This window comes from Eutrema salsugineum, unplaced genomic scaffold, assembly GCF_000478725.1.
Source record: "Eutrema salsugineum unplaced genomic scaffold, Eutsalg1_0 scaffold_10, whole genome shotgun sequence".
NCBI lineage: Eukaryota > Viridiplantae > Streptophyta > Magnoliopsida > Brassicales > Brassicaceae > Eutrema > Eutrema salsugineum.
The window spans coordinates 2,874,255-2,989,205 of NW_006256908.1; the positions used below are offsets into that span (position 1 = coordinate 2,874,255).

Consider the following 114,951-nt stretch of genomic DNA (forward strand, 5'->3'; position numbering starts at 1 on the left):
ATTCCTGCAACAATATGTTGCTTTATCATCCTCTTCATAGTCTCTGTGACAATATGTCCAAGTCAGGCATGCCACTAAGTTGATTCGCTTGTCTCAATCTTTAAACATCTGGTGTCCTCGACCTCCATGGGGATCTTGTATAAGCGATTTTTGGACCTGTTTGCCTTTACCAACAATCTTCCGTCACGAATGTACATGTTTAACACTTTTCCTTGCATCCTGACTTTGCATCCTGCCTATGTTGCTTGTCCGAGACTTTTAATGTTGCTTTTGAGATCCGGAATGTAGTATACATTGGCCAAAAATTTTCTATCTCTGGTCTTGCTTACAAAGAGAATCGAACCTTTCCTTTTGATATCAATGTGAGAATTATCTCCAGACCTCACCTTTCCTGTGATGGTTTCGTTGATCTTGGTAAAAAATCTTCGGTTTCCGGTCATGTGATTACTAGCTCCGTTGTCTAAATACCAGACATTGTCTTCATCTAAGCATGTTTCGAAGGTATGAGGCTTCACATTCTTCTCGTTGAGTGATGTGTCTACTTCGTGATGGAACAAGTTTTACCCTTAATAAAAACAAATGAAAGCTGCAAGTGTATAGCTAATCATTTGTACTACTTAGGGATCGAATCCACAAAGAATTATGTGCCTGATATTCTTCTACGGTTTCTAACTTTATATCTAGACTAGATTGATTTTAGGGGTTGGTTGTTTGTCATGAATTAAACTAAAACTAAAGAAAGCAAATAAATATATCCTAAAAAGAAAGTAGAAAATCGAATGAAAGGCAGATGAAGCAAGCAGAATATCGAACTAAGGCAAATAAAATGCAGATCTAAAAGAGCAAGTAAATATCGATTGGTTTGTAAACTATGGCTTAAAACGCTAAGATTTCGGGAAATCTACAGGGATCATAATCGGTTTCAACACTAGAGATTATAGATTGGAATTGACGGATATCAAAATTTAGGGTTCTAGAGTTCGGCGGTATGACTACGTCACCGTCGTGATCATAACCAACTGTTTCTCGCAACCCTGACCAGTAGGTTTCCACTCTGGCCCTGGAATGGAGAAAACGCAAGAGCTGTACAGGACTCGTCAGTACTCACGATTTTGCCGCAGGACTCATTCTAGGTCGGATACTTAATGAAAACTTTTGCAACACTAACTATCTAGATCAGATACAAGGTAATCAATCAAGCATACATGCATTAAGGATGAGAATAAACAGAGAACATAGTTAAAATCCCAGATCTATAAACCTAGATGTCTTAATCGATTATGAGAGCCCCTTTCGGGAACCCTAAGCCCAACTCGAAATCTACTCAGACATGGCTGAGATCGACATTATCATTGGTTTTAATAAAAGCAATCAAAAACAGTAAAGAAAAGAGATGAAAGAAATCTTATCTATTGATGAACTCAGAGTTTAACAATCTTCTCTAAAAATCACATAAAACGGCTGAAGAAAAAAATGTTTTTGTAAAAGTATGAAGGTGATTGCTAAAAACGACCTAAATGACAAGTATTTATAGTCTTCAATACTCCATGGTCTCTAGGGTTCCGGAATTAAAGCTGGGAAATGACTTGGGCTTCAGAAATGGTTGCGGTCGCATGAAGCGTAACCATGGTGAATGGGTGCTTGGTCGCGGTCGCACAGCCCTGGCCTAAATGGCTTGTTAGCTGCGGTCCCGTAGCTTGCTAGCCGTCTTCAAATATCTCTAGGGCAAATGAAATATGTTGAGATTCAACCGTTGGAATGTCTTCAAACCATGTGCATTTGAAAGCTGATTGAGTCTTCTATAAGTTGTCCAATTTTGAGGGTGATCAGACGGTGAGAAGGTCTTCGTATCTCCATGAGAGTTCTGACGGTCTGCATTTATCCAAAAGAGTCTTTGTGTTTCAATTTGCGCCTCTTTATCCCAAATTACTTGAAAAGTCTTTGAAATCCGAAAACATAGAAATCCTTTGAAAATTTTTGAAAATGGAGTAAAAACACCTGTAAAATATTTTAAAGTGATCCATAAAAATGGTCAAAATCCGGTGTTATCATTGAGATACACCACCTCGTGCATCATCATCTCTTCAGCCTCGTGAGTCTCCTCGTCATCATTCTCTTGCACTTCTTGAAGTTTAAGGAGTCGATCAGGACAAACAGACGCGTAATATCCTGTTTTTTCGCACTGGTAGCATACGGTCTTCTACTTATCTTTGTACCCGCTGTTTTGCTGGTTATTGTTGTTGCCGTAATACCCGCAGCCTCCTCTTCCGCCAAACCTTCCACCTCTTCCTCTTCCTCTACCAAATCCTTGAGGTTCTTGTGAATATGTGTTTGCATACATGAGTTTTCCCTGGTCGGTTTTTTGCTTTTCTTCATCCGTGATTCGTTCCTCGTATGCTTTCAATCTTCCCACAATATCCTCGAAGGTTGTTTTTTTAAGGTCAAGGACTTGCTCTAGGGCCGCAATAATGTGTATGTATTTTCTTCTTGGCAGACAATGGAGGAACTTTTTAACAAGATTTGTTTCGCCAATGACTTCTCCCAATGCAGCTAATTCTGAAAGTTTCCCGACAAAGTCATCTATGGTATTTGTTTCTTTCATCTTTATTCTGTCAAACTCAGCTGTTAATGTTTGAAGTCTTGCTTCTTTAACTCTGTCAGCTCCCATATTCCTAGTTTTTATTGCGTCCCAAACTGCTTTAGCGGTTTCAAGGTTTTTGAGTTGCAGAGTTTATGCTTCGAGTATCGATTGGAACAAAAGAGCTATGGCCATGTCGTCTTTTCCAAAGGCGTTGTCTTCCTCTTTTGTTCTGGGATCGATCGATTCCATAACCTTGTGCACCTTGAGTGCTACCTTCATTTGTATTGCTCATTCCGTATAATTAGTGGTATTGAGCATTGGACACTGTATAGACGAAGGACTGCTCTCCTTCGACTTGGTAGTTACCGGAACAAGGTCGCCCATATGGTTGTATTGGATGATCTTCGTTTTGGCTCTGATACTAAATAAAATTTAACACTTGAGATTAAGAAAACACCTTTATTGCTTTAAGAAAATAACTCAAAACCTAAAGCTTTCAAAACTCTCTCTTTTAATTCCATGAGTTTTCCACACTTTGGTAACTTCATATATATAGATAATTATTTTCTAAATCCTAAACTAATTAAAAATACAAATTTCCTTTTCTTTTAGATATCTCCTAAATATATTTAGATAACTCTTAAATATAATTATTCCTAATTGATATAGGAAGTTTGCTGCTCAGCCTTTCTTCAAAATTAATCCAACAGTTTTTTGAATTAGGTTTTTTGAAAAGAGTAATATTTTCGTTGTCTTCTTTTAAAAGTTTTTGTTTTGAAAGTTTTATGAGCTTCTTCAACCCAAAAGCTCGTATAGATCTCTTCAGCATATATTATTATTTGTTTTGTTTTAAAAACTGTGTTTAGAAACCGTGTAAAAACTGCGTTTTTATTGCTGAACATTGCTATAAACCAGAATAGAATTTTTAGAAAATATATATATATTTTTCTTTAATATATCTCGGCCAATTGCACACTTCCACCTGTCATTAGAAACGTCTCTAGCTGTCCCTATTTAAAAAACGTCTTCAGCATTTTTGGCTCTGGATCTGAATATTTTATTGGGATAAAGATGGTCTTAGGGGAAATTATATATGTTGCGTTTCATCTATCGATTTATGTATTTCTTTTCCGCTTAAAATATTAAATGTAAACTTATGGTTTATGAAAAACAAAAATTGAAATCAAGCTGGACTTGCTATCATCTGGGGGAGGCAACATCCAAAACAAACAGCCAAACAAAACCAACAGATAATCAAAATATATTTCTTCTCAAAAAATCTATGACATTATCGTAACGAGCATCATAATTTAAAGACAATTTTGAGTGTAAGGCTATCAAAATTCAAGCCTATATATATATATATATATATATATATCATGTATGTATAAAAATCATGGGTGGAAAGCTACACTAATCTTAAAAAAACAGAAAATTATAGATATTTTTTGTCATAAAATGTTTACAATGTAAAGGAAAAACATTGCAATTTTTGTAGAATAGTGTAAAAAACCTATTATTATTAACCATATATGTATAGTTTGGTTTATTCTGGTTAAGCTTCCCTTTACTTAACCAGTTGTGTATATATATCTAACAAACACTTTTACAGGAATTTATGAGAAATTAATTCACTTTTCTCTCTCTAGTTAATACCTATCAAATTTATATGTGTAAACAAATATGCTTCCTAGTTTTTATATCTATTGAGAGGATTGAAAGAAACAGAAAACAATGGTCCGTCCCCATTTTCAATTCTCTATAGTTTTATTGTAAAATAAATAAATGGATAAGATAAGATAATATAATATAATTAGGCCACGTGAAGCACCAAATTGAAAGAGCTCGTATACATACCAGAAACACACTAACATTAGGTCCACTCCTATTTTTTTATGTTTAAAATTAGTTATTTTCGTTAAATCTCACATAAAGTTGGTCATAATCTTAATCCTAAGAAGCTCTTACGTAATTTTATCTCCACATAAGTACAAATGATTCCATTTTTGTTTTCCTTTTTTGCGCCAAAAGGCCGAGTTTGTTTTGCTTGCAATAGTTAATGTATTCTTCATTCTTTGGATCAATTAGTCAGTTTAACAGAATCGTCCAAAAAAGAAGTCGCTAGTGTGCAATTATTGAGGGACTAATCGCAATGCAACTTGGAGAAGAAATTGATGATAGGCTCCATAATCTCACAAGTCACAAGGCGAGATTGGTCACGTCTCAGGCATCTTTCAGTTGTGTCGGCCGTTTGGGCCCATCTTAACTTTCTGTTCTTGCCACGTGTATGTTGCTTGTTACATCCAATATGTTTTTCGCCAATTAACACTTCAACTTGGTTAAAGCCATAATGGGGGATTTGTCTTGTATCCAAGCTTTGTTCGTCTAACCTATGCAAACTTTTATCTCCGACCTTGCTCGCTTTTGACTAGGGATGGAACAAAAAAAATTATAAGAGGATTTCATAATTATTTTTTTACGTTTATTTCTGTAAAAATTTTAATTTTCTTACAAAAATATGTAGTCGCATCGGCTAATCTTCAAGCGAAGATAAATCAGGAAATGGTGATCTAGACCTGTTAGACAGTGTCTGCCTTTGTGACACAAAGATTTGTTTCAACTGTATTGTAACTATCTTTTATATTAGGATCAGATAAAGTTAAGCGGGTAAATTTTTGGTTCATAATTAGAACAGATGTGGATCGATTCAAATGGTTTGGATTTTTAGTAGTTGGATCAGATTAGATCATGTATTTTTATTACATAATTCTAAATTGGTGATACCAAATTCTATCATCTGGTTACTGGTATACTGTTCGAAAGATGATTATAATGTTAGTTACATAATATGTGTTAGTTAATATATGTTATTATGCAAATTATATATTTGATGTTATTATCATACGGTGGTTTATATTTTGTGTAATTAGTAATGGATTTTTCTTATAGTTTTTAAAAATCAATTTTTTATTCATTTAAACTAAAATCTCTATGTTTTTAAAACATCTATGTTTCAGAAAAAGGGAAAAGCAACAGTAGATCAATAATGTTTCAAACCAAAGTGTTCAAATTCAATTTACCATTACAGTTGACCATCTGAACTACCGATAAGATTTCAAAATGTGACTCGTATATTAAATGTTATAGTTTTCTTTTTTTTTCTCTCTAAAGAACGGGCTTGAAATACAAAAAGAAATGCTGTTAAAAAAGACATAAAAAATCAAACAAACATACATAAAAAAAATGCAACTAATGCATCGTACCAAAGTATTTAGTTTTTTTTTTTAACATGCTTTAAATTCATAAAATTTAAATAAATAAAAAATGTTTGCTTTGATTTATAAAAAACCGTGCTTGATTCCATCAAGAAACCGATAACATCTTTTTGGGTTTTCTGTAAATTAAAGTAACCATGTGCATGAATATAAAATTAAAATTTGCAACACAAGGGAATGAGATTTATTCTAATTATTATTACTTTGATTTCACCAAAAAACAAAATCTGCACAAATTAATTACAAACAACTAAAATATTCACAGCGACAACTCTTTAATTAAATACACATAAATAACCATATTAGTAAGTGATAAATGGAGAATTAGTAACCCAAAGAAAATACCAAAAAAGTCGAACTTGGTTTCTGTGACCGGTAGATAATTCAGAGCCACCGGTTGAACCTGGACCCAATACCGAACTGACACAAATAATCAGAGGTGTGGTTCACCTGCTATAGCCGGTTCCCATCACTCCTCTCAGAAACATCCAAGTCATTTCTCACCGTTTCGTAATCTTATAAAATCCACTATAAATACTTGCGTCTTCAACCTCAAAACTCTCAAACCAATATTCCCTTCATTTCATACTTTTGCCCTCGACTTCCTCCTTTATTTACAGTTTTGCCACTCTGGTTATGATAGCTTCTGGTGACCGCCGCAATTACGCTAGCCTCCGCCGCTCCTGGCTTCGTCCGATTCCGGCGACTTCATCGACCACAAACACTTGATTGTATATTCAAATCATGCCGCTAAACTCGAAGAACGTTAATCGGAAAGGAATCGCCGGCGGAGAGACGGAGAAGAATCGGAGCCGAGGAACGTTACCGGAGAAATCGATGTCGTTTCACGGCAGAGGAACGATGTCTCAGACGAATTCAGGCGAGCTTCGAAGACCGAAGACGTTACCGGAACTATTCTCCACCGGTCAAACCGTCGTCGGACCGTTGAAGACGGCGGATTCGATTTCGATTCCGCCGCGTCTTACGAAACTGCTCCTTAACGTGACGGTTCAAGGGAGTTTAGGCGCTGTGCAGATCGTGATTTCGCCGGAATCCACCGTGAACGATTTAATCGACGCCGCGATTCGTCTTTACGTGAAAGAAGCTCGCCGACCTTTGTTACCGGAATCTGAACCGTCGCGATTCGATCTCCATTACTCGCAATTTAGTCTCGAAAGTATTGGGAGAGATCAGAAGCTAATCTCGCTTGGATCGAGGAACTTTTTCTTGTGTGGTCGGAAAGAGATCGGAGGATTCGTCGGCGGTGGTTCGTCGGAAAGTTGTTCGAAGGAAGCAGAGAAAGTGGCTAAAACTGGGTTTCACTGGCTTAAATTCATCGGCTTCTAGAATAAAGTTTTTTACCATTTTTTTCAAATGAATTCCAAACTTTTATTTATTTTAGTTTTCCTATTTTTAGAAATAAATATTGGAATTTAGGAAACTTCGTGTTACCTTCTTAGTTAGAAAGGGGCCAAGAAAAGAAAAGAAAAGAAAAGGATAGGGTCATAAAGGATTAATTTCTTTTGTGAGTCAAACATTACATTTAAGTTGTATATATTTCTATATAGAAATAAAGTCATTAAAGTAGTGGTATAAAAAGCTTGACAAAAAATAAAAGTAGTGGTATAAGATGTATTTTTAATCAAATCTTATACCAATATGTATCAATTCAAAGGTCCTGAGTGTAGTATAAACAAATGTATAGTAGTGATATTGTTTATTTTATATTATAAGATGTATTTAAATAAATAAAAATTTACCAAGAGGATTCAGAGTAGTTTAACCAATTATATGTATAGGCATTATATTATATTATACTATCTTTTGTTTATTACTCTCGTTTTGCTTCGGATTTGTTTTCGGTCTATGTAATAACGACTTACGCCAACCTTATCCCCAAAAGTCAGACATTTTGTGACGACGGACAAAAGCAATTTAGTGTTAGTGCCGTGTTGCTCTGATTATCTTATGTTGATGCCCATTCTCTTTCTGTCTTTCTTTCTTTCTTTGTGTATTTAGTTTCTAATTATCTTTCTAAAAAAATTATTTAGTAGTTGTAAAGTAGTAGTAATTAAATAGTATTAGATGAGCCCGTATCTCAAATTGGGACTCAGGAAGACAATCGGGTCATGACTCAACACTAGAGTTTGGAATGAACTTTGGATCCCCAATGTTAGAGTCCGAGCTCTAAGAGCAGCCCCCCTAAATCGGCTTTCAAGATTCAGGAATGCTAGTATATCATCTTATCTATCAAGATACGAAACAATGGGATGAGCCTCTCCTAAGAGTCTGCTTCCAACCTGAGGATGTCTCGCTTATCCTTGGGTTGAGACCTACTAAGAATCATACCCTAGACGGATATGCATGGAACCACACTAAGTCAGGGATATATTTGGTTAAATCGGGTTATGATTTGATTAGAAGAGCAAAGCTTGCACAAAATACAGATGTAGTGGGAAAACCAAGTATCACAGCCCTTCAAAGTTATGTTTGAAAAGTACAAACACCTTGAAAACTGAAACATCTCATGTGACAAGCTTTATCAGGATGCATTGCTACTTGCCAAAACCTGACCCGAAGGCATTTGGGAATGGATAGGCAATGCCCCTGCTGCGAGAACCCTGAAGAATCTATTAACCATCTTCTATTTTTATGTCCCCCGGCTTTACAAGTCTGGGCGTTATCGGACTTTCCGTCTCTTCCGGGCCTCTTCCCGAGTACCTCTATTTACCAAAATATGAGCTTCCTCTTTTGGAAAACAAAAGAGCTAGGCATGACAGATCCATAAAAGGATATTTATCATTGGATCCTATGGTATATTTGGAAAGCCAGGAACGATAAGATCTTTAACGGAAAAGAAATTTTCCCGGTAGATACCTTAATTCACGCAAAGATTGAAGCAGAAAGCTGGAGGAGTGCAAACAAACCGGAAGTAGACGAGGACGCAATAGACGAGACTACTCCCATTCTTCTAACTCCGTTATCTCTACCTGATGCCCAGAGGTTTCCGATTTGCCAGGTCGATGCATCTTGGATAGAGAACGGCCTGGTGAGTGGACTCGGGTGGAGTCTGAGAAAGGAGATAAGTGAAGAGATCTTTGGCCTTCAGGGCTGTCGGAGAAGCCTTTCGGCCCTTCATGCCGGATTGGAGAGCCTTCTATGGGTAATGTCTTGCGTGAGAGATAGACAGATCATATCCGTCCATTTTTAGACCAACTATTTGGATCTGGTAAGCATGGCAGAATCTCCATCAGACTGGCCATCTTTCCTTTCAGAGTTGGAAATCTTCCGGACATTACGAGAAAGCTTTTTGAACTTCATTCTCTCCTATATTCCCAAGAGTTCAAATGTCTGAGTGGATAGTCTAGCGAAAAGAGCTCGAGCAAAAGGCTTTATATTTTCCCAAATTATAACGAGTCAGTTATAGGGATTTTCGGATCATTTCCGTAACGGGCCAATAATAATATAATAGTTGGGTAATGGAAAAAAAAAATAGTATTAAATAAGAAACATTCTACCAAAAAAACAATTATGCTAAATGACATGGTCAACTCAACTTTCAAACTTTTACTATACAGCATGCACATTTGAAAAGATAAATTAAATTATCATAACAAGAGCAAATTATTAATAAGATATTGGTCCATGCAAGTATGGAACCATATTATTAACCGGTATGGCCATGTGAAATATTTCCGTTACAAAATAATCAAATCGAATCTAGTACCAATTATGGAGGTCGACTGAAATATTTAAAAGCATTCGCCGTTACATATTGTTATTATACGTGTCTTCCTTAGGGTAGAGCTAGTACTTCAACTTCGTAACACAAAACATATGATAAGACTATATTGTTGATTCATTATTAACCTTAATATTGTAAACTTGAACAACAACAATAATACAATACATTTTTAGTTCCATACAAAATTATGAACATACCCAAATGATAGTAGATTATTGATTGTAATTTGCCAGAAGAATCTTCTATACATTAAACAGGAAGAATTTAGATGCCATTTGGCTGAGGTGTTGCTCCCACAATTTTTCTAAGCCTTTTTCATTTAAATAATTCATTCTATTCCACCTAATTTTTTTTCCTTGTTTAGTTCATTCGGCCAATTACATTTTAAATTCTTAATTACTTTTTCTTTATTCATTTTCTTTATTTAGTTCAATTGTATTCTTTTTATTTTTATTTTAAAATTCATCATTTTAATCGCATCTACTTAATTTATAACACAAAAAGGTACATAATAATTTAAATTTCAATGCAATCGAATGTAAAAAATCAAAATATGACAAACGATTACTATGTTTAATTTATTAATTTTTTTCAAAATCCTCTATACATTAAACAATTAGAATTTAGAGTCTATTTTTCTGAGGTATCGCTCCCACAATTTTTCTCAGCCTTTTCTAATTAAAAAAATTATTATATTCTACATTTTGTTTTCCTTATTTAGCTAATTCGTACAATTATTTGTGTAATATTTTATTCTTTATTCTTTATTTTTTAAATTATAATAAAATCTACCAGAATATTCCTCCAAATCAATTAAATTCAAATCATAAAAAAATTTTTTGTTGGAGAACCATTTGCATAATTTAAACATTTATAGATAGATACGTACTCTATATTAAATTTAAAAATAAATATAAACCTATATTAACCTATCATTTATTTTTTTCTCTAAAAAACGTCATTCCAGTAATTATTTTTTTAGTATTTGAATTTATTTATTTTTATTCCATTATTATTTGAATTTGAATTAGTTTCTTAGATAAACAAAAGTACAAAACTCTAAAATAAAGTAATTATTAATCTAACATATCTATTAATTTTGATTTATTAGAAAGAGAAATAGAAAATTGAGTACATTTAACAACAACATTATTTAACAAAAAACTATAATGGCGATTTGTTTGCTATAATGGAGGGATCATCTATTTTTAATTAAGTTAATAAGTTCATAAATCAAGAATCTTATCAAAAATGGCGATTTGCTATAACTGAGGGATACAATATTTTATTTTTAATTATTTGTTTCCAAATATTATTTCTGGTATCAATTATCTAAATATTATATTATTTCCTAAGTTTTAGCTTTAAATTACTCGAGATTATATAGAAAAAAGATCAAAATTTATTCAGTTTTGGTTAGTTATGATTACTTCTTTCAAAAATGAATGAGATTTTGTTCAAAAAACTATTTATAGCGAAGAATAATATATTCTAAAATTACTTTGTTTCCTTATATGTAGCCATCAATCTCACTGCTAATTAATTTTGAAATATTTGAACAATAAATTTGAACAATATTAATCAATAAATATTTTGATTTTATTTTTTTAAATTGAACACCTTCTCATGTACGCTTTCTTCTCTATAAATTTACATTTTACCGGTGTCATTCTCATCATTCTTTTCTCTCTACATATTTTCTTTATTTTGTATAATTACTTATATTTTTTATTTGATTCTATGTAGGTATGATTGACGACTCAGTATTGATATACTCAGCATACGAGACAATAGAGTCTTGATATGTATTATTCCATGAATATGTAAGTTTTTTTTCAAGTTTTATGACAAAACTTTCTTTTATAGGTTAAATTATTTCTTCCCTATTTTTGTGACTTTAACATGATTTAATCATTAGATGGAAGCCAGGTGTATTAGATCCTGCTTTTTCACCATCTCTATCATGAAAATGTTAATATTTTTGTTCGATTTATCTAACTATAATCTTAAATAATATGAATAATTTTGTTGCTTCATAAACAAACAAATCATGAGTAAGATTTTTTTTTTTGATATGTCAACAGATTACAACTATATGAGATGTGGTTGCCTCACCACCACGAAGATATTCATTGGTGACACCCTTTTTTATTGATACACCAGAAAAAAAAAGTGGAAGGAACACTGGTAACTTTTCATGATTAATAGTATATTTTAAAGTACATACAAATTTGAATAAAAACAATTATACCATCGTAGTTAGTATGCAGGGTCTATACTCTTTAAAGTTTTGATTCAAGTTTTATTAATTGGTATATCTGGAAAACATGGAAACTTTTCAAAAAACTTACCTAAAATACCAATTATATTTTTTGAAGAATTCTGCAATTTCAGAGTATATGTTTATTATGATAAAAAATTATTCGAATAAATATATTATTGCAAACTAAATTAATCGAAATTACCTTAATCTATCTTAACATGTTTAGTTATTACCAAATATGGTTGTTTACATCTCAATCATTTTTTTTTTGAATTTCTATCTAAAACAATCAACCAGGTATTATTATAACTCAAAAAATAGGAAAATATTCATGATTTTAGTTTTAGTTAATATTTTTGTGCTATGGTTTTGGTAAATAATAACTACATTCAATATTTTGTATTTATCTATCTTCATTTATAATATTATGTTTTCCATTTATTTGATTTGAATTTATATTTATTTATTAAATCTAAGCCTCTATATTATAAGCCTATATAAGTAGTTTATTGGTTTTTTCATTCTCATCGTTTCTATTTTACCTTCTTTTTTTGCGTGTTTAAAAATTTTAATCCATTTGATATTTTTGTTTTTCAGTTATTTTTCTTCTAGAATCAGTGTGTTTTTACACAGATGTCGAATATAATGTTAGTGCAACGAGAAAGAAAACCATATGTGACATATGTCTTCACATTATACATTTGTTCAAAAGAGAAAAAATTTTTCAACATTTATAATGTTTTGAGTTTTGTGGAATTCTTAATTAACTTCCTTTGATTTGCTCATAGGATTATTCTCTTTAATTATTTTACTGTAAAAATAATGTTTTGATATCTCAGTAGCTCATAGTTTATTCTTCTATATTTATATTCTCTAAAGTGGAGTTAAAAATGATTGAATTTGTATATCGGACAGGAGTAAGTCCAATTATAATTTATGCCTTATGTAAGTCAAATCTTCCATTACACTGAATTTGTAAGCATTATGTGTTTTAGAGATCATTTTTGTACATTTCTAAACTATTTTGATAATGTGATGTTTGAATTTCTCTAAAACAGACAAAAACAAACTATTTTTTGCTAAAATGCAAATTGTTTTGTCTTCTAATTCTAAATTTATCGATTATTAATGTTTGTTATTGTAGTCTTACATGTGGTAAAGTTTTACAGGTAATTGATATTTTTCTTCTTATTCCATATGTTTTATCTAAACGTTATGATCAATTTTTTTTGTATTTTGTTTTGGAATATTCTAATGTCATTGCTAGAGATGAACTTTACTATTAAGTCAAAGCTATTTATGAAACCCAACTGAAAAAGAAGTCAAATTGGAAATGTGCAACTCCAAGCCCATCGAAGATTCAGTCATGTCAGTTCTCTCCTCCAACAAAATTTGAGCATCTCACATGAAGCAACTAACGAATTATTATTGAGCAATATTGATGCTTCTGCAAGTAGGACATTTATTAATTCCCTTCTTGATTGTATTGTCCTATAAATGCAAAACAATTGTTATTGCAAAATTTAAGAAATAAAACCATCTGACTTTGTTTCATTTTCTTCACTTGCTTTAAGGTTTTATTTTACTATTTAAATGTTTTTATAGTTATTGGTGGATTGAGCTGGAATATTGAAGATTGGTCTCTCTCTATTAATGGAGTTTTGATTTTTCATTTCTTTTTATAAAACATTCTTTTTCATTTTTCTGAAAGGTCTAATTTAGTTGGCTTTTATAAAATAAAAACATCTCATGCACAAAAATGCAAAGTTAGATTGTACAAAATTTATGTATTTTTTTAGACTTTTAAAAGTGTATAACTTTTGATTAGATATATTAGAACTTTAAAATTTCAAAGTAAACTAAAGATCTTTAATGTTTTACTTTTAAAATAAAAGAATGTTTTTCAAAGTTTCACACAGAAAAATGATAAAGATGGCGACAAAAGAACATTTTAAATATGAAATTACAAATGAAAAATTGATAAGAGAAATTCGAGGTTAATTTTTTGTATAACCAGTATACAGATGATAATAGTTGAGTTAATTTTTATGTATCCAATGAATACTCACCCTACCGGTAAGACTTTAACTCATTAGGTTGCACTTGATTCAAAAGTTTTTGATGATATATGACTTATACAATTATTCTCAGCTAGAAGTTTCTCACTCTATTAGAGAAGTGTTTCATATAAACTTTAATTTTATGCTGTTAATATATTTTTAGGAAAATGTTGTAGAGAATATGACTTTACAATAATGTATTTTTTATCTATTATATATTCGAACTAAAATAAATATTTTAGTCTAATAACGGAATATTGAAATTTAATAAAGGAAAAACAGTATGGTAAAAATGACATTCAGAAATTTGAATTTATGTTGACGAATCACTATATATTAAAACAGAAATGACTAGATGAGGAATATGTCTTTACGCATCTACATGTTCCTCGACAAAATGAAATCAATCATATCATTTTCTTAGGACTTAAGCTTAACCTTAATATGATATACATGTTTACCTTTAAATATTGCTTGGTTTGTTAATTATCTTTTAGAAGTTTTTGTTTAACCATTAAGTTTAAGAATTGTGATCTAAAGGTTTTGAGTTTAGTGATTTAGATGAGATATGGAAGAAGTTTACGTTGTTGGAGCAAGAAGTTAAATAGAGAAGGAAACACTCTAATTTACACTTCTTTGCAGTATAAATTAACCAGACATTTATCAATGTACACAAAAGAGAAAAGAAAGAAACGTTGTTTGGTCTTAAGTTCTATGTTGGTTGTTGACTATAATTTTATTGTTTTTCTTTATTTGGAATTATATAATCTATATTTTTAAGGAAATATTGAATTTTTTTATGATTAGTTTGTTTGCCTCTATCTTCTATAAAGCCATTTGCGTGCACTTAAGCAATGTAGAAAAAGATTTCACACATTTTTCTAATGCAGATTGAGTTTGATCAAAGCTAGAGACACCAACTACGTCAACTCGAGTGGAAGAAACAGAAAGAGAACCCATTCGTGTGGGAATAATATTGAGATTCAAGCCAAGATCGGTGCCTTTGAATGTAGTCGACGATTGGGATGGATCCTCCTATATTATTTTGATCTCACATTTAATTTTATAACTCAAATAAAAATACACTAAAAATAAAAATTCATATCAATACTATAAAATGCTCAAATACATCAACTACTAAATACTATTTAAGTCATTATACTACTTTATGATATTGGACTAAATGATAACAATAATCCGTGCACAGCACGGGTACTATCCTAATTACCATGTTATATGTCAAATATCTATACTATCTTTTTTGTTGGTCGAATCAAATATCTATACTATTAAAGCGTTACATTTTAAAGTGATTTTGATGCTAATTTTTAAAATGTAAAACATGTTCTGATATCCCCTATAGCAACAATTTGAGTGGCATATTAATTTATGCTGTTAACTTAAGTTTTGTCATCAGCTCAACTCTTCTCGATTTGGTTTTCGTTTGTGTCACACAATTAGCCTAAATACATCTAAACCCTATAAACCAAGGCAATCCCGAATAAGCCCAATATTAATAAAAAGCCCATTAACTTGCCGAACCACAAGAAATAATAAAAAAAAGTTTTTTTTTTGTTTTTTGGAAAACTTTGGTCAAAAAGTCAAAACCCTACCTGCGAAAAAGAATATATGACGGTAAAGAGCATCCTTATAAATTAGCCGCTTCGTTCTAATTTTTTCAAACAACTCTTAAACCCTAATTATCTTCAAGCAGCCACACACAGACCTCCGAATCTTCCTCCTTCGCTAGCTATGGAGTTTTGGGGTATGCCTCTCTGAAAACTATCCCTTTTATAACTTCTATTGATTACCATGTATATCGCTTGATAACCCTTTTGTTCTTCTCCAGTTTCTGGTCTTTATACGAGCTCTTATGTTCTGTATTGAACCCTCTCTGTTACTCAATAAGCATTGTCTTGTATTAAAAATTGCTTCTTGGTGTTTAGGTTTCAGAACAATCTCTATTTTCTAGCTTTTGTTTGTAGAATCTTGGGCTTATCCGTTACTCAATAAGCATCGTCTTGTGTTGAAAAATTGCTTCTTGTTGTTGAGGTTTTTTTTTTTAATCTTTGTTTGAAGAATTTTGTGTGCTACGCAATAAGCATTGTCTTAAGTTGAAAAATTGTTTCTTGTTGTTTAGGTTTTTGAAAAAATCTATTTTTCCAGCTTTTGTTTGAATAATCTTGGGTGTTACTCAATAAGCTTGGTCTTGTGATGAAAAATTGCTTCCTGCTGTTTAGGTTTTTTTTTAAATCTCTTTTTCGATTTAATAATCTTGTGCTAAATGTTGAATTGTAGGTATTGAAATTAAGCCAGGGAGTCCCATCAAGGTCGAACTAGAAGAGGGGTATTTGATCCATGTCTCTCAGGTCTGTACTATCAACAATATTTATGTGTGTTTTTTTTTTCTTTGTAATTGGCCTAAACATTGTATTGATTCTTGTTGCTTGTGCCATCTCAGGTTACACTTGGTGATTCGAAGAAGGTGAAAGATGAGATTGTTTCCCTCTATGTGAAGGTTGGTGATAGTAAGCAAAAGCTAATCATCGGAAACCTCTCGCAGAAGATTCCTCAAGCTTCTCTCGATCTCATTTTCGAACGATATTTTGAGCTCTCTCACGAGTGCAAAAGCAGCAGTGTCTTTGTTCTTGGTTACAAGACCCTTGATCCTAATGATGAGCAGCTTGGTTCTGGTGAGTTTCGAAACCTAAGGTCATACTATGATGATTTTTATCTGTTCTGAAACTGGAAGTTAATATTTTTTGCATGTGTTCAACTTTTTGCAGATATTGATTCAGATGAAGAGGAAATTCCCATGGATATGTTTCAAAGTGGTATGTTTACTTTACTAAGCCACTGTCTTCATGTGTTTTACTTGTGTTGGCTTTGTTAAGAATCCTAACTTTTGAAATTGTAAATTTAGAATTGGAGAAATCAAACGCCAATGGTGTGAATGGTCAAAAGGCTAACCTTGAAGCTGATGAATCTGACTCTGACGAAGAAAATGAATCCGACTCCGATGAGGTATAGATTTTGCCATTCTACTTAATAAAAACTTGTGTAAGAGTAGCAATGAGTAAGTAGCAATGATCTTGATGCTAGTTTCTGAAATGTAACACATGTTTTCTTCTGTTTATTTGGTTTAGATGGGTTCGGATGATGACTCAGATGATGAAGAAAATGAAGAAGAAGCACCTTTAAAGGTATTTTGCCTAAAGAATTGGCTCTTTGCACTTGAGGAGCAAACGAACAATTAGTTTCTAAATTAACATTGCTTTTTGATTTTAACAGGTGGAGCCTCCGAGCAAGAAGAGGCCAAATGGTGGAGCAATGAACAACACAAATGCATCAAAGAAAGCCAAAGTTGCCCAAAAGCCATCAGGTAACTGAACTTAATCTCAATTTGAAAGTTAAATCATAACTTTGAATATAAACATTTTGGATTAATGTTTGGTGTTTTTGTAACTAATTTGATGCAGGAGGGCATAAGGGACATAACTGCGGCGGTGTTCATCCTCCAAAAAGAAACTAGATAATGAGCCAAAGTCACATTTTTTATGAAAAATTTTGAGTTTTTTTTTAATTTCTCTTTCTAAATTTTGATAGTTTTTACCTATTGGTGAAATGTTGAGTGGGTGGTGACTTCGTAAGGTTTAAGGTTCTTGAAAATTTTGGATTGTTAAATCATTAAAATATAATATATTTTATGTTGTCGTTTGAGATGTCGAAGGTTTAATGGCTACAATGCCATAAATTGAAAAAAGTTAATTTGCTGTGCTATAAACAAATCTGTGTGCCATAATACATATATAATTTTTATTTTACTTTTAATAAAATGTTTTGTGGCATTTTTGAATTTAATAAAAAAGTGATTAATTTTTTATTTAAATTGAAATTAATAATCAAAACGAAATTAATTTAAAAAATAATTTTTTTAATTTTTTTTTCTGTTTCTTCTTCTTCGTCAACGTTTCGTTAATGGATTCTGAAAACCACTAAATCTAATTCTCGCCGTCAAACCCTCGCCTCTCCTCCTCTTCTTCATTCTCTGTAATCACTTTATTGTTTTTATCTCTCTCCACCACCATTGTTGAAGTTTCAAACCCATTTAAGTTTTTGTTTGGAGATTTGGGGATTTTACAATTTAGGGATTGAATTTCTCAAATTGCTTGTTTGGTATGTAAATCAGGTTGGTAACCTAGTTTATGTGATGATTAGGTCTTTGCATAGATAATTTATCAAATATAGTTGTTGAATCGTAGTGATTCTTAGGTATAAAATCCGAGCATCACCAAATCTGCAGAAGAGGACAACTGGTACGAATGGTACAACTAAGAGATAAGAGAATAACTAGTACAATTGGTACAACTATGAGATAGAGGAGAACAGGTACAAATAGGTATAACTAAGACAACTTAAATAATTGCTGATTGAAAATTCTTTTATTATAATTGAAAATCGGGTTGGTAACCTAGTTTTATATGACGATTTTGCATGAATAATTTCTTAAATATAATCGTTGAATCGTAGTGATTCTTAGGTAAAGTATAATTATATATGAGTTCATCTCCAAATCTGCAGAGGAGGACAACTAGTACAATTAGGTACAACTATGTACAAAAATTGACGGCACACATAAATGCAAATGTTATTTTGATGGATAGTGACACTTAGGTAAGTCAATCTAATCTAGAAGATTTCATTTTTGGCGGAGAATACTTTCTGGATGGAAATAAACAAGGTACAATTGGACACATATGTACAACTATATGCAATTCTTTCATTAGAAAATAATAGTGATAAACTATAAATATAGAAAGCAAACATTCACTTAAAAAATATAAAAAATTTGTAAACTATAAGGAATAAAATTAAAAAGATGGATAACATGAAATTTATCATTTTTCTAATACATATTATTGGTTTCACATCCAACACCCCTTATGATACAAAGAAGACTTTGATAATGTTAATAATCTTATGATGGAAAAGAGCCAAAATTATGATTTTGCATAAATTGTTTATGAAAATGTTGTAAATGGACTACAATAGTCAAAAATCATGTGGACAACTACAAAACAATAATTTATATCAAGGGACAACTGGAAAAATACTAAAATTGTCAAAGGACAACTATGAAGAATTTTGGACAACTGGACAACTGAGTACAACTATGTATAAAATTGACGGCGCACGTGGTACTTTGACTGCACACATGTCTCTTTTTGTCGGCGCACGTGCGTCTACGACTGACAACATAGTTGTATCTAGTTGTCCAGTTGTCCAAAATTTGTAGTAGTTGTCCTTTGATCGATTTTGTAGTTTTTCAGTTGTCCTTCGACGTAAATTATTATGTTCTAGTTGTCCACAAAAATTTCGAACATTATATAGCAGCCCCAAGGGTTTTGCGTCATTATTTTTCTATTTCCTATATTTTGGCATAGATGCTTGCATAAGATGGATAACATTATCAAAGACTTCCTTATAACATAAGGGTTATTTCAAGTGAAACCAATAATATTTGGTTCTTTGAACAAAACAAAGTTTTATTTTCTTCCTTCTAATATAGACGTGAAAAGATACAGTTTTTAGGGTATGGGTTGTATTGGTTTTTAAGTAAATAATTTTAGAAATTTTCTTAACACTACAATTAAAATATAGTTGTCCCAAGTTGCACCTAGTTGTCCTGGAGAAATTCATAGCGTAATTGTACCTAGTTGCACCTAATTGCCTTGGAGAAATTCATTAGTAATTGCACCGAGTTTCATCTAGTTGCCCTGGAGAAATTGAAAATAGTAATGCAAGAAATCAAAGAAATCCAAGAAATTCAAAATACAAATAACTCCAAAATAAATAGTAATACAATAAATCAAAGAAATCCAAAAAAATACAAAATACAAATAACTCTAAAATAAATAATAATGCAAGAAATCAAAGAAATCTAAAATACAAATAACTCCAAAATACACATGTACACTCTAAGGCTGAAATAAGTTGAATCCTTCATTCAGCTGTACCTTTTTTTAAAATTAAGGAGTTATATATAATTGTATATATGTGTCTAACTGTACCTTGTTTATCCCTATTTTGGAAAGATTTTCTCTGCTAAAATGAATAATGTGGCTATCCAAAATGAAAAATTTTCTGCTTAAATGTAATTTGTTTAGCTAAAATAAAATATTTTCGGATAAAAATAAACCCGAAAATATACACAAATTAAGTCTCCATGCTACTTTTGCTCTGAGACCATTTATCTAATTTATTATCCGTTTTTCGTCTTTCGGCGATTTTTTTGGAGAATAGAAACCACTTTTTTTTTTGTCTAATTCGGCAGTAAGACAAACAATTTTTGTATATTATCAGAAATACTCCACTTAGTTTCATTTATATGTGAAATTCATTCTTCACATAAATTATCTACTCCAAAGTTGTTTAGTTTCATATATCGCAATATTCTTACATACAATATCTTATCTACTAATACCAAATAAGTTATCAGCTCCAAATATGAGGTATTAAATGATATAAAATCTATTGAATTACTTGTGTGGTTGATGCTCATTATCTCTTGAAAATATAATAATTTTTTTTTTCAATTAACAATTATTCAAATTGTCTTAGGTATATCCATTTGTACTAGTTGTCTTCTATCTCGTAGTTGTTCTAGTTGTACCAGTTGTATTAGTTGTTCTCTTATCTCTTAGTTGTACCTTTCGTACCAGTTGTCCTCTGCAGATTTGGTGATGAACTCATGTATACCTAAGAATCACTACGATTCAACGACTATATTTAAAAAATTATTCATGCAAATACCTATGTCATATAAAACTGGATTACCAACCCGATTTACAATTATAATAAATGAATTTTCAATCAGCAATTATTTAAGTTGTCTTAGTTATACATATATGTACCAGTTGTCCTCTATCTCATAGTTGTACCAGTTGTACTAGTTGTCCTCTTATCTCTTAGTTGTACCATTCGTACCAGTTGTCCTCTTCTGCAGATTTGGTGATGAACTCGGATTTTCTACCTAAGAATCACTACGATTCAACAACTATATTTGATAAATTATCTATGCAAAGATCTAATCATCATAAACTGGGTTACCAACCCGATTTACATATCAAACAAGCAATTTTGAGAAATTCAATCCCTAAATTGTAAAATCCCCAAATCTCTAAACGAAAACCTAACTGGGTTTTGAATCATCAACAATGGATGGGGAGAGGAGATAAAGATAGAAACTGATTGCAGAGGATGAGTAAGCAAGGGTTGGATGATGAAGTTGAGATTTTGGTGGTTTTCAAAATCTGTCGATGTTTTAACGACGAAGGAGAATAAGAAAAAAAGAAATATAAGGAGAATTAAAGAAAATTAATTAAAAGAATTAAAAGAATTAAAAGAAATTGCTGGAGAAGAGAAAAAGAATTTAGGTAATTAATAAATGAAAAATAAAATGGGTTATCGGGTGGGTTGAATTCGGGTGGATATTACCCTGGTTTTTTTGTTAATAACTTGACATATAAGGAGAAATGAAGAATTTCCAGGGTTAACCTTATTAAAAAAAAATCGAAAAGAAATTAATTATTAGAGTGATGGCATTTTAGCCTGTTTTGTAAGGATTTATGGCTTTTCAGCCGAGCGCTCGATGTCGCGAATTAATGGCTGAGAAGCCATAAATTAGAAAAAAAAATCTCTTGTGCCACAAATGAGTCTGCGTGCCATAATAGGTGTGATATGCCCATTTTACCCTTAATAAAGGGAGATGATGGCATTCTTGAATTGTGATGATTTTTGGTGTTTTTTAAAAAAAATCGAGTTAATTGAAAATTGAAAATTGAAATCGAAATACCAAACCAACAAATCAATTTCGGGTATTATCAGAATTTCTGGGTATATTAAACCGAAAATTAGGGAAATCAAAATTTTCATCCCGCGTATGTAAACCCTAAAAGCTCAAACGAACACCTTAAACCCATATATCGATCGATCTGCTCGAATCTTGTAAACTGTTGCGTATTTTCGTTCGTAGCGGTGCGCCGGCGTCCTCTGAAGTCGGGTTATTCTCCGTAACTCATTTCTCCTCCGCCATTTCGCTTTAAGGTGAACATATTCTGTATTTTGGGGATTTTTCAATTTTTCAATCGATTTGTCAATTTCAGTTTGTTTAGGTTGCACATTGGATAATTTAGTTACTTATATAGGTTGATTTAGTTTTCTCTGTGTTAAAATGTAACGTGGTGCGGTAGAATCGATCAGAATCGAGCTGAATCGTACAAATAGTGAATCTGTGGGAAACGGGACAACTGACGTGGTGCGGTAGAATCGATCAGAATCGAGCTGAATCGTACAAATAGTGAATCTGTGGGAAACGGGACAACTGGTACAATTGGTAACTGAATGAAATGGGACAACTGGTACAATAGGGATAACTTAATGAATTAGGAGAAGTGGTATAATTGGGATAACTAAATGAAAGGGGACAACTGGTACAATTGGGATAACTGAATGAAATTGGACAACTGGTACAATTGGGATAACTGAATGAGATATGTGGGACAACTGGTACAATTGGGAAAACTGAATGAAATGGGACAACTGGTACAATTGGGATAACTTAAAGAGATATGTGGGACAACTGGTACAATTGGTATAACTGTGAGTAAATTTTAATTTTCTGTAAATCGTAAAAGCCTTTTTTTTTGTATTTATGAACAGAAGAGGATGAGCGGCCACACAAACATACATTTTGAGTATGGAGGATGTTATTTTAAGGAAGGAGAAGAGTTTAAATGGATTTCAAGGAGTTCCATCTATGCTATATCATTTAAAACATCTATCGACGAGGTAACCTATTCGATGGTTGTAGATGGTATATGCAAGAAGATTGGGATAAACGATAGTACGAAGAAGCTCAAGTTAAGCTACATTCCATTGGTAGCTAAGCCACGCAATGAGTCACGTATTGTTGATGATGGTGATGTGTATGTCTATCTAACAACTCTGGACAAAGATGGACTTAGATCTGTGTTGAATGTGGAGATAATGGAAGATCAGAGTGATGAGCTAGCAACAGGGGATAATATGCTTGATATTGAGGAAGGGATGACTACTTACACACCGGTAGAAGCAGGGAAAGAACAGAATGAACTTGCTATTATGGTCGTGGCAGAGACTGAGAAACAGATGGGGATCGATGATGTTGTTTCAAAACCGGATGATCATGCACATGTAGAGCCTGCAGAGTATATTATGGATGAGGATGATCACGTAGAGCCTGCAGGGCGAGTAGAACCAACTCAGCAGTTTGTTATTGAATGGGATGATGGTGCTGGTTTTGAGAAACATCAAGAATTTAGGTCGAAAGAGGCGTTGCGAGTATTGGTTGACAGAGCTTCGCATAAGGGATGTTTTGAGGTAAAAACTGTGAAGTCTGATCCTGGGCGACTCATTCTAAAATGCCGTCAAGCTGAACATGGTTGTTCATGGTATTTACATGCTGTAAGAATGAAGGATTCAACTTATTTCAGCCTTAGAGTTTACAGGAATAAGCATTGTTGCTCTCGGGTCCTTACCAGCACACTTGAGAATAAAAGAAAAGGCACTCCACAAGTAGTAGCAGATGTTTTGCGTGCTTCGTATCCAGGTGTAGTGGATACACCCGCTCCTAGAAATATAGTAAAGGTTGTTCAAACTGAAGCTCATGTGAATGTGTCGTACTCTACTGCATTGAGAGGGAAAAAACTCGCTATTAGTCAAGTGAGGGGTAGTCCGGCAGAGAGCTTTCAAAGATTGCATTCTTATTTGTACATGCTGAAGCTGGTGAACCCCGGTACAGTGACGAGCGTGGAAGTGGATGCTAATAATAAGTTCAAGTATCTTTTTGTGGCTTTGGGTCCCAGCATTGAAGGGTTTAGATCAATGAGAAAAGTCATAGTTGTGGATGCAACATTTCTTAAGAATGTTTATGGTGGTATGCTCGTATTTGCCACAGCTCAGGATCCTAATCATCACCATTATCCCATTGCAATGGGTGTAATCGATAGTGAGAAAGATGCTAGTTGGAGGTGGTTTTTAGAGATGCTCAAAACTGTTATACCAGATAATCATGAGATTGTTTTTATGAGTGACAGACACACAAGCATAGCGAAGGCAGTGCAAGAGGTGTACCCTCAGTCTCAGCATGGAAATTATGACAACTATGAAAATTATGAAAATTACAACAACTAGGACAATTCGGGCAACTAGGACAACGAGGACAACTTGGACAACTATGACAACTATGACAACTATGAAAATAACAACTATGACAATTCGGGCAACTAGGACAAGTAGGACAACTATGTAAATTACCCTAAACAATTTCTTTAAATTACTAAACACTAAACAAATATAGACCTAAACCCTTAACTAATTTCTTTAAATTAGTAAACACTAAACAAATTTAGCCCTAAACTAATTTCTGAAAATAAGCTAAACCATTAGTGTTTCTAATGAAATAACCCTTATGGTATAAGGCATTTTTTGACAATGGTTTCCATCTTATAAGAGGCTAAACGTAAAAATATAGGAAATATAAAAGGATGGGCGCGAAACCCTTGGGGCAGGTAAAAGATTTTCAAGGGTTGAGGGGACAACTAAAAAAACGGGAAAATTGATAAAGGACAACTGAAAAAACTTAAAAATCAACCAAATGACAACTATGACAAATTTGGGACAACCGGACAACTAGGTACAACTATATGTTATTTTCACCAGAAAATGCACGCGTGAGAATGGCGGCTGAGGATAATATTATATGTTATTTTCCTCTTTACTTTTCTGGTGACATCATAGTTGTCGTTTACCGTTTTCTCTTTCATAGATAAAGGTCGAAGGGTTCTTCTCCAATTATTCTCTTTCCCAATTTTTTTCCCCCAAATAGTTTTTTAGGGTTTCCGCCGCCGCAACATGGATAAATATCAGAAAGCCCTCGCGAAATTGGCTGAAAAGAATAATGATGGCTCTTCTTCTGTCTTGTCTAAGAAAGACTACGGGATGACCACTAGATTGGGACCCGAAGTCAATGGAGTCAGGACCATTCTTCCATGCCCTGTACAAAAGGGAATTCCAAAGGTTTGTTATTGCAGCATAGCTCCAATTGGGTGTTTAACTGACAACTCCGTGCTGGACAAGGGCCGGAAATAATACGGTTGCTTCTACGGCTGTTGTGGCCCAAAAAATTTCCCGGATGTAAGTTTACTCGTCAAGTCAATCTATTTTTTTTGTCTTTCTAAATAGAATTTCAGCCGATTTACTGGTTTTCAGGTTCCCAGTTGTGGCTTCAAGAAGTGGTGGGATGTCGCCATTCTTGAAGAGATTGAAATGTTAAACGACACCCAAGAAGCCATGCGGTCTTTGTTTGACACCATTCTCTCGAAACTCAACCAGTTGGAGTCCAAGGTGGCATCCCTTGAGGCCGCTATGGATAAGACGAAAGGTTGAAGAAGATTTTATGTGGTTGGGAGTTCTTATGTGAGCGCGTTTTCCTTTGTTCATCATGTTTGTTTTTGTTCTCCTTTGTAATATCCCACAACTATTTCGAATAAATCTCATGTTATGTTTCTTATTCAGATTAAGTTGTCCTTGTTGTCCTAAGCAAAAGAAAGAAAGTTGTCCTTATTGTCCCTGTTGTCCTAAACATAGTCGTCCTTGTTGTCTTTATTGTCCATGTTGTCCTAAACATAGTTGTCCTTGTTGTCCCTGTTGTCCTAAACTACAGAGTTATAGTTGAAACACTTCTCCTAGAACAAAATAAATTGTCAACCCAAACAAAATAAACATACTTGTCCTTGTTGTCCTAAACAAAAGAAACGTGTCCGAAATACAAAAGAAACAAAGTTGTCCTTGTTGTCCTAAAAAAGAAAAAACACCTAAACAAAAGAAATAAACCACACAATCTACTTCTTCGCTTTTTTGGTCTTCCCCCCAGAGACAAAAGGCGACTGCTTGTACTTCGATGTCTTCCGGGGCCTCTTAGTTCCAGCTCTACCGCCTTTGGATGAGGATGCTCTACCGTCTTTGGATGAGGACGCGCCTTTTGATGATGATGTGGATGGTGGTGGTGCGGATGATGCCCGAACATCCCAGTACATGAATTCTAATTCCTCCGACGAGTCAACGATCTTGATCTTGTACCGGTTGTTGGCTAAAACCACCCTCACTATTCCTTGGCGCCATACATCACGATGCAACACCTCCACACGATCCAACAACGAGAAGGAGGATTCTGGTGGAGGTGCCGGTGCGCTTGGAGGGGTCCCTCCTCCTGCGGTCCGAGGAGATGAAACTGGTGCCGGTGCGCTTCGAGGGGGGGCCACTGCGGGTCGACCAGAAGAGACTGGTGAGGAGGCGGGTGGTGGAGATGATGGGCGGGGAAGCACTAGCTGTTCGAGGGTCGCAACCCTTTTCTCTAACAGACCCACTAAACCCTTAAGCTCCAAGATTGATGTCGTCTCAGGTTCAGATACTTGAGGAGCCTCGGAAGTGAATCCACCTCGATGTCGAATGTCTAACTCATACAAAGATCTCCAGAAGATCTTCTTCTTCTTCACCGTGAGATGATCCATCCAACTCTCAACACCCACATCAATGACCCTTATCCCATCATCATAGCCAGGATCTAATATCCGACGCAAAAGTCTTTCTTCACCCAAGTTTTCAGGCTTCAAGATGCTATGAATATCCTGCCAATATAAACAAACACAAATTATTGAACCAATTGTAACAACATTGACATAGTTGTACTAGTTGTCCTAATTGCCCCACGACCCATAATTCTTATTTTTATACATAGTTGTACTAGTTGCCCTAATTGCCCCACGACCCATAATTCTTATTTTTATACATAGTTGTACTAGTTGTCCTAATTGCCCCACGACCCATAATTCTTATTTTTATACATAGTTGAACTAGTTATCCTAATTTCCCCACGACCCATAATTCTTATTTTTCCATAAGTTGTAGCAGTTGTCCTTAAACCACTAACTGCAAGTCAATCAGAGTTCTACCCTAACCAAAACCAGCAAACACTAACCTTTGCACTTGTTCCGATTGCCGCATTTATATCATCCAACGGAATGCCTTTCATGCAAACTTCAGTGAACTTGTGCTTGCACATCCTTGGACAGTCTTCGAGGGCAGGTACAGCTTCTCGGAATTTGCGGCCAAGGCTAGGAATACACTCAAAAGCAAGTATCTACACAAAAAGTCAAAAAAGATCATTATTAAATTATAAAAAATTTTGCATTATAAGAAATGGTAACTAAGAATTACCTGTAGAGGTAGAATGAAACCAGAAAGAGGACATTCAGCTTTTTTGTCTTTCATGCTGCCATCAAACTTCACCATCACAGGCCTGATCTCCTTCATCATGATATCAAATGTGTAACGCCCCCAAGGGAACGTTTTACACACGTTCAAATCGCTGACAACTCGGAGAAGGAAAGGATCAATGTTACCATCACCCTTGTATTGCGCCTTCAATACCTTGCATAAAAACCAGAGGAGTGCCATTTTCTTCCTATCCACAGAGCTCTCCTTCATTTCATTTAATTTAGCTTCCACTTCCAAAATCTTTATTTTATCCTTCCTACCAAAGTTCTTCTCAACAAACTTCGTGTTCCCCAAATCCTTGTAGTTAGCCGGGTAATCACGACAGTCAAGTCCACTCAAAAGCGCATGCTCTCCTATAGAATACCTAATTGGGACTCCGTTAACAACAAACCAGCACTCGCTAAGCCTTTCAGTATGAGCAGTGTGAAGGAGAAGCATCCACAATCCTTGATTCATGTGGTTGGGCTCCTTGAACATGTGAAAAATGTGCTTAAATTGAGGATGCGCTCTAAACCATGCTTTCTCCTCAGCAAGTTCATCAATCTTGTCCACAACTTTCCTAACTGAGCACCTTGTCAATATTCTACAACCTTGGCTGTACTCGGTTGGCTCGAAGTAAAGCCTCTCAGGCACCATCGGTTGCCCATCATCATCGGCATCCTGAAAAATAAACAAGAAATGCAATCCTATCAGACTTAGTTGTCCCAGTTGTCCAAGTTGTCCATATGCACCTAATCACGTAAAACACAGTTGTCCCAGTTGTCCATATGCACCAAATTACTTCAAACTTAGTTGTCCCTGTTGTCCTAGTTGTCCATACGCACCTAATTACGAAAAAACAAGTTGTCCCTGTTCGCTAGATGTTCTATACAGTTGTCCTAGTTGTCCGGATATTGCCTACTTATGTAAAACTAACTATTCTATACAGTTGTCCAAGTTGTCCAGGTGTAACAAGAATTCAATTCAAAATATAGTTACCTCTAAATCTCCCTCTGATTCTTCTTGCTCTGATTGGTCATGTGCTTCTTCCTCTGAATTTTCTACCTCTTCTCCTTCTTCCTCTTCTCTTTCTTCCTCTTCTCTTTCTTCCTCTGAATTTTCCCCCTCTTCTCTTTCTTCCTCTGAATTTTCTCCCTCTTCTCTTCCTTTCCCGGAAATTTCTTCCTCTTCTCTTTCTTTCTCTCCTTCTTCCTCTTCTTCTGCATCTTTCTCGGATTCCTCTTCTGCTGCAGTATCTTTTTCCGATACCTCTTCCGCTACCTCTCCTTCTTTCTGGGATTTCTCTGCCGGTCCCTCTTTCTCGGGTTCATCTTCCTCACACTCTTCCATGGCGGCTTCACTCGTGGTTTCCGATACTCGTCGTTCTTCTTCCATGGGTGCGGTTTCATGTGCTTGACTGGTGGTTTCGGAAATCGCTGCTTCTCCTTCTATGGGTGTTGGTGCCGCTTCATTGTTCGTTTCCAGAACTGGTGGTTCTTCTTCCATGGTTGTTGGTGCGGTTTCCGCCGCTTGATTTGTGGTCTCGGAATTCGCTTCTTCTCCTTTTAACACTCCTTCTTCTTCTCTCGGACTAACTTCAGGGGGTTGTTCATCAATCGCCGGTTCCTCTTCTCTCCGAGTTGTTTCGTGGTCTTCATCTCCTCTGGCTGCTTCTTCGCTGCTATTGGGTAATCTGGGTTCTTCGGAATCGTAGACCACTCCGCCGTAACGAGTTTTAACCATAGCTATCGCCGATGATGGAGAACAAAGGAATGAGCGAATTAGGAGTTAGGGTTTAGGGTTAACAAGAGAGAATTATATAGTAGGGGGAAGAGGAAGTTACGATTTTGGAGAAATCAAATCGATTAGGGTTTGTGAGAGGATTTTCGGTTTCTTCGTGAGATTGGGAAGTTGCAGGAATTTCGGAGAAGAGGGAGTGAGGGAGTTAGTCGTTTCGCGTGAGAAGAGAATCGATTTTGATCGATTCGGTCTGAGTTGGTTTTTAGTTGAACCAAATCAACTTCGGTTTAAGGTTTTCAATTTTCTATTTTCGATTTTTAATTTAATTTCGGTTTATTTTTTTTAATTAAATTGAATTATTATCGGGTTAACGGGTGGGCTTCAATCGGGTGGGTTTTATCCAGGTATTTTCGTTATTATTGACACTTCTAAGGATAATCGTAGAATTTCCCACCCTTTTATAATTAAAAAAAATACAAAAAAAATTAATTAATAGAATTATGGCTTTTCAGCATTTTTCTTCACCATTTATGGCTTTTCAGCTGCGCACTCCGATGTCGAAGGCTATATGAAATATGATTTTTACTATTCCTAATTCATGCTTTTTGGTTCCATTTGCGGTCGAAAAAAAGAACAAATCTTATATATAAAACGATACGAGCGGCGCTCTAGGGCACCATGGCGATTTCGATCTGGATCCACTCCAGCCGCCTCTGATCTCCGATTAACATCGCCTCTTCAAGATCTTTACTGCCGTTACTCCTAATTTCGTGCTCCTCACGCCTGTACGCTAGCTTTGCATTTTCTCCGGTACTGTTTTATGCAATTTTTTACGCATCCATTCGAATCATTGCTTGCTCAGCACGATACGATGGATCGATGTTTCTTCAGGAAAGAGAAGGGCAAAGATCTTGGTGGGTCGCATCGTTGGATCAGAGAAACGCCCATCAAACTACCCGACGAAGCGAACCCAGACCCATTGAAGCCAATAAGCTCACGCTCATCGGCAGAGTCCTCAATCTTGCAATTTAAAAACCTAAAAATCTCGTCTCGTTTATGCCACAAGTGTGGCGGATGGAGGATAAGATCGTAGGGAGAGACTTTGGCCCAGAGAAATTTCAGTTCAAATTTAAATGTGAAGCCGACCTTCAAGCAGTCCTCTCCGAAGCTCCATTCCACTTTAAGAGGTGGATGTTCGTCTTTCAGCGGTAGGAGCCAATTATCTCTGATGCCTTTCCTTCAAAAATACCTTTCTGGGTTAGAGTTCACGGTATTCCTGCGCATTGCTGCACAGCCAATAATCTCAAAACCATAGGGAATGTGCTCGGGATTTATGAGTTTCACGATATAGAAGAAGCATCTGTCCGTATTTATGTAGATGCACTAAAGCCTCTTATTCAGCACAAATCAATACAGTTTCCATTTGGTATTGAAGTTTATGTCGTCTTTGAATACTCTAGACTAGAGAAACATTGCTTTATCTGCATGTCTCTGTCCCATGAGAAAGAAGATTGCCCCCAAGCTGGTAAGAGTAAAAACATTGAAGCTCCTCCTGTACACATCAACAATCAACAGACTCTGCAGAGGCTCGAGTTGGATCAACAAAGGAAAGAGTATAAAAAAGCACCTCTAACTCACACCCATAAGGAACTGGATCGATCGAAAGCAATTCAACAGAGCTTCAGAGACTCACTATGAGGCCACGCGTGATCACAGGCCTCACTCCAGGCTTCCTATAGAGCGACACAGAGACGGTGCTAGGTGGAGAAGCCGTTTTACTCCTGGTCGAAGTTGTTCTCCGCTTCGTCAAAGCCGTTGGCCTCCTCATCGAAGCCCAGTTTGAAGACCCTCTCTTCGCAACTTCCGAGACAGCTGGAAGGATAAACCGCTCCCACCTCCACCTCCTCCTCGTGCCAAAGAAGTTGCTCCTGCATTCAAAGCTGCATATAGAGGTGTTGAGTCGGGATATCATAATCCCAGCTCTTCTTCCAGAGATTATCATCGTCACTCCTCTCCGGAGAATTCGCATAAGCGAGATACACCCTCCCATCGCCTTGATCATTATAGACATCGACCCCTTTATGATTGTTTGTCTCGCCCTCACAACATAAACTCTTCCCTGAACAAGAATTCTAGAGAAGAACGTGAAGATGGCAAATTATAAACCAGATCATCCAGCCATCGTCGTGAACCTCCTGCTCGTCCTCACCACACAGCTACGCCCTCGCGTGAAGTGGATTTTGTTGAGGCCTCGAGCAGCATCAAATGTAGGTCTGCTCTGGAAAGAGTCACACTCCCCCGATCTCGCAAAATCCACTCTTGTCGTCAATCGATCCTTGAAGTTGAACCTGAAAAAGACTAGGTCGATGATGATGACCTCTTGGGATCCCCGATTAGAGATAATGAAGAGACAGGTCCGCTGGCAGCTGTTTCTCAACCTCGCGACAGGTTTCATCGGCATAACTCCAATTCTGAAGACTTCTCTGAAGCTACAATACCGGACCTGCCTCTTCTGAATGGAGAAAAGGTACCAACAGCTTTCAGGTTAGGACCTCGGACTGTGCCTGTCAAACAATGCTCGGGATCTGCAAAAAAGTCTCTCCCGAAACGCAGACAAACTAAAGCCTCAGCCAAAAGTCTCATGGGTTCTACTTCGAAGAAATTACTCTCCAACAGCCCACATAAGGGAGGTAATGTGAAGCGTAAGGTTGCTGTGAAGAAAAGATCTCAGAGGAAACGAATTAGCGCAGCTGGATCACTCAAGCACCCTCCGTCCAAAAAGTCTAAAGCTTCTTCGTTGACTATTGTACCTTGTAATGAGGATTCTAGAGATGCACTTGCGTCTTCTATTTCTAACGTCATTGTACCTTCTTCTTGTAAGGGTTTGATCGTTTCCCGAAAACCATCTTCTTCTCAATGATTACAACTGTTTGGAACTGTCAAGTACTTAAGAACTCTTTTACAGTTCGACGCCTTAGAGAATTAAGACGCAGTCTTTTTTCGGGTATATCGTTCTTCATCGAGATAAAAACCACGATGAGTTTGTCTTCAATTTATGTCAGTGGATGGGTTATAGTAACAAGTTTACGGTTCCGCCTATTAGACTTAGTGGAAGTTTAGCGCAGTTTTGGAAATCGGATGTAGACGTCGAGATTCTTGCGTCTTCTCCTAACTATATCGATACCAAAATTAAGTACAAGTCAAAGTCATTCTTTCTTACCTTGGTCTATGGTCATCCGATAAGCCAAAGACGTCAACAGGGGTGGAACCAAATCTCAGATTTAGGCGCTAATAGAGAATCAGCTTGGCTTCTCTCTGGAGAATTCAACGAGATTCTCGACAACTAAGAAAAACGAGGAGGTCCTCGAAGATATGAAGGCTCCTTCATTAATTTTCGTAGTTTCGTATCTCAAAATGGCTTATGGGATGTTAGACATTCTGGTAATCCATTGTCTTGGCGAGGTATGCACTATGACCATTTTGTAAAAGCTTGGCTAGATCGCTCTCTATGTAACGACTCCCGGCTCAAGGACTTCCCCTAAGGTCGCTCTGAATACCTGTGATATGAACGAGCCGACCACCGTCCGTTAGTCACATTCCTAGACGACTCTAGAGTCAAGCGTAAAGGTATTTTTCACTTTGACAATAGACTTCGTGAAAAAGAGGAGATAATGGAACTAATCGGACGAGTATGGAATCAGGATGATCGACAATCTGTGATTGCCAAGATTTCTGACTGTCCCCGGGAAATCATTCGGTGGACTAAAGACCAGAATATGAACAGTGCTAAGCTCATTCTGGAAGCACAGATCGAATTGGAGGCAGCTCTCTCTCCAGATACTCCTAACCCGGAATTAATCGGCAAGTTCACAGCGATTCTTGAGAAGGCTTATAAGGAAGAGAAGCAATTCTGGAAACAAAGGAGCAGGATTCTTTGGCTCCATAGTGGAGACAGGAACACAGAATATTTTCACGCCGTTACTCGTAACAGACGCACATGCAACCGATTCACAATATTGGAAGACGTTAACGGTGTTACTTATCATGAGGAACATAATTTCATCCAGATAATCTCGGATTATTTTCTGGATATCTTCTCCTCACAGTCCACTGCGAATCCTACGTGAATTCCGGACACAAACGATATCTATGCTGCAGTCAAAAGCATTCATCCAAATAAAGCCCCAAGACCAGATGGCTTCTCGGCTGGGTTCTTTCACACTTACTGGCCTATCATAGGCCAAGATGTTGCGAAGTGGGAGTTTCCGGCTGGACAAAATGAGACCCATGTACGATTGATACCAAAGATATCAGGACCCAGGAAGGTGGCAGACTATCGTGCGATAGCTTTATGCAACATCTACTACAAGATTTTGGAAAAGATCCTCACCAAAAGTCTGCACTCTATTCTCCCAATCCTTATCGCTGAGACGCAATCAGCTTTTGTCCCTGGCAGAGCTATTTCGGATAATGTCCTTATCACTCATGAGACTCTACATTACTTACGGACATCAGAGGCGAAACAGAGCTTCTTCATGGCGGTGAAAATGGACATGAGCAAAGCGTACGATATGATTGAATGGAACTTTCTAAGGGCAGTACTGACGAGGCTTGGATTCCAGGATACATGGATATCTTGGATCATGAAGTGCGTTACGACGGTCTTGATTAACGGAGGCCCCTAGGGAAATGTTATGCCATCTCGAGGTCTCCGGCAGGGAGACTCCTATCCCCTTACCTGTTTATCCTCTGTGCCGTAAAGCCCAAGAAGATGGATCTCTGCAAGGTATTCGAGGGTCGAGGAACAGTCCTCCGGTGAATCATCTTCTGTTTGCAGATGACACTGTTTTTTTGCAAATCAGACAGGGATAGCTGTAATACTCTGGCATCAATACTCAAGCGATACGAAGCTGTTTCAGGACAATGTATAAAACCTTAGTAAGTCATCGATCTTCTTTTTAGCGAAGACGCCATGATTCTGTGGGATTGCAGGAGGTGTATTCTTAATATTCATACCGAAGGGGGTACTGGAAAATACCTTGGTCTTCCAGAAAACTTTGAACGACGAAAAAAATATCTTTGCAGGATTAGTGGACCTCCGGGTGGCAGCCCTCATAGATCACGAGCATCATTCTTGGAACTGGCAAAGGGTCCGAGAAATTCTCCTCGAGTATGAGCACCATATTCGACTTCTTTCGGTGAGCTCTTCACGCCTGACTGACAGGCTGGTATGGCTTCCACAAAAGAACGGGAAGTACCCCGTGCGCTCCGGGTATGGCATTTCAGTTTCTGAATCCTTCCCGGAAAGACAACGGAATTTTAATTGGCAGCAATACATTTGGAATCTTCGGACACTACCAAAAGTCAAACAGTTCCTTTGGAGAGCGGCAGTGGAAGCCCTTCCCGTTGGGGTGGAGCTTGTTCGTCGAGGTTTTCAGGTTGATTTTGGATGTAAAATCTGTGGGATCCGAGAAACGATCACTCATGTTCTCAGAGTCTGCCAGTTCACGAGAGAAGTATGGACCTTGGCTTTACTCAAGGCTCACCCGCATTTAAATTCGGTATTATGTCTGGACTTCCTCGCTTTTATCCCCTCGCTTATGAGTCTCCCTCCGACGGGGATCTCCGCCACCTCTCTTCCCATTTGGATCTGCTGGAATTTATGGATAACCAGAAACCATCGCTTATTTGCGGACACGGCGTATACAGCAAGAGAGGTGATTTCCGAAGCATTAGGAGAAGCAAGAGCATGGAAAGAGGCACAATCCTCTCTCCAAAAACCCCAAGCTTCACAGGCTACGACGACACTCCCTCCTCCTGCCATCAGCGTCATCTGCAATGTGGATGCAACTTGGCATGCAGAATCAGGTAACTGCAGTATGGGATTCATCTTTCGATCCCCAGAGGAAGAGGAGCCTCGGCAGCTAGTTCTCTGCCTCACGCCATTTTGTCTCATCTGTATTTACTGCAGAAGCTTGGGCACTCAGAGAAGCGTTGTTTTCCGCCATTGATGTAGGATTTGACGAAATGCAGGTTCGTTCGGACTCTCAAGTCTTGATTAATCTCATCAATTCGCAGGAAACACATACAGAAATTTATGCCATTGTTAATGATCTACGCCAACTGGTATTATCTTTCTCTTTGATTTCATCTCATTATGTCCCTCGCTTAAATAATGTTGAGGCGGACACACTTGCGAAGAACGCTCTCAGAGCTCTTAAGTATCAAGTTAATTGATTAATGAAATTCACAGTTCGACCAAAAAAAAAATCTTATATATAAAAGATAATCTATTAAAAATATACTCTCAGTGCCACATAAGTATTTTAGAGTTAATATGAAGATGCCATATGTTAATTTTTAATTTAAAGTTACAATTTTTGAACGAAAATTAATTAATAAATTTTAATATTAAATTTTCAACCACTCAAATAAACTGAAATTTTTATTAAATAGATTTTTAAATAATATTTACGTAAATATTATACAATAATTTATGTTATAATAAATATTGATAGTTTTTCTTTGTATAAACTCTTAATTTTTTAATAATATTATATTTTAAATTGATGGATTTATAATTTTGTTTTGAAAAAAAATTGATTTATAATTATATACTAACACCAAATAAATGATGATTATTGTTTTCAAGGAAAATTAAAAAATATATCAATTTGAAATAATTGAAGAAAAAAATCTGCACGGTATTGTTGTTAAAAAGATGATGTTAACAAAAGGATAATGTTTTGGTTTTAAAATTTTATTAAGAAACAGTTAATGTAATTTATTATTATTTTTCACTTTAGAAACTTTTCCATAACCATAAACCAATAGTAATTCAACAATCTTAATAAATATCTCTTAAATTTATCATTTATTAACTTTAACTAATTTAAAATAAATAAAAACCTAGAACATCATTTTTTAGGAATAAGAGAAATCATAAAACATCAATACATCATTTAATTTTTGAATCGAATGTAAAATTATATTCAAACAAAAAAAATCATTTTTACAATGAATGCAGCTTTAAATTAGAGAAGATTTATAATAGATTCTAACATCAATACATCATTCTTTTAGGAACAAAGGAAGTATTGTTTACAGCACAAACTGAAAAAAAACTTTACACGACGTATGGATTATGGATTCGATGACAACAATATCAAATATAATGAATCTTTTGCCTTTTAGATGTTTTTGAAACCTTACAACTACCAACTATAAAGATTGCCTCCAAGGAGGTTGGAATGGATTTATTCTTTAACATGAAAAAAATTACAAAACAAGGTTTTTGGTTGTTCAGAAATGTAGTTAACAACAACAACAAATCATATACTCAAATGCAATTAAAAATCACATGTTTAAAGAGTTTATGAGTTAGCAGTACTTTTACCCCTGCCTCTACTACTCAGAATCATGTTTTTCTTATGTGCTCTTGCAACTAAAATGAAAAAGATCACTACAACTCAAGAATAGTTTTTGTTTTCCTCTTTGCTTCAAGCCGTTTCATCCTACAAAACATAGGATACAAAAGAAGAAACGAGATGAAAATCAGAGTATGCAAACCCATGAACAAATTAGCATTATATTTGTAATACATAGAGATTCCAAAGGCAGTATCTTCAAGTGAAGCATCAATTACTTTTTTTGTTAATATGTGCTTTTAGTTGCGTGTTTTGTACATATAGATGTATTTGAGATTAAACAAGAAACGTTTAAACCTAAAAAGCTTCATGACACCGTTAATAAATCCATTGATCTTATAAGCTTAAGAGTGAAATAAAATTATTTACCTTTTGAAAGAGAGGTACTTCTCTATCTCTGGTTTCTGCTCAGAGCTAAATGCAAACCATTTTTCATGAGCACACACTTCATCCCAGCTTCCTATATCTGCACAAAAACAAAAGGAGATTAAAGTTACTATAACATTTTAACAGAGTTCTTTCCAATACACTTCTTCAAGAAAATAATAAAGAGTTGGTATGTTGTCATACCTTGAAGCAACAAGTTTGGTTCTTATGACTTCAACTTCCAAAGAATAAAACCATTTTCATCCAGTTCGACCGACTTGGTTCTATGAGTATCATCACTTTTTTGACTCACTGTAAAAACAAAGAGAACAGTAAGGCTCTAAACAGATGATACTATTATAAATAATTACATATGTTTAGATTTGTACCTTTAGATAGCATTTCGGATGCTTCAAGCATTTCAGAATGAACTTCTTCATCATTTGTTTGCGATAAAATTGCTTGCCATTTTTCATTTGACAACAGAGTCCCATTACTCTCTGATACAGCTTTGGCAAACTCATGTTGTAGCTTCTGCTCATGTTGATTCACCTACAGCAAAAAAGTTTGGATGCATCACGTGTTGTCAAACTTATATTGTAAAAACAAAGTAGAATTTACAGGTACCTTATTTTTTGCTGCCTTCAACTTTTCTTTTGCTTCCTGCTTCTTTGCAAAAGAATCATCAATGAAATTCCTGATCAATCTGAAACATTTATCACAACATATGAGCCCTCAAGCACCATTAAAATCAAGAGAATAATTAATTCATTATATGAAAATTACTATAACTTACGATGTGCCAAGTGTTTCATCGCATAAGAAATTCAAAAGCTTAAACCTGCTCGTCAAATCCAACTTCTCATACTCTTGAAGCATTTGAGCAGGGAAGCCATCAATTTGAACTTCTGATTCCACTAGATATTTTCTAATGACAGTGAACCAACTATCATCAGTCGCACTCAAGCAAACCGATCTACATTATTTTAAAAATTGAGATCAATTAGACATGCATCAAAAGAGAACTCCGCTAGCAGAAAACTTGATATTTTTCAATTAAAAAAAAAAATATTTACGTTTCTCCTCTGTCTTCCAATATCACAGTCAGTAATTTGATTATCATCTGGATGACCATAGGATGTTGTTGGCTCCCAGACAACATTTCACGTATAACACATTCAGCTTCTCCTTCCTTCAAATCAAGAGTCTATTCGAAATAGTCATGTGAAGTAGATAGGAGTCAACAATTAAATTTCCAATATTCAAAGTTCTGAGCATATATTAAACTGTGCAAAGGCATAGATGATACCTTTCCAAAAGCTAAGCAAAACTCCAAGAACTGAAATACGTCTCCAGCATTTTCAGGGGGCAAGTCAATGCCAGAAACAGTGATTGAGCTGATACCCTGAGGTATTTTAACCTCCTCAAGCTGATCCTTCTCTTTCTTTTTACCTTTTTTCACTGCAGCAGTCTCAATGCCACATGCGTTGTTTATATCCATAACAGTGTTCTCCTCCCTTTGGTTTTGGGAAGAAGCTACACCAGCATCTTCCTGCAGTCAAAATTGGCACAAGGTAAGACTCAAAGCTAAGATTACACACAACATATATCTCTCTAGAACAGAGCATATACCGGTTTTGCCTTCTTCTTGTAGAAAAATTTGTCAGCACCCTCAGTTTCAAGAAGCTGAGAGGCAGAGGAGCACCCAGTTTCTTTAGCTTTGTATACCAATATCCCGGTAGGCCTCTGACCCCGTTTCTTCCTGGAAAATAAAATCAGTTGACAAATTTTATATAAAATAAGCTTCAAAACGTATATTTATTATTATTTTGTTAAAAAAAAAACATATAATTATTTTGACTTACATGCAGAGGCTACAATTGCAAATACCCCTGCATTTGGGGCAAATCCAATCGGTCTTTGAAGCAACCTCTTCTGCATTCTCCCCATACCTATGATTTGAGACATAATCATATAACACAATCGCTATAGAATATACATCTCCTCACAACAAAAGACATAAATTTCTCAAAATAAAGAAAAAAAAACATCAAATCAAACCTGTTTATTAGGCACTTGGGACAGAACTTAAGCAGACAAGTCGTGCTTCCCTTCTTGGCCACGCAACATCCAACAATATCCGTTCTCTTTTGACGACACTAAAAACAAAAGACCATTGGTTCAAATAATAATCGATAAAAAAAAAAAAGATGAATACAAAAGAATAGTGTATGGTTTCTACCTACCCTAATGCTTTTTATGCTTTATTAGTTGCAAAAGGCAAATTATTTAATGATTGTTTGTTAACTTTCCAATAAAGGCGTTAGACGATTTAGATGGGATTGAAGTTTCTTGAAACCTAGTGTGCATTGAAAGATGTAATATTAATGCAGATTTCTGGTTAGCTTGAAAGGCTATACTCTTAAGTTCATCTACTTGCAAGAGAAGTGGATCAAGCACCACAGCTTAAACACCTTCTCATGGATATGTGGATCATAACCGGAATAAAATTATATTTCGAACCCATCAAAAATCGTTTTTGAAATGGCTTACATAACCAATTGAGACTTCAAATGGTTCGTGTGGTTTGCCACATGATAATTGCCTCATTGTATGCTCTCGATCCTCTCACATTTTTCAGTTTTCAATTCAAGTTGATTATGTAGAACTCAAAAGCTTAAAGAATTGCACTTCTTTATTAGATTTTGAAAACTCACACAAAAACTAAATCTCTCTCTTGAAGTCTTGTCGAACAACTCTCTACACAGAACTTCTTTATATAGGTATAAGCGACATCCTAAACCTATTAGGATTACAAACCAATTTCCATATTTGCAAAACCTAATTTCCTTTTCTCTATTTCTCTAGAAACTTCCAGTTCCTAAAGAAACTTATTCCCCAAGTTCTGGAATTATCCAACATTCACCCCCGTAATTCCAACATGAATTGCAGGGTCTTCGATTGCTTGTACTCCGATCAAGTTCCTCATTTCCTTGAATTTGATTCGGGCTAGTGGCTTCATAAGTATGTCCGCCTTCTGTAATGTGCCAGGAACATACTCCACCTCTATTTGATCATTCTCCACACATTTTCTAACCAAGTGATACATCTTGAGAATGTGTTTGCTCTTTCCATGAAAAACAGGATTCTTGGTCAGTGCAATGGCTGACTTGTTGTCAATCCGTAGTGTGACTTTCTCGTCATTGTTAAGTATTTCTCGCATTAACTCCTTAAGCCATATAGCTTGCTTTGCGGCTTCCGTAGCTGCCATGAACTCAGCCTCGCAGGACGACAACGCGACGGTGGGTTGCTTCTGTGATGTCCACGTGATTGGTGATGTTCCGAAGTAGAAGATGTGGCCTGACGTGCTTCTTCCATCATCGACATCAATGTTGTGACTGCTGTCACTATAACCAATCACTTTATTTGATCCGTCTCTCCTGAAAAACAAACCCAAGTTGGTAGTTCCCTTTACATATCTAAGTACTTGTTTAAGAGCTTGGCCGTGACTTTCTTTCGGACTTTGCATGTATCGACTTAGAACTCCAACAGCGTATGCCAAGTCTGGTCTCGTGTGAAGTAGGTACCTCAAGCATCCGATGCTTCTCCTGTATGCCGTGGCATCAATCTCTGGCTCACTTTCTGCCTTTGAGAGCTTTATGTTTGCATCCATTGGAACTTGTGTGGGATTACATGTATCCATCCTTGTATCTAAGAGAATTCCTTTTGCATAACCCTCTTGTTTTATGCGAATCCCATCAGCTCCTTGAATCACTTCAATTCCAAGATAGTATGTCAGTTTGCCGAGATCTGACATCTCAAATTCTCTTGACATATCTTTCTTGAATTGATTGATGAGTTTTAACGAGGTTCCTGTCACGAACAAGTCATCTACATATATTGCCACGATCAAGTAGTCTCCCTTATCCCCTTTGAGATACACAGACGTCTCTTTCACACATCTCTTGAGACCCATCTCTTTAAACACACGATTAAGTTTCACATTCCATGTTCTAGGAGCTTGGCGTAGTCCGTACAAGGCTTTGTGAAGACGATAGACTTTGTTTTCTTCTCCTTTCTTTTCAAAACCTTCAGGTTGACTTACATAGACGATTTCACTAAGCTCTCCGTTTAAGAAAGCCGTCTTGACGTCTAAGTGGTGTATCTCCCAACCTTTTGCTGCTGCAAGTGCAATGAGAGATCGTATGGTTTCAATCCGAGCGACAGGGGCAAACGCTTCTTCGAAATCAATGCCTTGTTGTTGTACATAGCCTTTTGCTACTAGTCTCGCTTTGTACTTGCTCACCGAACCATCTGCTTTTCTTTTGATCTTAAAGATCCATTTTAAACCTATTGGCTTCACCCCATCTGGTTTGTTAACAAGCTCCCACGTCATGTTCTTCACGATTGAATCTATTTCAGCCATCATAGCTTCAATCCATTCACGAAGATCCTTAGCTTCCCAATAGCTTTCTGGCTCACCATCGATGGTAAACAACAGTTTCTCACTTTCCAGGTCAGCGAGAAGTATGTAATCATCAAGATATCTCGGTTTATTGATTGTGCGACCGTATCTTGTTACATACGGTTGGTTTTGAGCTGCTTCTTGTTGTTCCCCATTGTCATTGTCAGCCTCTGCTTCTTCATTCTGATTCTCAGGTAGCAGTTCTTCTTGATAATCATCATTGATTCCTTGATTATCATCATGTGTATTTCCATCTTCAATGACACCATTAAGTGTAAGCTTAAACATACCAGGTTCTCCGCTCTCTTGTTGTGATGTCGATGACCAGTCCCAAGCTTTCTTCTCGTCAAATATTACATCTCTGCTTACAAACACCTTTCTCGTGGTTGGGTCAAAGAGACGATACGCTTTGGAGCCTTGTTCAGTTCCGAGATTGATCACAGATCGTGACCTATCATCTAGCTTCTTAAGGTGAGGACCAGTGATCTTTATATGTGCGACACATCCGAAAACCCTTAAGTGTTCAATGTTTGGTTTCTTGGACATGAGACACTCGTATGGTGTTTGATCTTTCAAAGCTTTTGTAAGGACTCGGTTGATGAGATATGTAGAGTGACGGACAGCTTCTCCCCACATATCATTCGGAATTTTCATTGCCTTGAGCAAACTTCTTGTCATCTCCATCAAAGTGCGATTTCTCCTTTCTACGACACCATTCTGTTGAGGCGTGTATGGTGCAGTTAGGTGACGATTAACTCCGTTTTCTTCACAAAACGAGTTAAATTCATTCGAGGTAAACTCTCCTCCTCTATCGGTGCGAAGAGTTTTAATAGATTTCCCCAATTGCTTCTCCACGAAATCTTTAAATCTTTTGAACCGATCGAACGTCTCACTCTTCTCCTTTAACAACATTGTCCACATGTATCTTGAGAAATCATCAATTAATACGAAAACGTATCGATTGTTTGCTAGTGTTGGCGGTGAGATAGGTCCGCACAAGTCTCCGTGAATTAACTCCAATGCTTGAGTTGCACGGTATGACGCTTTGATTGGGAACGATTTTCTGGTTTGCTTCCCAACTAAGCATGCGTTACAGATGCTTTCCTGCGATTGAATCTGCGGCAATCCAATGACCATCTCCTTTTTCACCATGTTATTCAAAACACTTATATGACCAAGCCGTGAGTGCCAAGTCATTGCTTCATCATCGTTTTGTATTTGTAGACACTTCGGAAAGCTTATTTCCATAGGTGTCTTGTAGAGACGGTTTGGTGATCGTATGACCCTTACTAGCAGCCTTCCTTGTGCATCATTCAACGTGAGAGCTTCACTGACTTCACACCCATGTTCTGTTGCTTGTCCAAGACTTATGATGTTGTGTTTAAGTTCAGGTATATAGTAGATGTCTTTGAGTGCTCTCTTGTCGCCATTCTTGCTCACAAAAACTATAGTACCTTTTCCCACAATATCAACATATGACCCATCACCAAACTTCACTTTTCCTTTTATGTTTTCATCTAGGCTCAAGAAGAACTCTTTATTCCCTGTCATGTGATTACTCGCTCCATTTTCAAGATACCAAATACTTTTGCTGTTGGTATCATACACCTTAGGGAATACCTTTTCTTCATTCAAAAACACCACCTCGTGTATGTAAAGCGCGTCAGCTTCTTGTGTTTCATTCAAATTTGTTTCTTGCGTTTCTGCAGGTCTCTCAGGGCACTTAGATACAAAGTGACCAGGCTTGTCACATCTCCAACAGATTATTTTGGATCGATCTCTTTGTTGGTTCTGTTGCTGCTCTTTGTTTTCTCCTCCTCTGTTTTGGTCGTTGGATCTTCCTCGTCCTCTGCCTCTTCCGGAGCTATTGTTGCCCTGATTCCCTCTTCCTCCACGGTTGCTTCCTCCTCTACCTCTGGCTCCTCCACGCGAGTTTCCGTAGCCTCCACGGGTATTGTTAGAGTTTGAAAACATAAGTTTTCCCTGATCTTCACTATGGGTGTTCTTCTTTACTCGATCTTCATAAGCTTTGATTCTTCCTACTATATCTTCAAAGCCAGTAGTCTTTAAATCGAGTACTTGTTCAAGAGACGCCACGATGTGAATGAATTTCTCTGGAAGTGATGACAAAAACTTCTTCACAAGTTTTGTTTCATCAAGTATTTCCCCTAGGGAAGCCGATTGAGCTGCTAGTCCTGACATCTTTCCAGCAAACTCATCCACTGTCTCTGAATCTCCCATCGTTAACCGATCTAGTTCAGTTTTTAGGGTTTGGAGTCTCGCTTCCTTCACCCGGTCTGCTCCCTGGTGACGAGATTTTATTGCATCCCATATGCTTTTAGCTAGGTCTTGCTCTCCTATTTGTAAGATGAGTGCTTGGGGGATAGATTGAAAAATCAGTGCCGTCGCCACATCGTTTTTCTTTTGATCCTCGTTCCCTGGATCAATTGTATCCCATACTTCACTTACACGAAGCATAACCTTCATCCTCATCGCCCAGACCGTGTAGTTCATCGGTGTTAACATCGGACACTTTATCGACAGAGCTCCAAGGTCCTTTGTTCGTGGTGGAGGATTCTGTCCATCCGCCATGGTTGATCACAGGTCTCGATCCTTCAAAGTTTCAACCTGGCTCTGATACCAATTCAAGTTGATTATGTAGAACTCAAAAGCTTAAAGAACTGCACTTCTTTATTAGATTTAGAAAACTCACACAAAAACTAAATCTCTCTCTTGAAGTCTTGTCGAACAACTCTCTACATAGAACTTCTTTATATAGGTATAAGCGACATCCTAAACCTATTAAGATTACAAACCAATTTCCATATTTGCAAAACCTATTTTTCTTTTCTCTATTTCTCTAGAAACTTCCACTTCCTAAAGAAACTTATTCCCCAAGTTCTGGAATTATCCAACATCAATGTCGTAATACAGGTTAAAGGAAGAATCGTACATTTTACATTCTATCTGAGCTTAAGATCTATATTTCCAGGCGATACAAACACGATCACATCATTTCCACTGTAATTAATTTCTAATCCATTTCACACAAAAAAAAAATCAATAAAAAAATGAAAATTGTCGAACCTGGTGACAAAATTTTCCGCCGATGGAACATGGCATCGTTGCACCAGTTGCAGTAACACCAGAACTGCAGTTCTCCATAGCCATCACTGATCAAAAGCACACAAACACAGAAAAAGTCGAAACTTGGATTCATCTTCATTTGGCAGATTTTTATATATGATTAGATTTCAGGATAAGGAAATCTAAACTAGATTTCTTTCCTTTTTCCATCGTTTACCAAAAGTATTTTGGAAGCAGAATAATGGCGGGCGAAAGTTTAATTGCAATTTTTTTTTTTTTGGCGGACTCCAAACATATCATACAATCCTTTAATCAAATTAGAGGCTATTAGATATCGACACAAAATTAACAATCTAAAAATCAAAATTCGAGAATAAATAGTTTTATGATCCAGTGCACGCCAACTTAACAACTATTTTATCTTTTTAAATCCTTGTTGGTGTTAGAATTATTTTTATAAAATTTAAGTGTGATTCTGTTGTTAAGTATAAACCAATTCATGGGTTGAGACAAGAAATAATTATCTAAAAGTAGATATTTGAGAACATATAATTATATGAAGCATTCAAGCTAGAGCGCACCAATTTAACGGTAATATGAACCTCCCTGAATCTGCAATCTAAATACTGGAAATGGTTAATCTTGTACGATGAAACATCAAAGGTTCAAAGACAAGGGAGTGGATCGATGAATCGCACAAAAGCTGCGGAAGACCTTTATTTATCGGTTTGATTCTGACGATATTACACACCTAAAAATCGGGTGTTTGAGAGATATAACACATTCACAAACTAAGATGTTTTAAGAACAAATGATCTTTACTTAGAAAGGTTTTTGATAAAAAAGAAAGATGAATTCTACAATGAAATTACATGAGAATATAAAGAAGAGATAGTCGGCCAAACAATAAAGACTTTTTGGAAAACATAAACTTTTATTTGACTATGTTTGAATTTGAACTCTTGAACTTCATTCTCCTTTGGCCGAGAGTGGTGTTGGGCTTGGCTTAGTGGACTTTGAAGAAATAGTAATCCGACTTTGCCTTATTAAAAACCTATCTCTAGAAAACCCATTGGGACAAAACTAGAGATAGGAAAAAAAGAATACAAAGTTGGATCACAAGTCCACTAAGCTTTTTGGACTTGGATCACAACCAAAGTATTTGTGATGAACTCCTTTTCCTCTTGAGCCGAGTGTTGTACTTGTCTCAAAACTCCTCCAACGACTTCTTTAAGCTTCTTTGTCCTTGATCTTGTCATAGGACCATTCGGGATAACTAAAGACTCATCTTGATCAAGATCTTGCTCCTCAGCTACAAGCTCTCATTCCTCAGGTTCTAGCTCCATGATTCCAGTGCTCTTCATGATCATATCATCCCCCCCCCTCTCTTGAAAAGGATTTAACCTCAAATCTGGATCATCTGCATAAAAAGGAGCTAAGTTAGCAATATTAAAACTTGAATTCACTTTATACTTACCTTTGAGATCGATTTGATAAGCATTATCATTGATCTTCTTTGTGATTTTGAAAGGGCCATCGACTCTAGGCATGAGCTTAGATTTCCTTTCAGCTAGAAATCTTTCTTTCCTCAAGTGCACCCACACTAAATCTCCAACTTCAAAGACTAGCTTACGACAACCTTTGTTGGCGTGTTTAAGCTTCGTTTTCTCTTCAATGTTGTTCTTGGCCTTCTCATAAATCTGCTTTACTAGCTCCGCCTTCTTTTTGCCATCTAATATTTCTCTTTCACTTAGAGGCAAAGGAGCTAGATCCAATGGAGATAAAGGATTAAAACCATCAACAATTTGAAATAGAGAAAACTTTGAAGCAAAGTGAACTGAATGATTGTATGCAAATTCTACATGCGGCAAACAGTCTTCCTATGTCTTAAGGTTCTTCTTAATCAATGCACGGAACAATGTAGACAGGGTCCTATTAACTACTTCAGTTTTTCCATCAGTTTAAGGGTGGCATGTAGTTGAGGATAATAGTTTAGTGTCTAACTTAGACCACAGCGTCTTCCAAAAGAAACTTAAGAACTTGGTATCTCTATCAGACACAATGGACCTAGGCATGCTATGCAATCTCACAATTTCTTTAAAGAAAAAATGAGCTATATGAGATGCATCATTGGTTTTGTTGCATGCTATTAAATGTGCTATTTTAGAGAACTTATCTACTACCACAAATGTTGAATCTTTGATGGTTCTAGTCCTAGGCAATCCAAGCACAAATTCCACAGATATATCATTCCAAGGATGCGAAGGAATAAGCAAGGGGATATACAAACCCTGAGGCTTAAGTGTGGACTTAGCCTGTTTACATGTTGAGCATCTTGCGCAAATCCTCTCCACGTCTCGCTTCATATGTGGCAAGTGAAAATGATCTTGCATTACCTTCATAGTTTTAGCAACTCCTAAGTGACCCATGAGACCACCTACATGTGCTTCCCTGACTAATAAATCTCGAATAGAGCAGTTAGGAATACACAAGCGATTATCATAAAAGAGAAACACATCCTGTTAAAGTATCGGCCACTAGCAAATTTCTTACAGGACTGATATATCTCCTTGAAATCAACATCAGATGCATACATAAGTTTTAACTGTTCAAAACTAATCAGCTTAGCATCAAGAATAGAGAGTAGAATGTACCTACGAGACAGTGTCGAGCGACACCACCACTAGTGTCGGTCGACACCAACTTGAGGGTCCGAAATCACCACTAGTGTCGAGCAACACCACCACTAGTGTTGATCGACACCAGCCGCCATCTGAAGAAATCATCACCAAGAAGCCAAAACCAGCTGAGGAAAGAGTCTACGCCTATCCCAAAGGCGTCACACTCTATTTCAAAATCAAAAGTCTTAAGGAAGTCAGGTAAAACAAGTAAAGGGGCATGAGTAAGCTTATTATTTAAAGCTTATAATGCTTCCTCTTGAGCTTGTTCCCACTTGAATTCCACATCTTTCTTTATGATCTCGGTGAGAGGGGCAGCTAAAGTGCTGAAGTCCTTGAAAAATCTTCTATAGAAACCCGCAAGACCATGAAAGCTCCTTACTTCACCAACGGTCTTAGGAGTCGGCCATTCTTTTATAGCTTTAACCTTTTCTTCATTCACCTTGATACCATCTGCACTCACAACAAAACCTAGGAACACAAGTTTATCTGTACAAAATGTGCATTTCTTAAAATTCGCATAAAACTTTTCATTCGTAAGCACATTCAAAACAGATTTCAAGTGATCAACATGCTCTTCTAGGTTCTTACTATAAACAAGGGTATCATCAGAGTAAACAACAACAAATACTCCTATGAAATCTCTAAGCACATGATTCATTAACCTCATGAATGTACTAGGTGCATTTGTTAATCCAAATGGCATTACAAGCCATTTGTATAGTCCATGCTTAGTTTTAAATTCAGTAATCCATTCATCCTCTTCCTTTATCCTAATTTGATGATAACCACTCTTTAAATCTATCTTTGAGAAGATATTAGAACCATGTAATTCATCAAGCATATCATCTAATCTAGGAATGAGATGTCGATACTTCACCGTGATATTGTTGATTGCTCTACAATCAATACACATGCGCCAGATCCCATCTTTCTTTGGCACTAGTAATACATGTACGGCACAGGGACTCATGCTTTCTCTAATATGGCCCTTCTCCATAAGCTCGTTCACCTGTCTTTGTAGTTCTTTGGTTTCCACCGGATTGGTCCATACGCAGGTCGATTAGGCAATGAAGCACCAGGCACAAAGTCTATTTGATTTTCTATGCCTCTAATGGGTGGTAATTCCTTTGGATTGTCCTTAGGAAAAACATCTTTAAAGGCCTGCAATAGATCACTAATCTTACTCGGTAGAACCAGTACAACATTAGTAGTACTAGCAAGAGTTTCTTTAAACACAAACAAAAGAACCTGTTGCATAGAATCTAAAGCTTTCTTGATATCACCAGCTCTTAGGAAGAAATATGAGGGTTTGCTTGGTGGTTTATCCTTTTTGCTTCATCTGGACTTGATCCTGGTATACTTCGTGTGCTGTTAAAGGAATCAGAGTGATTTTTCTGCCATGAAAAACAAAAGAATGCTTATTAGTAAAGCCATCATGTAAAACCTTTCTATCTGATTGCCAAGGCCTCCCGAGAAGTATATGTCCACCCTTCATTGCTAATACATCACACAAAACCTCATCTTCATATTCCCCAATGGAGATAGGCACCCCCACTTGGTTCTGAACTTTCATTTCTCATTGAGCCACCACAACTTGTAAGGTTTCGGATGTTTTCTCAGCTTTACTATAAGCTTCTTGACCATCTCTTCACTTGCTACGTTAGTGCGGCTTCCTCCATCAATAATGAAGCTACAGACTTTTCTCTGAACCAAACATCGAGTGTGGAACAAGTTTTCCCTCTGATCTTGCTCTTCAGCTTTGCTCTGAATATTTAGTGTCCTCCGAGCTACAAGTAACTCTCCTCTAGCCGGCATGGCTTCATATTCCTCAGATTAATCATGGTTCTCCGGTTGTTCTTCTTCTGAATCGATCTCTCCATTGTCTAAGAGAACTATTACCCTTTTGTTGGAGCATTCATTCGCATAGCGCCCTCTTCCATGGCATTTGAAACATCAGACATCTCTAGATCGGGTTGATGCAGTTTCGAGTTTGCTCCTGGTATCTTGAACTGCTGCCATTGGCTTTGCATCTGATCTTGGATTCACAATGGGCTTGTTGTCTCTTTGGAAGCTTGATTTCTCTTCCTTTTGGTAACTGATTTTGACAGGAACGTACGCTTCCAACCCCGTAGCGAGATCAAACCGGATACTTTCTCTTAAGTTGTTGCTCGATCAGTATTGCCTTATACAACATTTCTTCTATTTATTCATATGTTGCATCTCCAATCTGTCCTGGATTTCTCGGTTAAGCCCTCCTAAGAATCTGGACATAGTAGCTTCCTTATCTTCAGAAATAGCAGCCCGCAACATTAAAGTTTTCATTTCTTGGTAGTAATCTTCCACGGTGCGGTTGCCTTGAGTGAACCTTCTGATTCTTTGGTGTAGCTCCTGATGATAATGGCTCAGCACAAATCATTTTTTTAGTAAAGACTTCATTTCAGTTCATGACTCAACTGGGTACTGCTGGTTACGCCTTCTAGAAATTACGACCTGATCTCACCAGCTTAAGGCGTAGTCATAGAACTCAGTTGCTGCCACCTTGACTCGGTTTGTCTCAGTATAGTGCTGACAATTGAAACCCAAATTAATCTTTTTCTCCTAGTCTAAATATGCGTCAGGATTATTTTTGCCGTGAAATGGTGGAATGGGAAGCTTGAGTCCTCCTAAACTATCTGGAACCGCAGTTTTATCTTCTCTAGTATGTAGATAATAAATAGAGAAAAAAATTTAAGTATTATCTATTTTGAATAGAATAAAATAAAAGGATGAAAGTCAAATGTGTGTCTCAGTTGAACTAATAAAAATATGTGAACATGTTAGTTACATTATACTGAAAAGATGACGAGAGACACAAAAAGATTGCTTTAGACTCTGCTAATAATAATTTGACACCAAAAAATTATAACATAACATTAAAAGGTTTGAAAATTTTCTGAAGTTACTTGCTAGTAAATCAGGCAAAAAGTTATGCGACCAAAACAAGAAAACAGGCAAAAAGTTATGCGACCAAAACAAGAAAACAAAGAAGAAAAACATACAAATACAAAAACATACAAATACAAAAGAGAAAAAAACTCAAGTGCGTCTGCCGGGAGTCGAACCCGGGTCTATTGCTTGGAAGGCAATTATCCTAACCGTTGGACTACAGACGCTTTTGATTATGGGTTGCCGATTCATACAATATAAATATTTCGTTAGCAGATTCATAAATGTAGTTGAATCTGGTTCCAGTTTTTGCTGATTTTGGCTGTATCATATATCATATATCTCCAACTTGTCAAACTGGTTGAACAAGGTTATCTTTCTTGCTCCTTAATCTGATTTAATCATGAGCTCCTGTAAGTCTTCCGTAATCATCTTCTGTAATCAACCCTTTTCTCAACATTTTCAATAACCGAATATCTAGTGCCAGCTCTTTTTCATCTTCAGCTGTTTGGATGGTTCGTCTCCCCTTTCCTGTTAACTTTCTCCTTCTCAACACATTGCAAGAATCATTATTAGTAGCAGACGCATATCAACCACCTTTTTCGAGCTTTTCTTGCCTCTCTCTCTATTCTCTTTCCTTGCGTGAAAATATCAAGTCTTCACAAATTTTGTATTATATTTTAAGATAGGCTTCACAATTCTCAGTTTTGGTATGTTATGTAATCTGCTTATTCTAGACAAGAGCTCAAACTGGATAATCAATATATCTCCAGAAGCAGCTTCTGTCATTCTTGAGGTCTGGAAGTAAATATTCTCTTGGTCCTATTAAGGCGGTCTAGAAGGGGTTTTTTTTTTCTAAATTTTTGTTTATTTGTTTTGTTCTGAATATGGGTTTTGATTCTGTAGATGTTATATACATACTTACAAAATTAAGTTTAGGAGAGGAGGATGGTACACTGTTGTGTGAGGTTAGTTTGGTTTCACTTTACATCTTTTTATATCCATTAACAGTTTTGTGTCTGTGTATTTGGTTTCCTCATAGATTGTTTGAGACCAAGAGGACTGACATAGTAAAAATGGTCTCGTGTGTGTATTAGCCAGGTGGCCTTAATTAGCTAGGATGTTCTCAACGTTCTTCCGCTTCTTTAGCTTTGATTTCGTTTCGGAGTTTCCTGTTTTTGGCCGGCTATGTATCTGTGTTAGATTGTTTCCTCAGTCATTGGACAGTTTTTCTGTCTTGTTGCAAATGGGATAGTCTCAGACTCTCAATGGGTTCATAAATCTCAAAGTAGCTAGGTTTTTACTTTTTACTAATTCGTTTAACTTGCTGGGGATAAATCACAAAGTAGCTAGGTTTTTTACTAATTCATTTTTGGTAATGGATTTCAGATGGAAAAGGTTGAAATGGCTGGTCTAAATAGGAGACAATAGAACTATAGAAGGATGCACTGGCTGGCACCAGTTAGAAAAAGAAGGATAGGAAAGAAGTCTCAGGTCTCACGACAAAGAATACCTTATGGAGCTTCTTTTGTTCTTACTTTTGACATGATAGGGAATCCTTTTTAATTTTTTGGTATGAGATAACATAAGAAACAAATCTATAGTATACCAAAAATAAAAACAGTTTTTGATAATCAATTGTTATTTTGTTTTTCAGAATTATTTCGTATTTACTAAATATATTAAGTTTCTTACAGCTACAGTATTAAGAAACTGTTGGAGATTTGATCTATATCACCTATTAATACTAAAACAAAAAAAGAAATGATATAAAAAAAGTCTAAAATTATCTAAAAGATCCATTACATTTGACAACTATATAAAGACAAATCTTGCTGTAGTTTACAACTTTATTTGATAAATTATATACAATAATAAAAAAAGAAATCCATAACAATATCTGAAGAAAAAAAAAGTAAAACGATTAAAAAAAACATAACGAAAATAATATAAAAAATTGTTTAAAATCACCCAAAAGAGCCACGACATTTGATTGAATCACATAAACAAATCTTTCTGCCTTTAAAAGTCTTGGTCCCATCTTTTTCTTTAATCTCTTCAGACATTCCATAATCGTACCTCAGTTCAGTCAACGGAGGAATATGCCTCATCGCAAAAAATGCAATGCGAATACACAACTCATGATTCTGTTCACTCTCAATGGGCTGCCACATCACATTCGGTGAACAGCTGTGGTTCATGAACCGGCTCACATTTCCATCCTTTCTTGCGCTGATCAACAATCGCGACTTGATGTTATAAACCTCAGAGGTTTGTTCCCAACAATCTTCTCCCACGAGCTCCGGTTCGCAGTTCCACCTGAATGGATTAAAAACACGAGAAGTGTCGAACACGTACTCATCATCCTCTTCTACTTCTTGTATCATCTTACGCATACCAGCAAACCCACAAATAAAAGTTCCTGCTCGGATCGGCTCCAACGAACGTAATCCCCAGCCACATTTCTCTGTCTTGAACACTTCAACGCGAACTTTCAGAAGATTTTGAGTTACTTTGAGTTTGCATTCAGGAGGACAAGCACATGAATGACCACATTCGTAGATCATCGGTTTACGATATACTAAAATCCTGTCGAGGTACGGTAACTTGCCGCCATTTTTCTTGATGCAATAACAGTTTGTATCTTCATGGATGGAGCATAACTGGCCAAAGCAATCATTGCATCCGATAGATCTATGAAGCAGATCAATCGTCCTACTTACAAATAGCTGATTGTTGGTGTAGCTGAAATCTTCAGGTCTCTCTTTGTCATTTTCATTGATTTCATTCACGAGTGAAACCGGTGATGATGCCTCGCTTCCAAGAGAAAGATCTGCAAGTATAAAACCCTTTTTTGAATTATTTGAACCAACTTTTCTCCATCTTTCTGCTGACTTCCAGTTCGCATAGCCAGGAGGTTGACCTTGTTTCCTCACCAATCTGAATTTGTATTCTTGAAAACCGGACTTCCCTTTTGTTGTCCAGTATTCAGATACAACGTACAGTCCATCGTAGATGTAAAATTTCTTTTTCTTGTCGTTGGGGTCTTCTTCGCCTCTGATCACTCTAACCTCATTCCCTTTATTTTTACTTGCTTCCAATGCAAGGTTCCCTCTAACAAGTTTCTGATCAATAGCTTGTCCATTCTTATCTGTTCCACCATGCCCAGTATATACTAAAGTTTCGAGTTCCTCTGTTTCATCATTGTAGTGTCCTGATGATACAACACTCGTAGCTAGAGGGCATTCTGTTGTGCCGTCTTTAACCGTTTAGTCGATGCCAGCAACCATCTGCGTGTGAAGTCCAACTAAACACATTTCACCCCAAAAGTAGAAGATATCACCTACTTCAACTCCAGGAACCGGGCCAATTCTTTTTCTCATATTCGTCCTAACACCCAAGTTCATACAATTACTGAGTGCTGTTGTAAGCACACTTTTCTTGTAGTCTAGTTGGCATAACCGACGTCTAACCGATTCAAACCGCATCAAAACCGAATCAACCACCTCTTGGTTTCCAGTTTCTCTCTCTGCTTCCGTTATCCCCGAATTAAAATTTCGGTTTGATGTAACCACTTTGCTGTTGGTAGCATAAGTTTTCTGCTTCTTCATGCTTATCTTCATGTTTTTTGAACCTTTTGGTCGATCACGTCCTCTTTTGACAAGACCAGTACTAGGACCAGCATCAGAAGCCAAAGACTCTGTGTTGGAGTCCTCGAATGGTGTGATGGTTTGAAGTGGCGTAACTATCAGAGGAAGAGGTGATGATGTGCCTTCGGTCTGATTGTGACTGTCGTCAACACTTCTGAGCGGTTCAGCCTCAATTGGACACCACGACTTATCCATTACAATAAAAAAAAATCCTGTCAAAACAATGATGAAAAGTGTATTATCATCAAACCAGCATAAACTTAACGAGAAACAAAAAATAGATATGAAAAATTAAGTGTATGTACTTTAAAAATTAGAGGGAAAAAATTAGTAAATATAACACGTTTTGAATAACTGAACAACGAAGAGAGAAAGACTAATTAAATAAGTATATATGTATATCGAAAGAGTTGCTTAAAAACATTTTGAAGGTTGTAAAAATTGCATAAAAGAACATTTGTTTTCATGCAAGACTATTATATGAAAGCCTACTATTTAAATTATTAAGCCTTCCATAAAATCTGTAACTATAAATTAAAGCTTTCAAACACAAAGTTTTACAAAAACATTTTTATCACCTTATGCCTTTAAATTTTTTTTTCTTTTTTGAAAACCAAACAATTAACGAAATGTAGAGAGATTTTTGAATTTATGAAAATTTATATCCAGTGATATGTAGAATATAACAATTTTATTCTTCTTCTATTCAGTTTCTAAGCAATCAATTTCTATTTGCTTAAACTCTAGGGTTGAAAAAAATAAACATCTAGGGTTACCAGATAATGAATGCTTGTTATTATCTTCTTCTACTCTATTATTACAAATGCACCAAATCGATGAGAAAAACCAACAATTCTAAAACAACTTCACTATAGCCAAATATGAATCATTTAAAGCAACCAAAAAATCTTATTATTTAATGATAAAGAATGAGAATGTAAATTTAGGTTTTGTACACAATTTCTAAGGAAAATCTCTCAACGATAAAACCAGCACTGTGAACAGCATGAAACTCTGTAGAGAAATTCTATTAATTTTCAATTTGTTTTTATGTCAAGATTAAAATCGAGAGAAAACGTATTTCAAGCCTAGTATGTTGTTTGGTGAGAAGCCCTAGAAAAAAAAAACTATAATGATCAAAGGATAGTTGCTGTTTAAAACATAAACTGTTTTTTATCCCTTAAAGCATCGTTTGAGAAATAAAATTCTAAACAACAACAATATTTTAGGTTAAAAAAAAAGAAAGAATAAGATTCTCTTCATCATACATTGATACCTGCTTAAAGAAATTAAGGATTATCAAAACTACATAGCACTCTAAATATATAAAATCACAACAACAACATCTATATATATATATATATATTCAATATAATGAAAAAGATGAAGTTAAATGAAAACATATAGAAGATTAGAAATGGTAATTAAGGTTTGAAAAAGAAAACAGTCGAAGAAAAATATTCAATCTACTTTTTGTCGATATGCCACATATTGTCATTAAACTGTATAACAATATGTTCAAATCTGAATTCTAATGAACAGTATTGTAGTCTTATTTTGTCAAAAAAAAACAAAAAAAATGAAAAACACAATTATAAATAACACTCCATAAATTTGAACTTTTAATCAAATATTATTGAATCGATTTAAAAAAAAAACTGATAAAATAGATCTGAAAAACGCAGTTTTCAATCATACTTTAAAAATTCAGATAAATAAAAGTATAGTCTCAATTTTAACACCAAATACGAATAAAAGCACATGAGATAATTATAAACAAAAAAGAAAGAAAGAAAGAAAGCATACATAAATCACAACACAGGTTCACAGACTATATATAAGAGAAGCAAAACATAAATCGAGATGTACCTTCCGAAGAACAAAAAATGAAAATTATGAAAGGAAAGTGATTGGAGTAACAATATATAATGATCTTTCTGTGTTTGATAGTGAGAAAAAAGTACAGAGAAGAACTCTATTTAAGTTGCAGTTCATGAGGATTATGTGTTATTGTTAACGTAACAAATAGGCCGTTAGATCAAACACAGTTAATCTCCACCGTCCAAATTTTTAAAATAAAGAATCCTAGATTTTTTTTTATCCATTCAATGTATCTAGCTAAGACAGCACTATTATCCTTTAATGCTATTACCAGTTTTGTCTAAAATATTAATTAACATAAACATACAAAATCTTTTTCTTCCAAATTTAAATAATATTTTCTATATATCTATAATTATTTCAACTTTTTGAAAAAATTGATGGATTGAAATAAAATCTACCAAAAATATCAAAGTTCTATATTTGTATATATATATATTTATCTTCCAAATATTATTATAAAAAGAATATATGAATTTTTTTGCTAACTTTTAATATGAATAGTTGAAAAGCATTCTTTATACTGTTGTCTCATAGTTATATCAGATTCATAATAGATTGTATCCTCGTTAAAATTTAGACAGAAACTAAAACAAAAACGAGATGCAAAAAAAAAAAAGAAGTCGATAGTACAAATTATGGTTGAGTAGGGATTATCTTCTATAAAAAAAAAAACTTCCTTTGCAAGTTTACAAAGCCACTAATTGTTTGTTTTTGTGTCACACCATTACAGTTTGTGATCGTAAATGATCTTTCAGTATGAAAAAGTACTTGTTGCAGCTCTTTTTAGTCATGGGCTTGTTCTTAGGTATATTGTAGCACCTTAACCCGGATTTTCATTTAAACTAACACTTAGTTAAATTTTCATCCGAGTTTTTACTTAACATTTTTCACATTAGGTTCGTTTAGACAACTTTAGCCATGCATAAGTATATTAAAAAACAGAATACTTGAATTAAATCGAGGTTCTTAGTACAATGATCGTTCGCATATAAGCTATTACATTGACTAAGACTTTAACTACCCGATCCTACCATCCATCCTGATCCAGCCATAGTCCGCGCACTAATCAGACCTTTTTACCTGCATCCACAAAGGAGGCATAAGCAAAGCGGATTGCTTAGTGAGAGCGGTCATCCCGTCTCACCAGGCCAAAGTATCGTATCAAACAAAGATCGAGCCCAATGCTCATCAGAAACAGAAAACTACCCGCGATGAACATACGCGCTTACCCGGCCGATCATCCAGCGACCAGACAAGCCTCGGCGGGCATCACAGCCGCGAGCGCCTTGCCTGATCTAAGATCGCCGTGGCGGATCGATCACACGGCATAGCCAGCAGAAATGTCATGAAAAGCACAGAATAACACGCAACCAACCAGAATCTAAGCAAGAATACGACCAACAGGCCACAGTCACACACTCACCTTAGCTCTTATCGGACAGAATTCGGTAAGGACAGAAATCGCGATTGATCAGACTCGTTCCCACAATCGCTCTGCAGAATCTGGACCACGCTCTGCAGAATCTGGACCACGCTCGACAGAAATGTACTCGCTCTCGGCCAGAATCCGATCGCTCTCCGCCAAACAGACTTTCTCTCGGCTAACTTCTCTTAAGAATATTTTTCTCAATCTTTCTGAGTTCTTTTGGGTCGCGCGAAGAGAATAAATGATCCGGAAGCCTTTATTATATAGGCGTTCCCACGATTTTCCGCAGAAAACCGCCCAGAAACCGTTCCCGCGTTATTCCGCACGTTCCCCACGATCCGCACAATCTGCTAAGATTCCGCGTGCTTTCGCACGACTGATAACCGTTCCCGCGAAACGCCAGCTCGGCTAAAATCCATAACCGTTCCCACGCTCGCGCCTTAGCGCGTCTTTACCCGCTAAATGCTCCTGCGCACATCCGATCTCGACAAAGGTTGTCTGTTCCGGACAAACCTTGTCCGAATTCCGACCAAGTCCCGAAAAACTCGGCTTGTCGGAATTTCCCAGCTAAATTTCCCGAAATCCGCGGCGAGCTGATTTCAGCTCGGCAACACTCGACTCAGCTTGGCCAAAACTTGATTCAGCCCGGCAAAACCTAATTTAGCTCGGCAAAAGCTGGACTTAGCTCAGAATCACCCGACTGAACCCAATTTCACCCGACTAAACCCATTTTTCTGACTTTTCTCAGTTTTTCCCGAACTCGGGTGTTACAAGTCTCCCCCAATTCCGGGCTTGAGCTCGATGGTAAACGGATCTGACCGCGCTGGCGATAAACCCGTTAACGCCCTGAACACATCCTCGAACTCGCTCCCGATCGGAATACTAACTAGCTCGGCATCCGGTCCCACCTCGGCGGTCGTGATCGTAGCCAAGTACGCCTCACACCCCTTCTCAATCATTCGGTCAGCTTGCATTGCCGAGACAATCAAGCTTCCCTTAGTCGGTCTGATCCCCTGATACTCCAAAATCCCTTCCGCGGTCTCAAACCAAATTTGACCCCGGCAACAATCCAGATGTGCCTTGTATTTCCCGAGCCAATCCATGCCAAGGATCACGTCGTAAGACTTCACCTCGCAGATTTCCAGATCCGCTGGCATGTTCCGGCTACCAACCATTACCGACACATCCTTGACCTTACCGAGGGTGAACATGACTTGTCCACCAGCCGCCTGGACCAAGCCATAGTTATCCCCCGGTTCCCTGCAAAATCCACCTTTTCCGACCATGTTCGGATTCACGAAGCAATGAGTTGCTCCGGAATCGAACAGAACATGGGTTACCACACCACCCATAATCAAGGTCCCTACACAATCACCTAGATTGCTAAGCTACCCACGCAACACTTAGGATTTTCACACAGACAATTTTCTAAGGTAAGTGATAGGACTTACCAGTGATCGGACGTGACAAACTCGGATCCTCCGCGGTCTGTTCAGCTACAGCATAGATCCGCGGCGTCACGGCCTGCCTCTTTGCTGGAGGCGCCTGTCCCTCACTCGGCCTCTTCCCAGTGTGCTGCGCGACTTGCATAAGTTCTGGGCACTTCGGCTTAATGTGCCCAGCCTCTCCGCAATGGAAACAAACCCTCTCATCCGATCCGTTCCCTGGGTTCTTTCTGCGCTTGTCCTCTTCCGGACAATCCTTCACCTTGTGCTCCATGCTTCCGCACCGGAGACACGCACCCGACGCGCGCCAGCTCGCACGTTTCTCCTTCCCAGCGGTCGAACCAGCATTACGACCCGCTAGTGGTTTTCCTGACGAACCACCTTTCTTTGGTCTAGCCGCAGCATGACCGACCAACTTAGCTTCTTCCACAGAAGTTTCTTCCAACTGTGCAGCCTTTTCCACTAACTCCGGAAAAGTGCGATAGTCTTGCATCTCACAATGCTTCTTCAGATCAATCCTTAGCCCGCGAATGAATCGCTTGATCTGAGTATGCTCATCAGTCATACCCCAGCCCGCAAACTTCTTAAGCTTGTTGAACTCGGCTTCATACTCCCGAACTAACTTTGATCCTTGCCGCAGATCCAAGAAGGCACTCTCCAAGCGATCATGCGCCTCAGGCGGGAAGTACTTAGCCTTGAACAACCCACAAAAATCAGCCCACGTACCGACTCGCTCCCTTCCAACCGCACCACGCCACCACGTGTGCGCATCACCCTCAAGATAGTGCACGGCAATATCAATTCTGTACTGTTCCGGACAGCGAATCGACTTGAAGTTCCTCTCCAAACGGTCGATCCATTCATCAGCCTCAATCGGCTTTGTTCCTCCCTTGAAGAACTTCGTACCCAACTTCTGCATGTGGTCCATCACCTTCAGGTAAGATGGGACCCTTACACCAGCATTTCCCTCATCCGCTTCAGCAGGCGGATTCACTTGCATGACTGGCGGTGGTGCCACAGGGACAGCCGCAACAGCCGGCAATCGTGCCAACACCTGGGTTAACAGACCCAACACCGCTTCCAATTCAACCGGGGCAGCAGCAACGTTCAGAACAGCCCCAGCCGCAGCCGCATTCTCGGCATTCCCAGCAATGCCCACTTTCGGATCCACTTGATCCTGATTCCCACCCGCAGCGTTTCTAGCCGCCGAGTTTTCATCAGTACGAAGTCTACGATCACCTCTTGCCATCTGCAAAGGTTCGATACTCTATTAAGTTAGCCGGCAAACTAACTTAACACCACAGACAAACATTATCAGTCTTACCGCGGAACTTTGGCTTTGGAAGGATGGTTTACCCACTAACCCACTTATGCTACGACTTTGTCCGAGAACCGACCGCGCTCTGATACGAACTTGTAGCACCCTAACCCGGATTTCCATTTAAACTAACACTTAGTCAAAATTTCATCCCAGTTTTTACTTAATATTTTTCGCATTAGGTTTGTTTAGACAACTTTAGCCATGCATAAGTAGATTGAAAAACGGAATACTTGAATTAAATCGAGGTTCTCAGTACAATGATCGTTCGCATATAAGCTATTACATTGACTAAGACCTTAACTACCCGATCCTACCATCCATCCCGATCCAGCCATAGTCCGCGCGCTGATCAGACCTCTTTACCTGCATCCACAAAGGAGGCATAAGCAAACGGATTGCTTAGTGAGAGCGGTCATCCCGTCTCACCAGGCCAAAGTAAAATCGTATCAAACAAAGATCGAGCCAAATGCTCATCAGAAACAGAAAACTACCCGCGATGAACATATGCGCTTACCCGGCCGATCATCCAGCGACCAGACAAGCCTCGGCGGGCATCACAGCCGCGAGCGCCTTGCCTGATCTAAGATCGCCGGTAAGGCGGATCGATCACACGGCTTAGCCAGCAGAAATGTCATGACAAGCACAGCATAACACGCAACCGACCAGAATCTAAGCAAGAATACGACCAACAGGCCACGGTCACGCACTCACCTTAGCTCTTATCGGACAGAATTCGGTAAGGACAGATATCGCGATTGATTAAACTCGTTCCCACAATCGCTTTGCAGAATCCGGACTACGCTCGACAGAAATGCACTCGCTCTCGGCCAGAATTCGATCGCTCTCGGCCAAACAGACTTTCTCTCGGCTAACTTCTCTTAAGAATATTTCTCTCAATTTTTCTGAGTTCTTTTGGGTCGCGCGAAGAGAATAAATGATCTGGAAGCCTTTATTATGTAGGCGTTCCCACGATTTTCCGCAGAAAACCGCCCAGAAACCGTTCCCGCGTCATTCTGCACGTTCCCCACGATCCGCACGATCCGCTAAGATTCCGCGTGCTTTCGCATGACTGATAACCGTTCCCGCGCAACGCCAGCTCGACTAAAATCCATAATTGTTCCCGCGCTCGCGCCTTAGCGCGTTTTTACCCGCTAACCGCTCCCGCGCACATCCGATCTCGACAAAGGTTGTCTGTTCCGGACCAACCTTGTCCGAATTCCCACCAAGTCCCGAAAAACTCGGCTTGTCGGAATTTCCGAGCTAAATTTCCCGAAAATCGCGGCGAGCTGATTTCAGCTCGGCAACACTCGACTCAGCTCGGCCAAAACTTGATTCAGCCCGGCAAAACCTGATTTAGCTCGGCAAAAGCTGGACTTAGCTCGGAATCACCCGACTGAACCCAGTTTTACCTGACTAAACCCATTTTTCCGACTTTTCTCAGTTTTTCCCGAACTCGGATGTTACACATATACTCCAGTCTAATATAATTAATAACCCATTAAATTCTGATTTACCAAGAACTTCTCATGTTCTTCTTTCCTCGAGCTTTCTTTACTTTAGGAAACATAGTACACGAACCCAAGACATTTTCCATTACATATCCGTGTCTTTGGTTTTAATGAAGAAGTATTTGTTTTTTTAAATCTCAAAATACTATTATAAATGTCCATATATTTTGAAATCTAACAAAGTTAGATATACCATAAAACTTAAAATAAAATCTGAACAAGCATGCATCGCCATAGTAAAAAATAAACCCACGCATACTTCGTGTCTATATGAGACTCAAAGTAAAATGTATTACCCTGCTTTGACAACAATTATAAGTAAAATTTCTTCATATGCCTTTTCGCAGACTTTAGATCTGCATATATGTAACACATTGACATGAAATCTGACCCTCAATAACAAAGCATCATTGTATTATAAATACTTAAGCCAGCTACATTAATTATTTTGATCATCTTGAATTTTAATGAAAAGGAGCAGATATATCTACAAAACATCATTGTCATATAAATACTTAACATATGCGAGTCAGCTACATAAATTGATTTGAGCATCTTAAAAATCAATGAAGTAAAGCAGAAGGAGCAGAGATATTAACAAATGTGTTATATGAATTAAGCAAATATCAGACAAAAGTAACTCTTTAGGGGTAATTATGGTCAATAAACGAGTCAGTATCATATTCGATTATATATACCATTTATACCAATGAGAAGAGTATCATATCTCCAATGGAGATATATATTCTCAGCCTCCACAAACCGCATGGACACCAGAACAATTTCAGCAGTAGATAACCCTGGAAAAAACATGAAACTTTCTTGTTATATTTTCTCAAGTTCAACATAAAGTATCAGCGAAACAACTGAACTAATCAATTTTGACAAAAAGAAGGAAAAAGTTGCAACAAAAAGTTATTGAACATAACCAAATTTAGAAGAAAGTTAAACAATCAGTTCTTTCCTTTTTAGTGAATCAGTGCCTACACTAGTCAATCTAAAACGTAAAATATGAACTGAGACAACAATTTACAAACTAATAATATTGTTAGATCACTAATATTTTGTGATCCTTAACTGTCTACTAAATAAATGAAATCAGTTATAGGAATTGTTCAATCTTAATTTTTTTTTCAAAATAAAGTAGCCTAGTATACAAATAAACTAAAGGGAGAATTAGTTTTATAATGCTAATTGATTTAGGAATTGTCCCCTTAATGTTTTTTATTTTTAGGTCACTTTTTGACATAGTTACCCTTAAATCAGTTTAGTAATTATAATAAAAATAAAATTTTTATTTTTTTTTAAATATCGAACATTCCAAAATAAGAAGGAAAAATATTTTTGGATATCATTTAAAGAAAGAAAATATTTTTAAAATATTTTTAAATTTCGTTCTACGCATACGCATGGTAGAACGCGTCTTCTATGTTCTACGTCTACGTAGAATCTCATTTCTATAGTTCTTTGTAATTTCTACCAGCTTGTAGAAATCGTTTTCTAAATTCCTTTTTATATTCTACGTTATGATAAATTACAAGTTTTATCGGGTAAACTATATTCTATGTGTTGGTAGAATAAAACTTCTACCAAATAGACAAGGTTCTACGTTATTGTAGAACATTAATTCTATATATTTAACCAAGTTCTACGTTAATGTAAAACAATTCTTCTACTTATTAGACCAAGTTCTACATCCTAGTAGTACAGTTCTTACTTATTAGACCATGTTTTACATGTTGGTAAAATACAACTTCTACCAAAATCTAACAAAATCTAGGAAAATTAGCTAACTTCCAGATTTTTATTTTTTTGAAAATATTTTACTTTTTCACGTTTTTCTCTTTGTTTTTGACGAAGTTGCTTCTTTTTGTTTGATTTCATCATTTTCTTCTTCTTCCCATTGATTCAGGAGAATTTTTCTAAATTTACGTATCTTCTGCTTCAAACATGCTACATATCTATGTAACTTGTGGTTCATGGAAATCAGAAAGAGATAAGAGGTGGAATTTTGTGGCTGATGAACAAAAACGAGCTAGGTTAGTTGCTGTTAAATCAAACACCACTCTCGCAGAGTTAGAAATGATGGTTCTCGAAGACTATGGAGTAATCGATCACCATAGACAGGAAAATAGCTTCAGTGATATTTCTAAAGAGTTTTCAGAAGAAGCAAGAGAAAAGTAAACCAACTAGTACGTAGACTATACAGACATCCGTAAAGACACTAACTACAGAGCTCGATATTCTTCCCAGAACAGATCTATAAGTTTAGGCACAAGAATGGATCTCAGAACATACCTGCTTTACAATATGCTTCCTAACTTGTTTATGGTAATCTGGATTGCGAAAAAGCTAATCCGCTAAAGCTTGGAACTGGCAAACGAGTATATCATATGAGAGCAAACATTTTAAAGTTTCAACAACTTTGAACAAACAACAACAAAATCAACAGAAGACAAAGACAAATGGCAAAACAAAGAGCTTAGCGAAAAAAAAAACAGAAAAACAAAGACATTAGTTTACTTCACATGGTGAAATCAACAAGCTATTGTGATCAAAACTTCTATAAAAACCCAGAAAAAGCATGATGAGAAAACTTCAAATCCATACATCTCACACATGTAAACGAGAAAACACAGCAGAAGAATATATAGCCAAATGAGAAAGGAAGTTGCTTACGACGATTGCGACGGAAACGACTGTGATGGATTCACGGCAGATAAAGACATGCAAGCTGATTATCAAGGTGGAGAAAGAGTTTGGAATATAGATGCCACTGAATCCGCCTACAATGGAACAAAAACCAAATGACATTAGAAATCACAGAATCAAATCATAAACCTCATATTCGAAATAAGCAATTCCATCATTGAAAATTGGATAACCCAGAATAATGCATGATACGAATCCCCTAAGACCGGACACACTTGACAATGGAGGTTGATAGATCCTCGGCTAGATCGGATGCACGGAGCAGATGCTAATGCGTGAGAGCGAGAACTCCCAAATATCCCTAGGCCCAAACTCGCGGTGATCGTCACGAACAAAGGGGATGGCTGCACCAAGTTAAGAATTTGTGGATCTAAGATGATCAGGCGTGAGAACGCGTTCCCGAAAATCCCGATGCCCCTAAACCTACTTGAACGAATACTTAAGCTAGATAGATCGAAGGCTGCGTTGAGCCCGATGAATAGAACTCAATAAACCGAAAGAAAAGATTCAAGAGGCTAACCACCTTAGAATCGAAAAGAGTTCTCAAAAGAACAAAGAGAAAATCTCGAAATTTTTATTAAGATAAAAGTGAATGAATTCCAGAATGAAAGTACATTGCGTTTAAATAGAAGAGAAAGCAGGCGAAGAGTCATGCTTAGAAAATGACTAAAAGACATAAATGCTTTGACCGAAATAAAGAAAAAATTTGAATAACTCTTCGGCTAGCCCTTGACCGACTCTTGAACTTCTTAGCCAAAAATGACTCCTACGCTTCCGTCCCATGAACCAGACCGTAAACGAACCTAAGTCTAGAGATGGACAATGAACTTAACCTCATTAAAATCCCACCCGGTAAACCCATTGGGACAAACCCGGGTGTAAGGAAAAAGAGTATTAAGCCATCACCCGGACCAGATTAGCTACATTTGGCGTTCATGAGCACGGTCACAACCTTGGGTGATGTTGGGTCGCCTGGTGATGTGTCGTGTGGTGAGGGTGTCAAGTTTTACCCTAAATGAAATCAATAGCCGCAAGTGCACATCTGATCGATTGTAGTACTTAGGGATCAAATCCACAGGGAAGGAGGATCTTTCCTGCAAAGGCCTTTGAAAGAAATATAAAGTAAGGAAGTCTAGAACCAGGCGAGTTTTGTGAGGGTTTTTATGGTGTGTTTAAAACGTAAAAACAAATCCTAAAGAGAAAATACGAGAATTAAAATGACCTAATAACTAAACTTAACGAAAACGGGTAAAAACGAGAAAAACGGCTAGACCTAATTGCTAAGTGAAAATCGATTGAAAGAGTAAAGAAACTAGACTAAAGCTTGAATGAAAATTGGTGTAAATCAATAAGAAAAAAAGCGCTGGGGTTCAGGGAAGTTTTCTCAGGGGTATGAACGATTCATAACATTGCTAGAGAGTAAATTTGATAAGATCTTAGCTTAAACTTTTCGAACTGGAGTCACAGACGTATGAATACGCCATTGTTGTGATCATAGACAACTATCTCTCTCAACCCTGACCAGTAGGTTTCCACTCTGGCCCTGGAAAAGAAGAGGTGCATTATGTTTAAGACTCGTCAGCATTCACAAATAGCCCATAGGTAGGTTTCCACTCCTATGTTTGTTTTTCTCTCCCAAACTAGATCTGACACCGGATGAACACTTTCGTGTCACCAAGCATCTGGATCATATTGTAGTTCATGATGCTACTCTTATGCAGTAAAAACGAATTCAGAAGAAAAAATTCTAAGATTCGGCTCAAAAGCCAATGGAATCCTCACCGAACATATATATCCCCATCGAAAATCTTTTAGACCCAACAATAAAACTACTCAAGACATGATAAACGAAATCAAAAACATAGTATTAAAAGGTAGAATAGAAATTGAAATTGAAAAAAAAAGAACAAGGGTTCAAGAGACAGATCTCTCTCTCCCTAAAACCTAAAAACAAAGATTAAAGTAAAATTTCTGTAAAGTATTTCGTCTCTCTTCTTCTCTCTTAAAAACGACCTAAATGACATGTATTTATAGTCTCCAATACTCTTTGGTGCCTAGGGTTCCAGAATTGAGGCTGTGAAAATGATACGGGCTTCAGAAATGGGCCTTCAAAGTCGGAGTTAGCTGGCCCCGGTCGGGATGTTCGTGACCACGGGGAATGGGTGGCTGGCCGCGGTCGCGGTGGTTCTGACCGCGGGGAATGACCTGTTGGCCGCAGGTGGAAACGCTTGCCGGCTGGTTTACGGGACATTTTGCTCTTCGCGTATCTTTTGATTGAACCATTGGATTGCCAAGCTGTAAAGTGTTCTGGAAAGCTCATACTTCCATCTTTAATATCTCCAAATTTGAGCTGGATAAGACGGTGAGAAGGCCTTCAATCGGGGGTGAACTTCTGACGGTTTGACTTTGAGCTGAAATCTGGTTTTCTATCCATTTTGTTTAGTTTTTCCCTAAGTTACCTGAAAAGAGTCTTGGAACTACAAATACTAGAAAACCGTAATAAAAGTATTTCAAAACGATCCATAAAAGTGGTCAAAATACAGTGTTATCACTTGGTCCGTCCTTGATCCCTTTAAGCAAAGCTTGAACCGCTCCTGCCAGCTTCTTAGCTTTGGATCGTGTCATGGGTCTTCTGGTACGGCCAAGTAGGCTTCCGGAACCTCGACTTTTTTTATCTTGGTCATGCTCTGGGTCCATGCTCGTATCATCCCCCCCCCCTCTTGAAAAGGACTTGTCCTCAAGTCCGGACCATATGAAACATAAGGAAGTATATCAGCAACATTAAAACTAGAACTTATTGAATACTTACCTTGCAAATCAAGTTTGTAGGCATTGTCATTGATCCGCTCTAGAACTGTGAAGGGAACATCCACTCGGGGTAATAGTTTGGACTTTCTTTCTTCAGGAAACCGGTTCTTTCTTAGGTAGACCCACACTAGATCGCCTGGTTCGAACGTTCTCTTGTTCCGGCCTTTGCTAGCGTGTTTCTTGTACAACTTCATTTTTCGTTCAATGTTTTGCTTGGCATTTTCATGCATCTGTTTCTCAAACTCGGCCCTTTTCTTACCGTCCATGCTCACATGCTCAGACAATGGTAAAGGCGAAAGATCAGTGGGGTAAGGGGGTTAAAACCATAAACAAATAAAAACGTAGAAAACAAAGTAGTAGAATTCACCGCATGATTATATGCAAACTCTACGTGTGGCAAACAGTCTTCCCAAGTCCTGAGGTTCTTTTTAAAGACAGATCTAAGCAAAGCCGACAAAGTCCTATTCACTACATCGGTTTTTCCATCGGTTTAGGGGTAACAGGTGGTGGAAAAACACAGCTTATTACCTAATTTGGACCACAGAGTCTTCCAAAAGTAACTGAGAAACTTAGTGTCCCTATCAGAGATTATGGTTCTAGGTACGCCATGCAACCTAACTATCTCCCTAAAGAACAGATCGGCTACATCAGATGCATCATCCATTTTGTGATAAGAGATAAAATGGGCCATTTTTGAAAATCGATTTACAACCACAAAGACCGAGTCTCGTCCCTTCCTAGTTCTGGGCAGGCCTAAGACAAAATCCATAGAGATATCGGTCCATGGTGAACTAGGGATGGGTAATGGCGTGTACATACCTGGTGGCTGGCTTTTGGATTTTGCATACTTACAAGTGACACACCAGCTACAGATCTGTTCCACGTCCCTTTTCATATGTGGCCAGAAGAAATGGTCTTAGACCACGCTAAGGGTCTTGGTAACTCCCATCAAGCCGCCACCGTGTGCTTCCCTAACCAAAAGATCACACAAAGAAACATTAGGTACACACAATCGGTTTTCATAAAACAGGAAATCATCATTTCTAAAATATTTTCCATTAGCAAATTTAGAACAAGATTAATAAACTTCCTGGAAGTCCGGATCAAAGGAGTAAGCTTCTTTTATTGTTTCAAAGCTAAGTATCTTTGCGTCCAGGGTGGAAATAAGGCTGTATCGCCGAGACAAAGCATCGGCCACGATGTTGTCTGTTCTCTTCTTGTACTGAATGACATAGGGAAAGGTTTTAATAAACTCAACCCATCTTGCGTGCCGCTTGTTCAGCTTTTGTTGCCCCTTAAGATGTTTTAATGACTGGTGGTCTGTGTGGATCACAAACTCCTTTGGCCAGAGATAGTGTTTCCAAGTCTGCAAAGCACGAACGAGGGTGTAGAGTTCCTTGTCGTACGTGGGGTAGTTCAATGTGGTTCCGCCCAATTTCTCACTGAAATAAGCTATGGGCCGCTTCTCCTGGGTCAAGACCGCACCGATACCTATACCTGATGCATCACATTCGATTTCAAAAGTCTTAGTAAAATCAGGTAAGGAGAGTAAAAAGGGCGTGAGTAAGCCTGCCTTTCAGAAGCTGGAAAGCTTCTTCCTGTGTCGCGTCCCACTTAAATCCAACATCCTTCTTTATGACCTTGGTGAGTGGGGTGGCGAGTGTGCTGAAATCTTTAACGAACCGTCGATAGAACCCGGCCAAACCGTGGAAGCTTATGACCTCTCCAACGGTCTTAGGACTGGGCTACTCCTGAATCGCCTTGATCTTCTCTTCATCCACCTGGATTCCGTTAGCTCCTACAACAAAACCTAGAAAAACGACACTATCTGCACAGAAAGTACACTTTTTCAAGTTACCATAGAGTCGTTCCTTCCTAAGTACCTCTATTACCAATTGCATGTGCTCTAAATGATCGTTCAGGGTTTTGCTGTAAACTAAGATTTTGTCAAAGTATATGACAACAAAGACACCTATAAAATATCGCAAGCATGGTTCATGAGCCGCATAAAGGTGTTAGGCGCGTTGGTCAAACCGAAAGACATGACAAGCCACTCGTATAAACTGTGCTTGGTTTTAAAAGTTGTCTTCCACTCGTCTCCCTCTTTCATCCTTATTTGGTGATATCCGCTTTTTAAATCTATCTTAGAAAACAGGCAAGACCCTTCATCAAGCATATCATCCAAACGGGGAATAGGATGTCGATACTTTACCGTTATGTTGTTTATGGTCCGGCAGTCAACGCACATGCGCCATGATCCATCTTTCTTGGGCACGAGCAGGACCGGGACCGCGCAGAGACTCATGCTCTACCGAATTTGTCCTTTCTCCATGAGTTCCCGGCCTGTCTTGTAGCTCCATGGTCTCGACAAGATTAGTTTGGTACGCGGGACGATTAGGCAGAGAAGCACCGAGAACAAAATCTATCTGGTGTTCAATCCCGCGTATTGGTTATCCGCTGGGGCTCTCATCCGCAAAAACGTCATTAAACTCCTGCAAAAGAGGTAAGACACTGCTCGAAAAATCCGGCTGTGAGTCAGTGGAGCTAGCCAAAACAGATTTGAACATGAGTAGGAAGAGAGATTGTTTGGTGTGCACCGCGTGCTTAAGCTCACAAGGTCTTATGAAAAGAGTTTCTTTGCTCACGGGTGTTCTCTCAAAGGCCGTTTTTGGGGGTTCTCTCAGACTCTCATTTTTAGTGGGGGTGTTAGGGAGTTCGCTCACAACACTCTTTCCTTTGATGCCTTGCTCAAGTTTCATCTGGTCTAACTATACATCTCGCGATGATAAAGGCGCCAAGGTTATCTTTCTGCCATGGTGCTCAAACGTGTGTTTGTTGGTGAATCCGTCAAGGATGGCCTTCTTATCAAACTGTCATGGCCGGCGTAGAAGAATATGGCCTGCTTCCATAGGCAATACGTCACATACGACTTGATCTTCATATCGGCCAATGGACAAGGGCACCGACACCTGTTTGGTCACCTTCAGCTGTCTTTGATTGTTTAACCAACAGAGGCTGTAGGGCTGAGGATGCTTGCGTGTTTTCAGACCGAGTTTCTCCACCATAGTAGTACTAACAACGTTTGTACAGCTCCCACCATCAATGATAAGGCTGCAAACCTTTCCTAGCACATGGCACCGTGTGTGGAACAGGTTCTCTCGTTGGTCTTCCTCTTTGACTGGCTCCTGGGCTAGTAGAACTCGTCTTGCAACCAACAGCTCTCCCTCGGCTGCATATTCCTCAGCGTCGTTAACATCATATATAGGACCGGTGTCCTCTTCTCCCTCGGACACGATTTCACCTGAGTCAAGAAACAACATTGCACGCTGATTAGGACACTTATTCGAATAATGCCTTTTACCTCGGCATTTAAAACACTCGATGTCTTGTGTCCTGACCGGTGTAGCCTCGGCTTTCCCTCGGTAGTCGGCTGGAGGAATTGGGCTTAGAATCTGGTTTAGGCCGTGTATCGGATCTGGCCGGATAAGTGGCTTTATCTTCTCGATAGTTTGGCTGGGAGCTAGTTCCATAGGCGGGCCGAGTGGTGCCCTTCCTCTTGAGCTGTTGTTCCACCAATATGGCCTTGTGCAACATCTCAGGCAAGCTCGCATACTCCTGTAGCTCCATCCGGTCTTGTACATTCCGGTTCAGACCACTTAAAAATCGACCCATAGTCGCATCCATCGTTTCGTCCACATCAGCCTTTAGCATAAGCCGCTCCATCTCTTGGAAATAATGTTCCACAGTTTTTTTTCCTTGAGTCAACCGTCAAAGTCTAGTGTGCAGCTTTCAGTTGTAGTGGGCTGGAACAAACCAGTGTCTCATCAGAGCCGCCATCTCGTCCCAAGTAGAAATAGGTCGGAACTCGTTTCTTCTTCGGTTAGTCACCACCTGGTCCCACCAGTCAACCGCGTAGCCGTGGAACTCAGTCGCAGCCAAATTCATCTTCTTTTGCTCGGAGAAGTTTTGGCAACCGAAGACCAGCTCAATCTTCTTTTCCCACTCCAAAAAAGCATCGGGATCGTTTTTCCGTACAACGGTGGGATTCGGAGTTTCATTCCGGCGAGATCGTTGTCAGGTCGGCCTCGGTCACAGCCTGGATCATTCTGCTCGTTCTGTCGGTATGGCTGTTCGCGGTCCTCATCATCCGAGTTTTGTTGGTTACGGTTTTGTCTGTGCGGCTCCTGCATGCGGAACTGACCGCCTTGACCTCGGCGAGCACCTCGGTCGTACCGTTGCCTGGGTCGGCTTGCTCTAGACGTGTGGCCGTCAGCATAAAAGGGGTTGTCTAGAACCTCTTCCTGATTACGACCTCTTCTCAAATGCTCTGGCTCCTCTCGATTCCAGTGACTACTTTGTTCCCCATCGGACTGTCGTGGCTGTCTCTCCAGCCGATCCATTCGTTGGTTCATACGTTCCATCAGCTCGGTGATTTGGTTAAGTTTGGCATCCATTTATTCTGGATTTATCCAACGAATGTGGTTTCCGTCACGATAGGTGTAGTAGTTCTACTCTCCGTCTGATTCTGAAGGGCCCGATGACATATAAGGGTACCTCGCAAAAATAACAAACACGTTAGTATAAAAATTTCCTCACTTGGATGTTTCTCTCTTGAATTCACACGCACTCGCAATGATCTCACTATCACACAAGAGATTTCTCTCGGTTCTAATCGGAACTGTGTCAATACAAGGTGTAGCACTCAAGAAAAATTCAAAACCAAAGATCCAACGTTAAAGATAGATAGAAAAGAGTTTGTTTTAACAGATCCTCTTCTTTTTTTTAAACTTTTCGCTTTCCTTTTTTTTGACTTTTTTTTTTGATCTGGAATTTACAGAAGAAAGAAACAGAAGATGGAATTTAAAAAGACAAGATAGATAATACCGCCTTTGACAAGTGTGTGGCTCTGATAACACTTGATATGAATCCCCTAAGACCGGACACACTTGAACAATGGAGGTTGATATCTCAGCTAGATCGGATGCACGGAGCAGATGCTAAGGCTTGAGAGCAAGAATTCCCGAATATCCCTAGGCCCAAAAACTCGCGGTAATCATCACGAACAAAGGGGATGGCTGCACCGAGTTAAGAATTCGCGGATCTAAGATGATCAAGAGTGAGAACTGGTTCCCGAAAATCCTGATGCCCCTAAATCTACTTGAACGAATACTTAAGCTAGATGGATCGAAGGCTTCGTTGAGTCGGATGAATAGAACTCAATAAACCGAAAGAAAAGATTTAAGAGGCTAACCACCTTAGAATCGAAAAGAGTTCTCAAAAGAACAAAGAGAAAATCTCGAAATTTTTATTAATATAAAAGTGAATGAATTCCAGAATGAAAGTACATTGCGTTTAAATAGAAGAGAAAGCAGGCGAAGAGCCATGCTTAGAAAATGACTAAAAGACATAAATGTTTTGACCGAAATAAAGAAAAAGTTTGAATAATTCTTCGGCTGGCTCTTGACCGACTCTTGAACTTCTTAGCCAAAAATGACTCCTACGCTTCCGTCCCATGACCAGACCGTAAACGAACCTAAGTCGAGAGATGGGCAATGGACTTAACCTCATTAAAACTCCATCCGGTAAACCCATTGGGACAAACTCGTGTGTAAGGAAAAAGAGTATTAAGCCATCACCCGGACTAGATTAGCTACAGCTGGCGTTCATGAGCACGGTCACAACCTTGGGTGATATTGGGTCGCCTGGTCCGTCTTTGATCCCTTTAAGCACAGCTTGAACCGCCCCTGCCAGCTTCTTAGCCTTGGATCGTGTCATGAGTCCTTCTGGTACAGCCAAGTGGGCTTCCGAAACCTCGACTTTTTTATCTTGGTCATGCTCTGGGTCCATGCTCGTATCAATGCATGCGGCTAGAATTGAAATTACAATCATCTATGCGACAATAATCGAAATTAGAATCAAACAAGTAACAGAAAACTGTAAATCAAAGAAACCTCCCCAAATGAATTGAGTATTTATAAACCCTAAACTTGAAACTGAATGATAACGAAGAAGACAAGCGGAGGAGAAAGAATGTGTAGACTGTGTAGATTATGTATTTACCGGAAATTGATTTTTCGGCGAAGACTGTGTAAGTGGAGGAAACTGTATTGATGATGTCGATAGAGGAGAAAAAAAACATGTGAATGGGGATGTAAAATATCTTTTTTACTGATATTTTTTAATTATAAAATATTATTAATATAAAAATTTAATTTATTAAATAATTCGAAATTAACTGGTATAATAGAAAAAAAATTTAATAAGAATAATTTTTTTTTCAGAAAACATTAAGGGGACAAATTCTAAATCAATTGGCATTATAAAACTAATTCTCCCTAAACTAAATTCACAAAGATGATCATCACTAATCCTATTCAGAAATGATTGAAAGATGAAAGTTCAACAATTTATCGGAACAAGAGAAAATAGATGGAGCGGACACGTATGGAGAGAATTGGTTTGAGTTTGAGGAGCTTTGGAGTCATTGGTGATTTCACAGTATTGAATGTTTATTTTAATATCTAAACATACTGTGAAGACTTTCTTTTCTAACATGCCTTTCTGCTTCTCTGGATACCATGTAATTATAGCGATATAAATGTTTTTTCACTCTACTTGCAGGACATGCTTCATAATACTAACCGACATTCGCCAAGTAATGCTTGGAACAAAATACGAAAAATATAGAGGGTCTACATGGAACGAACCACGGTGATTATATTTGTGTATTCTTAAAAGGAACCAAAAGAACAGAAGTTATAAAACAAAAAAAAAAAAAGTGTTCTCTGGGATGAAAAAAAAAAGGAAAGAATCGAAAAGAGTAAAGAGAAATGCCAAATTGTTACTTCCTTTTAACGAGTTTTCTGTTTTAACTTTATGAAGCCACTGGTTTGGCAGTTGCCTTTTTCACAGCTTCTGAGTAGGTCCTGTGCTGATAGGTTAAGGTGGACTCGAGCAAGTCCCAGAGTGATGTCTTCGGGTTCCATCCGAGTTGGCGGTTAATGATGGTCATGTCTGGGATTCTCTTGTCACTATCATCATACCCTTCCCCGTAAAACTCTTTCGAGCTAACATCAACCGTCGGGCTCTCAATAGCTCCTTCTCCACTCACTTTTGCGTAAACCTTGAGAAAACAAAAAGAGATTCGTGTTGTTGAGATTTGAGATTAAAGAAGAAGACAGTTTTTAAAAAATGGGAACTCTCGTTTTGAAACTAAATCGTCCCTCACCTCTGTCATCATTTCAGCAAGCTGTCGTACTGTGACTTCGTTGTTTGGGTTGCCTACATTGAAGATATGTCCATTTGCTCTCTCTGGGTTTTCCTGAACCACAAAATTATCATCATTGCAGGTTTTTTAGTTGGACAAGTTTAACAGTTTCAAAAACTAAAAAGCACAAAAACTAAGAAGTTTGAAACGTCTTTGCAGTTTATTAGTTTGTCATCGAAGATCACAAAGGACAAATATAAGCAAATAGAAACTCACAATCATTAATAGAACAGCTTCGATAGCATCCTTGATGTAGATGAAAGTTCTCTGTGATTCTCCACCATCAACAAGCTTGAGAGGCTCACGGCGTAGAAGGTTCTGAAAGATAGCAAACGCATCAACCAAAAGCTTGCATATACAGAAAAGCATTGGACACAAGGCTCGGATTTTTTTTGTATACTTACGTTACTAAAGCAGGCGAGGACGCGAGGGACACCTTCGCTAGGACCATCGATGCCGGGGATGAAATCCATCCTAGGTCCAATCCAGTTAAAAGGTCTTACAATTGTGAACTCAAGTCCATTCTCAGCACCCTCAGCTATAACCACCAGAAACAAGTCAAGTGTAAGTAAACCTTTTGTTTCTTACCACATTAATTCACATGTCTTCTTAAACAAAAACAAAAAATGCATACCGTAAACGAGTCTCTCAATGAGTTGCTTAGCACAAGCATATGACCACCTTTGCTTCTCAATTGAACCGAATATGCAAGGGGAAATATCTTCTTTAAGAACATAGAAAGAAGGGTCCTGTATAAATCACAACACACAACATTCGTAAACAAGGAATCCCAAGAAACCATCTCTTCTACATACTTACTTAAGATCCCATGCATCCCTAAAATGAACATTTATAGGTAAATACGCTTTCATCTGTGGCTGATAGACTAGTTTAACAAGAGCTATTGACTAATTCACACAATTTAACTAAATGTGATTGCTCAAATAAATAAAATAGCAGATTCAACATATTCCTCAGTAAATTCAGTGGTGAGATTGATCTAGAGGTGATGAGTAAAGCAGAGACAATAAAATGTTGAAAGCGAGAGGTGTAAAAGAGGCCTGACCTCACGCAGAGGATGATCCTTGGGAAGATAGCTTCCGATGGTTTTTCCATATACTTCACAAGTAGAAAAGTGAATGAGACGCTTGTTGTTCTCAGAGCAGTATTTAACCTACATAGCAAACACATTTGACCAAAATCAATATCAACTAATAGTGAGCTCATAACAGCAAAAGCAAAGTAATAGAAGAAGTAAGAAGAAGGATCAAACGAAATACATACAACTGGTAATGCGTCGATGAAATTGCTGTAGATAGTATCAAGAGGACGCGTATTGTAATCAGCTGGAGTACAGATCGCAGCAAGATTTATAGTCTGCGAAGTAAAACAGATCAGAATTACACCAGACATTACCGATCTCGACGATACGAAAACGAAAATCACAAGTGAACGATACATAAGTAGAAGCAGATAATCACTGAGAAAAACTGGAATTAAGAAATTTCAATTCCGATAACGGATCAGATCTAACTCTGCAATCATCAATCATGAATGCACTAACTGTCAATTTTTTCAATTCTCTCAACCGTTTAAACAATAAAAAACAGATAAAGCGATAAGGAAACAAGCGAACATAATACCAGATCCGCCATTTTTATAAGTCCTTCGAGCCTGGAATCATGTTTAATGTTGATGCGATGAAACTGGATCCGACCCGCCCAATCAACCGTATCCGGCTCGAGCAAGTGCTTGATCTTATCGTTGTAAACGTCGAGCGCAAGCACCTTGTGCGGCGTCTCCGTCATCAGCTTTTCACATAGATGCGAGCCGATGAAACCTCCGGCGCCGATCATGCATATCGTGATCGGCTTTATCGGTCTGCCGTCCAGATCCACTCTACCAGCTCCGTTCGCCATTTTTATTTTCTCTGAGAAAACGAGAATCAGATTTCTCTCCGAGAAAGAAGAATCCTTCGATATATCCGCACGCTTTCTCTTTCTCTCTGTGAGATAACAACAATGCGCAAATGGCTGTAAAAGAGTAGGAAGGAGAGAGAGAGAGAGAGAGAGAGAGAGAGAGAGAGAGAGAGAGAGAGAGAGAGAGAGAGAGAGAGAGAGAGAGAGAGAGAGAGAGAGAGAGAGAGAGAGAGAGAGAGATTGGTAAAGGAGGGAGTGGTGACGGTGGATATTTATGAGGGGGCATCGCATGTGAATGGAGGCAAATCTTCGTCATAATCTAATTCCCACTTTCTTTGTTGGCGCGTGGATTATACTCGCCTATTCTGTATTTCCACGTGATATTTTCCACTTATTTTTACTTTTTTAAAAAAAATCACATTTCTTCTAAAAAAAAAAATTGGATCTCAGTATAAGGATGAAATATTTGATTCTCTATATCACAATAAAATCACATTTCTTCTTTAAAACTAAATTCCTTTTATTTGATCATTTTATCCTTTAGGTTGTTCACTAAATTATGGTTAAATAGATAATGAATTAAATTTTAGTTTAGAAATAAATAAAAATAAGTGATTTTTAATATGTGTGTCAAAATTTTAAAGAGAGGGAGTATTATATTGGAGTTCTACGACTGTTAATTTTTATATAATTTCAATTTTGAGTGTTTTATGTTTAGTTGTTCTATATAAATTATGTGTTGTCGGCAGAAAATTCTTATACTTAAAACACGGAGGTTACTCATAAGAAAAATTGTTGAGACTTTTAATCATTTTATTTAATTGACAGTATAAAAAGATCGATGAAAAATGTGGCAGTTGAAAAAAGAGAGACCAAATTATGGTTTTGGGATCAATACAAAGAGTCTCTACATGGACCAAAACCCAACCAATCAACATTGGAGATCCCTCTCCTTTTTTTTATATACGTAACGAATTTAGATGACACATAATCGTATGTTTTGATTAAGATTAAATCTTAAGATTTTTAATAGTCCTAAAGTGAAGTAGTTACACTTTATCATTCATTAGCATTTTTTAGATGTGAGATTGATACAATATCGCGTTTACAAAAACGGTTTTTCTAGATATATCAAATGAGGTGTTTAGAGCATGTTTATCGGTGCATCTTATTGATCTCTTAACAATTTTGGACCCAAAAAATAAATGGAAAATGGGTTAATATATGAGAAACGTTTCTTATTTCGCATACGACGGAAACATTTCTTAGCCGCCACATGTCGAGTTGTGATTGGTTTGTGAAATCACCACCCAACTTTTTTTTTCTCTTTTCTCTTTCTTCCTCGACGAAACCTCTTCCTTCTCCCTATCGCTTTCACCGTCGTCTTCACCGATACTCGCCGTTTCCGATCAAAGATTGAATTCTATCAATGGATCCAGCCGTCATATCCAACCCGAATAGAAACTAAACCCGGTCCGTACGCCTAGTTCCGGATCTTTTCTTCCTCGAGCAACAGTGGACCGAGTCCGAGTCTTTTGGTAAGAGAGAAGAGAGAAGGCGGCTTCGTTCACCACGCCGTCAAGCTGTCTCAGGGCACCCTACTCCGTTCACCTCGCCGCTTTGGCTCGTCGAGTTCCCGGTGAGTGTTTATCTCTTGCTCTTGTTCAATGCTCCCTACGAAATAGTCTTGATTACTGGTTAGTTTAGAGAATACTGATTTCGAAAACAAATGATTATCTCTTGAGATTCTACGTTACATTTTGGTTTTGTATCTTCTTGAATCTAAAGCTTAGCTCATAGAATTCTGTAAAATCAAGTTTCTAAAATTTTGGTGTATTAATAATCGTTTAATGACTGAGAAAATGCTGGAGAATTTTGGCAGAAGAATTGTGGGCAATGAAATTGGGATTGAGACTATTGTAAGAGAGATCTAATGGAGATTCTTTCTGGTGGCCATACATTAGCAATTTCCTGGAAACTTATTCCGTTCCAATATTCTTTCCCGGAGAAGATATAAAGAATTTGCAATATGCTCCTCTTCTCCACCAGATTAGATAGACAAAACTGCTGAACCTAATCGAGTTTGAGTCTCACTCTTTAGCAATTCCATTAGATGATTTGCGGCTTTGTTGCCTTCTTTGGGACCAGGTCAATAAAAGATTCCCTTTTGCTTCCTGAGTTTGAGCAAGAGATTAGGAGTACTCTTGAAGATGTTAAGGCCAGTGATCATCCTTTCAGCGGCCAAGATGTAAATGCATCCGCCCTCGGGTCGACCATGTCAGCTGTTTCGACTAGAGCTTTTCACTTACATGGTGATAAAAGCTTCAAGGTGGATCTTCTGATGATGTTCCCATGATGCTTCCTCTGATAGATATGTGCAACCACAGCTTCAAACCAAATGCACGGATCATTCAAGAACAGAACGGAGCTGACTCGAACACCCTAGTTAAGGTTTGCGTCTTTGATCTCTGTTTATTGTTTTGACGTGGTTTTTGTTTAAATGGACGCAAATAAACGGTTACTTTCTTCGTGCATCAGGTTGTTGCAGAGACTGAAGTAAAAGAAAACAATCCCTTATTTCTCAATTATGTTCTGTTAAGTTTGGTTGTTTTCAAATATAAAAATGTTGTAAAAAAACTTCTTTTATATAAATTTTTTTTTAAAAAAAAAAATTCCATTTGAGTTTCTCCAATGTACTTCCAAAAATTCAAGATTACTTATTTGATCTCTTAACTTAACATTATTAGTTTAATAATCTCTTAAAAACCAAATGGATTTCTCTGATAAACATGGTCTTATTTAAACTAATATACTCAGGAAACAAAAAATATCTTTGGGATATGACTATTTGAGATTTTCATGCTCTCATATCGATTTAATTTAGTGTACATGATAAAATGAATAGCTGAAGAATCTGGTACGCTATTTCAACTAAATCTCAGAAGTACTCATACAAAGGTTCAATTCCAAATTTAATATTTCTGATGCATTTTACGTTTAATTTATCGTATAAGTTTCTAAATATCGTTTCTCTATCCAAATATTCCAATTGAGAAATAGTTATACTGTATTGTTAAAATGATGTTATATATCAACAAAAGGTTACTTACATTCTTTTTGTACATGGTTAATGGGATCTATGTCTTTACCTTTAGGGAAAAGGAAAGTAGAGAATAGTATCTACTAGTATCAGAAGTGGAGGTACGAAAATATGCAAACTCAAGTGAAAAAGTTTGCTTGCAAATCATCCAAATGAAATATTCTCATCTCATATTATTTTCTAATCTTATGCTTTCATCATATACAACAACTTAAGTTCAAAAAGATCATTTTGTTTCGAATTCCGTATTTATATCAAAATTTCATTTTATCATTATTAGCGAAAATGAATTTAGTTATGTGGGATATATATCTTTTTTTTTGTAACAAAGTTACTTGGGATATATTGAGTGAGATAAAGCATATGAGTACCAATTGGCTTCATGTGAGTGCCTCATAGCCACTTAGCTGTCGACAGTTCGATCATTGATACTCACATGGTAAACAAAATTCATCTTTATTTTATGTAACATGCCAAATTTCCATTAATAGTTTTTTCTTAATAATTTGTTCTAAAAGGAGCTAAAGACAAAAGAAAAAAAAAGGAGAGAAAACATGATGAAAAATAATTATTAGGAACCTTTCCGAGAAGCAAACCACCTCGAAAACACACTTCCCAGTCCCCAATAACCTTTATTTAAAATGTGGATGCTGCAGCACAAATCCATTTACGTACATTTTGTTGTTTTTGTATCCTTATGTATTTATTATTAGCCTTGTAGGCATAGCTACGACTAGTGCTATACTAATCCATGACAATGAGATCTTTTTATAATCATTACTATGATAAACTTAGAAAGTATCAGAAAAAAATATGAGAAACTTACTCCTTGTTCACAGTAACTCTTTCCAGATTTATTGAAGTTGTCGCTGGTAAATTTGCCAGAGTAAAAGTATGGGAGACAGAAAAGACAGAAAATTAAATATCTTCCTCGTGTGAGAAAAAATTTCCCTCTACTTTACGAGAAAATTTTTTCTTTTTGGTTTTTGTTTACTTTACGTGAAACCAGCGTAAATTAATCAATAAAATAATATTTTCAATAGTACAAGCCCAACAAATTTAAACAAGAGCAAATTAAAAAGCAATCAGGCAGGCTGGTTAAAACTTAAAAGCAATCAGGCTGGTTAAAACTTAAAAGCAATCAGGATTGTTAAAAATTCTCATCTAGTGCTTCTCAATTTCTTTATTGTTTTTAACTTGATCGGTTGAAAAAAGTATTAATTTGAGTTACTAAGACCATTTCCATTAGTGTATCTGATGTCGGGTCTCTTAAGATTAAATTATTCATTATTTTTTAAGATAAAAGTACTTAAGAGATTCTTGTATTTCTCTCCTCCATTAGTGTAACTCATATTGTCTCTTGCTCTGTTTTCGTCGATGTCATTCTTCTTCCACTTTTTGCTTTGTCATCGTCTTGTTCTTCTTCTGTTGCTTCCATTTGTCTTCAGTGACTCGGTTTCGCTTTCAACAACGTCTTCAGCGAATTCAAAATCTATTTCATCATCAACCATCTGAAGACGATACGAACGAGAGAAAAGAGAGAAAGAAGAAGTCATTTTTTGGACCCAAGAGGAGGAAATGATTTTCCAAATAAAATAATATGCAAAACAAATAAAACATAAAAAAAATATGAACCAATCAGTTTCCTCCCCATCGCGCAAGAGACAGTCTCCTGCACTTCTTAGCTAAGGATCGGTCCATCAAAAATGTTGGATTTTTTATTTAAATTAAATCGTTTTTGCTTATGAATCTGTGCCGAAAATGAGGTAAGGCATTCTGATGGAGCTGGTCTAACTTTTTAACGGTAAAAGGTAAAATATTAATTAGGTCATAGTTTAAAACATTTTTTTTTAACCATTGCCAAATATTAGAAGGTGGATACAAAAGCTCTCCGCAGGGTTACAGTGCTCCTATCTCAGATCACAACAAAAACAGGGTCTGCTACAAACCAAAAACTATCATCTAAGTCAGCAGCTATCAAAAAAGAATATTAGCCCTGAAAGAAAGCAAACCAAGTTGTAAGGAAAGAGGTGGTGTGGGGAAGATTTCTCTGAGCTCTCGACATAGGGTCCAACTTGCATCGAAGGATTGATTGAATCTCCTTGATGATTGTTGAAGCAGGGCGAGAGATACATGAGTGTAGTCGGGCATTCCTTTCTTTTCAAATTAGATAAATCGAGGCTTGGAACACGAGGCGAATAATGACTGCAACATTCTTGTCTCTGGACGGGTCTTTAATCCATCTAACACCATCCTCAAAAGAAGCAGGTGGTTGCAGATGGGCTTTGGAGGAGAAAAAAGACCATACCTCGGTACTAAATGTGCAGTCAAAGAAAAGATGTTATCGAGACTCATCAAAAGAATTGCAAAGAAGACAAGAAGAAGGAACATTCAAACCCCAACCTCTCATTCTGTCTCGAGTAGGTAGCCTATTTTGAACTGTTATCCAAGTGAGAAATGCATGCTTGGGAATGCGGTGCTTGTGCCAGACCGAATCATATCAATCCATCTCCACATTCTGTCCCTGAATGACCTCCCAAGTATGCGCCAAGGAGAAGGAAGAAGATGGAGAGCGATCACTTGCCTTCCAAAGAAACAGGTCATCGCCTCAGAAATAACAATAGGAGTCGGATCTGGTAAGCAGTAGCGAAGAAGAGTGATAGTTGGGTTCCTGCTTCTACTAGAAGCAAGCCACCACTACACGAGTATGTTCGTTTGTAAGAAAAACAAAATTATATGACTTTTGTTTATCAATGTTTTCAAAAGAAATTTTCAAAAACTGACTTAAATATAATATTAGCTTTTGGTTTATCCTTAACGATGAGATCGATCTTGTTTTTTCTTGAACACTTGTTTAATAGGTTATTAATAATTATAATTTTCAAAAGGGTGTTTGCAACTTACTTTTGTTTATCAATGTTTTCAAAAAGAAATTTTCAAAAACTGACTTAAATATAAAATTAGCTTTTGGTTTATCCTTAGCGGTGAGATCGATCATGTTTTTTCTTGAACACTTGTTTGATAGATTATTAATAGTTGTAATTTTTAAAAGGGTTTGTAACTTAGTACTTAAGAAATGAATATACCTGATGGCTATAATTATGGATTTATGAGATTTCTAACAACAACAAAACATGAAACGAATTTGCTTACTCAGATTTTGGATCAATATCTCTTTTTGGTTCAAGAATCAATGCATATCCGTAACAAATTATTCATAGATTTCACCTTGGTATACAGCTCGATCTACTACTCTCCCTTCGTTTAACTGATCAATATCCACTTTTATAAATTACGCTATAAATCATGAGACATAAAAAAAAACACTAAGTGACAAGTAAAACACAAATGTGACAAGTAAAACACGAATGTGACAAGAAGGCGCATGCAAGCGCGGATCGTGTGTAAAAGAAAGTAGTGAGTGCTTTTTGTATTTTCTGACAAGTAAATACAATACAGGGTATTGACACCTGCATATCTTTTTTTTTTTTTTTAGCTTGTTATTATCATGGTTTAGATTTGTTGTTTGAAATAGGAGACGGAGTTGGTTTATGAAGTGATTTATAGGTCGATCTATCATCTATATATGTCCGAACTTTCTAACCGAATCAGACACCGATTATAAAATGGTTACTTGCTCTCTTGCTCGTAAATTTTCATTTTTGGTTTTCCACATAGTTGGCAAAATATTTGAGTCAAAGTTTTCATGAAAAGTATAGTTATACACATTATTCCCAAATGTTCTTTGAACCTTGCAAATCCTTTTTTGTGTGGACATTAGCTTAAGTTTTTATGAATGGTTATTCCTGAGTTTGTTCATTACAATGAAACATGTATATTTATTAGTCAACATGCAGTAACTACAAATCCATCTATGTAAAAGTTTGAATAGTAAAGAATTTGAATGGTGACAGTACTAAATATGGTTTTCGGTAAATTATATGTAATCGTTAGACAAACTACAAAAAGCCTAAGTGTATAAATAACGATAACAATAAATAAAAATTATGAACTGTTGGTCAAACTAGAAAGACTACATATAACATAAGTGTATTTGGTAGTCATATATATATATATATAGTAGTCGTTATTCAAACTATGAAGACCAGAGAAAGCATATTAGTAAGCATATATAGTAATCTTTACATTTTAACCCAAAAAATATATATTAGTAAGTGTATAAATGTTGACGATGCTAATTAGTCAAACTACAGTGAAACAATTTGTAATCGTTAGTCAAACTACAATGGCTAGATATATTTGATGCGTAATCATAGAGATTTTGAATGGCAATAATAATAAGTGAGAATCACATTGAATTTTATGGCATCATTAGTCAAACTCCAAAGACTACATAGAACGTAAGTGTATGAATATAGTAATTATAAATTGTTAGTCAAACTACAAACACTACATAAACCGTTTTACCAAAAAAAAAAGACACTACATAAAGCGTAAGTGTATAAATGATGGTTACAATGATATCCATACGGTAGTCATTAATCAACCTGTGGAAACTAGATTAAACGTAAGTGTATAAATGTTGACGACGATAAATAAGATTATAATGAACCATATGTAATTGCGTAATCAGTATAGAGATTTTGATTAGTGGCAAACTACAAAAATTACATAAAACATAAATGTATAAATACTGAATAAAAATTAGTCAAACTACAAAAATAGAAATAAATAGTGACGTAAGTGTATAAATGGTGACAATAATAAATGATGGTTATAGTGAACCATATGATAGTCGTAAATCAAACTGTGAAGACTACATAAAACGTAAGTCTATAAATGTTGACTATGATTATATAATTATAGTCAAACTACAATGGTTAGAATTATGACAACAAAAGCTGATGATTACAGTGCATATGATATATCCAGTCGTTAGTCCACTTATACTAATTGTAAATCCATCTAAAACGTAAAACATGAACTGAGACATTTGCAAACTAATATTGTTCGATCACTACTTATATTTAAAATTTGGTTGGTCCTTAACTGTCTACTAAACAAAATAAAAATCACTTTTAAGAGTTGTTGAATATTACTTTTTTTATTATTGTACTAAAGTAGCCTAGTATTAAAAGTAACTAAATTCACAAAGATCATTATCACTATTCAAACCAAACAAAAAAAAGCAAATAAAGGAAGGCTATCGTACAAAAAAAGAAGATAAGAACAAAGAAAAACAGTTTTCTCTTTAATTCAAAACCAGTATCTTGCACATCATTAAAATAACAAAATCAGACCTCGTAGCGAATACAAAGATGCTATAAAGACATGATGTGGTCTAGTTAATAGCATTTATAGAAGGAATTATGAATGTTGTCAGATATCAATTTCAATCTTATCATATTAGCTTAGTGGATTTTTATTGAATGTAGTAATATTTTGTTTAGAATTTTAATAATTTACAAGGAAACTAATGAAATGCAAATAGAATATCAAATGTCACACGTTTTGAATATTTTTTACATTCATTGTCGATCATAAAAAGAGCAAAAAAGTATCTTTTTTTTGGGTGTAGATTAATAAAGAGTCATATACCAAATTTGGAAAGAGTGTAGGGAGGCAAATAGCAATTATGGGATAGTTTCTGTATCTAAATGAAAATTGTTACGACGTAGGACCCACAGGAAAGGAGAGGAGATTTCGACGAACGTGGAGGTAAAGCAAAGCGACAGGGGCTACGTGGTAATTTCGCATGACTTTATTTTCTTTCTAAATGTAAAAATTCTGGATAATAACCGTCTGGGATTTTTACAGTATACTTTAAAAACGGAGACCCATCTCACTCTCGTCTTCGTACACTGCAGTCTCCTTTTTTCTCTTTCTCTCTCTTTCTCTCTCTCGTTTTCAAATTTCTTTTTGTTTCTTCTTTGAGAAGTTTTCCGTCGCAATGTCGTCGCGTGGTGGCTACGGTGGTGCTGGTCGCGGCGGAGGAAGGGGTCGGTCTGACCAGAGACCGGAGCAGTCATCTGGTTCCGTTGCGTGGCCGGGACTGCAGAGCTCCGGTGGCCGTGGAGGTTCGGGTTCTGGCGGGAGAGGCCGTGGAAACGCCGGACGGGGAAATACACCCGTCGTTACTGGAGATCGGAGCGCGAGTTCTTCGTCTGCTCCGTCGGGTGTTGCTCCCGGTGCCGGTGTCGTTGCTTCGTCTTCAGCGACGTCCGTACGGGAGAAACCTAAGGTCTCGAAGTCTGACTCTGGTTCGGAACTTGGTCAGGAGTTAGCGGAGACGGTCCAGATTTCTCCGGAGACGACACTTTCTCCGGCGTCCTCGAAGGCGTTGACGCACGTGGTCCGGCCTGGGTTTGGTCAAGCGGGGAAGAAATTGACGATTCGCGCGAATCATTTCCTCGTTCAAGTTGCGGATAGAGATCTCTATCACTACGATGTAAGTGTCGTTTCGTTTTATGCTTTCTCGTGTTTTTTATGTATGACTAATCGACGCTTCGTCGTCTTTTTTCTATTTTGGTTCGGTGATTTGAAATATTTTCGTTTCTATCACACCATTTTCTAGGGATTTCTTCATTTGTTTCCGTAAACGCTGAATCTGGTTCTGACATTTTTTTTTGTGATTTTGTTTCATCAAAGGGCTTTAGCAACCTCTATAAAAGTTTGATCCGTGTTTTTCTGTTTTGTTTTCCGTAAATCTGAACAGAGACGCGACGAATCTGCTTTTCTGTATTTGCATTTTTCTGACTTGTTTTTTTTTGTCACTTAGCGTTGTTGTTTTTGGCGAATGAAACTTTCTGGGTTTGATATTTGTTTGATCTGTTATTCTCACAGGTCTCAATCAGTCCTGAGGTGATATCAAAGAAGGTGAACAGAGACGTGATGACAACTCTGGTGCGTACCTATGGAGAATCACACTTAGCACAGAAGACTCCTGCCTATGATGGGAGGAAGAGTATATACACTGCTGGGCCACTGCCCTTTGAGTCTAAAGAGTTCGATGTTGATTTAAATGACAAGAAAGTTGCTGGTTCTTCTTCTAGGTAAGTGTATGTTGAACAGGTTTAGTTTTTATTAGCAATCACTTTTTCTTCATTGTGGGTCTATTCTTAATGGCAGGAGGGAAAGGAAATTTAAGGTTGCTATAAAGCTGGCGTCGAGACCTGACCTTTTTCAGTTGCAGCAATTTCTCCGCCGGAAACAAAGAGATGTTCCATACGAGGCTATTCAAGTCCTTGATGTTGTTCTCAGGGATACGCCCTCTGAGAAGTAAGAAAAGTTTGGGGTTTGATTCTAACTTTCCATGAGTGATATTCATATGCATAGACTAAACATTAGCTGTGTTGTTTTCTATTCAGGTATGTCACTGTTGGGAGGTCTTTTTTCGACCCTGGTTTGGGAAAGAAGGGTCCGCTTGGTGATGGTGTTGAGTACTGGGGTGGATATTTCCAGTCTCTCAGACTCACACAAATGGGACTGTCTCTTAACATCGGTAAGAGCTTGATAAATGTTTAGCTGAAATGCTGCGGTTGATTTATCTTATTTTTGATTGATTGAGATTTGAATATTTCCATCCATTTACGTTTTTGCTGGAGACTACTCTGATGCATTGTGGATGTGTTTGTTTTTTATGATGCAGATGTGTCAGCTAGATCTTTCTATGAACCGATTCTTGTCACTGACTTCATCATAAAATATCTGAATCTGAGAGACTTTAGCAGGCCACTGAATGACTCAGATCGAGTCAAGGTATTTATCAACCTGTTGAGTAGTCATATTATAAAAGAGGATGGAGTTGTGTATACGATTCTTATCTCGTAAATTATATGTTGGTTTCCAGGTGAAGAAAGCTTTGAAGAGCTTAAGAGTTGAATTGGCACATTTTGACTTCGCAAGAAGTTCCAAGATCAGTGGGATTTCCAGCTGTCCCATCAGTCAGCTAAGGTGAAGTTTCTTATTTCTATAAACCTGAATAAAATGCAGTTGTTGTACTTTTTATTTCGTTGCACTTCTCTTGTAATAGGTTTCTTATCTATTGTTTTCAAATTAAGTTGATATTCACCTTTTCTTTGTCAATTTCAGTTTCACTTTGGAGGACAATTCCCAAAAAACTGTGGTACAGTATTTTGCTGAAAAATATAACTACAGGGTGAAATACCCTTGTCTACCTGCTATTCAATCAGGGAGTGACTCAAAGCCTTCGTATCTGCCGATGGAAGTATGGTTTCTATTCGAACATTTCTTTTTCGTGTTTACCTTCATCATTTTTGTCTTAGTCATTAAGATCTGCTTATTCTTGGTTTTGGCAGCTCTGTCAAATAGCTGAAGGCCAGCGATACACCAAAAAGCTCAATGAGAGGCAGGTGACTGCGTTGCTAAGAGCTACCTGCCAACGACCTCCGGAGAGAGAGAATGCGATCAAAGGGGTAGGTTTAGTCCGTTTTGCATTACATTCACAACAGTTGCTTGACTGTTACAAAGAGTCTGTAATTTTGCATCCCTGTGTTGACAAACCTTGCGTCTATTGTTTCTATTGTTAGATGGTCAAGAAGAATGGATATAACGAGATTAAGCTTGTGAGCAAGGAGTTTGGGATGTCCGTCACTGATCAGCTAGCATCAGTTGAGGCTCGTGTGCTTCCTCCTCCAATGGTAATTTTCTCGACTCCATTTTGTTATTGTTTTTCTTTATTACTATACATTTTTTGTTTTCGATGATTCTGATTACAAGATTTCGCTTATGTCTACAGTTAAAATACCATGAAAGTGGTAAAGAAAAAATGGTGAATCCAAGGCTAGGACAGTGGAACATGATCGACAAGGTAAAACTTTTGTTAACTGTCATCATGATTTCTTTTTTGCTCGCTGTAGAAACTTGTTAGTTGTTTCAGAAGTATGCCTGCATTTTTTGTTGTTTTGTTAAGTCTTTTACTTGACTGCTTTGACTGGATATTGAAGAAATTTTGGCTAAAGAAGATTTTTGCCGTATGCTTCTATTGTGGTTTTTACGTGTGATATCAACTGTCTCAGTCTCTTACGTATTTTTGGGTGTGTTTTTTGTTTCTAGAAAATGATCAATGGAGCAAGGGTTGCTACCTGGACTTGTGTTAGTTTCTCGACTCGGCTTGATCGAGGTTTGACCCAAGAGTTCTACAAACAGTTAACTGGCATGTGCGTGAGCAAAGGAATGGTATGTCTTGTTTCATGCTTTTGGATTCCTCTTGTCACGATTGTTTCATACCAAAAAGGTCTCTAACTGCTTTTATCCTTCATTGCAGCAAATAAATCCAAATCCTGTTATGCCACCCGTCTTTTCTACACCTCAAAAAATCGAGGAAGCACTTCGAGATATCCACAAAAGGTTACCACCACCACCATCACCTGGCGCTCCTGGTCTCCAACTTTTGATTGTAATCTTGCCTGATCTGTCTGGATCTTATGGTAAGTTTGTGATAAGTAAAGGCATAGACTCTCTCTCTCTCTCTCTCTCTCTCTCTCTCTCTCTCTCCAAGCTCGTAGACTCTCTCTCTCTTTTTATAGACTCTCTCTCTTTTTTTTTTTTATCTGCAGGAAAGATCAAAAGGATTTGTGAAACGGAGCTAGGGATAGTCTCTCAGTGTTGTCAACCAAACCAAGCTCGTAAACTCAGCCCGCAGTACATGGAAAATGTCGCTTTGAAGATCAATGTCAAGGTCTTGTCATCTACCTTTCTTGTTGTTATCCTTTAATTTCTTTATAATTATGATGTTTTAACTTGAAAGCTTATTTTGTATTTTACAGTCTGGTGGACGTAATACAGTTCTTGACGATGCTATTAGAAGAAGAATTCCACTGATTACGGACCGCCCGACCATAATCATGGGTGCAGACGTGACTCACCCCCAACCTGGAGAGGACTCGAGTCCTTCGATTGCTGCGGTAAATCTTGCTTCCCTTTACTTATCGCATTATCCTGCTCAGTCAACATATAAAGTTAATCTCTCTGTTTTATTTTGTTTTTAACTATAGGTGGTTGCTTCAATGGACTGGCCTGAGATAACCAAATACCGAGGACTGGTTTCTGCTCAGGCTCATAGGGAAGAAATCATCCAGGACCTGTATAAGCTGGTGCAGGATCCTCAGCGAGGGTTAGTCCATTCTGGTTTGATAAGGTAATAACGAAAGCTCTATGTTTTGTTGTTTGTTGTATTCTTTGATATTTCAGAAACATATTTCAGAAACACTGTAAGAGCATTGTTTGTGAATTCAGGGAGCATCTCATGGCTTTCAGGAAGGCTACTGGTCAAAAACCTCAAAGGATCATCTTCTTCCGGTATGTCATATTTGATCTTTGCTCTCAGTCTCTAAATTTTCCCACTTTGTCCTCAACAATGCTCGGTTTTACATTAATCTCTGTTGGCTAATTGTTTATCTTTTATGCAGCGACGGAGTCAGCGAAGGACAGTTTAACCAGGTTCTGCTCCACGAGACACATGCTATTCACAAAGCAACTAACTCTCTCGAAGAAGGATATCTTCCCCGTATCACGTTTGTGATTGTCCAGAAAAGACACCACACTCGTTTGTTTCCTGCTCAGCATGGGAACCGTGAAACGACTGATAGGAGTGGCAATATCCTTCCAGGTATCTTCTCAGTCTTCTCTTTTATTAACGTAAATTCTTTCGATGATAAACACATGTAACATCTCTTCTTTAGGCACGGTCGTTGACACCAAAATCTGTCACCCGACAGAGTTTGACTTCTACTTGAACAGCCACTCTGGTATTCAGGTAATCAATCTAATCTCCTTACACTTGCTTCCACCAATAAACATAAAAAAACTCGTCTGTGTCATCAAATTTATAAGTTTCTTATGAAATGTGTGTTTAATGGTTTATAGGGAACAAGCAGACCTGCACATTACCATGTCCTTTACGATGATAACGGTTTCACTGCTGATGCCTTGCAAATGCTTACCAACAACCTCTGCTACACGTAAGTAACAACATAGATACATACCTTTTGCTTTTCCTTTTTACATGTTAATAACAGAAAACATGAAATTTTGGTAGGTTTGCGAGGTGCACAAGATCTGTCTCGATTGTGCCACCGGCTTACTATGCGCACTTGGCTGCATTCAGGGCTCGCTATTACATGGAGAGTGAGTTTTCTGATGGAGGTTCGAGCAAGACCAGGAACACGACCACGAGCACAAGTACATTCGTCTCGCATCTTCCAGCAATCAAAGATAACGTCAAGGACGTTATGTTCTACTGCTGATGATCCCAAGTCACTTTTGAACAACCGAAAGTAAAAACACAGAAACAATTCGGTTTTGGTTTTCTTATAACTTATCTTTTGGCCTTTTGGGTTTTTGGCTGTGAATATTTGAAAAAGTTACGGCCAGTATTTTCAATTAGGACTTTAATGCGCTTTGGTTTTCGACGATGATCTAACCTTGGTTTGTCGTTGTGGTAAAAAAGAGAAGCGTTTTACTCATGGTTATTTTTGTGGGAGAGTATCAGATTTAATTTATATTTCAAAGTCGGACACTAAGCTAATTTTTTTTTTCTCTTTATTTAATTTTTGACTTTTTTTACAGTTTTATCCTTTTCTTTTAAATTATTAACGAAAATGCTATTATACATTTATTTTTTTGATTTTTTTTTAATTTGGCTAAAGTTTGTTTAGACTTTCTAAAGATCTTTTAATTACGAAAATGCTATTTTTTTTAATTTTTTCAACCACCATAAATAATCATGAAAATGGAATAAATGCTTCTCAACTAATTTTAAAGCTGTAATAAATAAATATTTGAGTTCATTCATAACTTTCTTATTCTTTCATAATCTTTTCTCTAAAATATCTGGGTTAAGTTACAGTGCCAAAAATCATGCATTTTCGGTGATTTCTGGTTATTTGACATCTGCATTGTTTATTTTTGGTGAAATCATGAGTACTGGGTGCTTAAAAGAACTGTAGCCGAGCTCAATTTTGTTAAAGTTAATCGTCGCACTTCAATTTCTCCATATTTCAGTTTTCATATCGTGAAAATAGACTCATGAAGTATACTAAAGTCTACTAATCAACATAAGGTTATTTTTGCAATTGACTTTTAAAAATAGATTTCATTAAACCTCACGAGAAGTCTACTCGATATCCTTTGAAAACAAAAAAAAGCATAGTAGATTTCATTTAAAAGCTTAAGAAGTCTACGCAAGAAAAGATGTTATTTTTGTAGTTGACCGTCTTTTTGACTTTTTAATGTAGACTTCTTTCTAAAGTCTACTGTTTACGTCTGCACAAGAAATCTACTTTTAAGTTACTTTTGTAGTTTGACAAAAAACGTATAGGTCATTTTAGTGTTTGACTAAAGTTTTTTAAAAAATAAAAAATTCAGAAAACTCCGGAAAGCTGCAGTAGACTTCAGAAAGAAGTCTAAAAATTGTAGACTTCTTTGGGAAGTCTACTTATATTTTTCGGTCAAACTTAGAAGGAATTTTTTTTTGAGTAGACTTCACAGTGAAGTCTACTAAAGATAGTCAATTGCAAAAATAACCTATTTTTTTCCGTAGACTTCTATTGAAAAAGTAGACTTCAAAAGTAGATTGTTAGAGAAGTCTACAATAGAAGTCTACTCTTACATGAAGTCTACAATAGAAGTCTACTTTGTTAGTCAATGACTTGGTCAAATGCTAAAGTAACCTTTTGGCCGGAAGTCTACTTCTGAAGTCTACTAAAGAAAAAGTCAATGAATTGGTTAGTAGACTTCTTTAGTAGACTTCACTATGAAAAAAGTAGACTTCTTCTCCAGTCTACGTTTGAAGTCTGCTTTAAAAGTCTACTTATTGCAGTTTTTTTTAAAACGCGTTTTAGGCAAATTTATAAAGTATTTTTTAATTTTTTGGATTAGGATTGCTTCTTAGTAAGTGATTGAACTACCCAGTGAATTTTATTTCATTTCATTCGATATTTATTGTTGAATCAAAAGTTTCGATTTTTAAGCTACTTAGCTTATCAAAAGTAGATTTTGTCGTGTAGTCTATGTTTGAAGTCTGTATTAGAAGTCTACTTATTGTATTATTGTATTTATTTTAAAAACGTTTTTTGGTACATTTATAAAGTATTGTTTTCAATTTTTTGGTTTTGAAATGCTTGTTAGCAAGTGATTGAACTACTCAATGATATTCATTTCATTTAAGTCGATATTTATTGCGGAATCAGATTTTTTAATTTTTAAGCTAGTTAGCTTATCAAAGTAGACTTCTCATGTAGTCTACGAAGTCTTCAAACGAAGTCTTTAAACGAAGTCTTCGATGTAAAATCATTTGATATCTGTGTTTGCTACAATGTGATTTGTAATTACGTTTGCTATTGAGATTTTTTCTTACAAAACTACCTATGAGTTTAATATGTTTATGTGTTATAATTATGGTTCAATTTTTCTTGTTCTGTTTAGACTTACAAAAATTTTCAACCCTACCATCTATTTGTATTTCATAATTGTTGAAGTCTATGAAATTTGGTTGTATTCATTTGAAAAAAAAATTGTCAAATGAAAATCTGATTTTGAATTGTTTGAGTTTGCTCGGTTTGAATTGTGACAGAATTTTTAGTATTGTTTTGACTCAAAGGTTCCTTTGGAATCATTAAATTTCTGGTACATTGAAAAAAAGGTACAACTTCTCCTTTTCTATAATCACAAAATGAAAAAAATGAGTAGATTACAAAACAGATCTTAAATTCACATTACATAAACTGACCTAAATTTTCCAAACCAAAAACATCGATTAGAATGTAAAACAATGACCATAACTAAGAAGACAACCAAGAACAAAACTGAGAGTGAAAGTGAAACAAAGTTCACTCCCAAAGACTTTAGTACCCAGAAACTCTAACCTCTTCTCTCTCCCCTGTATATATACAATTTAAACATCTCACAATCTAGAGGCTATCACAAGCACAATCCAGAACCCAAAAAAATTGAAGAAAATCCCAAATCGTTAAAGGTACCAAAAACAGTTATCAGTCTTTTTCGCCGGAGAAGTGAAGATTCAGGCGAAACCAAAGGGATCTGTCACTTTCCCCTTGACTCCACCACCAGCTTCAACCTCCGATATGTCCTCCACTTTCACAGCTCTGGCAGCAACAGCAGCTTCGACGTCTTCGCACTGATAAAAAGAAATAAAACCAACTCAATAGTGTTCTCCAAAATCCATTAAAACAAGTTAAAATCCAGATTTAGAAAGAAATCAAATGATAAAACAAGTAAAACCTTAAAAAAATTGAGAAAATACGAAGATCCAAACGCCAAATATGGAGAGAGAAAGAGACAGCGAGCTTACGCAGAACCAGAGTTAAGGGAGACGTTGCAAACAACGATGGTAGCACCAGCGAGCTTGAGCTCAGCAGAGAGAAGGTGAGGGATATCCAATGGTGCGAGATGAGTCAGACATGGCTAGCTGGATAGTGAGAAGAGAGGCGAGAGAGGCGAGAGAGGCTAGAGAAGCGAGAGAGGCGAGAGAGACGAGAGAGGCGATAGAGGCGAGAGAGGCGAGATTTAGGAGAGAGGCGAGAGTTTTTTTTTTTCATTAAAAAGTTAGGGTTACATCTTATTTATATATGAGACAAAATCTTGGATAAATCTTTTTGGTTATACTACGGTTTATATATCGGTTTGAACAATTTTTAATGGTTAGAATAATTTTTTCGGTTTAATTTTGGTTTAATTTTTGGTAAAATTATTTTATTCGGTTTAGCAGACTTCCATATAGAAGTCTACAACTTTTAAAACCTAAATAATAAATTTTTTTCTACTTAATTTAAAAACATAAATTTCCATTTAGCAATATGAAAAAATAATTTCTGTACATTTGGGTTACGATTACGAAATTTATGAATGTAAATTTGATACCAAATTATTTTTTTCTAAATTTTAAAATTAAATTTCCAGATTTAATTACTTAGTAGACTTCATTTCGATAAAAGAAGTCTACTATTAGACTTCTTCCTCTCTTTAGTAAACTTCGTCAGGGTGTAAACGGTAATTAGGACATCCGTTTTTTGTTTACTCATACAAGATTAAATGGTCTTTTCACTACCTTTTTAGGTTATTTCTGCCAAATGTTTTTTCAGAGGTCTACTTTTGTATTCAAAATCAAGTTTTAGGTTATTTTTAACAAAAATCCATATTTTTGTAGACTATGATCCGACTCAGATTTTACATTTGAATGTATTAAAAGAAATTATCATTTGATTCGTTTTGGTTCCATTTTTACTTTTCTTCGAGAATTTAATTGTCATTAGATTTCTTAATTTCGTCCTTTGCTTGTCCCCCTTGCTCCATCACATTTCACTTTCCACCACTGTTAAACTGAGTATAATAAACAAAGTTATGTGCAACTTGTGCGAATAATAATATATACAAGAAATATTTACTTCCAATATCACTTTTTAAGTTTACGTTTACACTTTTTGGTACATCTATTTTAGATGACACTTCTTTTTATCTTTCATAGGAAAAATGACAAGATGTCCCCTACCTATTATTAAACCAAAATCTTTTTACCATTTTAACCGATTTTCAATTTAATCTCTTTAACCCAATTTTATTAAACCAACATTTTTTTTTCTTTTTCTTCCTTCTTCCTTCGTACTTTTCTTCTTCTTTCTTCTTCTCCACTTTCTTCTTCTTTTTATTATTTCTTCTTCTTTCTTCATTCCTCTTTTCTTCTTCTAGATTTCTAGGTCTTTTTTAATTTGAATATGAGGAGAGGTAGAGACTTTCTGCTGCGGGACATCTCTGGCAGCTTTAAAACTTTAGATCTGCAAAGCTTTTCATCAAATAATCCTTTCAGGACTCATTCTTCAGTCGTCAACAGACCGCTTTAGCTCACAGCCGCTTTCGCTGTTTTCACCAATGAGCTCATCTGGCTGATCGTGATTTTGTTCTTTACTCGTGGATTCATCAAAACAGATCTCGGCAACAGCATTTTCAAGACATGGTCACATCCACACATACGGTCATATGGAAGTATCCACTAGTTCTTATATACGCATTCATCTAATCGATGGTTATGTATTCATTGTTATAGACTTGAGATAACATGGTTAATGTATCTTCCTTAAGTTGGTTCATAATTTCCTTGTATTCCCTCTTAATCTTTCTTTGCATCTTTATTTCTTATAGATCTGGTCTCCTTTCTTGACAAAGCTCTCAAACTCTTGGTGAGCTCGCAGCTACTTTCCACCATCATATGTTGGTCTCCTGACTGCCAAAACCAAATGTTTATCCGGATTTTCTTTTGGATCAATATGTGTGTATCCGTGTGGACATGGACACAAGCGTTGTATCGCTCTCTATTTGGTCCACAAGTGATGACCCACTTGACCAAATCTGCTTCTTCTTACGATGGACATAAAGTTTATGGACGTATCCACACAGATAAACACAATGCATTTTAAGCTTCATATCAATATGGGTGTATCCACGTGGACATGGACGCAAAGCTTTGTATCACTCATCATTCTTACACCATATCTCATATTGTCTGTGTCGTCATGTCTGTTGTTGTTCATGTCGTCTTCTATGCCATATCCCAGCCTCTCATAGCTTCTCTCTTCTTTATTTGTCTATGCATTTATATAGGCAGGTGATATTTTGATGTTCAAATCGTGTCCCCATTATCTTATCCATCGTAATCATGTCCATTAAGACATGTCCACATAGATATTTTATTGACTCTTTATTAAATTATCAACGGAATGTCCATGGTTAAGTCATTATCTTATTCTTCTGTATTTTCATGGACATGTACAATTACCGATGGCAGCCAATGGAAACACATAAAAAAATATGAAGCAAATTTAGATATCTATACAAGGAGTGAGTTATGTGTACATATCCACATGACTTTAACTATCCATATAACTATAACCATATAGAATGTAGACTTTATAGTTAAATGATTCGTGGACATGTACATGACAAACAAACTTTGATTCTAAGCGAATATATTCAAAATAACTAATACGACATGTATATGATAATATGTCCATATGGAAGGTCCACACCAATTTAGTTCAAGGCAACCATATTCAAGCATTCGTTGGTTAAAGAAACTACATCATGTACATGATATTACAGTCAAAGGATATATCCACTAAAAAATATCTATAGGGAAAGCAATTTTTGTGTACGTATCCACTAATTAGATTTGTGTACTTGTCCATATAGCTTGTTTTATAGCTTGTTTTAGTACTGTTTATTCTCTTCTCCATCTTCATACACAAACGACATAACTAAAAGCAATTATAGTTGCAGAAACGGCGGATTCGCGACCACGAGATACAAGTGTAAATCTGGATCCAAATTCTGCATCACCATCCACGGAAAAGCTTCATCACTGTCTTTCGGATCCGTATGTTGGTTCGAATCTGTGAGAAAGTGAGAGAGAGAGAGAGAGAGAGAGAGAGAGAGAGAGAGAGAGAGAGAGAGAGAGAGAGAGAGAGAGAGAGAGAGAGAGAGAGAGAGAGAGAGAGAGAGAGAGAAATTGGAAACTGCTTCGTTGATTTGAATATTTTTTTCTTGTGTGGGTGGTGTTTTTAATTATGTTAGAAAAAAAGAGTTAAAGAGATGTCTGTGTGTACAAAAGAGAAAAATAAATATATGTCTGTGAAGGAGGTAGAAGATATCAATGTCCGTAAGATAGAAAGAAAGAAAGAGAGGAGGAGATAAGAAGTAATTTTTTAATTAGTAAACCATTTTTAAATTCGGTTAACCAACTTTATCTAAACCGGTTGTTCTTCAAATTGGAAGGAGGGATTGAATTGGGTTTTTCAATCCACAAACTACAAAAAAGTGCCATCTTATTTACAAGTGTCAAAATCTGTAATATATAACTTAAGAAGTGTCATCACGTGTAAGCGACTCTATATACAAATACAAATTCCGACAAGGTAATTTTTACGTTGTTTTTGCCTATCGCGTGTTTCACTTGTATTAATAGAGGTGAGCTTTTGTATCGAACACAAAATTGAACCCAAACAACCAAATCACATACTGAACCAGAATTTCCAACAAAACTTTTCATCAAAATTCAGTTTACCAATTACTCTAAAGTCTAAACCAATAATAATAAAAAAAACCAAATAATAATGAGTTGAACAAACTTGAAACCAACCGAAACTGATTTTAAGAAAACAAGAGGTGTATCGACCAAATAAAAAAAAAGAAAACAAGAGGTGTATAAACATAAACAAAGGTTTATAATTTCATTAACGTTGCTAATGTAGTAATGTTTGCTTTTAGCAAACGTTCTCTTTTTTTTTGGAGAAGTTTTATCAAAAGTAAAATGGATTAAAGAGATTTTTTTTGTTTTTATTCGAACCAAAAAAAGAAGAGATTTTTGTTTTTTTAATTTTATTTTGTAACCATCCAAATGCACAGAAACAAAGTCAAGCTCCTGCCAAAAAAGGACACGCTTGCCTTCAGATCTGTTCGTCGTCTTACTCCTCCGCTCCACTTTCATTTCTCCGATTGTGATTCACCGGAGAATCGGATACATTTCCTGATCGGAATTTTATTTATCTAACAACTTCTCCGTCTAGATTGGATTGGATCAAATTTTGATTCTGGCAATTTCTACTGCTATGATCTGAAATGAGATGCAGCCTAATCTGTTCCCATTCGGCACAGTTTTGGGTAATCCTTTTCTCTTCAATGGCGGCGATCTAAGCGAACTCGGTGCTGCTGGTGGCTTCGAGAGCTCTAGGGTTTTCTTCTTACTCCCTTTCTTATTATCCCAAGGCCAAGGGATGGATTTATCCAAGGTTGGCGAGAAATTCCTCAGCTCTGTTAAATCCGCTACATCGCTTGGACTCTTACCTTCTTCTTCTTCTTCTTCTTCTTCTTTCTCTGATCGTCCTGAGGTATTAACTTGCTTCACTCTTTGATTCCTAAGATCATTTGTTTTGGGAAATTAAAGAGTTTCTGGCTAAATCCATTTGTGTAGATTCCGGCACGTGCTGCAGCTGCGGCTGCTGTTGCTCGTGCTTTAGCTGGACTTCCTTCTGATCAGAGATTAAGTATATCTTCTTCTGCTACTGAGCTTAGCTCAATATATGGAAACAGACCTCCTCCTCAAGAAGTTGAAGAGCTTGAAGAAGGGTTCTATGAGGAGGTGTGTGCATCCATCCATCAATTTTCTGTCTTCTTTATCCTTTCTCATCAACTAAAGCGGATAGGCCATTTCATTGTTGTGTTCTCTCATGTAGGATTTTGATCCAGTAAAGCATATTTTGGAGAATGTGCCAGATGATCAAAGTGAGCTAGCTTATTTCGAGAAGCAGGTATTAACTCCTCTTCAAGTAATTGAATACCATGTGATTAGAGCGGGATGAATGAATGTTTTGTTTAATAAGTTTAAAAGGTTTGTCTACTTTATAGGCAACACTGAAGTTGGTACAGCTGGATAGAGTGGCAGAAAATCTGTCTCATCATGTTATGGAGCATCATGAAGTAATGGGTAAGTACTTTGAATTGAAAAGACTTGTCTTTTTCCCTCTTAACCGATGTCGACGGAGAAGACCATATGCGTTCTGTTTTGGGAATACTAATATTTTCTTTTGGCCAGTGAAGGGGATGAATTTGGTTAGAGAACTGGAAAAAGATTTGAAGATTGCCAATGTCATCTGCAAGGTTAGGAATTCACATTCTTATCCCAAATTTACAAAAACAAAACAGTGTTTTCATTTTCTATTTTGCTAACCCGACCTTTTGTGTTATTGGCAGAATGGAAGACGAAATTTGACTTCATCTATGAATGAGGCTTCAAGAGATCTTATTGTACACACTCATTCCAAGAAGAAACAAGCTCTTTTGGTAGGATTCTCTATTTATTCGAGACAATCTGTTTTGGTGAAATTTTTTCATGGTTTATAGTTTCCTTCTGAAACTCTCATCATCATGCTCAGAAGTTTATGTAAAAAATTACTCTATATCACCTATGATCAAGTGGCTAACTGGTTTGTATTAATATCTCAAGATACTGTCAGGATGTTTTCTATATGCAAGTACTTTCTTAGATACAATCTACCGTGTAATCTCGCCTGATTAGCAAGGGGCTAAATGTATCTATTGATATCTAAACATCTGTGAAGACATTTTTTTCTAACATGCCTCATTGTTTCTCTGGATACCATGTAATTATAGCGGCATAAATGTTTTGTTACTTGCTTGCAGGACATGCTTCCTATACTAACCGATCTTCGCCATGCAAGAGTAATGCAGTCAACTCTTGAAGACCTTGCTGAAGAAGGAAACTATTGCAAGGTTGTTAGTTTACTTTCGTCTCTGTTGTATACTATCTTGGTTTTCTTATAAGAATTATGGTGACATAATGCTATCAAACTAAAAAGAGACAGGGAAATGTATTCAATATTATGTAGGCATTTCAAGTTCTATCTGAGTATTTGCAGCTGCTTGATAGTCTATCTGAGTTCTCAGCAATCCAAGAGATGACCCGTGGTGTTGAGGTAGTTATGGGTTATTCATGACCAACCATTGTCTTCATAAATTTCTCTTGTTAGTTGGTTGAGTTTCTCATACTCTTTTAAAGGTTTGGTTAGGAAGAACTCTTCATAAGCTGGATTCACTCTTGTTGGGCGTTTGCCAGGAGTTCAAAGAAGATAGTTATTTAATGGTTAGTACGACATCTCATTCTCATGTTATATCTATATAGCTCTATCCTTCACGATGTTAACTAAAAAACAATTGAATTGTGGGCCTTCAGTTTAGCTTAGTCGTAGAACTAGAAATTTGGTTCAGTGGCAATAGATAACTTGTACACTTGCTCATACTTTTAGGTACTTGACGCTTATGCACTGATTGGTGATGTCTCTGGTCTGGCCGAGAAGATACAAAGCTTCTTTATGCAGGAAGTTATCTCAGAAACCCACTCAGTGCTTAAGACCATTGTTGGGGAGGTATGTGAGCTAAATATTCAATTGTTGCTCTGTAGACCTAATGTATCATCTAATCAATGTGCACGCAATCTTTTTCATATGCTGCAATGCTTTTTACTTCATATTGAGCACTGAAATGAGTTTTTAAAGGTCAACATATCAAACTAATTAGATTGTTGAACTTTTCTTGTGAATAACTGTTTTTGTAGGATAACAGTGCTGGCACCCAATTTAGTAGGTATGTTCTATGCACCTGAGTTATAACTGGTACTTATTACAGTATCTTGTATTCACCTGTGGTCCTTTTGTTTGGATTCTAGTAGTCTTGCTGATTTATTTAAATTATTTCAGACTTACATACAGCGATCTATGTCTTCAGACGCCAGAATCCAAGTTTAGGCAATGTCTTTTGAGAACACTAGCTGTGCTGTTTCAGTTAATATATTCATACCATGAGATAATGAGTTTCGCGCCAGAAACGAAGGTAGGTTCCATTCCCTACCTTAGTTTGTAACTTTGCATTTAACATTTTCTTATTACCTCTGGTTCTAGTTTCAGTGCTACAGTATTTTTTGTCAGATTCATAGTTTTAAATACCTCTGTCCAGACCTTTTTGCTATTTTTTGAGCAAAACTATACCTAAACACATTGTATAAAACACTGCTCTATTACGCTGTAATAGAGGGAATTTTAGCATACGTTTAAAACTGTTCTCTTTTTGTTTGTTAGTCTGGTGGCGTGTCGAAAGAAGACCTACTTTGTTGATATGGATTTTATCTCCGAATTTAATTTAATCATGTATGCAAGTCTTGCGCATTACCTGATTTCTTAGTTAACATACAGTTAAGTGATTTTTCTCTCTCTTTTAAGTACTCCATGTCAAGTATCTGACTATCCAAGAATTTTGATAAATTCTTTGATTAAAGTATAATATACTTTTATTTTATTCCCTTTCGGATTGAAGGATAATGGGTCAGTAAATCTTTTCTCTTTGATTGCTTCGTTGCTCAGTATCTTATGTATTGTCAACTTACTTTAGGTTCGTCGCAGTATGTTGTCAGTGTCAATTCATTTAAATTATCTCTAAAGGTTTCTAAGGGCTAAGCTTCTTAACTGGAACAGGTAGAAAGTTTGACTTCACCAAGTCCTGCAACAACTCAAAAGATTGATTCAGTGCCAAACAGTTCATGCGACCCACAGGATGGTGATCTTTCTTCAGCTGTGAGTTCGGGAAGCATACCTTCTTGTGCCATTTCTGCGGAAAAGTCTGATGGAAGTGGAACATCCAGTTCTGTGCAGCAGGCGTCTAATAATACAGTAGATGAGTCTAGGGATTCTAGTGGCGATTCACCATGGTACTATCTACGGAAAGAGAGTGCTGCTTTTGTCTCAGAAACTCTGCAGAGAGGACGCAGAAATCTTTGGCAACTTACAACAAGCCGTGTGTCAGTTTTGCTATCTTCTCCAGCTGCTTCTTCAACAAGTATACATCAGTTCCTGAAAAATTATGAAGACTTGAGCGTCTTTATCCTTGCCGGGGAAGCATTCTGTGGATTTGAAGTTATTGATTTTAGGGAGAAGCTAAAGGGTGTATGTGAAAATTATTTCACTGCATTTCATAGGCAAAGCATGCATGTAAGTTCAGTTTAAAATGCCCATTTGGACTGACATTGCCAATACCACATACCTAGTTACTTTCATGCATTACTTCTCCTACATGATAACGCGAAGGTAAAGTTTTTGTTTGGTTTTCCTTACTAACAGGCGCTTAAAATGGTCCTGGAGAAGGAGACATGGACGAAATTGTCACCTGATACCGTACAAGCTATTAACTTTGCTGGTCTTGTGGGGGATGGGGCTCCCCTAATTATATCATCCCGCAGTGGCTCTGGTTCTTCCAGATTTCCTCGCTCTAATAAGTCAAATGACTCAATTGATCCCAGTGGGAACAGGAGTGGATTTTCATATTGGCTGAAAATTGGAAACCCTTTCTCTGCAAAGTTAACTTATTATAGAGAAGATCAAGATTACTCTTCAGTCAATGGAGCTGCTTCTGAGGATTTTGAAGGGAATGATAATATGCACGATGATGTCGTGAATCCCAAGAAAAGAGATAATAGGCGCAGTAATGGAGGTAGTCCTGTTTCAGGAGATGAAAACGAAGACCTTCACGCTGACTATATTGATGAGGATAGTCAGCTTCCAAGACGAAGTTTTACTCGCAATATATCAAGGAGTTCTTCAAATTTCAGTAGTAGTGATGATTTCACAGCTCAAACAGGATCGTCCCTTTGTCTTCTAAGGTAATATGCGGTTTAGCAAATGCTGGAAAAATAAGATTGACAGCCGTCCATAACATATTTTCCCAGGTCACTATTGTGATACATGTGTTCTATGTCTTAGGTCAATGGATAAGTACGCGAGGCTTATGCAGAAACTAGAAATTGTTAATGTTGAATTCTTCAAGGTACCAATCCTAATTTTAGGAATTCTGCAGATTTCTTTACTATTCTTCCTGGATTTCTTTTCTAAAGTTCCTCTTACAACTGTTTGGAATTTTGTAGGGAATATGCCAATTGTTTGGGGTCTTCTTCTATTTTGTGTTTCAAGTATTTGGTCAAGAAAATACAAATTCAGGTGGAAAAGGAGTTGCGGACTCTTTTAATCGTGAGTAACTGATTCGTTTCCTTTTGATGCTCCTCTTTGTTTGTAATTTTACTACCGACCAGATTCAGTATGGTTATTAATAGCTTTGAGGCTACAATATCTGACGAAAACCATTTTGCTCAACATAGAATATATTTCAAATCTTTGAAATGCAGATCGTTTGAAAAGCTGCTTATCCCGGATATCACAAGAGTGTGAGCAGTGGATAAAACCTCAGTTATCACCATCTTCTTCACTTGGCTTTTCCAACACAGTTCATAGTCTTGCAGACGTTACTCCAGCAAGTCCCTTAAATACAACAACTGGTCACGTATCAGGCATATCTTTTAGCCTCAAGGTATGATTTGGGGCTAGGTTTTCATCAATCTGAACTATTAGAAATATTGTTTTCTGTCGATTAGTAAACCTAAATATACTATTCTTGTTCATTTATTTTCACATATGATATATACGAAGTTTGAGAGTGTGAGAAGAGAAGAGCAGCTACCTTATATCTTCGACCTAAATATACTATTCTTTTTTTTTGTCGACAAATATATTATTCTTATTCATTTATTTTCACGTATTATATTTACGAAGTTGAGAGTGTGAGAAGAGAAGAGCAGCTACCTTATATCTTCTTTCATCCGAAGATTGTATTGCAAAAGGTTTCTGTAACACATGATTATCGCTTGCAGGAAAGATGTGCTGCAGTGGACACTGTTTCTCTTGTGGCTCGGATATTGCATAAATCAAAGGCTCATCTCCAATCAATGCTTATGTCAAGAAATGGCTCTCTGGTTGAAAACTTCTTTGGTCAATTGGTATGCGCCTCTTTCAGTTTTGATTCCCGAAATTAAGACAAATTCTGGCTGAAATATATTCCCATGTTTGGCTGTAATGTTGACAATATACATACAATTGATTATACATATCATCGTATAGTCTTTGCGTCTAGAAGAATAATGGTTTTTGTAGGACATGATCATAAGTAGCTTTAGTCTATTCCTTTGCTATTTCTTCTATATATATATAATCAAGAACTGTTTATATACAATATGTGGTAGCAATATATTTGAAGGAGTTGCATTAAGTGGAGTGATTTATCAGGTTGGTTCCGTACCTGATCTGACAGAGCACTTACATAGGACAACTGCGAGGATACTGCTGCATGTTAACGGGTAATTGCTATTTACTTTTGAGCTTGCATTCCGAAGAAAGTTATTAGATGGATTGCATCTCTCTCCTCCCTCCCTTGTGCCTTCTGTTCTTATTCTTACTGACCTCTGGATATTTAAACTGTTACGTTAAGTGTATACACTGTCAATTCTAGTGATGTGTTAAAGTTGAACCTTGGTTTTTATGTTATTGGTTCCCACTAGGGATATGTATGTTCATTAACCTTCAACTGATTTTGCAGATATGTAGACCGGATTGCTAGCTCTAAATGGGAAGTCAAGGAGCTTGGTGTAGAGCACAATGGGTTTGTTGCTTCGTCAATCTGTTACCCCATTTGCCCTTTTGAAATATGTACCCGCAAGTTCAAAAAATCATGATATAGTTAACAATTTAGATGTTCATAGCTGCAAAGTTATCACTGGCAAGCTGCCGATTTGATTGCTGAATTGATTTAGATAACGAACCCACTGTTGATGCTCTTAAACTAGATTCGGACAAGCTTACTTCGCCTATCGGACCATCAATTGCTTTGCTGACATCTTTTATTTTTTATTTAAAAATGCTCTTTACATAATCTTGCTGCCATCTTATATGTACTAAACTCTTTGAACTAACAGGTATGTTGATTTGATGCTTGGGGAATTCAAACACTACAAAACAAGGCTTGCTCATGGAGGCATTCCACAGGAGGTAAAGAACTCTCTGACCTCATCAATTCGAGTTGATCATATTTTCATTACTTATCGATGCTTGCATTTTTGGATTGGGACATCAGTGGTGACGGATTTCCTGATCCCTCGATTAGTAGTTGGCACCTGTTTAAGTTTCCTTCTGGTTTTGTGTGTGTTACAATCAAACCGAACACCATTCTGCTTCATAAACAATCAACTGGCAGCATGCAATTCAATTTGATTAATATATCAGATTGAGCTTGTATTTTCCTCAAACTATTGGGAAATCTGTATTTTATAGTCACTTTGGAATTTTTTGTTTCATATATAGGTCCAAAACCTCCTACTGGAATATGGAGTTGAAATATTTGCGGAGATGCTGGTCGAAGGTTTATCTCGAATAAAAAGATGTACTGATGAAGGACGTGCTCTCATGTCATTAGATATTCAGGTAATTTTCCTCTCTTTTGTCCAGTGTTGTCTTCTTCTACACTAGATCAAGAATTGTGTACATGAATAAAGAAAAACTTAAACTAACACCGAGAGACATATCAGTAGTGATATAAAAATGTCATATAAACAGCGCAGCTGCAAAGATGGTCAGGATAAAACAAATCTTTGCTCTGTATTCTTGAGATAAAACATAAGCAATTGATATTTTGAATCACATGTGTTACTTAAACATGCGTCTGCGTTATAATTAATATGTATGGGAATGACTTTAGCCGTCATTATATATCGTCTTGTAGGTTCTAATAAACGGGCTACAGCACTTTGTGCCAACAAATGTGAAGCCGAAGTTACAAATAGTGGAAACATTTATCAAGGTATGCAAAACAGAAACTCATATGAAAGTGCAGACCCAAGATCATAATGTACCTGGTGATACACACTAAGATCAAAACCATCACTTGTTTTTTGCAGGCATACTATCTGCCGGAGACGGAATATGTACACTGGGCTAGAGCTCATCCGGTAAACAAACAAACAAACCTTCTTCTTCTTTTTTGTTGTTTGTCTTGCGTAAACCAAACCAATCGGAATTTGCTTTTAGTAAAAGACTTTGATGAAAATGTGTAAACATGGATTGTATATATACAGGAATATACAAAAGGACAGGTCATAGGACTTGTGAATTTAGTAGCCACCATGAAAGGTTGGAAGAGGAAAACGCGGCTAGAAGTCGTGGATAAGATTGAATCAGCTGCTGCTTAGATCAATCCTTAGAAGTTTCAGCTAAAGTAAGGAATGCTTACTTTTCTTTTTTTTTTCTTTCTTTCTGGTATTGTTCTGTCTCGCTTTTGGTTCTTTTCTTTTGCATTTTGTATCGAGTGGTGTAAATTTGAGGGTAGGCCCTTCTTAGTTTACTGTCGTTGCTTATGGGTTGTGTGTAAAAGATCGATCCTCTTGAAGTTGTACAGTCTTGAAGATGTAACACATTTTTTCCTCCATTTAAATGCCTAATTAATATCAAAGCATTTTTATTATCAGATCCTTAACCCGATTCTATAGTGCAAAAGCTTTTTCTTTTCATTTTCTTTTGGCTAAACAATCAGAAAACAAACAGAAAGGCCGATATCCCGCAATGTGGTAATAAATCAGTTGGAGAATTCTCCCTACGCTTCACGTCTTAGTGCAAAAGCTTCTACTTACCCCCCTAATTGAACTAGTTCGGTTTTAATTTTGGTTGATGGTATTATTAGTATTTGCGTAAAAACATATCCATCTAAGTAAAGAAGTATCAAGAAGTTATACCATTTTGGCATTTTGGATACAAACCCCCTTCAGTTTCAGGTTTTTTTTTTTTTTTTTTTTTTTTTTTTTTTTTTTTTTTTTGCTTTCCTTATTATGATATGGAGATGAAGATTTTTAATTGTTATCCTGTTGACCATAAATAACAAAACAGCAATGCTGATAAATAATATATCAAATATTTTCCAACTTTTCTGCCTTATTATTATATTTGAGAGAAAAAAAACATTTCTAGTTTCACTATTAACTACAGGGGACAGATGAAATAACTTTTGTTTTTTATATTAAAAAAGTTTTTGAGTTATAAAACCAATCAGACTGAATGGTCTCTTTATCTCTTGCGTTGCGTCATATTTGTGATGTGAAAGTTTGGAACAAAGAATCAAAGTTGTGGTGACTTCGTTATCTCTCCAACCATTTTTAATGCAACACATGGCTCATCTACTGGTACCTGTTGGAAATTTAAACATTCAACATATTAGATTTTTTTGTTACAAAAATAAAAACATATTAATTTTCCAAATTATATATGTTGCGTGTCAATGAAAAATCATTTTACCATTTTCACATTTAAACATTTTCTTATATATATATATATATATTTACTACTAATATTTACCTTCTCAAATTCATTACCATAAACTTTCAATTTAATATGTTGCGTGTCAATGTCAAAAAGACTTCTATATGAAACTGTTGACGTACAAAATAGAATTAAAAAACAGAGAAATAAATTCAAGAGACTTGTGCTTTCGTTTAATAGATGCATCACGTATCTCTCACGTTATTTAACAATAGTCAATAAATATGGATGAAATAAATAATTAACTGCCTACAATATTTCTAAATACCAAATGCAAACGTATATGTACCTGACAACCTGACCAGCTTATTTTTTTGCAAGAAATATTTGTGTCATATAAGTTATAAATACTATACAAATTCGAGGGAAAGAATATAGATGTGTTACCTATTTATGAAAAAAAAAAATAGAGAAGAGTACTTACAAAATGACCAGCTCCAAGAATCCAATAGAAATGGAGATTTTTGAATGATTTTGTGAAACCTCTTGTTTTTGACCTATCATTTTCACAGAATAATGGCTCCCTTTCCATCTTCTTAAACTCTTGTAGCCCCTCCCACCTTACACATCATCATCATGATCATGTAATAATAAATACCACTTTAACCCAAAAAAATAATAACTACCAACAACCTTAGCTGACTTATTTAATATTATTCCCTCTGTATCATCATTTTTCTGTTACTATTACTATTATGGTTTGGGGAAAATAATAACCAAATTGTGTGTAAATGGGAAACCTCGATGAATCATTAATGTATAAGATTATCCATTTTTCGTACATTATTGATTATAGAATGATGTTGTAATATAATTAAAAATTAGAAAATAGAATAGTAGATAGGTCTTACTTCAGCTTGTGAACCCATGCTTCAGTTCCACTTGTTGAGCAGATAACATCAAGCTGTGCATAACCACATGTCAATTTATGTGATGTTTTATTGTTTAAAAATCGCGAGAATTCCAAACTCTCAGTTCATAAATTTTCCAATACTTGAAATTAAAATAAAATATTTCAGTTTACAATTAATTTTTTTTCATTCAAAAAAAAACTGAAACCGAGACATGTACAAAAGAACTTGTGTTAGCAGGAAACTACCACCTCTTTAGTAGTAATTTATACTATTCTCTCTAGTAATATTATATTTCACTAAACAATCTTTTGCAATGAAAATGATATTTTTTTTCATCTTCAATATAATTAAAGGCGATATAAATAATTAAATACGACGATGATGGTCTTTACTTACTTGTCCATTATAGATGGTCACATCTATCCCTTTGGCAAGAAGCTCATCGACCTGCCAATATATACATATATATATATATATATTTTATCTATCATCAAAATATCATATCTAACGTTCAATCACTTAAAATAATAATTAAAAATCGCTATAGATTGAGGAAAGAATTGTTATTACGCCTTCGATTGTGGGTCTCATAAAATCAGCTTGCATCGCTGTAAACACATCACCCGAATTGTTCCCCCATCTGTTAATTTTACAGATAAAAACAAATATAACCACTCACAATTTTAACAACTAAAATTAACTAAGTTTGATAGTATAAACACGATTAAGACGTTGCTTACGTGAGGTCTTTAGGAATAATCTTGAGCTTCTTTTTGATAACACCATTCATTAATTTATTAAGGTCTCCTTTATCCACATCACCCGAACTTCTCAAATCATTTAAATATCTCGAATACTTTTTTAATATTCTATTTTCTTTTCTAGTTTCTTCGCTCGTTGTAAGCGAGAGAGGGTCATTATCAGAATCCAATAGAAAATTGTAAAAATCCTACATTAGAACCATTTCATAATTAAAACCCTCATATACATATATGATATATGTAACTATATATAATATACGTGAATAATGTAATAATAATCGAAGAAAAATAAAATGTAGAAGGAATTACGACGGAATTGGAGTTGACGGTAATTAGGGATTCGAGTTCCATCCACGTTTCCGTGGCTTCGACGTATTCACCATTCTTAAGTTGCTTTCTAATTTTCTCAGCTAAGCTGCTTCAACAATAATAAATATATGGATTAGAGAGATAATTAATTAGAGAAAATTGTAGTTTGATTAAAGATTAAACGAAAAGAAAAACCTATTAGAGAGATCCATGCCCTTGTAGTCAAGCCTCGAGACAGTGGTGAGAAGAGGCCCCCACGAAAACTGTAACCATTCATTTCATTTTAATCATAAATAAATTAGGCCGATTGAGAGTATATTACTACCTTCATTTCATAAAAAGTATCGTTTGGTATTTTCTGCGTACGTAGATTTATAAACAAAATGTGTTTTTTTTTTCAACTACTTCAAATTTGAAAACCTAAGTTTACACTTAAGCAATATTTTTAATATACGAATGAAAAAATCTTAAAAGTGTCAAGTGACAAGCCAAAAAGCATGAAACTCACCACAAAATCTTCAGGGGATATCCAACTATCTCCCAAAACCACTCCTATTCACACAAAAAAAAAATTATGTGTCTACATTATTGGTTTCATTTTTATTCAAAGAAAAGATATCTCTTACCTCCAAGATGAAGTTTCAATTTGCCAGATTGAACCGAGTCAATAACCGATAAACCGAGCTTAACCGCAATTTTACCACCATAAGATTCAGCAACAATGAAGAGAGGGCTTTTGTTTAAAATTTGGTCTTTGTTGAAGAGTTTTTGCAATAGTGTGGTCAAGTCCTTTGCTGCTTCTTCATCACTTTTCACATACAAACCCTTCTCCTCCACGAAACTGTATCCTGCACCAACTGGACTATCCTATTTTTCCCCATTTTTTTTTATAAAACAAAAAACAAAAATCACTAATTCAACAAATGCGAAGTCTTAAAGAGTCATCAAACTCAACATATGCAAAGTCTTAAAGACTCATCAAATTAGATACTACGCAACCTTGATTTTATATAGTTTTAAAATGAAGATTTTATTTTTATATATAAATATATACTAGTAACGTTGGTAAATGAGAAAAAAAAATACATACCACAAACAAGAGATCGGCTTTTTTCAACCAAGTTGAATTTCTAGGCTTGAGAAATGTGTCTAATGGACCAACCTCCTGAAAATTCCCTATTCCAACCCCTGAAGCTCCCTGTTTCATCAAATCAAATCACTGAAACAATGATCGATAAACAAAAATATTCCAAAGACAAAAAAACAAATGTATAAACGACGAATGAGATAAGAACAACACGTTAAATAAAAAGTAGATACATCCACAAATATATGAACTTACAGGTCCACCTTGGAGCCAGAGGATAATAGGCCATGGCTTGGAAGGATCTTCAACTCTATACGGACTTTTATAATGCCACCAAAACATATGTGCTTCTATATAATTTTTGTTTTCGATTTTGATTTAGAAAAGAAGTCAAAAGGAAACCCATTAGTTACACCTAATCAACCATTCATATATATATTCTTAATTTCTTGAAACTGTAATGAGAGATAAAGGATACGTACTTGGTCTAACTTCGGCGTATCCCCAAGCTTCCGATCCATCGGAGTTCCTTCTAAGAGTTTTAGTTTCTCCATTGATGCATGACACAATGAGACACAGAATCACCAGTTGTGCTACTGATCTCTTCATTTAGACGACTTTCTATCTTGATTGTAGAGAAGAGAGAGGAAAAAAACAAGAGAGAGAGAGAGAGAGATATAAAGACACTAGGAAGCAATATATTTCAGAATGTCAAGCCACTAAGTCAATGCTATTGGTTCACCTTATATGGTATATATACATATATGAAAACAATATAGTAAATCTAGAAAGTTGGCCAAATTTTCACTTTAAAATCATTTCCTAACAAAAAGGTAATATTCTCTTAGATATATAAGATAACAATTTATATTACTTTTTGTATATATATTTTAGCTATTTTTTAAATTTAAATTAAGAGCGATTAGTTGGATAAGAAAAGAGTGATTGTTGACAAAATAAATACTATAGCGAATAGAAAATATAACTGCAAAAATTGTCAAATAAATAACCAATTTTGTATTAGAAATTATTTTGATTTTTAAGTAATATATGAAGACTACAATATCATCTTGTTGTTACAAAACCATCGTGATTGCTATATTTAGATTGTGAAGGCGTATATAAGATAATAGAATTTTTGTTTTCTCTAGTACTGATCCACATTATATATATATATATATATAAATTACACACTTTTATTATATACTATATGACACTGTATATTTTTTTATTATATATTAGTTATAGTCATCTTTACCATTTTTAATATAGTCACCTCAATGTTGATAACAAAAATTAATGAACATGTGATCACGAAATATTACAGTTAGTATAAATAATTATTTAAATATAAGATCATTTGAAATACGTAAGAAGAAAGTAAACTTTAAGTATATTGATAAGAAAACTTAGTTCAAAAATGTTTTAATAAAAAAATATGATAACTTGTTGTACAACTATCAGAAAAGGATAAACTTATATAAACTACACACAAACATGTGTCGTACGACTAATATTATCCTCTAGATGTAATTAGGTTCGATTAGTCTCTCTTTTATGACGTGTAGAACGATCTATATTCATAGTGTTTTCACTTTGGTCACCAATTTAAGTGATAGGTAAATACAATAAATTATCTGTATTTTTTGACATTTCGCAGAAGTATACCTAACCAACACAACAAACGTGTTCATCTAGTTGCAGTAATAATGGTTTCCATGCCATCTCGAGATGTGTGTGATGCGTCCCATAACCCATCCGATTTTAGTTAGGTAATGTGATGCACAGTTTCTTCTTATGGCTTGCTAGTTTTGAGGCTTTTCATAAAGACTTATGGTGCTTAACCTTTGGAAGGCCAAGAACTGCCTTGAAGTGCCTAAGGTTCTAGTCAAGGGGAGAAAATACTCTTTAATGTTGAAAGCAAAAATTCCTTCTATCCAGGTGCAACTGATCAGGGACTCAGGGTTAGGTAGGTCATCTGAGCCATGAGCTATCATCCTTTGAGGATTATTTCAGGGTTGAAGTCACTAAGAAAGGAGACTGCGGGTGGAGTTGCGAGCTGCTTGAGCGAGGACAAACAAGGTTTATAGTGCAGTTTAGGATCTCCTAGCTAGACAGCTTGACCAACCGAAATGTTGGAAGGAATAATCGAGAGCTCGAAGGTGTAGATCATTCAAAAGTCTCCAACCCAAATAAATTAATTTTTAGCTTCAAATTATTAGGATAATTAAAAAAAAAATTAAAAGCAACAAAAAATGAAAATCTGAGACTTTATAAAAAAATATGATCAACGAATAGTTCAATATTTTCCCAAATCTACAATACTATTTAAATTTCTTAGTATGAACATATCAAATCAGAAATATCCTTACACCCAACATATATCAATGGTTTGTACAGTTTTTCTTGCTAAATGGTAAATATCCATTAAAAATAAAAAGTTTATGTGTTATAAATTGTGTTAACAAAATGTTCGATCTAAAAGATTAGCCTCATCACAAAAAGTAAGAAAATAACATAAAAGCAAATTCAATGGGTACTATGTTAACTCGGAGCGTTGAAGAAAAAAACAATGGTTTTGACAGTTGACTCATCAAATACATAAAAATTAAATAGAGGTAAGAATAACGAATTACCTAGTGAAAAACGGTCAGTCTTGTGCCGACATGCTAACACAATAAAGATAAGATAACAAACCTCTATCGCAATCCAAATAGTTCAGTCTTATAACAACGGTTTATCCCGATCCCAATGGTTTTGTCATGTCATCTTGCAGTTTTCAAGAATCGAGAGTCCAATTTACACTAAATAAAACCCACCGTCCGAACTTACTTTAAATAAACTACATATATACTTTAAACCTGCTTTTGACAGGCCCCTCAAGCCAATAATCAAACTTGGCACGATGGAAATGACTAGAACCAGTTTTTGAACACTTTGTTGAATTCTACTTTTCAAGGTTGTTACGGACTGCTTTCGCAAAGCTTCTTAGATGACGCCCACAAAGTGGTTTCGACATTGAGTACAAATAATAGCATGCGTAATTGTTGTCCTTTAATTTAGTAACGTAACTCTGTCAAAAAAAAAAAAAAGTAACGTAACTGATTTTAATCGGCCTCTCAAACAGAAATTATTTGATAAAGCGACGTAATATTTAGCCGTTCGGGGAATTGACGTAAGGTCGATGCAACCACTGCGCACATGTTTGGCTTCAGACCTTCGGTAGTGCGTCACTCTCTTTAACTAAAACAGAGCAAAAAACAAAATAAAATTCTCAAAAAGTATATCTGAACACAGGCAATTTAATATCTAAACAAGGCGACAAAAGAAGAAGAAAGAATTAAACACATACGTACATGATCTCAGCTTAGCTTTCATGCGCAGAAGATATGCACACAAAACAGTCCAATTCTATAACGATCCGTTAATTTCTGTTACATGATGATAATGATTACACAACTATCATCATTTCCTTTATATCTGATGGATTAACATGTACATTTTAAACGTTTGTGTTTTTAACTATACTTCGAAGTCTTTTTTACTACTTTAACAATTTTTTTTTTAAAAAGCGTCTTTATTTCTTATTTAACAAGCAAAAATACAAAAAAAAACTCTTATAGTGAACAAATGTCACATAAGAATTTCGGCCAAAAAAAGCTGTTTGAAAAAGTTATACTTTTCATTGCCTATTTTATTTAGGAAATTTTTTTAACAAACATTTTCTTTGTTTTTTCTGACCATTTTTTATTCTTTCTACTCATTCTTGCCTCTTTTCTTGAGGTCTTGTTCTACTTTTCTATTCACAAAATAAGAAATTATGATATGAGTTTTTTTTTTTTTTTTCATCTTAAATGTCAACTCCAAGTACTAAATCTTTTTTTAATTATCTGGCTATGACACCAATAACTGATTCGTTAGTCAAAACTTTGCAGTACAAATTACAATTGTGTTTTCTTGGTTTATTTTATTTTGTTTTTTAATTGGGGAATCAACACATCACGAGAATGAATTAATAAATATAACGAATTTTAAATAGGATGTAAGCTAAGTAATACACTATTATCATAGAAAGATACAAAATAATAATTGGACTGATGGGTTTAGAAGAATAATTGGTTTTCTCTTGTTGTCTTTTCCGTGATTTGTTCTTATAAGACTAACCTCTTATCTATCCATTTGGCTTCGTGTTTTTTTCTATCCTCGGTTTCTCTTCTGTTTACAGTTGTAGGTCTTCTCGGCAGCGACATATGAGATTTGTAGTTTTATGACTGTTGTGCTCTTCCGACTTTTTTGGTGTTTTCGAAATTTAGTATCTCATTTTTGTGTTTCCTATGTATCAGACTTAGTTTCCAGGCATTTCTTGTTTTTTGCTGGTTTTGTGTTTCAAAATCGTATTCTAACTTTGTATTTTAACTTTTGTATTATATAATATAAAAAAATTTTAGTAAAAAAAAAATTGGATTGATAGGTAATTGGATCCATATACTACGGTCGAAGATCAGAATTAATTCAAGCGCAACCAAATAAACGGAAATGAGAAGGAAAAAAAAAACTAATAAAAGAAATCGTTAATGGTCTCCGATCAACGTAATTAAACAAAACTAATATTGACAAACAAAATCAAATATAGATGGACAAGAACCATGAACAATTTTTTTTTGTTTGCTTTGCTCCACTTATTTGCTTCACAAGATCATTTGCTCCTTCGTTGAGCTATGTACACTCACACTCTTATGGTTGCCACTAGTTCCCCCCCCCGGGTCAGCCCAGGACAAACTGGGTACTGACCCGTCTCAGTTGGGTCAAGTGGAAATCCTGCGGGTCAGTCCAGTATGTCCTCGGTCGCACACCTAAGTCGCAGTAGATGAAGACTTGTCTTGTGAAGCCTGAATCGCCTTGTCTTAGCCGCACGCCTAAGTAGGAGTGTTTTGCGAGTGTTGCTGCGGCTTGGTCTCCTTCCTCTCCAACTCGCAGGGCTAAGGCGGTTTCTGGGGAATGTACAAACTGTGCGGGTTGGTCTCTATTGCACCTAGGTCGCAGGCTCAAGTCGGAGTGATTTGCGAGTGTTGCTGCGGCTTGATCTCCTTCCTCTCCAACTCGCAGCATCCAGAGCAGCTTAGACCACTTTCGCATTTCCGGAGAGTGTAACTCCTATGAGACTTGTCCGAAATTGAATGATTTCG

General features: G+C 36.5%; 8 protein-coding genes, 1 long non-coding RNA gene, 1 other non-coding gene and 2 pseudogenes across 12 annotated transcripts; 5 read left to right on the forward strand and 7 right to left on the reverse strand.

Moving 5' to 3' along the window:
• Positions 1–6,401: 6,401 nt before the first annotated feature.
• On the forward strand, positions 6,402–7,569 carry LOC18027328 (uncharacterized protein At4g22758). Its single transcript, XM_006409731.2, has one exon. It carries the CDS (start codon positions 6,601–6,603, stop codon positions 7,201–7,203), a length of 603 nt encoding a protein of 200 aa, XP_006409794.1. The 5' UTR covers positions 6,402–6,600; the 3' UTR covers positions 7,204–7,569.
• Positions 7,570–15,587: 8,018 nt separating this feature from the next.
• LOC18027330 (histone deacetylase HDT4) lies at positions 15,588–17,644 on the forward strand. The gene is made up of 8 exons (XM_006409733.2): positions 15,588–15,689; positions 16,223–16,293; positions 16,386–16,617; positions 16,711–16,758; positions 16,848–16,948; positions 17,071–17,127; positions 17,216–17,306; positions 17,404–17,644. Exons 1-8 carry the CDS (start codon positions 15,677–15,679, stop codon positions 17,454–17,456), a joined length of 666 nt encoding a protein of 221 aa, XP_006409796.1. The 5' UTR covers positions 15,588–15,676; the 3' UTR covers positions 17,457–17,644.
• Positions 17,645–36,416: 18,772 nt separating this feature from the next.
• LOC112081503 lies at positions 36,417–39,423 on the reverse strand (annotated as a pseudogene).
• A 10,703-nt stretch (positions 39,424–50,126) lies between these two features.
• TRNAG-UCC lies at positions 50,127–50,198 on the reverse strand. The gene has a single exon. It is a non-coding gene; the product is annotated as a tRNA-Gly (tRNA).
• Positions 50,199–51,938: 1,740 nt separating this feature from the next.
• On the reverse strand, positions 51,939–53,816 carry LOC18027332 (histone-lysine N-methyltransferase, H3 lysine-9 specific SUVH7). The gene is given in 1 exon segment (XM_024148263.1): positions 51,939–53,816. A coding segment is annotated over 1 exon segment (1,878 nt).
• A 3,882-nt stretch (positions 53,817–57,698) lies between these two features.
• Positions 57,699–59,625, reverse strand: LOC112081504. Its single transcript, XM_024148264.1, has 2 exons — positions 58,383–59,625; positions 57,699–58,294 (listed from the first exon to the last, which is right to left on the reverse strand). Exons 1-2 carry the CDS (start codon positions 59,623–59,625, stop codon positions 57,699–57,701), a joined length of 1,839 nt encoding a protein of 612 aa, XP_024004032.1.
• Positions 59,626–73,387: 13,762 nt separating this feature from the next.
• Positions 73,388–76,073, reverse strand: LOC18027333 (UDP-D-apiose/UDP-D-xylose synthase 1). The gene is made up of 8 exons (XM_006409738.2): positions 75,636–76,073; positions 75,277–75,369; positions 75,059–75,166; positions 74,627–74,741; positions 74,397–74,530; positions 74,209–74,310; positions 73,954–74,046; positions 73,388–73,848 (listed from the first exon to the last, which is right to left on the reverse strand). The coding sequence occupies exons 1-8, from the start codon at positions 75,909–75,911 to the stop codon at positions 73,600–73,602; spliced, it is 1,170 nt and encodes a 389-aa protein (XP_006409801.1). The 5' UTR covers positions 75,912–76,073; the 3' UTR covers positions 73,388–73,599.
• A 1,103-nt stretch (positions 76,074–77,176) lies between these two features.
• On the forward strand, positions 77,177–78,595 carry LOC18027334. Of its 2 annotated transcripts, none has more exons than XR_002896531.1 (3): positions 77,177–77,550; positions 77,794–78,362; positions 78,450–78,595. It is a non-coding gene; the product is annotated as an uncharacterized LOC18027334 (long non-coding RNA). The 2 variants fall into 2 exon arrangements; XR_002896530.1 differs by having other exon boundaries at positions 78,060–78,362.
• A 2,406-nt stretch (positions 78,596–81,001) lies between these two features.
• On the reverse strand, positions 81,002–82,009 carry LOC112081505 (annotated as a pseudogene).
• Positions 82,010–84,880: 2,871 nt separating this feature from the next.
• LOC18027438 (protein argonaute 5) lies at positions 84,881–90,504 on the forward strand. Its single transcript, XM_006409740.2, has 20 exons — positions 84,881–85,420; positions 85,816–86,024; positions 86,101–86,250; positions 86,340–86,473; positions 86,621–86,730; positions 86,822–86,925; positions 87,064–87,199; positions 87,291–87,407; positions 87,522–87,632; positions 87,731–87,802; positions 88,048–88,170; positions 88,259–88,421; positions 88,551–88,672; positions 88,761–88,898; positions 88,989–89,131; positions 89,230–89,292; positions 89,403–89,602; positions 89,676–89,749; positions 89,860–89,954; positions 90,032–90,504. Exons 1-20 carry the CDS (start codon positions 84,923–84,925, stop codon positions 90,237–90,239), a joined length of 2,970 nt encoding a protein of 989 aa, XP_006409803.1. The 5' UTR covers positions 84,881–84,922; the 3' UTR covers positions 90,240–90,504.
• Positions 90,505–97,416: 6,912 nt separating this feature from the next.
• On the forward strand, positions 97,417–105,894 carry LOC18027439 (syndetin). 2 transcript variants are annotated; one of them, XM_024161001.1, is made up of 25 exons: positions 97,417–97,889; positions 97,973–98,140; positions 98,235–98,309; positions 98,407–98,485; positions 98,594–98,658; positions 98,752–98,841; positions 99,202–99,291; positions 99,408–99,494; positions 99,578–99,661; positions 99,825–99,944; positions 100,133–100,161; positions 100,275–100,407; positions 101,046–101,558; positions 101,688–102,226; positions 102,327–102,390; positions 102,488–102,590; positions 102,746–102,927; positions 103,268–103,393; positions 103,680–103,750; positions 103,990–104,052; positions 104,366–104,438; positions 104,751–104,870; positions 105,169–105,246; positions 105,344–105,394; positions 105,521–105,894. In XM_024161001.1, exons 1-25 carry the CDS (start codon positions 97,626–97,628, stop codon positions 105,632–105,634), a joined length of 3,381 nt encoding a protein of 1,126 aa, XP_024016769.1. In that variant the 5' UTR covers positions 97,417–97,625; the 3' UTR covers positions 105,635–105,894. The 2 variants fall into 2 exon arrangements, with proteins under 2 accessions (XP_024016769.1, XP_024016770.1); XM_024161002.1 differs by lacking the exon at positions 97,417–97,889 and having other exon boundaries at positions 98,599–98,658.
• A 538-nt stretch (positions 105,895–106,432) lies between these two features.
• Positions 106,433–110,491, reverse strand: LOC18027440 (serine carboxypeptidase-like 51). Its single transcript, XM_006409743.2, has 13 exons — positions 110,248–110,491; positions 110,021–110,115; positions 109,769–109,876; positions 109,305–109,545; positions 109,187–109,230; positions 108,874–108,941; positions 108,679–108,784; positions 108,349–108,557; positions 108,179–108,248; positions 108,005–108,055; positions 107,606–107,658; positions 107,179–107,314; positions 106,433–106,622 (listed from the first exon to the last, which is right to left on the reverse strand). Exons 1-13 carry the CDS (start codon positions 110,372–110,374, stop codon positions 106,554–106,556), a joined length of 1,377 nt encoding a protein of 458 aa, XP_006409806.1. The 5' UTR covers positions 110,375–110,491; the 3' UTR covers positions 106,433–106,553.
• Between the last annotated feature and the right edge of the window lie 4,460 nt (positions 110,492–114,951).

Bases quoted from the DNA above. Each gene is read 5' to 3' on its own strand.
- LOC18027440 (XM_006409743.2), bottom strand. From the start codon at position 110,374: ATGAAGAGATCAGTAGCACAACTGGTGATTCTGTGTCTCATTGTGTCA. The intron at 109,877-110,020 runs GTAAGTTCATAT...TTGATGAAACAG, and splicing joins TCTGGCTCCAAGGTGGACCT to GGAGCTTCAGGGGTTGGAAT. The intron at 108,785-108,873 runs GTTTTTCTTTTC...TTGTTGAAGCAG, and splicing joins GGCATGGATCTCTCTAATAG to CTTAGCTGAGAAAATTAGAA.
- LOC18027330 (XM_006409733.2), top strand. The intron at 16,294-16,385 runs GTCTGTACTATC...GTGCCATCTCAG, and splicing joins ATTTGATCCATGTCTCTCAG to GTTACACTTGGTGATTCGAA. The intron at 17,307-17,403 runs GTAACTGAACTT...AATTTGATGCAG, and splicing joins AGTTGCCCAAAAGCCATCAG to GAGGGCATAAGGGACATAAC.
- LOC18027439 (XM_024161001.1), top strand. From the start codon at position 97,626: ATGCAGCCTAATCTGTTCCCATTCGGCACAGTTTTGGGTAATCCTTTT. The intron at 97,890-97,972 runs GTATTAACTTGC...CCATTTGTGTAG, and splicing joins CTTTCTCTGATCGTCCTGAG to ATTCCGGCACGTGCTGCAGC. The intron at 99,495-99,577 runs GTAGTTATGGGT...ACTCTTTTAAAG, and splicing joins AGATGACCCGTGGTGTTGAG to GTTTGGTTAGGAAGAACTCT.
- LOC18027438 (XM_006409740.2), top strand. From the start codon at position 84,923: ATGTCGTCGCGTGGTGGCTACGGTGGTGCTGGTCGCGGCGGAGGAAGG. The intron at 89,750-89,859 runs GTAATCAATCTA...AATGGTTTATAG, and splicing joins ACAGCCACTCTGGTATTCAG to GGAACAAGCAGACCTGCACA. The intron at 89,955-90,031 runs GTAAGTAACAAC...AAATTTTGGTAG, and splicing joins ACCAACAACCTCTGCTACAC to GTTTGCGAGGTGCACAAGAT.
- LOC18027328 (XM_006409731.2), top strand. From the start codon at position 6,601: ATGCCGCTAAACTCGAAGAACGTTAATCGGAAAGGAATCGCCGGCGGA.
- LOC18027333 (XM_006409738.2), bottom strand. From the start codon at position 75,911: ATGGCGAACGGAGCTGGTAGAGTGGATCTGGACGGCAGACCGATAAAG. The intron at 75,370-75,635 runs GTATTATGTTCG...TTTACTTCGCAG, and splicing joins TTATAAAAATGGCGGATCTG to ACTATAAATCTTGCTGCGAT. The intron at 74,311-74,396 runs GTAAGTATACAA...GCTATCTTTCAG, and splicing joins TCCTCGCCTGCTTTAGTAAC to AACCTTCTACGCCGTGAGCC.
- LOC112081504 (XM_024148264.1), bottom strand. From the start codon at position 59,625: ATGGCAAGAGGTGATCGTAGACTTCGTACTGATGAAAACTCGGCGGCT. The intron at 58,295-58,382 runs GTAAGTCCTATC...GTGATTGTGTAG, and splicing joins TTTGTCACGTCCGATCACTG to GGACCTTGATTATGGGTGGT.